Source organism: Pseudopipra pipra, chromosome 2 (genome assembly GCF_036250125.1).
Source record: "Pseudopipra pipra isolate bDixPip1 chromosome 2, bDixPip1.hap1, whole genome shotgun sequence".
In the NCBI taxonomy this organism is placed as follows: Eukaryota; Metazoa; Chordata; class Aves; order Passeriformes; family Pipridae; genus Pseudopipra; species Pseudopipra pipra.
The window spans coordinates 75,359,323-75,503,501 of record NC_087550.1 but is presented as its reverse complement, the minus strand read 5'-3'; positions in this window follow the sequence as shown (position 1 = coordinate 75,503,501).

Genomic DNA, 144,179 nt, shown 5'->3' with positions numbered 1-144,179 from the left:
AAAGTGTCCTGAGAATTAAGAGCTTCTCAGTGGCAAACATAAATCAGTATCAAGATACAGTCTTGTTCCTTAAGCTACTGCCACTGTATCATGTGATTGTTGAACTTATTGAATGTCTGAGTATTAACAATACAACTAAGAAATAAAATTGAGCTAAGGTGACCATTTCTTTCAATAGAGCAACAAAATAACAGTATCTTGTTCTGTCTTACTCTTATCATCTTATTCCCACTTTCTGTCACATGCTAGCCCATGAAGTAATTTTTGGGTTTTGTACCAAAACCCACGACACAGGACACAATTTTGGTATTTCAAATGAGGTTATTTGACAAGACTGCTTCTCTACTGTACCTAATTGCTATTTGGCATGTGGGAAAAAAAAAAGCTGATAAGTTACTTTCCCATAACAACCAAAATTTAGATCTTCTTGACTCATATATGGCATCAGGATCATGATCATGGGAAGTGTCAAACTGAGTGGAATCATAAAATCATAGAATAATTTGAGTTGGAAGGGGATGTTTTAACATCCATCTAGTACACCCCCTCTGAAGTGAGTAGGGACATCTTCAACTAAACCAGATTGCTCTGGGCCCTGTGCAAACTGACCTTGAAGGTTTCCAGTGATGGGACATCCACCACCCCTCTGAGAAACCTGTTCCGGTGTTTCATCACCCTCCTTGTAAAAGAATTCTTTCTTGTATCTACTAAATCCTTCTTATATCTACTAAACTCCTTCAGTCAGGAGTTCACCCACTTCAGTATCATGACTAAATTTATTAATGTTCTACTTCCCAAAATTTCCAAATGAATATCTGGTTTTGAGCTCTACTTTGTCCTCATTGCTGCTATTATTTTTGTTTAGTTACAGACTTATTAATCAGTCAAAACCTATAAGGTGTGCTTCATTAATTGAAATTTCAGTCTCAATGTTTTCAATAAAAAGCTTCAAATCCACCTCTTTAATAATTTTCAGATATGATTAATTCCTTCCAGAGGTGCATTTTTTCGTCTTTTTCTGTCTTTCTGTTTCAGATGTTAATGGTAGTTTCATTATTAATAACAAGGAAATTGGAAGTCTTTAATGTTATAGTTATGCAAGGCAAGTTGAGATTTTATCAAAGCTAACACTGGCAAATCTTAGCTCTAGTGACTCATGGGTGCCTCTGAAAATACTTGGATTTGTTTGTTTCTCTCTTTTTTTGTGTCTTTTACTGTTATTTAACTGCCAGTGATCTGAGTGAGAATTTTCCATAAAGATTGCTAGAGCCAGATTACATTAATTGTTATCTTCATCATTTCGCTTCTCTAAAGCAGAAAATGACAAATTCAGATGTTCAGATGTTTTTACTTTTTTTAGATATTGCAAGGTGATTATTATATGGTTCAACGCTTTAGTTTGCTAAGTGCTTACTCATTGGAATATACTCACAAACTTATGAAGAATACTACATTAGTCTGCTACCATGAACAAGGTGCTGAATATGTCTCCAACATACTGAGTATTATTTCAGTCATCTTACCTTGTGGGATGGGGTTTTGTTTTGAATAAATTAATTGACCAGCTTCAGAAATGTCTAAATACATAAGTAGGTATATTTAGTTATCTTAAAGTTGTCAGTAATATTAGATTTTTTGATAATTTTTGATCAACACAGTTCCATTTAATTAAGAACTTGTGGAATTTTGTATGTGATTCTTTTCCAGGAGGAAGAGGAGAGGAAAGTGGGAGGAGTGGTGAGTAGGAGCTGGGAAATGGAATAAGAAAAAATTCCTCCTGATGCTTTTTCTCACTGCTACTTCTGACTAATACACTTTGAAAAAGTATACTTTGAAAAAGTGCACAATGTTAACTGTGACTAATGCTCACCAGTAGGTCTAGCTAATTTTTTTGGGACTGAAAAAATGGAGAAATCTAGTGAAAAATTGATGTAGTTGATAAGTGTACCTGTGACTAAGAAATGGGTTATAACAGGTTGACTTAGGATAATTGAGAAATTAATTTTACCCTCTGCTGTGTTCTAAGTAAAAATGCTTCCAAAAGCTTGCTACCCGCTGTCTTTTAATATAGTAATTATGCTTGGGCAGGTTTTTTTCTGCTGTTAATCTGTACTTTGAAAAGCCTGATACCTGTATATAAATATTAAATTTTCAAACTGGGGGTCAGATAATTTAACCATTTAACCTAGGGAGAGACTGTTAAAGGTAGTACTTGGTTCATCAAATGGGAAGAATATGGTGTCTGTTTTTACATAATCAGGTCATCATGGCTAGGCTTCGTGAACGAAGACTTAGGAAGGTTCTGTCCAGGTAGCAGCTAACTAAAGGTGGTGTCTTCCTGATCTTAGATTTGACCCTTCATCTCTCAGGTTGCACATGATTTTCCATCCCAGAGAGTTGTGCATACATGTTTTCAGAAGGAAGAGGACAGTGAGTGTTGGTGGCAATAAACTCTCTCTCTTCTTTTATGTAGAAATTGTATATTTTTTCCTATGAAATATTTAAATGTACATTGGTGGAGGGGCTTTAATTTAGCCTGATAGTACGAGATTGTGATAAATTCACTGCTAACTTTCTACTGATAGAAAAGCTCCAGGCATGCAGAACATAGCATGGGAGCTTCACGTTGGATAGGTCCTAGCCATTAAATTCATAGAGACCATTACTGTGAGGTACTTTTTGTTCTGTTTCTTTGTTTTCCAACAAAACCCTATCATTTTTTGTGGGTGATGAAAACACTGGCATGTATTATATTGTCATAATTTTAAACATCATTGGAGTGAAAATATCCTCTTATGCACCTTATAACTTTCATGCAGCTTAAAATCATTGTCATGATTCTGCTTTAATTAGATTTATAGGGCTTAAAACATCAAGAAAAAGGATGCCTTAATGTCAGTAAAAAGTGAGATTTTTGATTAATTGCAACTATTCTCCTTATCCAAATTGTGTCTTCCTATCAATGTCATGTACCAAAGAGTATAACAGTTTCTGATCCAGAAATGGAAGTGAAGACCCTGCAGTTCTCCACCTGTAGCCCATCTGGGAGCAACCTGAGCTCTGCTCCATCTGCATGACTATGAATGGTGTACTCAGATATGCAGTGACTTCCTCTTCATCCAGGACAAACAGTGTGTTTTTCCTCAAGTTGTGAACTAAAATAAAGACTAGCCTTTATTTGAAACATCTAGGTTGACCTCAGCACTTGAATTCCACTATGTTTTGATCCCTTTCTAAACATTGTTTTAAACTTAAAGAAATATATTATGAGGCTAGGCATTTTATTGCAGAAGGAAGTAGTGGTCCCAGTTGATAATAGCTTGTTTGTATATTACAAGCAAGAGTGAGGAAAGACTGAACTAAAACCAACTGTTTTTGCCTAGATCCTTTATATATATTGAGATCCAATAAAGTAATCTAGAGAAATCATAGAAAGCTCTTTCTCTGATTTTTTTAAATTTTATTCAGTATTTACCTCCTCTTAAGTAGAAATTAATAGTTCTATTTACGCAAGGGTAATGTACTGAAAAAATATATGAAAAGATGTGGGTAGTCTTTTATTTTAATACCACCAATATTTTCTTAAAGCTCCAAATAGTCTTTCTTCTCTTCTTTGGAATGCCTTTTTAAGTGTGCAACTAACTTCAGAAGTTTTAAATTGTATGGACCCTATAGGGATAATGATAGCTTTCAAACCTCAGAGTGGCCTTCTCCCCAAAAATCAGCTCTATACCATGCAAGGCACATTATTGTGCCAACTCCTTGTCTGAATTATTCCTTGGAGACTCTGTAGAATGGTTATATTAGAAATGAATAAAATTAAATCTGAGAAACACAATACAAAAACCCTGAAAGCACTTGAATAATATGAAACATGAGTTATTAAGCCCAGATAAAGACAGTTATTGCTTGATGGAGTGTAGTTCAGTAGAAGAGAAATGAAATGATATTTGAATTATGATTTACAAAAATTTTCCTTTTATTTTACATGTGAACTGTAGTTTCAGAATACAAAATTGTAGAGTTTGATAAGGAAAAGATTTAATGAATAATTAAATATATTATGAATTGTTTTGAATAAAAGTTTGACGCTCTCTTTGTTCAATTGCTTTAAATACATTATATTACTCTTGTCTCTCAGGAATGCATGGTATAGGTCCATAGGGACTGCTTTGGTGCTCTATTTGGGAAACAGTTGCCACATAGAATCTTTTTGTAATTTTTTTGCTGTTAAACTAGTTTTTTTACAGCAACATCTCAGTCGAAGAAACACGAGTAGTAGCCAAAAGAGGTAGATTACATGACAGGAAAGTTCTTTCTTTGTTCCTTCCTGTTTAAAATGAAAATCTTTACTTCAAACAACCTCCTTTAATATTTCATATTTATTTTTTTAATATACTGCTGTCTTTTCCGTGTAAAGGTAAGTTATGTGGGACAGAAGGCTTGTCTTGTGTAGTCCTGGGGGCATTAAACTAGAGTGAATCAAAAAAGGAATGCTTCATCATTGTCTTGTTGCTTATGAAGTAATTTGCATGAGTGCAAAGGAGGCAGAAAATGCTACTGTTTTGTTATGAGTAATATAGAGAGATAAATAGGTGCAGCTGCAGCTGTGCTATTAATGGTAGGGAATTGTGCTTCTCCATAGCCACTATGATAGTGTGTAAGTAGAAGCTTGTATATTGAGTTGATCAGTCACATTATCTTAGTTATTCTGTTCTTGATTTATATGTTGCAAGGAGTGCAGAATCAACATTAAGGCATCAGCACAACATAGGATCATAGACTTGAAAGAGTTAAAAGTATAACTAATGAACTAAAGTTTGCATTTTATTGTTGTAGATAAATATTATTTGTTTAATGAAATTAGGAAAATCAATATTTCTCACATAAATTTCATAACATTTTTGCACGTCAACATTCTTTTTAACCTTAGAATTAGTTTCTTGAGTATGTAGTTTCCAGGTTATTAAAAATAGACAGTAAAAGCAGGTGATAGTCTGTGTATAGATCTTCTATATATACACAATTAAGCTGTAATTTATCTATTGCCCCCAGCAGAAATCTTCGAGACCTTTTGATAGTGCTCTGACAACACCAATTTAATGCTCAATAGGTCAAAATGCAGTGTTAGGAAATATTAGACTTTTTGGGCAAGAACATCACTGTGCTACAGTGTGTTCACCACATATATATATGTGTGTATATATATATGTGTGTATATATATATATATACACAATTGTATATATAGAGAGAGTTGTTATATATGTATCTAAACATTTGCTATCTATGTTTTATAGGCAGTAAATGTTTATATATGGTTATTATAGTGATATATATTTTTTATATTATTATTAATTATAATCAATATAGAATTAATACAATATAATAAAGTATATAAATTAATTTTATATATCAATATTAATAGATAATGAATATTGTGTGTATTAATCACATCTTGATTAATATATACAGTTAAAGTCCACAGGATTTAGAAAGGACAAGAAAGACCCACAACAGAATTAGGGAAGATAAAAAATATTAGTAAGCATGGACAAAGATATGGAAGAGTTTCAGAGAGGAGGAGCCTTGTAGATAAAGTCTCTTTACTAAACAGAAAATTCAAGGTTTCACCAAGTTAAATAATTACACAGTACATTTTAAAAAAGCAGAAGTCTTTTTTTTTTTTACATTCTACAGAGACAAAAAATTAAATTGTAGGTCTCATCTGTGACAAGACATTCTGGAAAACAAAAGTGTGTACTAGTCCAAAAAAGAGTATTGAAAAAAATCATCTATCAAACACAGTGTTCTGGACTCAACATCTGAACCTGGAAATCCTAAGCAGGATGATTTCTAGAATTTAGAAAGATTCTTCCGTTGAAGTTTTTCATACATATTTTCCCTTAACATCTTCTACTAGCTACTGTTGTGGAGAAGATAGGCTAGGAGAATGCAATGACTGCATCTCTACTGCTAAATAAAACATGGTAAGGGACCTTTCTTTGGCCTTGAGACCAAGTGTTACATATTGGGTGAAATCAAACTTCACTTGGCTCTGGATCTCTTCTGGACTTCATGCCATGCTTTTTTTGTCCGTAGGACATAGTTATCCTTTTGTGTTGGTGTGGGGTTTTTTTGTTTGTTTGTCTGTTTTTGTTTTGTTTTGTTTTTTTTCAGTTCAAAGTGTTTGAAACAACATCAGGGCAGTTCACTGAGTTGGTATTTTCATGCCACAAATCTGAGAATATCTTTTACCAGCTCTGGGATGTGGCATGAGGTCAGCAGGGACACTTCAGGCTCTGAAAATCCTGTTGAGATACAGCGTGTGAAGGGAGACAAACCTGGTGCAGTCTAATGCAGACTACATATTGGGAATGGCAGATGACATGTGATGTCTCCTGAACTATGCCTAGGCATTGCCCCAGGGACTGCGACTTGGCATAGTTTAAACCTGACCTCTGTAGCTGAGTTAAGCATTTGCGATGATGAAACCACCACTGCTCAAGCTTCTTGCCTTGAGTTTTTTTGTTTAGCAGTGTTTCCGATGCACAGACAAACTGAAACCTTGCTTTCTCAGCGAGGTTATAATATAGCTTCTGTTTGAGTTAATGGGGAAGTTAACTTAAAAATGTGAGGTGTTTCCTTTTCTTTCAAAGAGAAATCCTGGCATACGTTTTTCTGCTGTCCCAATAAAACCCTTGAAAAGTTATTTAATATGCTGTCTGCTCCATTTTTTTGTGTCTTGAAGATATAAAGTATCATGTACAGGCTGGAGTGCCTTACAGTTTCTGTATAATATCATATGAAAACAGGAATTGTGTGTAACTTGTCAGTGATTTTCACTATGGTCTATATTTCTCTTCTGGTGCATTTTCAACAATTGTTTTATTCAGTGGAAGAAAGATTTCAGTCAACAGATGTGGTTAAGTTTTATGCAGAACTAAGGTTTTACCAGGATGAAGAACTGAGAAATTTAACAGAGCATGTAAGTGAAGCTGTGGACAAAATGAATCATTTATCTGATCTAGCACAAAAAATACCTATATTAGAATACAGTTGAGGCAGTTAAAACAAGTGCACAGTGAAGCAGGATTTTTTAGCTTTCCCAAGAATTAGATAAAGGTTTTTATTTGGTTGAGAGCCTTAAAAAACATTCCAGATGCTGAACGCAGCTGCAGGGACACTGGAGATGACAATGACTACATGAAGAAAGGAATGCTTCAATCTCTAGGGCCAGGTCAGATGAGAGTCCTGGCCTCATGGAGAGGACTGACTTTTCCAAGAAGCATATGTTTCTTGTGCCAGTAGCAGGTCATGTGAATGTCTCACGAGTGAGAAGCTGGCCAGGAGCCAGAGATTTTCCACCTTTTTATTACAAGAAAGATGAACTGCAAAAGAAGTAGATGCTTCAGCCTACAGAAACAACTCTAGAGGGCAAACCAGAATGCTGACCCCAATTTTCACTTGTTGCCATGCAGCAACAATGACCGGACAAAAGATGAAGAAATATAGGAAATTGCAGAAAGAAGGAAAGTTGGAAAGTGATTCTTATTTAGAAGGTAAAAAAACGATGAATGTACATATTAAAAAAAAATACAGCAGCCGAAAAAACAAACTAACCTCCTGATGTTAAAATTTAGTCCAGGAAGACTTCATGTTTTGTTTGGGTTTGAATAGCTTAGTTCCAGGTGTGTTAGAGTGAAGAACAGTACACAAAACTGTACTTCTTGCTTCTCAACAATGTGTAGTCTCTGCAGCAGCTCCCTTGAAATCCCTCAGTTCTCTCCAGGAAACTACTGTCGCATTGTTCTTAGAGGCCATTAGTTGTCTGCAGGCTCCATCTCGGCTATTCTTTGAATTCAGCAAGGCACTGAAGTACTACTCTGGGCCTTTGCCTGGTGATTCAGGACTACAGCAGGTGTAATTAGGCTCAGGCATGCTGGTAGGAAACCCAGGGCTGCTCTTACAGTATGCGTGCACTATAAATGAAGCTCCTGTTATAAAAGAGTCTGTTTTCAGTTTCCTGCCATTCCCATTGCAGCACAGGACTGTTCTGCAGCAGGGAATCCTTTTAGATAAGGGCAATAAGAATTGACTGTGATGGGTCAGCTTGACATGCTTTTGTAGGACCTGGGAAAGGAGTTCAAACAGTAAGATTACAGGTTTTTGAAGCCATGAATACCTAACTTAACTCTTTGATGCTTACAGTGAGGATTTTCTGATACTTAAACAGCACTAAAATAATACACGTTAACAGTGGGATAGTTAGTATTAAAAAAAAAAACAAAACAACCTTACAGAGATTATATGTGAACTCCTGGACTGTATGAGTATGCTGTATCAGTGTGCATGGCACATTGTCTGAGGAACTTGCTTAGTACTGAGCTTTTGCCAAGGAAAGCCCTAGTGGCATTTGTCTGTGGATGTATGTCTAAATTGTTACTGCCTTAATTTAAATAAGTAACTGTTTCTGGTAGAGTTAAATCTGTCTGATATGCATACAGATATGACTCTGCAGCACATTAAAGCTAAAATCTCCTTACATGCCACCTTAAGAATATAGATAGCTGAAAATTTAATTTTCCTCAGGAAAATTCAACAGCTGGATTTTGCTATTCTTAGAGCAAAACTCCAATCCCAGAATTTTTAGAAGAATGATAAAAGTCCACCTATACTCTGTGGATGCAACATGCACTAAACTGATTTTAGGGGATAGCAGAATATTTGCTTTATTCAAAATTAATTTTATAAGAAGGCATAATAATCTTATTATTTTCAGTTGCTTAATAGCCTTTTATTCGTTTAGGCCCCAGTTCACTAGGGTACTGAAGGAGGTACATAACTTTAAATATGCTCAGATAGTCCCCATGAAATTAAAGAAATTGTGCCTGAAGTTAGTTACCTGTTAAAATTCCCTAATGAATTAGCATCTTAGCATATGAGCTGTTGTTGTAGAGACCTTATATATGATTAACCTCTTTTATGCCACTGTACAATTTTAGAGAACTATTGAAATACAGCATTAGAATCAAGCAGCCTGAGAAAATAATTTGACTGCCATATCGTATGTGCCCATGTCAGCAAGAACTCTGACATGATCTCTGTTCTCAGTGCTAGACCAGAACTCCTCTATCCTCTGTGTACTCAAAGTGATGAACACAGAAGCACTAAATGTGAAATCTTGTAGGTAAACAGGTGTATTTTCTGTGTAGTTAAAAATAATACAAATGATTTTATTGCTAGAGATTATTTAGAATGCAAGCTGTTAGGGTTTGCTCCTAGATGAATGTTGTTTTACTTAATATCATAAAAAAGCAGTCCTAAATTAATATGCCACTGCTTTTGGAACAGCCTTGTTAGACAGGGGTAAACTGTCTGAAATTAAATAATCTCTTAAAGCTGATAGGAAAAAAAAAAAAAAGCAGTCAGCAAACTGCACAACATACTCCCTTCAGAGAATCCCTGTTTAAAAATGGGAATGTCTGTGTGTCTCAGGTAAATTTAACCAACAAACCCAATGAAAATATTAGTTCAACGTTTGCATAAAATACAGTTTCTGATCCTTAAACCCCCCTCAAATATTGAATACAGCTCTTATATTTTGCAATCACAGGAACGGATATCATTCTTTCACCCACTCTAACCCCTCCTATCATGCTGTGATTCAGTCTGAGTTCAAAATGACCATTAGAATCCCCAAATCCCAGACTTTTTTCATTTGTTATCACTCTATCACTTTTGTGATTAAGGCAGTTTGCTAAAATAGTGGCTGAAATGTTCTGAGTCTCACAATAGCAGGTAAATTGCAACCTTAATGTGCTGGTTGCTGAGAGGTAGTGACAGTACAAATTGTGACCAGATTTGTAATCTTTCTGTACAGCTGTATCAGGAAATGAGCCAGCTTGGATCAAAATTCCAGGTAGAAGCTCTTTGATGAAGCACAAAGACAGCTTTAGAGTGTAGGTCAGTTTTGGAGATAATACTGGTTTATTAATTTTTTTTATTTCTTTTGGGTTTGTGACAAATTCACTCATTGAATTTGGAATACTTTGATTAAAAATAAGATGGGCACTATGGACACAAAATCTCCCCAAAGCCAGTGTATCCAGTGAGTAGAGCACTGTGATAGTTTGCCAGTGCTTCAGCTTTTGCCCTTTGCCTGCCTAGTCTGTCGAGATGATGGGCCCTTTGGAGCAGACAGCGTGGGTGGGGTTCATTTCCCAAATGCAGACTTCTACATCTGATCTAATCACCCTAGGCCCCTTTCGAGGGTGTAGTTCATCTTATCCTAATTTACAGGTCTGAAATAATTCAGATGGATTGTGCTATAGAATTTTCTATTTGTCTCTCTGGATTTTACACAGCACCTGCAGTGAGCAGCTCATGCTGTTGGTATCTCAGGTTAGGTGAGCTGCACTGTTGTAGTGCTGTATAATAAATATGATTTCCTTTGAGATATCTAGACATTGCTGTAGGCTGCATGAGTTTTTTTTCCCCTTGCTGATTTGTTCTGTGTGCAAGCATTTGTATAGTAAAATAAAATAATGTTAAGGATAATATCCTTTTTCAGTACTGTGCACAGAGAAGACAAGACTAGTAGTAGGAACTTATCACTTTTCAAAACTGATTTTAATAACATTTTCAGTGCTGTCCCTAAAAAAAGAAAAGTACAGACAAATTGCCTTTATTCTATTTGAATGTCCCTTACTCTTCCTGTCCTCTCTGCTGGCTGATAAGTGCCGGATCCCTTTCCATATGGCCTTGGTTCCCAGTGAGTAACGACTGAAGACCGAGTTTGATGGATGAGAGAGCTACGAAATTCAGGAGAATTCAGGAGCACTTTCCTATGGTATTTAAAATATATTTTTTTTTCCTATGCTGAGAATTTTCTAGGTAATTTCCTCATTTGAAAGCTGGTAAGCCACAGATGATGAAAGTAGCAGTTTTTGAAGACTCGTTTTCACCTTGAGAGTCTTCATGTTCTAAAATACAGGAGTATAATCAGCTGGGTACTCCCTGTGGTGCCATCCTCACAGGAAAAGAGAATGGTTTTGCAGTACAGGAGTAATTGCAGTAGATGTGTGCCATTCATGCAGTCCCTGGGGAAGACAGGATCCTAAAGGAGACTATTCACTGATTTAGTAATTATTTTCCTCCACGAGAGGTGCACAAGGCAGTTTTATTTATTTATTTTTTCAAGAGGAAACCATGGTTCATATTTTTGTCTGTGTTTTGTTTGGGATAATCCACTTAATCTGAATGATAAAATCCACATAGGGATTCTAGAGAATCCCGAGAAAGTACCTATGTGCTTATTTTGACAATAGAGAAGGAAAATAAATTGAAGAATTCAGCTTTTTTCTTATAGCCTTATAGTAATATAGGTTGAATGAATCTGGTATAGTGCGCTTGTAACTAGAAGCAATTATGTTTCACTGACCAGAGATTAAAGAGAGTGGAGGGAATTAGTCCATTCTTTGTGTTTGGAACAATGGAAATTTTTATTTTCAAAGGATATGTGCCTTTGCTGCATTCTCTAGTGGTAACCCTGAGACCTGATAATTTATTAGCAAAGAGTCCTTTTATAACAAAATCCTGTCTTCGTGAGGCCATGACACTCAGCAGGTTGATCCTTTTCTCATGGTTTCCTCAGTTATAGGTTAATTTAAGTGACATACTTAAAGCACAAACCAGTCTGGAACTGAGTCTACAGAAATATGACTTTTTTAAAAAATTAAATTATTAATAATGTATTTTTGTCTTACACTGTTAACTTGTTTAATGTTTGATTTTGAAGAAAGAGCCCCAAACACAGAGATGTCTAGAATGTCACCAGCTATCCTAAAAGTCATTTGCTATGATTTGCAGCAAAGTAGTTAGCCAAATTTAGCCCTTTTGTGAAAAAGTTAGTTGCAAGGTTTATACATGCATATAACATACAAACTTCTGTGTCAGAAATAGAGAAGGCAAGCCTTGGATCAATATTTGGAAGATAAAAAAATTGAAGCACCTTTCTACCTCCTACCATTTGTTTCACTGACATAACGAATATTTCTTAAATATGTATCAGGTAAATGTTTTAAAGTTTTTAAAAATGACTTTATGCTTTGGAAATCTGAAAGTTGTTGAAATAACTGCTAACCACACTGATTTATTTGGGAAATAATCCACTTGTTCTTGCTTTTTGTGCTTAACTTCAATTATTAAGAAACTTAGCAAAGGAGTGAGCAAGTTACTGCAGCTAGTTAGCTGCCTGAGGGATATATTGCAACTGTATGAGAGAGAGGGTGTTTGTATACTCACCCTGCAGATTGAAAAAATAAGAAAACCAAATGGTAGGTGGTATCCAGACCAAGATGTGCTATAGGAATCCTTTGTAGTTGTAAAAAAAACATAAACACATCATTTGGTGGTTGAGTAGTTGGCTCATGGATTGAGCACAAAGGGAAATAGTGAATGGGGGAACATCAGACGAGTGACCTGTCACTAGTGGGGTTCCACAGGGCTCCCTCTTGGGCCCTGTGCTCTTCAACATCATAAATGACTTGGATGCAGCACTGAAAGGAATACTAAGCAAGTCTGCAGATGATACAGAACTGGGAGGAGCTGTTGACTCCCTCGAAGGCAGGGAGGTCCTGCAGAGAGACCTTGACAAATTAGAGGACTGAGCAATCACCACCCACATGAAGTTTAAGAAAGGAAAGTGCTGGATTCTGCACCTGAGATGGGGCAATTGTGGATGTATGTACAGACTGAGGAATGAGATGCTGGAAAGCAGTGCCATGGAAAGGGACCTGGGAGTCCTGATCGATGGCAAGCTGAATATGAGTCAGCAGTGCCCTGGCAGCCAGGAGGGCCAAACGTGTCCTGGGGGGCATCAGGCAAAGCATCGCCAGCCGGTCAAGGGAGGGGATTGTCCTGCTCTGCTCTGCACTGGTGCGGCCTCGCCTTGAATATTGTGTGCAGTTTTGGGCACCACAATGTAAGAAAGATATTAAGCTTTTGGAAATATAAGAAAGATATTAATATAAGAAATTGGAAATATAAAAAAGATATTAAGCTATTAGAGAGCATCCAAAGGAGGGCAACAAAGATGGTGAAGGGCCTTGAGGGGAAGCTGTATGAGGAGCAGCTGAGGTCACTTAGTCTGTTCAGCCTGGAGAAGAGGAGACTGAGGGGAAATCTCATTGCAGTTACAACTTCCTTGTGAGGGGAAGAGGAGGGGCAGACACTGGTCTGTTCTCTGTAGTGACCACTGATAGGACCTGAGGGAATGGCCTGAAGGGAAGGTTTAGCTTGGGTAATAGAAAAAGGTTCTCCCAAAGGGTGGTTGGATGTTGGAACAGGCTTTCCAGGGAGGTAGTCACAGCACCAAACCTGCCATAGTTCAAGAAGCATTTGGACAATACTCTCAGGCACATGGTGTGACTTTTGGGGATGGTTCTGTGCGGGGTTAGGAGCTGGACTAGGTGATCCTTGTGGGTCCTTTCCAACTCAGCATATTCTGTGATTATGCGTGTGCAGTTACCTTATCTAGTCTTACAATTTTAGCTATTTTGGGAGGAATAATTTTTTTGAGGAAAAAAAGAGATGTGTAGTCCTCTCAGTGCACTGCCATGAGAAACTTACTTTAATTTGACAAATTTCAGTTCAGTTTCTATGTATATGGAAGGAGACAAATTTTGGACATATGTAATTTCTTCTGTGTGCACTCTTCACTTGAATTGTGAACAGAACAAGGCACTCCCCTGCCAAGAGACTGGGAATTTTGACGGCAATCAGCCGTGATTTTCAGAGCAATCCTCTCTGTAAGTATTGAAGTTCCAGTGCCACTTGATATAGCACAGTGTTTAAGGAAGGGCTCTTCCAAAATGGAAAGAGTAGATAGAAATAATTCCTAATAATTAAAACCAAAAGGTTATTTCTTAGATGATACATCTTCTGGTGGAGTAGGTTTCTTTTGAAGTTAGTGTCTAGTACCTGAAACACAGAGATGGTTAACAGTGTTATGTTATGGTGAGTGATGCTATCTGCAATTCAGATCCCCTTCTAAAGAGGGAGGGGGACAGGGCGAGGGAAGGAAATTCCTCTTAATGCAAAGTTTGGATAGCAGCCTTATATGCAGTTATACAGGTCACTGCCTTCTGCATATTTATGGTAGCAAATCTCTATAAATCATGCCATACTTGCTCTGCTGTTCAGAAATATACAGTAAGTCCCCTAGAGACTATACTGAATTTCTAGGACAGGTTCGTCTATTGTAAAATGTCATTTGATTTTAAGTACTCTCAAAATCTTCTAATGTGCTCTGATTAACACTGAGCCTTCTTGGATTTCTCTGTATGTTCTAGATGGTAAATGAGGCATCGTGTTTGCATAAACTAGTCCATGTGTTTCCCTGACTTACCTCAGCTGGAATCCTCATTATTTGGGTAATGTAACTACCTGTCATATTTGGGAGAGATTCTTGTCGTGCAGAATTAATTCAGATACTTTGTCCATACTGAGTCTTTGAGCAAAAGATAGGCCTTTTAACATCAGTATGATCTTTTTTCTCATTCAAATATTTTTTTTTTTTTTCAGTAGAAAAGAATGCAGTGGTATATAAGAGGGCTTGGACTTTGAGTACCTGAGAAGAAGCAGCAGGTGGGACAGAAATGACCTGCCAGGCCCGAGACTACATTTTGAATCCAGGTTACTTCTGCCATGTATGAAACTATGATGTGTGATGTAAGTCATCCTCTGCTCTCCTATTCACCAGTCTGCATGGAAGAGAAAAAGATATTTATTTGAGCCATGAATGAGTGGCAGCATCTCCCTGACCCAAAAGAGTGGAAAACAAGCATGCAGAAGGATGAAATACCCATCTAAAAATGACCTATCACATTGATCTCTCTTGTTGCCAATAGTGTTAGCGAAAGCAAAATCATCAGTGTCTCTTCCCTCCTCAGGCAAACTGAAGTAAATAATGAAAGTAACTTTGTTCATTTTGGTATTTTAGTGAGAGACCAGCGTGATAGTTGGACTTGGAGAGTGAGAATTGAAATTTTACCAGGAGCAGAAGAGAAAATGAACAGACTAAATTTTGCTTGATGTAATCCCCCCAACTGGTACATTGTACGTTCACAGTTTAAAAGCACTTCTGAGCAGTATTAAAAAAAAAAAAAAAGAACATAAACTTAGATGCTTATGTAAAAATATATATAGTCTATATTAAATTCCTGAAACAGCTGACATTTTTCAAATGAAAAGGATTCTGTAAAAGTTTCTCTTTTTCAATAACATTGTCTTTTTCAAGGTGGAGGGCTCATTTATGAGACATCCACATTACACAAAGAATGATATAAAAGTTATATGTATTGTGCTCTTAAGAAATGCCTTATAGACAGATACCTTGAAAATGCAAAATATTATCTTCCCGGGTAGAAATAGATTAGAAGACTATTTTGTGATTAAATAAAATAATTCTGACAGCTGTAATGTGGCATAAGGTTGATTCAGCTAGCAGATGCTCTTCAGGCATTAATCTGTCAAAGGATAGCTTTCAAATTTCTGTTGTGAGGTAAGATGAAGATGTCTACCTTTGGATGCTGCAGAGGAGAGGCACTGAAGTAACGCCTCAGTGAGGGCTTGTCACAGTCTTATTCCAAGCTGACTTGATTTTGTTTTAATGCTCTTCTTCAGATGGGATTCTAAAATATGGTCTTCAAAGCTTAAGAAAGTCATCTTGGTTTTCTCCAAAGCTGACAGTGAGAAGTCATTAGGAGGAGCTGACCATTGAAGAAACTTCTTCACTGCTCAGGATCTGGGTCTCTTGATGGGTGTGCAATAAGGAATATGCCCAAATCTGCCTGGATAGACACTAAAATTTTGCCTGTACTCTGAAGAAAGCTCTACTTATACAGCACTCATTCCTCTTTGACACCAACTCTTTTCCCAGGTGATGTTATTACTGACCTCCTCAGGTAAAAGAAGCTGATGACTGTGCACCACTGCAGTCAGTTCACACAAATTTAGTTTCTGCTGCTAAATAGGGCAATCAGAGAAAGATCCATGGCCTCAGAGACTATAGACATGCAAATATGCAGTTGGGCTAATCCAGCACAGGTCCATGGAGAAAGCTAAGAATTGGTATAGAGGATAGGAAAATCAGTGCTTGGATGTCGACGTGTTTATAGGGGCTGCCCAATAACAGAATTTCACCACAACTTAGAGTTACCTTTTTCCAATATTTCTGTATATTTCTGTATATTTCTGTATATTAAAGTTTGGTATATTAATGAGTTTTTAAAGCTGGAATTATATTTATCTATTAAGAGAATTATGCAAGCACTGAAGAAATTCCAACAGTTCATATCTTCACTATGATGCTTATAGTTGTTACTCACGTGTTGTCTCAGGTGCCAAACACTCTAAAATTGTAAGTTAATTTCCTTTGTGCTGTTTGAATCCCTATTCTTAAATTTACAGCAAATTGAAAATACATTTTTGAAACAATAGACATATATTTTTATAGTACGTCTATGCTTTCATCCCTTTTTTATCTAAATGGGAATTTTTTTTATTTTTAAATCTTTATTCTTAAGTTCATTTTATTCTCTAATCTTTTTTTTTTAAAATCTAAATGATAAAACAATCTAATTTTTTTTTGTTTGAATTGTGGTTCAAGTAGGAAACCTGCAGTGTTTTTTTCTTACAGTAGGTGGCAGATGTAGACTACATATTCCTTTGCAATTTTATTTTGTAAATATCTATACAAGAGGCTTATTCTGTTTTCTAAAAATCTATATTAATGTTTAGGACAACCTGCATGTTAGAAATATTATTCCTTCCTAAAAAATTTTGTTTTAAGTACCACTGTACTTTCACTATGCTTAAACAAAAAAAAATCACAGGTTAGAAAGAGAATGAATTGGAATGAAATGATTTCTGCTGCATTAACCTTGAAGTCAAACTTGTTCATTTCTCTTGTTTTCATTTTCCTGGAATTAAGAGTGAGCAAAAATGTTTCTGTAAAAGGACATTTGTTGTCACATATAACAAGTACAATGCTAGATCTCGTATGCAAAACACTGTCTGAAGCTGTTTTAATTTCTTCTGGTAGCTTTATGCAACAATGCATAAGTTCTTTTGATTAGAGTAAGTTTGCAGTTGTAGAATTTTAAAGAACAAATTAAAATATTATACAGGTATTTTCAGTGACAGCTAGTGAACACATGACAGATACTTCACACGTCTTGTTGAGCAATAGATGACCTCAGGGAGGCACATAATACTGAAGTACTCTGAAAGAGCAAGAAAAAGTGAATTAATCTGAAAAGCAATATGGATTATTGCTAATATGAATGACAGAAAAGAAGCTTGGACATTAGGTTTTCAAAATCTGTTAAAGAACATTTTTCTAGTGGAGATACTAATGTTTGCTTACTGCTGCAGCTTTTAATTTATTCCAGCTTTGTCAGACTCTTGCAGTGTGGGTTGTTCTATTATTTTTTATATGTGCTCTTACACTGTGCTTATCATCATAATACCTGAGTGTCTTATGGTAAGTGCATTGAATAATTAACATTCACTGCATATTTGTGCTGTCAGCTTCTCCCAAGGAGGCAAGTGTTTGTGAGAGAGGTGGGGTTTTTTTCAGGCAATTAAAACAATGGGCAGGCACACAGTGATATGTGCTGGAGGAGGCACACTCCAAGAAATACAGCTTGTAATTAGAGCAATCTGTTGATTCTTTAATTCCTGTGGTAGGGCTTTTAGTTTTTTGTTAGCTGTATTTTCCGTACATTTGGGTCTTTTGCAAAAGGGTGAAGCACTGTTGTCTCATGAGAGCACTTTTATAGAAATTTTAGCTTGTGTATGTGAATGCAGAAATGGTGGATGCTTATTTAATAGGCTTGCAATGAAGTCAGTAGAATTACAATGAGAATTGGAAGGAACTTCTATACTGTTGTCTAGACAATTTATATTTCATTAATTGTTGCAGTCTTGCTGTGCTAATATACTTCAAAGAATTATTTAAATTTCTACGGCAGGAAGCAAGAATGTGATCTTGAAAATGCATCCTGTTTTCTTTTTCTTTTTTTTCCTTTCGTCATTCCTTATGTCCTTGCTCATCAGATGGTTGTACTGCCAGATTAGTCAAAGGTGATACACATTTGTATGATTGCTATTGCTGGGAATCAAGGATTTATACTGGAATTTGTATGCACAACAAATTCTTCTTGTTTAGGTAACAGCTTGACCAATTTATATAACAATTACCACTGTGAATGGAGTAGATAAAAACTCTTGCCATTGAGAACAAAAACTGTTTAAGTAGTGATGCTGGATCCTATCCAAACCTGATTTGGATTTTATTCCAATTACATTAAAATTAAACAGCAGATTATCCCTCCCTTCATAGATTTCACTCTTCACCATACCTTCTTCCTACTGAAATTACAGATGATTCCATTTGATCTGATCGTTGATAATCATTATTAGTTGAATGTATTTGTCCACCAATTAGCAATGCTTTGCCATACCAAGTAGAGAGGAATAGCAAATTCTGTGATCATTAGTATTCCTGATCCCCATTAGAGCACCATTCAGAATCTGGAATCTCAGTCTAATTATGTTCCTTCAGCTAATGAACAAAGAAGCAAAACTCTTGTTCATCCCTCATAAGAAAATGGAATAACTGAATTGGATATTTTTGTTTTCCATTTTTCGTACAGGTAATTATTTGTATTATCACAGAATCTAAGAATCAGTTCCAGTATTCCCATTATGCGCAGTACTGTAAAAACAAAGCAAAAATCATTCTCAGAGCCTACAGTCACTGTATAAAATAAGGAACAAGAAGTGAATTTTAAAAGAAAAATAAGGGTTATATTTTGAAAATTTGTCTTTATGCCCTGTAAAGATTGAATTAGGGATTTATTACTTCTAAAGCACATTTTAAATTTAACTACAATAAGGCAATCCCGGCTTTTCATTCATCCACAGAATGGAAAAAAACCCCAACTACCAAAAACCACAGAGTGAAAATGAGGCTTATTATAATACTAAACCTTTCTTCATGAAAAACTTGGACTGAGAGTTTGCCTTTTATCTCTGTTTTTTGGCAGAACTGCTGACTATTTACAGGGATGCTGGGGTCTTCACAGGATAAACATTACCTTGAGAAGGCCATAAACATGGCCTTGAGAAGAAAATAAAATAATAAATAATAATTGTAGTCTAGATTTCCATCTCAGCATTGTTTATGGGACTTGTAAGAAGCTGTCCTTAGCTTTGTCTTAAGAAAGTGTAGAAGTAACACCTTATTTCTTTGTGAATTATGAATTCTAACTTTCATTAAACCTCAAGCATCATCTAGTCACTTACTAAGCTAACAGAATGTAGTCTTCATCTACTAGTACTTTTCAGTAATGATGAATCAAAATATGGGCCAAAAAATGTAATAACATTTTAAATAATATCTGCTGATATTAGTTGCCTCACAGATGGAAAATTTCTAACAGTCAACCAAATCAAATGCAAATGTACCAATGGTGTTCCCAAAGAGAAAGAATTTGATCTATTCCTTGGACTGTATTTTTTATTGTTTAAATGCATATTAATATTATAGTGCATTATTCAAATTGTGGTGCATTATTCAAGTCTGCATTCTGCTTCTTTCACTTTGGATTACTGTGTGATGGTTTCTCACTTTTTTTTTTATTTCTCTGACTCCATTTTGGCTCTATGTTTAACTGTGTCTCCATTTGTATTAATGTATTAAATTGCTACTGCCTGGACAAACTTGAGATCATGAAAATAAATTGGAATTATGCAATTTATTTCAAATTAAACACTGAGATTCCTGTAGGTCTAGTCCATCTGCTTTGACTCTGCACAGTCAGGCTAATTAAATTCTGCTCACTGTATTTAAATTCTTAAGTGTATTTTCTTCATGGTCATCCTTCAAGCAAGAAGTTAATCATCTGGTGAATCTGAAAACATTCTGGACTATTATTCTGAATGTGGTCTTGGAAAATGCTTTGGATGTTTACATAGACTTTTTGTTCTTGTTTGACTTTGTTTTGGGTTTTTTTGTAAGACATATTATGTATTACTTTTTTGCTAGGAAGGACAATTACACTGAGTGCATGGCTACTGAATATAGTCAATTCAGCAGACTGTGTTTGTGTCTAAATTGCAGCTAGAAATGATCCTTGATTTATACTTAAGGGCAGGGTGAGCCCAGATTGCCCAACTCCTTGCTTGCTCTGCAGTTCACAATGGACTGTTAGCTCGCTCTTACATGTGTGAATGTAAAATTAATTCAATAGCAGACATGACTTGAAAGCCACATATAATCTAAGTCCCAGGACCTCACCATGAGCCCGAATGGTACTTGTGGCTTGTGCATTTTCAGGAAGACACATTATTGTTTTAAATCATCAAGACAACCAAAATATGCTCATCCAAAAGTTGTTCGACATAATGAAAGACAGTTATACTAACAAGAATGAAAAATGAAGATTGGTTTTACAAATAACTCTTTGCAATGCTGTGTGAACAATTAAACAATTTTGCCCACTGTGTGTGTGTGTGAAAAGTGGGAAGAAGTGGGGATAGAACAGGGAAGACTTTCAAAATTGCCAAGAGAAAAATGCTGTTATAAAAATTGAGCAGCGGATGTAGAGACTGGTAGGCATCTACACATTCTTCAGACTGTAGTAGAAAATACAAGGTGCTGCAAAGATGAAATGGGGATATATTTTTTCCTGTCCTGATGGAAGCTGTTCTAGTGACAGAAATAAAATATGGGCAATGAACCACTGAAGGGGAATACAAGAAGGGCTGTGGTATTGAAGTCAGACCTTTCTTCTGGAAAGATGAGACAAAGCTTCAGCCTTGGTATTGCTCTGATCATTCTGTGTGTTTTGAATTAAAGAGGTTGTGGCAGGAGCAGAAACAGGGATGCAGAATATGGGCTAGAAGGAGGCTGTGTTTCTTTTGTCACTGTTTGCCATTAACTGGCCTGGCTTTCTGATTTTTTTTCACTCTCTTCTGAAATCAGGCTTTAATTATCAAAATCACACTTAAGTTTCACAAAGGATTTACGGAGATAGTGTTTAAAAATCTTTTGGTTTTATTTGTCTGTACGTAAATTTTCTATTCTAGACACCTATTTGTTTAAGAGTAGGCATACTAAATCTTTAATTCAATAAACTATGTTCACTGAGACCCAGATTTGTCCTATCTAACATCTACTCTCAGGGGTGCATGTTCTCTCTGCCGTCGAGAAAGAGAGAGAGAGAGAGAGAGAGAGAGAGAGAGAGAAGCACTTCCATGGGACAGCTCAGCCCAAGTCAAGTCCGAATTGGTCTATGGAAATTCCTCCCTGTGGACAACAAAAGAAGCATGGAACAATTACCCACTTACATTTATGAGCCTGAAGTTAGGTGGATATGAGCCAGATTTATTACTACTTGTTTGGTGGTTTTCTGTTTTGTTTTGTTTGTTTTTTCTTTTTTGTAATCATAGCTGTTATTAAACACTATTCGGCCCTGGTTTCAAATGTTTGGTCCACTAAGAAACAGATGAGAAAAGTCTGAGAATGGAAAGAATGGAAGCCAATTTTTTTTGTGTAGTGCTCTTAGCTGATGCAGTCACACCAAACTCATCATCACTATCATAGAATCATAGAATGATTTGGGTTGGAAGGGACCTTAAAGACCATTTAGTTCCACCCCCTCTGCTGTGAGCAGGTACACCTTTCACTATACCAGATTGCTCAGAGCTCCATTCAACCTGGCTTTAAGCACTTCCAGAGTTAGGGCATCCACAACTTTTCAGAAGCATCAGTCTCTCTAGGAACTGAATGTCTTTCTGGGCTTTCGGCAGGTATATAAAGCTAGAATTTCAATATAGTTATTCTAAATTCTGGGCTTTATGCAAGAAGGAAGGAGTACTTCAGTGGAATCTCAATATAGAGAAGCTGCCTCCACTTTCTTTTGGCACAAAATGTAATTAGTAATTGTAATAATACAAGTAATTAGTATTATTATTACAATGAGTAATTGTAATAATAAAAGTCAGAAGAGGTACATATAGATATCTGCAGAGTGTTCTCTGGTTTGGAAGCCTGTAATGGTGCTTTATAAGAGTTTTTAGGTGACAGGTTATTTCTGTCAGTTGTGGTATAAATTATGATAATAGTGTTAAGGAGACCCTTAAACTCTTGATATTTAATTTTAAGCAGCTGCTGGAGACTTTATGACACATAAATCTTCTTAGGCAACAAGTCCAACTATTTGAAGTTTAAAAGTAGTTTTAAGTCTCAGCAAACGTATTTATGGAGATTCTATAAGTGTGGCATCTAAAGATACCATTTTGGTCACTATTACTGTTAATTGTTATTAATATTGTTATTAGTTATAACTAACTTGTTAAAATTGCAATTATTATAACATAAGAATGTGTTGTAATGCCTTGCTGGGTTCTTATATGTATAGAGATTCTACTGGCATCAATTATTCTCTGTTATTATTCTCATCAATGATTATGATCAATGATATCTTGAAAAATATTTCAAGAACATTTAGAGTCCCCAGCTGAGCTCACAGTCTCATTTTGCCATTCTCTACAAAAATGCACAGCAACAGACTATGCCTCTCTTTCAGTGTAAACAGATGCGAAACATAAGAAGCTGCTGGCCTGATCTGATTAGGAGAGAGATACTTTTAGGTAGTACAAAATTAATTTTTAGTTTAGTTGACTAAGGCCATGATTTCAAATATTCAAATCACTCTGGCTTTCGTAGAGCTTTAATTCTGTCTTTTCAGCATTGTTCCAGAATATAGAGAACAATTATTAATGTGTTTTCTATTTTACTCACTTTAAAATACATTAATTCAGTAATCTGAATTTAGTTTGACTAGCTATAGAAGTCCACTGGTACAATATCTAACAGTTTTCATATCAGATAATAGAAAAAACCCACAAGAAATATTGGCAAAAAAAACCCACCTTGAAAAGTTCCTATTATATATACTTAAGTAATACAATATGAATTCATTGGAACTGAGTGAGTCTGTGGAGGATCTAGCTCAGTGTGGCTATTTGGCAAGTTAGTGACTTTTGCTGGATATTTTGTGTTCTCAAAGAACAGGTAAAAGGTGATTTAACCTGTAATATTAATGCCTATGTGGTAACATATTCAGAAGCACAATATGAAACGGTACTAACTTAGGATTTTAGATATAAATCATACCTAATAAAGGCAAGGTCCCTCATCACAGACTCATCATAGAAGATATAAATAAGTTGTTTTCCTGACTCCTCATAATATAAGAGACGAAATGGAACACATCCTATTAAACATAAATCAAGAACTGTTTCCTTTCTCTGTTGCATAGAAAGGTTTAAAGAAACCTTGTTTGATCTTCTGGTTATTTGCTTCTTTTGCAATGTCCTTCTCCCTTTGTTTCCATTTCCATTTTCACTGTACACCTAAAAATCAACAATTGCTGTTTTCAGTGATTATGTTTACACTAGGTTAGAAATAATCTGTTATTCCCAAAATTGAATTAAAATAATTTTCTGGACTACAGCAAAGTATGGGTTGTTTTAATTTCACTTCCTTATTCAGCACAGTCTGGGAAAGTAACAGGTAGAGAGAAACCTTTTGTTTCAAAAGCAAAATGCTGCGGTCTGTATCAGATGGGTAAAGCTTGTGTTGTGACCTCCTGCAGGATATATGTCTCAACTCAGCACTGAAAATGTTTCATTTGCATAGACATTCACCTTATTGATTGCAGCAGAAAAGAAAACATATAATAAATGTGATAAAAGTCAGTGCTGCTCAAATGAGTACTTGTTTTTAGCCTGCATGAAAGCTGTTGGAGTTTCAGTAATAGGGCTGGCCTCTGAAAACCTTTATGTTTCATAAGCATTTTGTAGAAAATCTGCATGAAGTGATATAGAAAACCAAAAGAAGTCAAAGCTTTACATTCATGACAGTGAGACAGCACTATAATTTTAAAATGTTTCCAATAAAATAGAAATGTTCTTTCCTTGATCTGACATCTTCAAAACATTTTTGGCTACTGTACTTTACAGATATCCTGTGGTATGCCACGTGCATTTTGGGCATGTATCACAGTTGCAACGACTTTACATTTTCTGCTTATCCTATGCCTTGCTGTCTTTTATTACCTTTTCTGGCAGTTGAAAAGGGATGTCCTGTGTCTGTACATATAGCAAGCATTGAAGCTCAGATTCATGTAAGAAATCTTGGGGATATTAGATAAAATGTTTTTCTTTTATGGATGTTATCACCTTTGAGATTGTTAACAGCAGAAAACTTAGGTGTTCCTATTGTAGCAATTCATAATGACAATTAAGCCATAGACAAATGGGTTTGTCTTTACCTGTCCTCATTTAAGCATCTGAAGTCAGATGCTTAAATATGAACTGGTCAGCCTAGACTCCCCTGTCAACCAAGTAAGACAGGTATGTACCTCCTAGGGGTGATTGATTTCCAAGGAGTGTTTAAGGTAGATCCCTTGAGTTGCCTGGGAGCATGTCTTTCTCCCAGCAAGGAAGCCTCTGGCTTCAGATATGAGTGCAACTTTTTCATATCTGAAGTTAGTTATGTTAAACCTGTCCTTGAGTGCTTCTAGACTTAGACACTAGAAACTTCCAGTGTACGAGGGACCATGTAAACAAATAGTCCTTGCTTAATTCATGTCAAATACAGTGCAGTTTAAAGAGCTGATAAAGATGATTTTATGCTGTGGTTACTTTTTTTTTCTGAAATGAGATAAGGTATTGTCACAGAGGGTTCTCACTTACTGCTCTTTTACAGCTGGCAACTCCAAATGGGTGCCTGCAAGTGGCAGTGACTCATGTGCTTGTTATCTAGTAGGGATCTCAAAAAATATTTTGTGGTAGACGTGTGTGTGTGTGTGTGCGCGCGCGTGTGCGTGCCCATGCATGCTTACGTATAAAGCACTGGAAATTTAAGAGAATACCATCATACAAAACAAGAACAGTATAAATTACATCAGTTATCATGACAATGTAAAGTCAAGGTGATATTTAATGGTGCATGGAAGTATGGGAACTCACTAGTGCTGTCACTGAACTTGTTTTTCAGGACCAAAAATCTGTCTTTCAATTTCATAGTGTGAAGGAGGGTCAAAGCAGACAGGTAGGGAAGTCTCACAAATCACTTCATGCATTAAATCACAGGAGAAATGGGGTAGCAGGACCAATCAACTCACTGGTTTTCATGTTCAGCCCATGTCGCTACATACCCAGCTCTGTGACTTTTGGGGGTAGCTGGAGGGATCCCAGCTGAGGTCTGTGCTCCCTGTGCCGCTATGTACTTCCTTTGTGTTGTGTCATGGTGCTGGCACTGGTGCTAGCGTGTGTCATCTGCCCTTAGCCCACAAGGGAAATGAAACTGAGCAAGATTTTACATGGGGCTTTCAAATTCTGATGGAGAATTATCCCACTTACACCCAAGGCAAGAGGTACTACTGAGATACAAACTGTTTGGTGGCAGCAGCTTTTTTGAGTGCTGCACCTGTTTCTAACTGATTTGAGTGCCACTTTATCTTGGACAAATCTGAGGAAGATCAATTACCTGTAAAGAAAATGTTATACAGAATATTTGCAAGTCTAAAGAGTCAAGTGAAGTGTAGATCTCTCAACTGGAATATGAAGGAATTGATGCAGATCCAATTCTTGGGACACTGGTAAAATTCACTGGAGACTGGATGATGATAAAATTAACAAGTGTATAAGTAGAGAGAAAAAGGAGTGCTGAATTCAGAAATTAAACCCAGATTTTAAAAATTTTAGCCTAGTGTCTATACCATCAGACTTCTTCCTTTCCAATAAAATATCTGAAAGTACATTTGATTGATACCTATGAAGAAAGTTAGTAACTTTTCCATACTTTTCCACATAAAAACTGAGAATACAATTGATATTTCATGCTTATTTCCTCAAGATGTTTTATCCTTGAATATATGGCTGCTTTGTGGTAAAGTAAGATATTAAATAACACAGAATCAAAGTCTTCAGTATTTGTTCTGCATCAGAGCAGAATTCTATAATGACATAAAAAGTAATCTTTATTTTTATACATCTGTATATCTTACTGTTCTGCTTATACCATAGACTGTTGAAATGGCAATAGCACCAAGTCTAATGTTCAAAAGCAAAACCAAAGAAAAGGCAAAATTTCTTTTTTTTATTTTAACAAGACCCGATAGCCTCCAAAGAGATATTACTTGTTTTTGGTAAGTGTTTTATGGCTTTCTCATTGTTTTTTTTTCCCAAGTCTGGATTTTAGAAACTCCAAGCTGAAGACATTAAAAAATCTTCAGTTCTGTTTGTATGTTTCTTATTAAATCATTGTAAAACCCCTTGGCTTTAGGTGTCATGATAATGAATAAATTAATTATGGATTTCTATAAAGTATGAGAGTTATTACAACTGTTTAGAATGGGATAAAAATCTTTATTCTTCTTTTCTCTCCAAAGAGAAAATAGAGCATGTATTATAAATTCAATAGCGAGTATATTTAATGTTGAGCTTCCTCGACATTACTGCAATGTGTTATCTTTTTTGACATTAAGCACCATTTTTAGTCCAAAAATAGTTTTCTTTAGAAGTAAAACATTAGCATATGTGTTACCATTAGCATGTTAAAATGCAGAGAAGTTGTATTTATCATTAGTAAATGAAAATACTGGTAAATTCACATTAATAGTATTCTTGGAACTTTATATATTGAAATATTCTGTAACATAATTATGTAACGGAAATTCAGTTTTAATATGTCAGTGTTATCATCTTACAGGCAGCCCTCCAAGGTTAATAATGTCAGGAAATATCAAGTGTTTTTGACTAGAAGATTAGACTTTTTATTTGGGAAAGGGCTTTAAATTTCATTTCAAAAGTAGATTTCATGCCCCATGAAATTTAAACGGTGACATTTAGAAAACGTTCACTTTATGATAATGTAGTGAAAAATTATAGTGTACATGCTTCTTGCTCAATCCATCAAGACTGCCTCTGGAAAGACCAGGAATCTTTTTGCAGGTAAAAAAAAAAGTGGAATTCACTGAATAATCAAATCTAACAACTCTTCAGAATTATTTGCTTCCTTAATTGTGTTCACTGGAGTTTGAAACCAAAACCCTAAAAGGTATTTAAAACTTTTTAAATATTTAATGACACTTTTCCCCAAAAAGGTTTAACTTCCACATAGAAATTCCAGGAATATCTGATAAAAATTAAACAGATAATGCTGATAACTATTTACTAAACTTGACTAGGTAATGCTGTGATCCCACATGACCTTTCCAGGAATGGGGGGTTGTCTTATACTAGAAAGAAGCATATTTACACTTAAGCTTCTTCATAAGGAAGTTAATGGAGAAGAGTCACTTAACTTTAAAAATATGCAAGTGAAGCCTTCTAGCCCAGTGCTCAGAATCTCAATAGACGTGTCTTTATGTTTCTTGTTTCATAAAAAAGAGACGTGAACATTACAAATACTGAAGCAAAAGTGTTTTACATAACTGCACTGCCATAGACCATCTCTGCAGAAGTGCAGAGATGCTCCCAACAAAACTATGGCCAGTCCTCTGTGCAGACAGAGACCAGTTGAAGAAGTGAGAGAAGATGCAGAAAATTCAATCAGTGGGTATGCTAGCATTGTTTGAGGTAGAGTTAATTTTCTTCACAGTAACTAGCATGGGACTGTGTTTTGGATTTATGCTGAAAACAGCGTTGATAACACAGGGATGTTTCTGTTATTGCTGAGCAGTGCTTGCACAGTGTCAAGGTCTTTTCTGTTTCTTGTATGGCCCTGCCAAGGATTTGGGGGGAACACAGCTGGGACATCTGACTGCAACTAACCAAAGGGATATCCCATGCCGTATGACAACGTGTTCAGCATATAAAGCTGAGGGAACGAGGAAGGAGGGGACATTCGAAGTAATGGCATTTCCCTTCTCAAGTAACTGTCACACACGAAGGAGCCCTGCTTTCCTGGAGATGGCTGAACACCTGCCTGCTCATGGGAAGTGGTGAATGAATTTTCTGTTTTGCTTTGCTTGTATGCACAGCTTTTGCTTTTCCTATTAAGCTATCTTTATCTCAGCCCACGAGTTTTTCCCTTTTACTCTTCTGATTCTCTCCCCCATCCAATTGCTGAGAGCAGTGAGCAAGCACCTGCATGGTGCTTAGTTGCTGGCTGGGGTTAAACCATGACAGCGGGCTATCTTCAAGTACCATTGATAAAAAGGGATTTATTATAAGGAGGAAAGAGGCCCATTTACTGCCCTTCAGGTGCCCTGGCTGTTCCTCACAAAGAGATAGGTGGTAAAAAGCAGCCATCCCTTACATTCCCTGCTTGCCCTGTTAACAATACGTTTTTGTTAAGCATGTAGTAGCAATGCAGCTGTGACCTGTGATTCATTAGTATTAAAGCTGGATAGATATATATGAATCATACTGCTTCAGCTAGCATCAGCCAGCAACTGACCATTAATTTCATTAATCAACAACTCTGCTTCATGGACTGGTTACAATTAATGTTGAGTAAATGGTGAATAACAGCATGTATAAGCCCTGGCAGATGTTTTGGTTTTCACTGGGGCTTGCTTTATTTTTCTTTTAAAGAAGCTGCTTATGCCTCAAAGAACCTTTTGATATAAATGAGAAAAAAAATGAAAGGTGGAAGAATGGATATCTTCATCTTAAAGCAAAAATTCAAAATCCAGAGACAGTTAAGAATATAGATATTCAGCTGCACCCTTCCTAAACCTTTGGTAGAAGGGTTATAAGAAGAAGATTGCTACAGAATCATAGAATCATAGAATGACCTGGGTTAGAGGGGACCTTAAAGATCATCTAGTTCCAATTTCACTGTCATGAGCAGGGACACCTTTCACTAAACAAGGTTGCTCCATCCAACCTTGCCTTGAACACTTCCAAGGATGAGGCATCCACAGGTTCTCTGGGCAACCTGTTCCAGTGCCTCATCACCCTCACAGTAAAGAGTTTCTTCCTGATGTTGGATCTAAACATACTCTCTTTCAATTTAAAGTCATCTCCCCTTGTTCTGTCACTACATGCCGTTGTAAATAGTCTCTCTCAATCTTTTTTGCCTCTTTCCATCTTTCTTGCCTTCCTTTAGGCAGTGGAAGGCCACAATTAAGTCACCATGAAGTCTTCTCTTTTTTAGGCTTAACAAACACAATTCTCTTAGGTTCTCCTCATAAGATGGGTTTGTCATTTGATAAAAAATGTGAAGATAAAGGCATGTTTGAAATTATCTTCTTCTTTTAGACAACAAAGTACCCACTGATTTAAGAGCCACGTGAGACTAGATTCAGGTCTGGCATTGTTTGTTGCACTCAATAACATAATTCTTCTAATCTGAGTAATTTTAAGACAAGTTTCTGGTAGCGTTCTCACTTAAGTTTTTAATAACAGTCCAGATTACTTAATTTAGTTGAAAATTTGGAGAAAGTAAGAACTGGAGAGTGGAATTTAGTGCTCTTCTCAGCACGAAAAATTTGAAGATGTCTTCCCATTCAGTACTAGATTATAAATTGATATGGAAGGAGCATCCTTTCAGCTTTTCAGTCGAACTGAAGCATTATGAAAAACAGTCCCAAGGTAAGGCCCAAAAGGCAGAAGATGAGAGGAGAAAGCAGGTGAGAATGAGTAAAAAGTTATGAGTTCATTGAATAAAATATAGAAACAGGAATGTAGTGGATTGTCTGGCTATAGAAACTGTAGATCAAATGGGGAAAATTGCTATGCTTATTTATTTTGATAGTTTAGGAAGAAGCTTTAGTATTATTTAAGAATTTATAATAGATTTACTCTCTGTAAACTATCCTGTATAGTTTTGAGAGAATCAGTTCAGTGGAGCATGGTTGGTTGCCACATTCCCAAGGGAGGAAGGAATGTCCTGACAACTTTCTGCAGTCTTCTTTAGATTGTGAAGTCAGATGTGTTATCAAACGTAAGAACTAATCCAGAGGGTCTTAAAATGGGGACAAAATTTACAGGCACAAAACTGTAGTGAATTAATAAGGTCATATAAAATAAATGTGACTATTAATTCCCAATTACACAAAAGCAGAAAAATTGCCAGTCTAATGCATGAAGGAGTAGGTAAACTGAAAGACTTTATTGGTAGGTGTAAATACTGTCTATTAACTGTCTATTCCAGCTGAGGTGTCAATGTTTAAGGACCCAATTTTTCCATACTATCAGCAATTCAGGCTGCTGAAGGAGAATGTAATCTTACACACTTGTTCTGGCAGATGCTGCACCCAAGTCAGTCCTGTAGGTTGACTTCCAGTGATCTAGGGTGCTTAAAAAGCTTTATTGAGAATAATCCTAATAGTGTTGATTAATTGATGGCAAGATAAATTTAGAAGTGCTAAAACTCTTTGCTAATCTCTTCATTTTATTCAAAAGGAAGTCTAGCTTCCTGTCCTTTGGATTTAATTTTCTTCTATTGTATAATTCTCAAGTTATAAAATAAATGTTTTTAGAGGATATACTTCTCTAGATATGAAATGCCATAAATATGTTACATTACATAATGGCTACTACAGGAACTACATTGCATATTTGATTTCCACATCTCAACTTCACAGGTGCTTTCACAAATTCAGAAATTTTTATATATTAATATTCTACCAAAACTACATAGAATTATGATGGTTACCATTCCTCTAAAAAAAGTTTGATTTTTAATTTTTTAATGACAATCAAATGCAATCCAACCTAATCTAATATTATACCATAGTTCAGTATGTTGCTGTTTAGAAAGTCACAAGATTAAATTAATACATTTTATAGCTCTTGTTTTTATCTTGTTACCATTTCAAATCTTTTAGTTGGTTTTACTTTTTTATTACTATTGTACCTTTACTAAGATCTATATGGTAGTTACATCTGACAATATTCAGACTAGATATTTTGTGCACAGAGGCAAAGAGATTGAATGCCTCTCCATTAGTGTTATAAGTTATGGATAGCCTTGTTGTTTTGTCTTTGAGTATCTGTTATTTACTTGCTCTTGATAAATGCATTTTATTTCTGTTAAGCATCAACATTTCAGTTGTACATTGTTTCCATGGCATGATCTTTAGCTGGTATAATTTTCAACAGATTTTTTTCTAATATCCTAAAAACGTGTCTCTGTGAACTTACTATGGACTTCTCATTTACTACAGAAGATAGAGCACAAGATCAATTTCAAGTCTCTCAGTTGAAGAGTAATTTGTTTTCTTTAAAATAAGAACTTTACCAAATATTCTGTGTAAGAGTTCAGAACAACACAGGCAGTTTCTACTCAGTTTCTACAGTGTGTTCTACATACTTACTTCTATAAAAAGAGGACAAAGAGTTGAATCACAACAGATATAATAAATCCAGCCCCTATCACCCAGATATCCTCAACTGAGTTTTCTGTTCAAGAAAGCTGCTTTGCGGCCAAAAAAATGATATTTTTTTAACAATATGGTTTTCTCTCCCATTTTATTATGTTTTCACTCTTGATAGAAAACATCCACTGTTCTTATCACTTTGGGAAATGAATTCTTTTTAAGCACAGATTAATACAATATTGATAAAAGCCATTGTTATGTATATACGTCTGAAGTGAACAAAAGTAATTTTGTTCCTCTAGACCTTTAAAAGCTGCAGCATTATTGGCTGTCTCAGTCTCATTGATTTTCCTCATGTAAACATATGGAGTTTTTTGTAAGTAATGAAATGCTAGGGTTCAATGTGGTGCATCTTTCATTAAATCTGCAGTGATGAAATCTGCTTAATAATGTGTATGACATTCTTTTCCCCTCCCCCAATTTTCATCTGGAATGGAGATGTAATTGAATTGCTTTTCTTTCATATTTTCAGTGGACAGGTAGTAAAATCCATGATGTTTTTAACACATTGTGAAAATCATCTCTCTTGTCAAGGTAGAACCTTGCTTTTATATATATGTATATTTGTGGTGAGCAAATATAAAACAGATTAGCAAAGATACCTGTTCAAACATTGGATTAGTAGCCAGAACTAAGCAAAGAATAAATCAAAAAGAAAAGGAAAATCATTGTCAAAAAACCACTCAGGTTTTTTTTTTTGATTGAGGACTCAGTCCTCAATCCTAAAAGTAACTAAACTTTATGCATATTTTTATATAAAAAGAATAATCTATTTGAAAATCAGGGGATAATTATTGTAAATAACATTGAAGCTTTGCTTACATTCTACAGTAAAATGAATAGCTGTGGCTACAGATTCAGTCATATCTCATGAAAAATAAATAATTCTGTAAACTCTTATCTTTATAAAAATGGGTAAAATTCATCTTTTTTTGCTATTGAGTGCTTGGAGTATAAACAGCATTATGGTAAAACATTCAAGTTGAATTTATAAAGCAAGATTCAGAGTCTTGGGCTGTAGTTTAGATTGTTAATCATGTGTTATAGAGAACTGGAACTGAAAAGAATGGAGACAACTATCCTTTGCATTGTGTACATAAATACATATTAGTTCAGAGAAAATGTTTTGTTGAGTAAAATAGTTGAGTTTGAGTTTTAGTTTTGTCAAGGATACTGATGAGTTACAGATAAAATTTAAAAAACATTCTTCTATGAATAAATAAATAAAGCCAACTGTCTCAAATATTGATCAGACCAACTTATTAAGTCTGACACTGTTTTTACAGCACAGCCCACTTTATTTCTTCAGATAAGGATACTCTGCCTGTAGATTGCTTAAATACTGTGTATGTTAGAACTTTTGTGTCCATTTTAAATTCCAGATGAAGCTCATAAAAACAAAACCTGTTTCTACATTTTCTTTCCTTCTATCTGATAGGAAAGAGTTTCATATTTCAGCTACACATTAACACCTGAATTTTTCAAAGGCACTGTAATTCTATACCATAGCATGACTTACTACTCAGCTCTGATGGGGGTAGTGTAGGGATCCAGTTCTTCAGCTTCCTCTATTTGTATCATATTTTTTTCGGTATCTCCAAATATAGATCCTCTGGTCTTCTTTTCTACTAGTTACAAATTCATTGAAGTGATACAGATCTGAAAAAAATGAGCTTGTAAACTACTGTACACTGAAATGAGGGAAAAACACATGGTTTAGTCCTAGGAAAAGCTAGGAAAAGCTGTTATGTGACTATGGTTTCAAGAGGTTTGAATGGCACTGTGATACAATATGACTGAAGAGTTAAAGAGGTTCTTTACAAGTGTTCTTCAGTTATATGAACTGTTATAAGGCAAATGGTTTCCTCTTTGGTTTGCCTTTGACAGAGTCTGGTGTGTTACTAGACAAAGAGTGGTCAGGGAGTGGACACATGGCTGCCCTCACTGCTTAAATGTTAGCTTGCTCCCTGGCTCTGGGCTGGGCTGGCTTTTACCAAGACAAAACTTAGCTACAGGGATCTAAAGCTATGCAATGGGGATACAAATCAGTTGATGCCGCTTTGCTCAGAATCATCTCTCGCTCTTTTACTGCTTGTCACTGTAGTCAGCATGTTCTCACATGCATGAGATGTCCCTTCTTATAAATCTGATGATGCTAGAGACTTTTCCAGTTGAAAACTTGTGTGACTTTCTTCCCAGAATTGACAGGGTGATAGAGGACAGACCGGAAGACATTAGTTAAGTGGAGGACATAAGCGTAGATATAGCCCAAGTCTGTGTTCAAAGGTAAGTTATGAGGTAAGTATGGGGTGAGGGTAAGTATTCAGCCACCCACCCTCTTCCTTATTGTGTGCTTGGAGGCTTGAGATCAAATGAGTCAGCAAATGCATGTAATTTAGGTACTGATAGTCTGTATCCTCTCTTTAAGATGTCACATCCCTGTTACCCACAAAATGACAACTTTACTTTTAAAAAGGGGACTCCTAGAAAGGTGGTGCATCTGGTGGCAGGAGCATGTATTTTGTATGTATCTATAGACTGTAGTCTTGTTTTATGTCATTGTAATAGGCAGTGCATAGATGTTTGTTCAAAAATGAGTGTAAATACTTTGAAACATTTTGTAGTATTTCAGAAGTCTTCTCTGTAGTTGCCCTGATTAAGGTTCAGAATAATTTCAACAGTTTTCAGAATTTTGCCACCTCCAGAGTAGGTCAACCTCACATTTTTGCCTATGCAGACTTTTCTCATAACCATCTGAACAGGTATTATAACAGCCTGAGTTCTTATATTATCCTCTATGTTCTCTACTGTTCCTTTCCCTTTCCAGTAATCTCTCTTTAGAGGTAAATAAAAACGTGCACAGCACTTATAATTCAGTCTCATTTAGAAGAACATTTTATTAATTTCTCTTAATTTGTATCTACTCCTGCCATTTGTGCACTCTACTATTGTGCACTCTACTTTTGTTTGCTTTATTACTTCTCTGAAGTATCACTCTGAAGGCTTTGGAGATTTCTTCTCTCTTGTGTGATGCAAGGGCACTTAGTATGCATTGCCTTTATTTATCCTTGTAGGCTTTTTCTCTTTATTCTTGCTTTTTTTCCCCACATATGAACCACTTATCTGAAAAGACTGAATGTGTTTTGCCTGAACATAATATGTTATATCTTCTCTGTACTCTGAAGAAACAATGGAGAGAAATAATCTTGTTTAAAAAATGAAAGAAAGAAAACCAGCCTATCCCTATGTGTAGGAGAAACAGTCTTAAAAAAGGAGGACTTTAGTTTATTCATGCAGTGTTAAGAATTCACTGCTGCCAATAGACAGGAAAGATGGATAGAAGAAATGGGACCAGATCAGGGTGCAACATCATGAGAAATCTGTGATGGTGAAGAGTGAAGAAGGTGAGGTGTAGGGATGTTTTGAAAGAAAATATGTATGGCCTCTGGGAAAAACTACAGCTAACTTATTACATGAAAGTGTTTTTTTTTTTACTTTTGGAACGTATGTTATACTTCTAAGAACTTAGCTATTGGCAAAGACAGTAGGAGTGCTGGGTATTGTTTAATGTTTTCATCTTCTTTAAGGTAGTAGAAGAAAAGGTGGAAGACCAAATAGAATCATAGAATCATTAAGTCCAAGATCATGAGTCAAACCTTTGTTCAAACACCACCATATCAACTAGAACATAGCACTAAGTGCCAAGTCCAGTAATTTCTTGAATACTTCCAGGGATAGTGACTCTGCCACCTCTCTGGGCAGTCTGTTCCAATACTTAACCATCCTCTCAGTGAAAAAAATTTTCCTGATGTCCTACCTGAACTTCCCCTGATGCAGTTGGAGGCTGTGTCCTCTTATCCTGTCACTAGCTGCCTGGGAGAAGAGGTTGACCCCCATCTTGCTACAGACTCCTTTCAGGTAGTTGTAGACCAATAAGGTCTCCCCTGAGCCTCCTTTTCTCCAGTCTAAACAATCCCAGATCTCTCAGCTTCTTCTCGTGTGGCTTACTCTCTAGACCCTGAAAGAGCTTGTTCCAAAATGCTAAAAGTCGGATTTCATAAAATATGCTTGATCTCAAGCAATAGTACATTACATGCTTATGCTCTACTAGTTGCCCTCATTGTCTGTTCTTCCAGTTTAAATGAGCAATTCCTGTCCTTTGGCAAAGCAGTTTGACAGTTTATAATTAATTGTTGCTGTATGCTAGTGCTTTAAATGACAACACTAGTTGTACTTAATGAAGTAAATGAAAATGAAAATAAAATGGATAGTTCCTTGTTAGAGGAGGAAAAAAATACAAAGAACACTCAGTCTAGAGGAAGTGTTTATGAATATAGGCAAAAGAAAACAAATGTTATAACTTATGAGAGAGCATAAGAGAAATGTAAAGAATAATTCAAAATAGGTGTATTCTTACCCAGCTGAAAAGGAAGCCGTTCTAGTTAATAGGGCCAAACTGTTATTGAAATTTATGTTACTCCCATATGTTGAAAAACAAGCTGAGATAAAGCTGAGATGTTAGAGGAAGATATTCTAAGAAGTCTGAGGCAAGACGTTAATACTGAAAAGTCTTCTGGGAATGCTAAATAAAAAGGAAAATTGTTATCTTACTTAAAGCTAGGATAATGGAAAGACTTATTCAAATTTCAAGGACAGTTACTGCAAAGGGAAAGCATTGTGATAAAGACCTTATTAGTCGTAAAGAATGCTTTTAGAATCTGCACATTGAGATGGGGGGAGCTAGTAATGATACTGGAGATCAATAGATCTCCCATTTCCCAAAATACCTAACAGAGCTACTAAAATTGAAGGCCATTTCTACTGCAGCTGTCAGTTTAGCGTGTGATGAATCAACATATATTAGAGCTGTAGATCTCTGTTTGAAGAGCTTTATTTGAATTTGTTTATTCATGGCACTCCTAAAAGCTTCGGAAACTCAGAAGATCTACTGCCTTCAAACATTGCATGTTGGAACCTAGAAAGAAGACATATTCAGTTCTGTTCATTTGGTTTGTAGTGAAGGGCACATCCAGTTAATCCCCAGTTACGTTAAATCCAGATGAAATTTACAACTTTTGCATCTTACTTTTGTTTCACTGCTGCATGGATTTATACGGACTAAGTTTACCACAATTATAGAGGGTAGGATCAAGTCTGTAAACCAGACCAAACTTTTTACACAGAGTGTACAAAAAGAGCTCAAGGTACCATCAAGAGAAGGAAGGGAAGAGAATATCTTGGACTTGTGGGACCTCTTAGCATTGAGGACTGTTATTGACTAACAACTATGGCCTTACACACTGTGAGGAAAGACCAGCACACTGATGCCTGCAGTAGCTACCTCTGTGTATCCAATCTGTTCTTCTGGCTACGTCTAGTGAATAGTACTGAGTCTTTAGCCTAGCTTGAAAACTTTACTAGATTGGCAAGAATTGTATTTGCTTTGGCATAAGAACTTTATTTTCTTTCCTAGTTGAAATAGAGCAGCTCTCATCAGTTTTTTGTTGTTATTTCAACTAAACCCTTGCTGACTAGTCTGTGTTAAAAACCACAAGAAACCAAAACACAAACAAACAAACCACCACCGCCAAAAAAAATTATGCCCAGAGGATGGTCTTCTGCATTAACCTCTGATTGTTTTGGCTACTGAATTCTTAGCGCCATCACTGGTATAAATTTTGTCTGAGCAATACTGAAGAGAGTAGACACCAAGAAACACTCCCAAAAGGCATTATGGACAGCACTGCTTCATGTTTGGGTCCCTCTGCTCTGTTTAGTTTCCTAGCACTATCCCAGTAGGCTTTGAATCCTCAAACTCCTCCACATATTTTTTATGTTACGCTGCAGATCTTCAGTGTATATATCACATAAACTCAGAGTCAGCTGTAGATTTTTTTGCAGAGATTTTGAATTGATAAAAATAGATAAAAAGTAACAACCAGATCTCCTTGCCAGAAATGTACCGCATAAGGCCTGGAAAAGATATGCAGTAAAATGCTATGCTGTGCAGAGGTGCCTATGCCATGCTGCCTTGCCTCAGGGACAGAGAATGGTTTCTTTTTCTGTTTAGTTTACTAATATCCATGTGCCAATGTCTACTGGTCTGCTGGGCACCTAAAAGAACATTTGCTGTGTGACAGCTCTCTGAAGCAGAAAAAAAATTATTCAGCAGGATCTCAGCTCTTGCTGCAAAACAGAGGCATCTTGTGTTGCCCCTTTCTGATTTTCCTTTCTGGCACCTCTAAGACATCACTGCAGTTTCTGGCACTGTGCAGGGTGATCTCCTGCCAAACACCTTACCTACCCTCCTGATATAATTTACTCTCGAACATAAATAATTGAGGTTTTTAGTTCAAAAACATGTACCTTAAACTGTAACAGAGCAGGTGTGCAGTCTGATGCATCCAATAAACTGTCCTCACAGAGGACTTCATCTTTTCTGGAGCCTCTAAGGCCTCTGTTGCCACTCTTTTACCCATTTAGCAAGGAGCACCATATCAAACTCTCCATTCCTAAACACATCACAGACTTCATCAACAGTCTTGGGAGAGGGGACAGAAATCTAGATGCAGTTTTCCACAGAGAACACTGGTACATGGCCCATACTGCTGGTGAAAATATCAGTCTTCTACGTCATTTCAATCACCTTTTAGCTTAATAAATCATCACATGTACACAAAATGAATGTCCTGTTTTAACCCCAACTAAACCAACACAGCCACTTGTTCGCTGTCTCTGGTGGGGTGGGAGAGAGAATTAGAAGAGTAGAAGAGAAAAACTGTGAGTTGAGATAAAGGCAGTTTAAGAGGTAAAGCAAAAGCCATGTACACAAGCAGAGCAAAGCAAAGTAAAGCTAGGAATTAATTCACTACTTCCCATGGGCAGGCAGGTGTTCAGCCAGCCCCAGGAAAGCAGGACTCCATCACACATCATGGGTATTTGGGAAGACAGATGCCATTACTCCCCCCTTCCTTCTTCATCTGGCTTTGTATTGATGAACATGATGTCATTTCGTATGGGATATCCCTTGGATCAGCTGGTGTCAGGTGTCCCATCTGTGCAGTGCTGTCAGTCAGCTAACAGCTGTGGCAAACTCCTAGGAAATGTGAGACAGAAACAGCAGTCCTTTAAAGAGGTAAAGCAATTTAAACACTGAGTACAGCATGCTGGATTCAACAGAATCCCTTCCAGTCTGAGCTTCTGGGAGAAATTTAGAAGGAGACTCAATTTGTGGAGAACAACAACTCTTACAAAAGAGATATATGTAGAGACTGTGTTTGCAAAGAAAAAAAAGAAGATTGGATGGGTTTAGGCCCTTTTTAATACAAAATTAGATGCCTGAAGCTTTAGCTAGAGGTCTGAGGATTACACCATGATCACATTATAACCTTGTTTGAATTCTGGTTACCTAAAAATTTGAGTACCAAAATTACTTTATCAACATGAACAATAACATGACAGGCTGAAAGTGTGTTTAAAGAAAAAGGCAGAGACAGTCTCAATTGTTATTTTATTCTGAAAAATGCCAGGACTACGAAAAATATCTAGGTAATATTTATGGAGCATTTGGCTTAGGCTAAAATTCAGCAATGCATGCTGAACTCCCAAGACTGCAGTCTTATTTATGGGTTAAGAAGAATGAAAGGGACTGACAATACATTTTCATGAGGGAACAAAAAAAACCAAACACAAAACCCAAAAGAATTCAGGAGCTATGCATGAGAGAGCAGGGATTTTAAATTTGTGTATACTGCTAAAATTAAGTTCTGGAGCTACCACTATGAAATTAACATTTACCAATAGCAAAGTTGTTCAGGGTAATTAGTTAAAATGGAAATAAAAGTGTACGTGATGAAGAAATTAGTGACCTAACTTTTCTGAGCCATATATGATTTCTGTCTTTGCTTTAGGTCCTTTCTCATGTCTGTATGTGGTCCACTCCTAACCATCATTTTGCATCTTTGGTAGAAGTAGTACTAATAGGAGAGATTAAACAAATGCTAGAAAGTTAATACAAGAGGACTATATAATTTCTTTTGAGAGTTCACTATTTGAGTTACCCAAATCTTGAAGGGTAAATAGCTTATCTAGCAGAATGATATTTCTACAGTGTAATAGGGAATACACCAGGGGACAAAATTTAATCGAACTAAATATTGTTTAAGATTCTACTCATTTAATAGAGATTTGTTCATGTCAATCTCACACTGGTTGTAGGTAAGACTAGTTTAGAAAGATCATAATTTTACACTTTATTGTATCATTCCTATATTTTTAATAGGATACTTATCCTTGTCTGTCTAACTGTAAGACCATCATAGGTACTTCTGTTTTATTTACAGAACAATAGGAAAAAAACCCAACATCACCACTACCCTGAACTAGCACTTTTAACTTGTAAAATTCCAAGATTCTGACACCCTTACTTATAAGAAACCTCATCTATTTTTGTGGTTTTTTCCCCTACTTTCAGAAATGAGTGAAGAAATTAGATTCTGCGCATTTATAAAAATGTGAGTCCTGGATATAAGCGTGCTATGAATACTATAAATACTAAAGGCATAATAAACTTTCTTCTAAAGTCTCAGAAGACTGTAGAAAAATACTACTTTTTTTCAGTTAAAGCTGGATTATGTCCCAAAATATGGAGGCAAAAAAGTGCATATATTTTTTTTTCCCTCTTTATCCTGTGCCAGTGCGTAAAATATTAGACTCACAGTGACTTCATTTACTAGAGCTTCCTTGCTTGCAGATCTATTTGACTGAGGTCTGTAAAGTGTAACACTGTGTGTAAACCAATAACAAAAACTGAAAGATAACTGCATAATTCTATATTGTTTCTTTGAGATCATTTCCCCAGCATGCAGTTTAATATAGAGCTCCAAAGTTTTTATTATTAGATGGTCTTGGAAAAATTGCTGGAAAGTTAAATAGTATTGCAAAGCTTCACATAGGATCAACTCTATTTGATAAATGCCGGGGAACAGAGCTTTTAGTCCAATGCCACAAGGCAGAACAAATGTCCTTAGACAATTTTTTAAAGCTATCGAGGGAAAAAAACCCATCCTAAAAATTTTTCACACTTCAAAACCAAATGAAAATTTACAAAAAAAAAAAAAAAAATAAATAAAAAAGAGAAACATTTTGAACACAGTAAATCAAATTTTAAATTGTATCACTGAAAAGTTTCTCTGTTGATTTTAAAGCATGTGTTGGGAACAGAAATGATTAAAGAGGTTTTGTCTTTTTTGTGAGGCATCTACAAGTTCTCGGGGCAACCTGTTCCAGTGCGTCCTCAGTCCTACAGTAAAGAATTTTTTCCCAATATCTAATCTAAACCTACCTACTTTCAGTTTAAAACCTCTCGTCCTACCACTACATACCCTTATAAAGAGTCCCTCTCCTGCTTTCTTACAGGGTCTCTTCAGATACTGGAGACCTTTAGGTTTCACTCTGATTGCCAATAAATACACATTTTTTTCTCCAAATGAATGTGTGGAGATATTTCTAGAATTGTATTGTGAATAGCAATAGTCCCTAAAAGTTGCATCTATAGTCTGTATAAGTTTCCCAGTTTACTAGTGTACACTGTAGACAAAGCTGCAGGAGATGACAATGAGGTTCTGTGCATTCCCTTACTAGCACATGTCAGCTGGAGTGAGTTACAGGCTCCCAGACCTCTCACTGATTAATTTGCAGTTTGTATGTTCCACTTTTTCTAAGTAATCTTTTGTAGTAGCTAGAAGATTGATGTTCCTTGAATTTGATGAATACCTAGCCAAGAATACTGCAACTACTATTGCACTATTGCACTATGTGTGTGTTTCCTTCCACGTATTCCATATAGATAAAGCAAGATGTTTCTTAAACCATGCTCTCTATGTTTTTCTTTTTTTTTTTTGTCTTTTTTGTCCTGAAGTTGAAAAAAGAATTTATGGCTAATAAGACATGCAAAAGTAAAATTCAAACCAAACTGTAAATAAAATGTAGTGACTTGAGAGGTAGTAACTGCTCTCAGCCAGCAACAGATCACCATAATCAATCAGTTCAGGATGAGTATGCTTTAGTCTAAAAGAGATGGAGTTGTTTGCAGGCACTTTTAAAATGTTGTAGGAAAATGAAGTAGTATATTGCTATGATGTAGTAAAGTTAGACAGAATCTTCTGTTTCAGTAGAGCAAAGAAGTTGTAGGTGTGGATGAACAACAATTCTTAAGTATTCTGGTTCAGTCTCTAATAATACTAATACTCCTTAAATTATTTTTTTGGATTAAAACTATGTTATAAAGTGGCAGCAAATTCTGTATGTTGATGAAAAATGTTTTGAATATTTCTCCAGATGTTAAAGGAAGCAGTTTAGGTCGTTTCCCCTCAGTCTCACCTTTAACTTCACTGAGAGAATAGATTTGCAAAAATTTGCATAAATTTGCAAAACTAGGGCATATATATAACCTTATATATGTCCTCATTGCACAATTTTACATGTATCAACCCTTATTTTGGCAGAGACTGTGAATTTCAGCTGGAGACTTCTAGAGACAGTAGTATGGGTTTCTGTGTTACAAACTATACCATATTCCTGAACTCAGATCTGTAGCCATACAGATATATAGGCAGGAAAAAAATCAAAATTCTACATCTATAATCTAAAAAAAGACCTGCCCAAATAACTGTGCTTGAGTGAAGACTCCAAGTATGGGTTCAGCTACAGCCTTTAAATACCTGACTGTGGCTGTCTCAGTCTGGAGCTGAAATGTATCCCAGCCTGTACTTTCTGACCAAGAGTTTAAAAAGATAAAATTTGAACCTATGTTTGTATTCCTATTCTGACTTTGATGACTTTTTTCATGTAGATTTTGTCATTTGTCATTGTTATATTTGTTTTTAATAATATCTTTCATTTATTTTTCATTTTAAAAGCATCCACTAATCATCTGCCTTAAGCAAAACTAAAAATCATCAATATGTTCCCCCTGCCCCCTCTTCTGATTTTTATGGAACACTTATGACAGTTTTAAAAAATTTTTCATTTTTTCTGTCCTGTAGACAGGTAATTTATTTAATCTATTCTGTTTGAATATTTTGCAAATAATCTGTGCTTTACAAGAAGTTGGAGCTTGCGATGAAAAGCATATTTTCTTCATATGTCACAGAAGAGAAATTCAGAGATAAGTTTCTGATAGATCTAAAAGATTTGTTTTTAAGACTATTGTAAAGCAACATTAGAAGTTGCTTACTTAGTAAAAGTATTTCATCTGCCTTGAAATGTTAATTTCATTTTCTTCAAACCTTTTAAAAATGTACAATTGATTGGATGATCTTAGTTAAAGGAAAAAAATTACCTGAGATAGAGAACTCTAATGGAGTATTGCTGGTGCTGAGGACTTTGCAAATCCCCGTATTTGAAAAAGGTTTGCTATAACATAGAGCAATTACCTAAGATTACCTCCCACAGAGAGCTGAAAAATCCATTTCACTAAGCATTAGGATTTATCAGCATGTCTTTAGTCAAATGGGTAAATTTTGCTCTATTTACATAAAGAGAGCATTTCATACTTAAAATGTGTGGAATCATAAGGCATTGCCTATTTGATCCAGGAGATACACCAAAATAATTTATTTAAATAAATAACCTATGGACTGTTGTGAATGTACATACCTGTACAATAGCATATTAAGTAATGATAATGCAAAAAAATAAAACAAACAACATAGCTTCTAATAAATATCTTTCTATAAAATTACCATGTTTCCTTGAACTTGGGCTTTTTCATGTTTAAAGGCATATGCTTATACTGTGCCTCTTCTATCCACAAATGTTCCAACAGGGAACTTCAAAGCCATACCTATTACTAAGCTGAAAACGTACAACCATGATACTCTCAGTGGCATAAATTCAGTTGCAGAGGGAGCATTTCAAGTTCTAGTTATTCAAGGAATATTGTTATTGAAGGAATTTTGCTTTAAAGACTACACAAAACATAATTAATATTATGGCATGTAAATGTAAATGGATAGGAATATTATTTTTTTGGATGCAGAAAAATGGCAAACTACAACATATATAACTCTGAAGTGGTGATGATATTTCTGAAAGCACTAAAACCTAGTGGAAGCAGAAGATTATGGAGGAGCATCAGAGTGAACTTGTTGAACCTGAAAATATTGTCAGATGTCTTCATTGTGTTACATAAAAAGGCACCTGTTAGCACAATTTAATTTGCAACCGAACTAGGCAATTGTGTGTTAAGCCAGGTGTTAAGCCAGGTTAAGCAGTGTTTGCTGCTGTCTGGGAATTGGCATTCTGAGCAAAAAGGAAACTTAAGGGAAATGTGGAGGGTGCTGGCAAAATTCAAAATATTTATTGTGCTCAGAGATTTTTTCAACACTATCCGCTCACATTTCCATGATGGTAAACCCAACATAGGTATGCTGAAATGTAGTTTGGTAAAAAGGTTTATTGCTACAAGAAGAGAAAAAAAAATCTTTAAAAAAGAATGACAGTGTTATGTATAGGACAACTAGCCCACTTTAACTTCATGTACTAGAATAAGTTGCCTGAACTGACAGTTTAAAAGAAAATGAAAAATCCCCAGAAATATTATTTTTTCTTTAAGAAAACTGGTTGATTTTCATTTGGGTTACAAATTCCTTGGGAAATCTTGATGTTTAGGCATATTCTGCAGTGTCCAGGAACCTGTGTTTAAGATCAGGCACTGGGGAACATCTATTTGAGAGCAACGTGCTATGTCGCCTGTGCACAAAGTGGTCCCTCAGGATTACTAAGAGAATAAGAAAACAGTGACAGTCAATGATTGCTGTGGGTTACTATACATTGAAAAGATGGTTTGCAACCTGTTTTTTAAGATTTTTTTTCTATATTCAGGAACAGAAAGCATAATTTTTTGGCTATTTTTAGTCTGAAATTACTTTTTACATCAGATAGAGTAGAAATTAAGCAATATTTAATACTACACTCGATGCACCAACAGTTTAGAATCGAGCTCATAGCTTACATCAACTCCAAGTTTTATTTAAAAAATAAAAAGAAAAAAATGGTCTTATGTGCTTTTTTGCTGAATGAGATCTGGATTTGAAAATTCACGTAGCATGGTATGCACAGATTAAAAACTTCTTTCCACAGATTTTCACAACTAAGCCTGAATATAAGCTCTGGCACATTTGAAAGATTATTCGCTGCCACTTCTTATCTTTCAAAAATGACATTATCACTTCACTGTAAATGTCAGTTAGCCTTTAGTAAGTAGGTCTAGCTTCCAATCTGAACACAGATAAAAATTGTTGTTAATATTCCTGGTAATTGACTGAGCTACAACAAATTTCTAATATATTGTGAATACTATATATTATCAAGGTGGAGAAGAGAAGACTGCTTGTCATGTTCGTATACTTTATATACTGAAACCTATAAATGGATTGTACTACATAGTTACAAGATATAAAAGATATTAATTTAAATCTCTTATTAGTTGTTGATCAAGACTAGATACAACTGCCAAACAATTTTTGTGACAGTGAGTTTCAGGTCCACAACTCTAGACTGGCTTTTGAGAGACCCTCATACCTCTAAAATATCATCACTGAAAAAAAAATCTCATCTGGAAATACAGAAAATGTGCAGTTTGAGAAAGTGTTGAAAAAAATATATTTTAAATCCTGTAAAAGCTGGGCAAAAAACTAATGCATTCATTTTTTTTCCTATTAGCTTACGGAAGAGAAGCCAGGTCAAGACAAGATCTATGTTAAGATCCACTTAGATTTCAAGAATCAATTCCAGAGGTCAGATTCGAGATATATTCACATTTCTATAAGAAAAGAAAAAAAAGTTTTAAATGTTTTTAGATATGGAAGAGTTTAGAATTTATTTGTTTCTGTGCTAGCATCTTGTATGTATGCCATACCACATCCCACCCATATAGTTAATCTGTGCTGACTGAAAATGCTACTAAAAATGACATACTGTACTGGCTAGCTAAATGATTTCTATGTAAGGTTTCACTCATCAAATCTTTGGGGTTCAAACTGATGAGAAACCTCATAAGACTAAATATAAAAGAAATCCCGTTCTGTTCTGTAATATCTTTTCACATACCATTATTGGCAGCCAGAGTGCGAATGATAGTCAGGAAAAATACTTATTGACATGCTAATCAATACTAGTGCCATAAGAGGATTTACGGACAGGCAAAAATGAGAGTTAAATCATTTCAGTGAAATGGGTTTTTTAGTTTGTAGACCTTAACCTCAGGACAGAGACTTGGAGGAGTGACTTTGAGCAGATCAAGGAAGGCTTTATAAAAGAGATAATAGACTCCAAACTTTTCCTCCCAGCTAAACTTCATGCTGTTTCTGAGAAGAATTTTTCTGGGTTATAAAAATCTATCACTTGGTAATCTGATAAAATCAAGTGACTATACTCAGGTTGATGAAAGACACAGTAGAAAGGTAAGAAAAAATATTTGCAATACGAAATCTCCATGGCACAGTCAAGGTCTGGAAGACTGAGCTACTTTCTTTAATTTTCCTTTTTAAAAATAAATGATATTTAATAATCTAACACTAATTTTAGGAAAAATATAATGAAGAGTTAATATATGAAAGATCAGATTCTCATTGAGACCTCCCACACTCCTGGACAAAATATGGAGTTTTGATAGAAAAATTATTTGAAAAATTTCTGATTCACTGAATTAGGCCTAGAGGAAGCACTATAGGTACGTTTTGCAAAGGTGCTTTCCTACAAACACATATAATCTTGCATATTTATGAACCTGTGCATTTTTAACAGAAAGATCAACAGAAGAGAAAGCAACTTAAGGCAAAATACATTTTCCTTCCCTTGTTATCCCTGAGAAGAGACTGTGCTCTTCCTGTGACATAATAACAGGCTCTTGTGCTTGCAGTGTACCTGGATATAATTCTGTCAAAATGACATGATTTTTTTTTTAGACATTATTTTTAATAAGTTCTTTAAGTTCTGCTTTCTGAGTTTATGAGAGGTCAGAATTACTTCATGTAACATGAAGGAGTATTACTGAATAAAAAAAAAAAAAATGTTACAGCCTTACATCCACTTCAGGTGTACCAGAAGTAGTGGAAAAATGCATTACAAATTAATAGACACTGTATGAACCCAACCAGAAAAAAACCATAGAAAATGTTCAGTTTTAAAATTTACACCAATATTTTAAAAGATAAAAGGTCCTTATAAAGTAGTGGTGCTGTAGCAAGAAATAAGCTAGAATAATGACAGCTTCCATAATTGTTCATATTGAAGTCAATATTTTTAAACTTCCAGTTTATAAAGTAAGTTTCCTGTTTGTCTAGCTAGCAACTAACTCCCTACTGCCATGAATAAGTCGTGGCAGTGATGCCTAAAAGAAAATTCAGGGAGAAAAAAACTCTGAGGCAAATTAGTTTTGAAGGTGAGATAAGGAAAGGGATTTAATTTGTGCCTAGGCATAAGGTTACAAGATGTGTGCAAGTCCCTCTGTACAGATGTTACAATTTATAATACTACTTGTCTAATCCAAGGTTTTCCCACCCTGTGGATTTTGCCCTGGACCACCCTTGATCCGCCCCTTGGGAATTGAGGTGGGGGTCTTTTCGGAACCCTCTTTTCATCAATCTTCATCTTCTTTGGGATACAGGGGGCACATAGTTACCCAGGGTTTGACTGTACTCTGTGGTTTAGGCCAAGGTACAAGCATTCTCCAAATAGAGCAGGCCTATCTTAAAGAGAGACTAAACATTTCTACTGGAATTCAGGGGGTAGAATTGATATGGGGAGCATAGAATGGGGTAATAGGGTTGAGGAATGTGTGTAGTTTCAGTGCTAAGGGTAAAGGAATGAAATGCTGCTGCTTCTAAATCTATTTCTACTATATAACTACTTATAAAACTTATAACAATTAGAAAAATTGAAAAACTAAAAGGGCCTTAAGGTATCAGCAGGAAAAGAGTTATAGTTTTTCATGGTACCTTTTTTGGATCGTGACAAACATTTATACAGGTACACATTGGAAGGTAAAAGAAATATTAAGTCATAAATCATAGAATCATAGCATATCCTGAATTGGAAGGGACCTGCAAAGATCATCAAGTCCAACTCCTGGTCCTGCACAGGACAGCCCCAACCCCAAGAATCACATCATGTGCTTGAGGGTCTTGTTCAAACACTTTTTGAACTCTGTCAGGCTTGGTGCTGTGAGGACTTCCCTGGGAAGTGTTTTCCACCCTTTGGGAGAAGAACATTTTTCTAATATACAACCTAAACCTCTTCCTCCTTCATGCCATTCTCTTGAGTCCTATCATTAGTCTCAAGTGCCAGAGAGATCAGTGCCTGCATCTTTGCTTCCTCTTGTTAGAAGTTGTAGATTACAGAGAGATCTCCCCTCAGTCTTCTCCAGGCCGAATAGACCAAGTGACCTCAGCTGCTCCTCGTATGGCTTCAACCATTTTTGTGGCCCTTCTTTGCACATTCTCTAGTAACTTTATATCTTTCTTACATTGTGGCGCTCAAAACTGCACACAGGACTCGAAGTGAGGATGCCCCAGTGCAGAGCAGAGCGCGACAATCCCCTCTCTTGACCAGCTGGTGATGCTTTGCCTGATGCCCCCCAGGGCACAATTGGCCTTCCTGGCTGCCGGGGCACTGCTGACTCATATTCTGCTTGCCATCAACCGGGACTCCCAGGTCCCTTTTCATGGCACTGCTTTCCAGCATTCCCCAGTCTGTATATGCATCCATGGTTGCCCCATCCCAGTGCAGAATCCAGCACTTTCCATTCTTAAACTTCATGTGGGTGGTGATTGCTCAGTCCTCTAATTTGTCAAGGTCTCTCTGCAGGGCCTCCCTGCCTTCGAGGGAGTCAACAGCTCCTCCCAGTTCTGTATCATGTGCAAACTTGCTTAGTATTCCTTTCAGTGCTGCATCCAAGTCATTTATGATGTTGAAGAGCACAGGGCCCAAGAGGGAGCCCTGTGGAACCCACAGTGACAGGTCACTCGTCTGATATTCCCCCATTACTACAACCCTTCGTGCCTGACCTATGAGCCAATTGCTCACTCATCATATGACATGTTTATCCGGCTGTGTGCTGGACATTTTGTCCAGAATGATACTGTGAGAGACAGTATCGAAAGCTTTACTGATATCCAAAAAGATCACATCAACTGGTTTCCCTTGATCAACTAGGTGAGTTACCTTGTTGCAAAAGGAAATTAAGCTTGACAAGCAGGACTTTCCTCTCATGAAACCATGCTGGCTGTGACTAAAGACTGTGTTATTCTTTAGGTGTTTTTCAATAGCTCTCAGAATAATCTTGTCCATAATTTTATGAGTCACTGAAGTGAGACTGACACCCTGTAGTTTCCAGGGTCATCCTTCTTGCCCTTCTTGAACACTGGAGCAATGTTAGCTTTCAGTCAGCTGGGATATCTGCAGAGTTGCAAGACAGTTCAGAAATCATAGAAATGCCTTGCAATGACATCAGCCAGATCTTTGAGTACTCTTGGATGAATCCCATTAGGCACCATAGATTTATAGGGATCAAGCTGGCACAACAGTTCCTGAACAACTTCAGGGTTAACTGGGAGCTGATCATTCTCACAGCCATGATCCTCCAGCTCAGGGCACCGGGACCCCCCCTTACTCATTATCAGTGTTGAAGATCAAAGCAAAGAAAGCATTACACTTCTCTGCTTTCTCTGTCTTGTCTGTTTTGTTTGTGAGGTGACCGTCCTCATCAGGTAACATACCAAAGTTATTTCTGGACTGCTTTTTGCTATTGACATATTTTTAAAAGTTATTTTTATTGTCCCCCACATTGCTTTGCTGAGAGATGTGCCTGCACTGAAGCTGTTTGAAATGAATAAAGAATAAAAAAATTACTTTATCTCAGACAGTCAGCACCTGTATATGTCACACAAATCGTTAAGCCATATGCTAGCAGTTAAATGTTGGATCTAGAATTAAGTGAATCCCTTCATGTGTGTTTCAGAAATTGCTTGCAGATCTTTTCAAATTAATCTGATTTATTCTCTAAACCATCAGTTATCTTCAGATCTGCACAGTGGGTATTTCTGCAATATTTGCAATTTGCTGCTTCTTGCTTAGTTCTGCATTGCCTGTGGGTGCTTGAACAACATTTATTTTTTTGGCTGTAACAGAATAACGTTTTCAGCACCTCAACGCTGTGTTAAGAATTTGAATAATGTTTTAATGCAAAACGACTAACTCTGTGGGTCTCTCATTGTGTAAGATACCTATCCATATATCAGAGCTTCCAGGTAGATTTGTCTGAAATGTACTTTTTCGGTCCCTATAAAATTTTTAAGTGATTTTAATTACTTTGAAAAACAAATCTGTAAAAAGTCTTGGCTACATTCATCTTAAAATTTTTTCATTTCAGTCCAAGCATGTGTAAATTTGCATCAGCAAATATCTTTGACTTTCCAATGCACAGTAGATGTGAGAATCTATTATGTTGATATGAGGATCATATAACTGTTTTCTAGGATAGTTTTTTTACTCCTTAATTCTACTGAATGAAATACATGTTCCTTGCAGCTGATTTAGACTGATATATAAACTTCAGGTATTTATCTGTGGTCAAATATGAGGACTTTTGTGCTTTGAAATTTTTGTTCAGAATTACCTTTCTGAAGTCTCGTTCCCCTGGTTTTATTTGATTGTGTCTTCTTTAGGTATGTCAGTCTCTCTTAAATGAGATGTTCTGATACCTGTCTCTTGTTTTTGGTGGGAATCTCATAGTATTGCAATCCCGAGCTATTATCTCTTTTTACTCTGTTTTTTTTTTTCTAATTTTTTTAGATCTTCTTCTAAGCTGATTTCTTATTTACATTTGGGAAAAATATAAATAACTAAGTTCAAGTGTGTGTAAATATCAATACAATCCAAAATTTACACCTGGGAAGTTCTCATGAATGATTGTTACCTGACTGGAAACATTTAAGATGGGATTCAATTCACCATCACTTGATGGTTAAGATTCATTTTACCAGGATTTTGAGAGCATCACCAGACCTTAATGTCCCAACCCAGGCTCCACTGGGGCTCTCTCACTCCTGCCCATGGCCTAGAACTACATGTTAACCCCTTCCAGGGCCATCACCCACTGCTCCAGTGATGATGTAGCAAGGCCAGCCTTCAGCTCCCCTCAGCCCTGTCCAGCCCAGCTCTGGGTCTCACTGAGCTGTGCCCACCTGCAGGCATAAGTTTCCTATAGGTTCTGTTTTATGTAAGTCAGCCTCAGGCAGGTGATTTGAAAATCTTCAATTATTTCATACAGTGTTAGACTCCTATGTTCAGGAAATGGAAATAAGCCCCATATCAATACAATCATGAGTACAGAAGGTTATTCAGGTAATAAAAGGTTCAGAAAATGGAAGTCTATTGTAGGGTGTGATAAGTCTTCCTGAACTCCATCTACTGTGCTTATTAGATTTTCACTGATTATAACAGAAACTTAGTAACCTACATTTAAGCGAGTTGAAATCCACTCTCGAACCTAAGAAGGGATTCAATTACTAAACATTTCTATCTGGCATGGCATTAAGGCACACATGCTATTTGCAGCAACAAAACTTTTTGGAGTAGGATTGTAGAGCTATTGAGGATAGAGGGAATCAAAACTGGATCAGTTTTTTGCAAGCTGCTTTTTCATCAGAAAAAAGTGAGTGGGGTGAATTTACTCCAGAATGTGCCCTGCTTGGAGACAGAGGAGTCATTGGAGCACCTCAGAACAGGGGATGGATAGTTTGTAAATGCCATGTGGATCTGATCAGCATTCTAGGCTTGATTATATTTTATTTATCAGAAGTGCCAGACCCTTGGATTACCCAAAGTTATCAGCTTAAACTGTTTAAACCTGAGAAGAAAGTGGGAAGAGCAGTAAAATAACATTTCTCCATTCAGTTACCAAGAAGCTTTACACACTTACAGAACTTATCTTCTCCAAAACTGCATAACATAGCCAACAGGATTGATTAATAAAATTTAGTTAAACTGACACATGGCTCATTCCTCCCAATTACACATTTAGCTTCAAAGAGTACATCAAGTCAACAGGATTCTTTGCTATGCACATGTCTAAATCTCTGAATTGCTTTCCTATTTAAATAGAGAGGACAGCCTGGAATGTGAACACACAAACAAGCCTCTAGGGCTGCGGCTCTGAATAGTCTAGTCTAGTACCAGCAAAATTTACAAGGAAAGCTTACAACACAACCACCTACCTTAGCAAATCTCAAGACAGTATTATCTGATTGCAAAGCTACTAAATTCACGTCAGTTTTAAAAGTAACAGGAATGACTTGCTAGGTGGTTAGCATAGTGACACATGGGCACATGTGAGAATATGGGTACCATTTTTAAAAAAGCTGATGCACCACATTTTTTAAATGGTTGAATACATTGTTTACATATAGTTCATAATAATTAACTGTATTTTATTTAGAAAAATTGTAATATAATTAAAGGTATATGTAAGTAAAGTTGTTATATCTAGCTTAGCTACAAGAATTGATTCTTATAAGAATTAAAAAAAATGCTTAAAAATGTATATTCTTAAGACATATTATATTAAATATCTATTTGACTTTTTAAGAACTTTATTATTTATGTGTGAAGTCTATGGGATATCCAGTGCAGGCAATTTACTCTGATAAACAAAATCCCACAAGTGTGAGAATAGTATAAGAGAGTTCCTTTAATAGATCCTTCTATAAAATGTTTAACTTGCTGGTTTGAAGCCATGAGAATGGCTGTTAGTGCATTATCTGTCTAGCAACTACTATAGCTTATGGCAGAAACCATTCAGTTTAATGACTTAGATTAGTAGGCTTTATTTCATTAATTTTTCCACATTGAAAATACTTAAATGAAATAAAGCAGTTCTTAAAAGACCTCACAGCTCATATAGGAGTAATATAACATGAAACATATCGTATTCTTGAGAAGCTATTTTAGTATCAGAAAATGAAACTGTTACATTATTGTGAAGTAAGTAACCTGAATTCTTTTAGCATCTGGCCCAGCATCATGGAAGACTGAGCTGGGAACCATAATCATGGCACTGAGTACTACTTATAAAAGAATAGTAAAAGGCAAAATAGCTTTTGTAGCAAAACACTTAGAATCCTATGATGTGTATTCCAGAATTTACTCTTTCAGAGTCTCCTTCCCATACTGTATTCCTCTAGTATGTCCTAGCTTCTGGCAATTTATGTCAAATCATGTAATATGAAAATTTGTTATGTTCATAATGTTTGACTGAAAGAGAACAATGTGATTTCCTTCTGAAATGGAGGATGAGATTGAAGATAAGAAAGATTTTATAAGCAATTCCTACCAAAATTTAATTCTAATGTATGAGATTTTCATATTCCCTGCACTTTCTGAAATCTCTGATGTGGATTCCATAGGCTGCTATAAAAAGGTCAGATTTCCACAGGTATTTGAACGAACTCAAGAAGTAGTTTTTGCATACAAAAAATTTCATTATTTATTAGGCCAGTGGCTCTGCTGCAAAAATTACTGCTGTTTAGAGTATAAAAGTTAGAAATTAGGTTCACTTTCTTTAATATGTCTTCCTGTGTTTTTTCTTTCTTTTCTTATGTTCTGCATGAGACCATAATGTAGAAAAGCCTGGTGAAAGGTACCTCTAGTTCTTGAAAAGTAAAGACAATGAACACTGTTTACCTTTGTAACATTCATGAATTCACCATTCATGATTTCATCATCATTATCTCTCTCTCTGACTCTTTCTCTCTATGCTTTTTGCTTTTCCAGTCTAAAGATTCTTAGTTCCAAGTTCCTTTAGATCCTTGTTGATGATTCCTTTCCTCCTCTCTCAAGATCTATCTATTTTATTACATCCATTTTGAAAGGAAGGACAAGAGCTGTACAAAGTGTTATAGATCTTCATGTAATATTAATTTGCAGTAGCATTTTTTTCCTTTGTTATTTTTTTTGTATTTTTCCTATAAACTTCTAAAATTCAGCTGAATTTTTTTGCTACTACTGAACACTTGACATCTTTTTAGAGAACCAAATATTCTTTTGGAGTCTTGTCACTGAATAGCCACAGTCAGATCAGAGACCATCATAGTATAGGGGTTTTATTTTATTCTTTTCTGTGTATAGCTAAAATTACTAAAAAAATTATCTACCCTGAATTTCAGTGCTAATGTTTGAATTCAATCAGGCTGTTAGATAAAGACAAAGCTAAGCAAAAATTCAAACATTCTCAGCCAGAAAAAAGTTCTCAGTATCATTCTTTTTCCATACAAGTAAAAAAGGACACTAGCCACTTCTCTCTGTAGATACTGTATGTACTATCTAAATCATTAAAAAAACCCAGAAACAAAAACAGGAGAGGAAGAAATGATGTCATATACTGCAAACCAGGAAGAGTCTAAGAGATCTGCAAAAATATTTTCACAGTGGAATTAATTAATTTTTCATTATTCAGTTAATTACATGGAAAAAATAAAATGTTTTCTTAAGATTGATTTATAATCAAGTATAAGATAACTTCCTATCTTTTCAGTACCAAGTCACAGGGAATTATAAACTTAGAAATGCATTAATGGCAATTAATGTCAGCTAAGATTTTTTTTCCCCCATCTTCTGGTTTTGACTAATTAAATCTGGATGACATGACAAAGAAATTTCCCCAAGGGCTATCTGATGTCACTTTTCCATCAGTATAATCTCATTGTACAGTGCAGCTCCTCTGCAGAAAGAAAACAAGACAAGCTAGGTAGTGACCTCAAATCTACCCAAACCACCCAATCTACCCCAGGGAAGGGAGAAAAAGTAAATTAAAATTCTTAGCTGGTATAAATCTGACAATCTACACAGAGTTATCTGTGTACTGACACTAATGGACCATGATGACTTACACTGTTAAAGAATACATCTGGTCCAGGTAGCCCTGCTCACAAGCTGCAGATTGAGATGCAGATTGAGATACAGGTTGAGCTCCAGGTGGGAGCCCAAGACAAGAGGCTGTAAACTGCCAGCCTTTGGGATAACAAAGGGTATGAAGGTGTGTGATGCCAGGCATGGGGGTCCCTCCTCAGAGGAACCAGCTCGGGCTGTTTCTGTGTTACTGTGCCATGAATAAATGGCTTTATGGAATGGGACATCTGAGACTCTGCTATGGGAAAGGTGGTCTTACTCTCCGAGTAGGTGTGCAGGGAGTCGAGCGGGGCACTCATTGGCTCACTGGATCTGCCCCTTGTGAAGGGGTTTCAGTCCCAACAGTGTAAGTCTCCAGCCTTGAAACTGGGAAGTTTCCTTAACAACACTAGCTAAAAAGCTGAGTTTGTTTTCTGTAATAGTTCTTAGCTTAAACTGCAGACAATTAGCATGAAGTGCTATTTTAAACTCCAGTATTTATACAAACAGCAGCCCCAATTATCTATGTTATATAATTATTCTTAAAAGTAGTTAGCATGGGAATTTCCTCTAAACAATGTTGCTTAGTTAATTTTCGAAGAACTTGACAATAATAGGGTTTTGTTCTACTAGTCTTAACAACTTTTTATATCCTAACTGACTTTATTTTCAGTTATTTTGATGTAAATCAAGAATAATTGCATCAAGTCACGGTAAAATTCTAAATAATAATTAATAGTATATCTGAAGTAATCAGTTTGACTTAAGGAAACCCAAACTGGTAGCATGAAGTATTTCAAAGTGTATGTTCATATTTTTTCAGTGAGATATTGGCAAATCCTGATGTTTAGAAAGTATAGAGAGGAGGAGGCTTGCCGATGGTGTCTTTGATTGCAAATATGAAAAGTCCCTTCCTGTACTCCAAGTGAAAAGACTACCTTAAGTGAGGAAAGAAAGGACCAAGGTAGGGAAAATATGGTGCTGCACTTTCAGTCTGAAGCACAAAACAGTTCTGAACCAGGAACCGGACCAGTTTCTTTGGGTGTTTGATTAGTGAACTGTAATTCTGAATCAATTTTTTTGTGCTAACATGACTTTGTACTCATGGTGGCAATTTCCTGTGTGTCTAGGTGGAGGCTTGAGTTGTTCAAATATTTTGTGTTTGGTTTTTTTTTTGTGTTTTTTTTTTTGTTGTTTTTTTTTTTCTTGTTTTGTTTTTTTTTTGTTTTGTTTTTGTTTTGCTTTGTTTTGTGGTTTTTTTTTGTTTGTTTTGTTTTTGTTTTTGTTTTTTTTTTTTTAAAGAGTGCTCAGAAACTGATCCTGGCCAGCTTGGCTGTTAGTCAACATTTGGCAGAATGGTTATTATACTTATCTTGAAAAGAAATTAGATCTTCTGAGGAGTTTTTTTAGATGGATAAACTTCTAGTCAACTGTCCTAGTTAGAACATCTGGGACCAGTTCATCACTGCATGAGTGTAACCCAAAACTGTGTATTCTATAGCCTTCCATGCCATTTCCCAGAAACTGTTATCAATGAACCATTTACACCATCTGCCCATAGAGCCTGACTCCTCAGGCTATAAACTAAGTGTTAAGAGGCCTGTGAGATAGGAGGGTGCTCTTGTCCTCATGCCTATTGAGGAATCCCCTGCCCTGAGGGAGGTACTGGGCGTTCCTGCCTGAACTGGAGGATATATAATCTTGGAGTCTTGGGACTTTTTTAACCACTTGTGGGATCCAGAGAAGGACTGCAGACCACCACTCTCGACCAGACTGCAATCACCACTCTTGACCAGACTGCAACAGCCTCTCACCAACAGGTTTTTCCCTTCTCCCTTTACTTTGGACTCGGGGGCCCAAAGAACACCACTCTGTTCACGCCCCAGGGTGTTGGGTTATACATTTGGGTTTTGTGGGTTAAATTGTTTGTCTGTATAATTGTACTTATTGTATTATTTTATTAAATTGTTATTTTGACTTATAATCTCTCTTTTGAGTTGAGTTCATTTCCCCTGCTGGTTTACCTTTAAACTAGCACATCAATACAGACCAAAGCAAATTGCCTCTGTGCATTAAATACTAAAAAATGCCTACTCTATAGGTCCACAAGAGGACTTGCATGAGCTTTAAGTATCTGATGATCTCTACATGTTTTCCTAATCCAAAACTTCTAACTCCTGCATGCCAACCCCCTCTAGCTGCTGACTGACTATGTAAAAGTTTATTGCTGCAAAACAGAGATCTTTAATATGAGAATCTTAGTGTGCCAAAAACATTTTACATCTAGTATTGCACAGTAGGTCTGCCTCTACTGTGATATCTATAGCCTGCTCCTTTGCATGCCTTGTCTGCCAAGTCAGATCTCTTCTGTGTTCTCAGATGCTAATAAAACAAGCTTTTGATGAAAGTGAGACAGTGAAAAGAGCCAAGTGGAGACTCCAGTAATAGGAACAGCTACAGAAACATCCAACACAGTCTTTTCCACATTCTGATCTGTGCTTTGCTCTGGACCACTGGTCTGTTTGGTACAAAATGTGCCACATTCCAGCTAAAGGAATACTTGGACTTACATTTGCAGAACCCAGAGTCCAGTCTCCTGGTTGGGCTATGGTTGGTTGATCCAGTAGAGTACGCTGTTACATAATAATATACTCTGTTATAAATCTATTTGGATTCATATTGGCAAGATTATTTTACTTTTCATTAAGTAATTAGAGTTTAATTTCCAGGTTCAAGTCCTTGCTTTTATAGTAGATTATATATTTAATAAAAGATCACTGTATTGTTCTGTGGGTACATAAATGAAGAGACAAGAATAAGGAATGTATTTAAAATCTTACTTCTAGTTGCTTCTACAATGTTTAGGAAGAAATGAGTCACCTTTTAGACGAAGGGATTGAGATGTCAGTTTCAGTCCTGCACTAAAAGGTGTGAATTCTCCGAATAGATGGAGCATACTATAAGGTGTATTCTTAAACCCAAGAGTCCTCTGTTCTAATTAACTGTCTAAAAGTTATGTGGTCATTCCAGTCAACCTTTATATTCAAAAGAGAAAAACTGTCATCTTTAGACGATTATTCATATCCTCATAGACAAAAAACTGAGGCAGGACAGGTAAATTAGTCTTTGAACATATCTGCTTCTCTCCAGTGGTTAGAATGAGTGAACAACTTGGGCAGGTAAATTCCATCCCTACTGTCCTATCTAAGTGAGTCTCGCAGAAAGCAGTCTTGATTCCATCTTAACCAATTAACTCTTTTTTATCCCAGATTTATTAAAGCAAATTACACTAGACAATTAGACGTCTATAAATAAGGCATGTGATAATATAGCCAATGAAATGTTTTTTTTAAAAAATAGGGGTAACTTAACATCCAAAGAAGGCAGATGGGACGCTTTTGCAGAGAGATGGAAAACCCACCGGAAAGGCATTTTTCTTTTTTGGTTGTTTCTTTTTTGGGGGGCTGGTCTGCAGATTTGAGGAAATAAAAAAGGTAATTACAGAGCTCAGTTTGGTTTTTTGCAATTAGCAGTATTATCCCCAAAGTAGGCTGGAAAAAATATTGTAGGAAACAATATAATTTTGGAGTACTGTGGATTTTTTTTGTCTGGAGCAGAGATGCTTTAGTAAGCGCCTTCACAGAACAATGCACAGTAAAGAGAGAAAGAATACACATGAAAAGTCTAATCTATAAGCATCTGTTATGTCTGCTTTTAATTTCTAAGATTTATAACTCAATTATAAAATTGTGCGTCGTTTATAGCTGTGTTTATATGGAAAACATGTCCAGTTAAAAAGAACTCTATAATGACTGTTTATATCTGAAGTGCTAAAGGCTTTCTTTGGTTTTCAGTATGACAACTAGCTGTTTTTTACTGCCTTTGATGTTTGGTGGAAAGGAAGGTAGAGGAGATGAGTTACCTTGTTTAAAACAAGTTTTTATTACGAGAAGGAAGAGCACAAGCAAAGATGGTCTGTATGGGAGAGGGCATACAACATGAAATAGGGAAAAGTGGTTGGTTCCTTGCTTTCTCCACAGATGCAGAAATTTAGGTCATAGGACAACGTTTCCCTTCACTCTCTTTACAGTTCAAACTACTGTGACTGGAGATAAAGACCAACGGTGGTTTATTTGGTTTGGTTTGGTTTTGGGTTTTTTTTTTGAGCAGTCAGTGTGGTGCTGTGTTTTGGATTTCTAACTAAAAGTGTCATAACACATCCATGTTTTGTCTATTGCTGAACAGGCAGTTGCCTATCCCTCTTCCATTCCATTGGACTTAAGGGGAGAGTGAGTGAGCAGCTGTGTGGGTGCTTAGCAGCTGGCACTGGTCAACCTATCACATAGTAAAGAAGTTTCCAGCTGACAAATATTTCTGTAGAAGTAGCCAGAGTAGAATACTTTCAAGTAATTCAGGTAATGTGTATCATCCCTTTCTATTGAATGGGAGAAATAGAATATGAGTCATCTGACCTATTCCAGATTTCCATGAGATGAATCATTGTCTCAAAATGTGTTTCTTACTGTTTAGTCAGATAAATTCCACAGTTCATGTCACTAAGTGAGGTCTCGCCTAAGTAAAGGTTCAGCAAAGCAAGAAGCTTAAATATAAGAAATTTATCATGGCAAGAAGAATAAAGTAACTAACTGTGGGATAACTTGGATAGGTTTGGAGAACTGAAGGGCTGACAACATTATCAGACACCCGAAAAAAGTTCCATTTTGTGAATAGATATTTAAAAATTAGCAATAAACCCACATAATTCTTCTTTTCCTGCTATGTGACAGCCAGACCAATGCTTGAAAGGATTATAGTACCTATCTGTGGCTGAAATATAAATTTATATTTTAAAAAGTTGGGAATAGGTTAATGGGCTCATTCAAATCAGATATTTCATTCACAAAAGTAGAATGGGAAAAAACATCTATGTAGAAGCAGATGACTCTGAAGGGGGGAAGCTATGAGGCGATATGACAGCTGAAGCGATATAAAATAGTACAGATTTAAACTAAAGACTTCTGTAAGAAGGAAGAACTGTTACCTAAAGCAGCAGATAAATGTGCTGGACTGTTATGTGACAGTCTTAATAACAGACATTTGAACAATTATGTGGAAAAGCTAAGTGTCAAGAAGGCTACAAGAGAAAAATAAAGAACAACAAGAAATTATAAGGGATTTGGCAAAAACCAAACAGTGTATTTAACAGACTTTAAAAATCAGAATTAATAGAATATTGTAACAGTATGTAGGAAATAAGTAAAATTGTATTCCATATAAAACCTTAAATATTTGATGTTTCATGGTGAGGCACAGCACCTGTAATATATTAATGACAAGATCAGGTGTTAAAATTAAAAGTTAGTTTAAGTTCATTAGGATTGTACTTCTTAAAAGATGCCTATAATTTTTTTAATAGGATGAAACTGGGGAAAATCTATTTCAGCACCTTGACTATATTCAAATTAAAATGAAGTCAACAGCTGTAGGCTTAGCATGAAATATTATATAGTTCAGCATGTTAATTTAATTATAATTGCTATTGCTAAACAAAAGGTTAATTATAGAGCAGGAGAATATTGTTGTGGAAAAGTACACCAAAGCTCTGTAAGCATATCCATATGTAAATATTGCAAACGGGTAGATCTGTACAGAATTGTACAGATATTAAAGCATATTTTAAATTCATGACATTTGCATTGTGTCTGGGAGAATAAAAATCCATGCCATAGCAGAATTCATCTATTTTCAACAGAAGTAATACATAGTAGACAACTTTTTCATTCTGGCCAGCTTCATAGCCAATGTTCTATGCTCTTTGCCTTCTAAATGCACTTGAACAATCCTTACTTTCCTCTGAATTCCTTCATCAATCCTGTATAATAACATCTGCCACACTCCTCCATTTCAACCGTTCTCATATGAAGGTGATGACACAATAAACAGACTTCACTTCTTGACTTCTGAGTACTTGGCTATAAGAATAATAGAAGTACTTCAGTATTTCAGACCAAATGCTTGTGTTGTCTAGATATTTAGCACAAAGAAGCAACAGATGCTTAGGAAAGCATTTAAAGTTATGGTATTTACTGTGAAATGTTAATTTCATCACGGTTCTGCATTCTTATTTAGAATATCACCTTAATGAGTGTAATATGGAAAAGTAGTGAGAGCTTCTACTTTATTTTCATTGTCCATGAAAATTCATAATGTTGGTGGTTTTGTTTTCTTTTTTCCTTCAGTGAGCCAAATTCTGCTCTCAAGTATGTATTCATTATTTTTTTACAGCAATGGAAATAGTCTGCCTGTATCTTCAAGTTGATTTTGTCACATTGATTTTTCTTGACATTTCATGTAAGCCTACAGAAAAAAAAAAGGCAATAAATATAAACTTAAATGTGAGAAAACCTTTGGATTTATTGACAGTATGAAGTTTAGAACTACTCAAAGTAATTTTCCATGTTAGCAATTATTTTTTAGAGAGAGTGCTCTTTGAATGCTTTTTGACTAGCTACTTTTATTTTGGGGAAATGGAAGCCATGGAAACCTGCTTTTGATATGACTGTAAAAGAAGTTGTCTTAGAGCAAGATACAACATTCTACCAATAACTTTCTCAGTTACATGAACAGCTTCTAAGGTGGTTACTGAAAAGTAAATTTTCTTTTGAGAGCATCAGTAAGTTCGAATCAATGACACTGGGTTTTCTTTTCTTCTTGTTGGTTTGGGGTTTTGTTTGTTTGTTTATTGTTTAAATAATAAATGAGCCTAAAACATACCAGTAGGTTTTAACACAGTGATATGAAGTATTTTGGAAATACTTTGTTATTCATGTCTCCATGCTAGTGCAAGTTTATTTTCTATTCCTTAAAATTTTCTTCTATATTGATTAATTTATTTGCAAGTATATACACTTAAAATCTAATACATAACATCTATGAAATTCCTTATGAAAGGAGTTCCATAATCAAGTATTGATTGTGCTTAATTTTAATTTTCCTTCAGACATTTTGCAGAAATGAGATATTTTCTTCTTTTTGTATAGACTGAGGACACAGAGAGAAGGACTATATCAAGTTACGTGAGGCAGTTTCTTTTTCCTGTGAGACTTCCAGTTCTTTCCTTATATTACTTTCATTTAGAATAACGGAATCATTAAGATTAGAATAGACCTTCAAGTCCACTTGTCAACCCAATACTACCACTGTACCTCTACACCACTAAGCCACATCACCCAGTACCAGGTCCAGACACCTCTTAAACACCTCCAGGGATGATGATTCCATCACCTCCCTGGGCAACCTATTCCAATGCCTGACTATCCTAACAGTGAAAAAATTTTTTATATCTGATCTGAATCTCCCCTCTCTCAGCTTAAGGCCATTTCCTCTGGTCCTCTCACTGCAGGCACAGTAGAAGAGACCGGCCCCCACCTCACTACAATCTCCTTTCATATCGTTGTATAGGGTTATGAGGTCCCCCCTGAGCCTTCTCTTCTCAAGACTAAACAAACCCAGGTCTCTCAGCCGTTCCTCATAAGGTATGTTTTCTAAACATTTCACAAGCCCTGTTGCCCTTTGCTGGAAGGCTCCAGTATCTGTATGTCCTTTTTAAAGTGAGGGGCCCAGAGCTGAACATGGTACTTGAGATGTGGCCTCACCAGTGCTGAGTACAGGGGGATGATCACTTCTCTGATCCTGCTGGCTACACTATTCTTGATACAGGTCAAGATGCCACTGGTTGTGGGAAATAGGCAGGCTGAAAGCCTGGAAAAAACCAGACCTTTTTCAGAGTACTAAGCAACTCATTACAGGAATGAGTCTGCAGCCCTGAAAACCTGCCACGTCCCTAGGCAACAGCTAGCAGCCTATCAGATGCTATGGTTACAGTTTTTGTCTTATAAAGAATATTTTCCTGTTTGTTTGGTTATAAAAGGCTGTGACCTTTTGAATAAAATGTCTCAGCTCTTCACTCCCTCTGAGTCCGTGCTTCAGTACGCCACAATTGGCCTTCTTGACCACCTGGGCACACTGCTTATATTGAGCTGGCTGTTGGCCAACACTCCCAAGTCCCTTCCTGTTGAACAGTTCTCAGGTCACTCCTCCCCCAGCCTGTAGCACTGCATGGGGTTCCTGCAACCCAAGTGCCTTATTGAACCTAATGCAGTTGTCCTTAGCCCATCAGCTGAGTTTGTCCAGGTCTCTCTGTGGAACCTTCCTACCCTCCAGCAGATCAACGCTCCTGCCCAACTTAGTGTGATCTGAAAATTTACTGGGGGTGCACTCAATTCCCATGTCCAGATCATCAATAAAGATGTTACACAGGACTGGCCCCAAAAATGAGCCTGGGGGAAGACTGCTAATGACTGCATGCCAACTGGATTTAGCTCCATTCACCACAACTTCTGGGCCTGGCCGTCCAGATAGTCTTTTACCCATCAAAGAGGCCACCCATCCAAGCCACAAGCCGCTGGTTTTCTAGGAGGATACTGTGGGAAACACTGTCAAATGCTTCACTGAAGTCTAGATAGACAACATCCACAGCCTTTCCCTCATCTACTGAGCAGATCACTTTGGCATAGAAGGAGATCAGGTTGGTCAAGCAGGACCTTCCTTTTGTAGATCCATGTTGTCTGGGCTTGATCCCCTGGTTGTCCTGCATATATCATGTAATGGCACTCAGGATGTCTTCCCTAACCTTACCTAGAACCAAGGTTAGGCTGACAGGTCTGTAGTTCCTCAGATTGTCCTTCTGAGCCGTCTTGTAAATGGTCATTACATTTGCTAATTTCCAGTTAGCTGGAACTTCTCCATTTAAGCAGGGCTGCTGGTAGATGATTGAGGGAGGTTTGGGTAGTTCTTTCTCCAGTTCCCTCATTACTCTGGGGTGGATCTCATCAGGGTCCATGGACTTGTGAGCGTCACTAGCAGGTTATGTAACCTCCTCCTCGGTTATATAGGCTTCACTCATCTCCTCATCACCAATTTCCAGCTTTGGGAGCTGGGTATCCTGGTGACAATTGGTCTTTGATTGCATCAAAGGCAGTAATAAGCATCTACTTGCTCTGGATGACAATACTATCTCTATAGAGATCAATAAAAAGAAAAGAAATTAATGAAAATAAATCTGGGTATTGGAGCTAAACCCTTATGAGACTGGACAGAAGGTCTGGGCAGATTGAAGGCAGAACAAAACCTAAGCAGGGAGAAACAACTTGTATAGACACTAAAGAGGAAAGAAATCAAAGAGAACAGACTAATAAGGGAGAGTCAATTTTACAGAGAAGGAAGGCAAAGATGTGAAAGAGATGGCTGTGGACCACTGTTAAGAGTTCACTTCATTTTACCCTCTGTTGGTTTTCACTGTACTATGATACATTTATTTGTGTGGTTTTGGTGTTTAGTGTTAACTTCTCCCTAGAGTTCTTCTGAAATCCAAGGGATTACATGAGAAAGGATTTCTTACTGTCATTTGAATAGTCAGGGAATAATTAAATGTCTTATTGTAATACTATCTCACTTCATTCTTATTCTTATGGGATAACATATCTGAAACCTCACAAAGAGTTGAGGCTTTCTAATTATGCACTTATATCCCTCACCACTCATTATCTCATGTCAGTTTTGACAAAATCTATTTTTTGCCACTCCTCCATTTGTATTAAATATCACTGAAGTTCAAATACTATCACTTACATTTTAATTTTAAAAATCATTCCTTACTATTATTGAAAAGTTTTGTTATTTGTTACTATTGTAAATTGTTATTCAGAAGTGATATACCATGGATCTTTGTTGCAAATGGAATTTACACTGGTTCCTTAAAATCAGTCTAGTTAATCTGATGAAAATTATACTATGGACACTCTCCATTTTAATTGAGAATGTTTTTCATGTGTTTAATCCAAACGGAATGAAAATAAAACTTTTTAGTTCATAAGTGCCTGTTTGGACAGTTGTTACAGCTATTTAGAGTAAGACTATTTATTTGCAATAGGACTATTTATTCCACTGTATCTTATATCTGATCACAGAATCATTAAGGTTGAAAGAGATCATCTTTAAGATTATCTAGTCCAACAGTCAACAGTCAACCTAACATCACCATCATCACCTCTAAACTATATGTCCTAGTGCCACATCCAGATGCCTCTTTAACACTTTCAGAGTGGATGAATCCACCACCTTCCCGGGCAACTTATTCCAATGCTTTACCACTCTTTCAGTGAAGTTTTTTCCTAGTATCTAGTCTGAGTCTCCCCTGACACACCTTAAGGCCATTTCTTCTGATGTTGATTTGTTCAGCCTGCAAAAGAGCAGTCTACAGCTTCCTCACAAGCCAAAGCACAGGGGGAGGCACTGATCTCTTTGCTCTGGTGACCAGTGACAGGACCCGAGGGAATGGCATGAAGCCGTGTCAGGGGAGATTTAGGTTGAAGATTAGGAAAAGGTTCTTAACTCAGGGTGGTTGGGCACTGGAACAGGCTTCCCAGAGAAATGATCACAGCACCAAACCTGACAGATTTCAAGAAGCATTTAGATGATACTCTCAGGCAAGTGGTGTAACTCTCGGAGTTGTCCTGTGCAAGGGCCAGTAGTTGGATTTTGATGAACCCTGTGAGTCCCTTCCCTCAGCATATTCTATGATTCTATCATTCTATGATTCTTAATTGCCTCTTAAGTTTTTCTAGCTTTCTTCATTGATTTCAATTTAATTTTCTTCAAATAATTCAAGCACATTAATTATGTTTTACAGCATCCCTTTGAGGTACATAAGGGCCACATAGAAATAATGCAGTTTATTATTGAAATTAAACCTACAGTAATGTCATATCTGCAACTGAGTAAATAAGATATGCAAAATAATTTTTAAAAATTCTGGGAAGGAACTGAAAAACAATTGCATTGAATAGAACATCCGGAGGGGTTTTAGGCATATAGGTTACAATTTGGTGAATTAGAATTCAATCATCACAATTCCATTGCTATAAAAAAAAAAGTTACAGATCTGTGACAGCTACCTGGTCTTGATCTTAAGTTCTTGACTGAACTTAAACTGCCCAAAATTTAAGTGAATCCTGCCAGGCGTTATAAGTAATGTCCCAATGTCACTTTTTATACAATCTTAAGCTGCCAGTGGATGTAATAATGTTTCTGGTACCACTTCACTCATCCTTGCTTATCTGCTTGCCACTCCTTTAGCTCAGGCCCTATACCCGCCAGTCTTGTGTGGATGTCTTGGATACCTTAGATGCCTGAAATTAGCTTAGGCACTTACACTTATGCAAATGGAACAAGCATGAAGGATTTCGGAATGACTTCAGAGTGGGGATGCCAGCTCCAAATTAAAGGGATTATACACAAGCATTTATTTTCAAGTTATATGTCTAAGGACTTATAATTAAGTTAAAGACTTAATTAACTTGCCCAAACATACACATCCAATACCCTTTGAAGTGCACCAGGAGATCCTTCTAACTGTTCTCTAACCTTGTCTTCAGAACAGATGTCTTCTGTTCGTCCTATGTGGCATCTGCCAGTTATATGTATGCATCTTTTGTTCCACAACCTATATGAACAGATGCTAAACACCTACATGAATGGAAGTAAATCAAGTCCCTAGTCAACTAGTCAACCTAGTGAGTGAAATCTGAAGATGCATTTAGCTGACTATATATGGGTACTTAAATTCAACATAATGTCTTAATGCAATAAATTGGTCAATAAATATATAAGGGTTTATTATTTTTAAATTGTTGGGTCTGGTCTTTTAATACCATAGCACCAGAACTGCAAAGGATGATAACATATGCACTGTGCAGTACACAGGGATGGATACACGTAAGTTCTGCAATGACTACTCGTAGTACACTACCTCTATTGCTGATTCCAAAGTATCACCTATAACATTTATTATTTCAGAAAAGGTATCTTTTTTTCTCCAACTCAGTCTTTTCTGCTGGGATTAAGAAAGGCTGACCTGTTAAAATGGTTTATAGAGAATGCTTTTTACTTACTAAAATAATTTTAAAGTTTTCGAAAGGCATCAGAGAAGGTGATGGAGGTTAAATTCTTACTAAAAACAGAAAAAAATGTATTTAAAATATGTGAATCCTCATCTATTTTCATGATGAATGCCAATATGCATTCCAAATCACCATGCTTTTGAACATATCTCTCTATCACTTAGAGGGACAAAGAAAGTCCTTGTTAAACATATTCATCAGTACTTTGCAGCAATAAGAAAAAGAAATCATTGTGGCAATATCTCTGTGTGCTTTTAAATCTTTTTTTTCTCCTTTTACCGAAGATTTTAGAAGAGGTGTTCAAAAACAGAAAAAAAAAAAAGGAGCGAAGTCCATTTATTTTCACTTTGTTTCTTTATTATCATGACAATATTTTCCCACTTCTTTTTCTGGGTCTAGTAAAGTGTCAATGTGATTGCTTTTGCTGCAGATCTGAGGGCTAAATATGTGTTCTATTTAAAATCAGATTAGAAACCTTTTTTCTAGAGCTTAAAAATAAATGACAAACTAGAGTTTACAACAGCTGCTGTGGTTTAATAAACCATGAAGTTTATATTATCAGGTGAATATTTGTGCTAAGGCTTTAGGCACATCTCAAAGCTGTAGCATATTAAAAAAAAATTGCTTTTTGTTAACCATGGCATCCTACTGAAGAAACAAAAAGTAACTTTTGTTAGAGGATATATAAGAGTTTTTGTTGTGCTTTAAAATGTACTATGTATTTTTCTCAGATTGACAGGTTTAGTTGTTACCTGGTCATCACACATTTCAGATTAGTATTAAAAATGAGAACTTAATTCCTTATTAGAGAATACTGAAAAATTCTGATTCTGGGGTTTTATGTTTTTGTTTTTGCTTTCTGAAAGTGCAGACATTTGTTTGTTCATTTTTCATAATTGTATTGCATAGATAATTGGGAGACTTTCGCAAAAAGGTAAAAAGATTTGTTGAGTTGCTGAGAACACAGCAGAGATCCTGATGATGAAGTTTCCATGCTTATTGCTGAATGTGGGAATGGTAGTAAAGAACATAGAGGGGAAATGTTTATAGGAGGCAACAAAGTAAAAATAATGTAAGGATTGGTTAGCTCTTGAGTATCTTTCCAAAGATGTACTCCACTGTTAATTAACCAGAGCAATAAAATTTAGTTGGACTTACACATGCCAGAAATTAGGGAATAATATATAAAAATCCATAGGAAGAAAAGGAAAATGAAACCTTGATATGAGACATAGATTCATACCATTTGCAGATCTTTGTTTGGACCAGCTCTTACCTCCCATCACCATAATCTTACTGTTTCTAGTAGTATCTAACTAAGGCCTGAAATCATTGCAAGCATCGAATCATTTGCTTTAATATTTTACTTGGACTAGAAAAAAAATTGGGTATGAGCAACCTCATAGACACACTTATGTGAATCCCTGAAATAACCAACAAATTTGTTTTGGAAGAGGCATCTATGGACATCTAATCTATGTGATTAGAACATTCTTTAGGTTCTCTCAGAAAGAAGGGGCAGAAGTGTCATTCTAACAAGGACAACTGTCAACTGATTGTGAAATCCACAAATGGATGAATTTTGGATTTTCTGATATTCTGTTAGATAAAGTGCAGTTGTAAACAGCCTTGCGAGTTCCTGTGTAACTTGTGGGGCACAGGTAAGGGCCTGTGAATATTTTTATAAATGTTTCTGCAAGTCTTGACTGGTGCCTTGTCCCATATGTATAGGAGATCTGCCTCAGACTGAGCCACTGACACAGTGCCAGGTGTTGATGTGTGAATTCACTTTCTCAATGTATCTTTTGTTTTAACAATTTTTTTTTTTCCTAGATTAGATTTTCAGCTTAAGCCAAAAATGGCATAACTACTCATGCAGCCCAGGACAAGTTCTTGGGCTTTCTCCATATGTAAGACTGATTAGTAGTTGACACCATACTTTCTGTCACTTTTGTCTCCTACCTGAAGTGTGTTACATCAACTGCGAAATCAGTGACAATTATGTAACATTTGTATAATGTTGTTTTGTTTCTGAAGGATTTGGATATGAATTAAGACACTCAAGCATTATGACAGATGTTAAAGTAAGAGTGAGATAAAAAAAAGAGATGTGTACTAATAAAAGGAGTAAGTTTTTAGAACAGCCTTCCATACACTGTTGTGGAAGGACAGAAATGGGAAAGTTAACAGATGTAAAAATGAAGTAGGTTATGTTATGGAATTGGCCATATGGCATACTGTCTGCAGGAAAATAACTATGAATTAGGAGTTCTGTAAATTCCTTTTGATTCTACACTCTGTCATTTGATACAGTTTTATAAAAACTTGTCAAGAAATGCTTCATCAAGAATTCAGATCCTTATAGAGTTTCTTATATCCTACTCATGCAGATTCATGCACAAATATTCCTGACCCATAGCTTATTTTCCTTTATATGTAACTTTTTAACAGTTACGCAATCTCAGTTGTAATGTCTGTTTCACTGATTGCTTGTCCTGGAGAGAAATACGTAGGTTTTATGGACTACAGCACTGATTCTCATTCTAGCTTCGCATTATATTCAGCCTCAGCACTTCCTTGGATCTCTGTGGGTTTTCCTCGAGCAGAGTAATAGTTTTTCTTTTTCATAACTCAGTGTAAGATATAATAGATCTCAAAACTGCTACTGCTCCTGCTTTCTGTGGAACATGAACATTCTGTCCAATCATCTCTTTTTGAAAAGTCCTCATTTTATCTGCTGCCTCACTTTTATTGTGCAATATCTACTTGCAAAATTTCTTCTTTATTGACAAAAAAGTCTCCCAAATACTGAAAATATATATATTTTAAGAAAAAATGTGCTTTCCTTTTTTGTATGTTTTTATATGTATGAAGAAAATGCTATGTAGGAAAAAATGGTGTAGAACTTTCTTTGAAAATTGTATATGTAAGATAGGTAAAAAAATCTTCCTAGATACAGATTATGTAATAACTCCTAGTTTGCAAGGACTTGCTAAATGATTTTTTCCTTCCTCCCCTCCCCCAAATCTTCAATCCATCTCAAATTTTTTGCAGTCTCATAAATAATATCTTAAAAATATCTAATTTATCAAAAAAAAAATCTAAAAAAAATCTCTTAAAAATATCTAATTTATTAATCTCATCAAACTAGAAAAATAACCAGAACAACTTGGTACCTAAACCAGGAAATTGATGGAGGTTATAAAGCATTTCACTTCCTGAGTATGGACTCAAGTTTTTCAGTAATTTTCCCTACAGAGTGTCAGAGGAGTAACAGGTTGTTACTCAAGGGGAGTGCCAGTGCCAGTGATACCAATGATTATGTTCATGTTTATCCTAGAAAATGATTTGAAATATTTAGAAAGTAATACAGGGATAATTTTATTTGCTAGGCAAGCAATGGTTTGTGAAACAGTATGTTATTTAGAACTGGAATAAAGATTCCTCTATTACAGAACGTAAGAGGCATTTTACTTTTACACTGATTTCTAAATGTATTCATAAAATTTGTGAAAAATATGATCTTACTATCAAATCTTACAGAATTCAATGGTAAGTAAACTAGAGTTTGTCAGTTTCTATACCATTTTTTTCAAGATTTTCATAATGAGGAAATTTTGAGTTTATTAAGAATGTGCTTTGGCTGAGCTATGCTGTGGCCATCTCCTTCTATTGATTCATGCAAATTAGTGGATTGAAATTAAGAGAGCTGACTCAGAAAATAGTTTTTAAATGTTCAGCAGTACTTTAACTGAAGATGTACAGGCATAGGTCCTTAGAGAATGAGGCATCAAGTATCACTTCTGTGAGGTAAAAATGAGAAACTGTCATCCTTTCATGTTCAATTCTGTTTTGAGTTCAACCCAGTACTTTTTAGCTTCAAATTTAATGACAACTAGAGCATTAAAAAAAATCATAAAAATATACATACAGAAAAGAGTTTATTTCTTCTACAATAAGATTTTAAATTCTACCCTTAGACTCCAAAAGTGATGTGTCAAATTCATCATTATAAACTGGAAATAGGATCACAGGTTTAACTGAAGGGCAAAAGGACATGGCTTTCATAACACACGTCGATGCATTTGCATTTGTATCAGCATATTGTTTAACAGCATAAAGGCAATAAACCTTCTCTACAAAGACACTCCTCTATAATTCGGAGATTCTTTTCTTTCATTCTAGTATATACTTGACTATTTCTAATACAAATCAGTAGTCATATTTTTATGTGCTAATGCATGCCATTGTAACCAAGGCATAAATTGTATTTTGTTTCATTCGCTCAGTAAATGTATTGTGTGCATCAAAGTTATTGTGTATTTCAGCTCTTCAGTAAATGTATTGTGAATACATTCGTAGAAATCAGCACCTGTTTGCAAACAAACAGATGTTCTCTTCCTAAGAGAACAAAGAGACAAAATGATCTAATAGCTTATTTTCAGGAATAATGCCAGTGGTTGTAGTTCTTTTTATTCATTATCTTTCATTATAACTGATTTAAAATAGTTTAAAATAGTTCCTAGCATGTAATTATTGATGAAATGTGACATGGAAATTTATCCTAGATTATGCCACATCTCTTTTTTGCTTTTAAAATGAATACAAAGGATACGTTATAATGTGTAATAATGTGGTACTCAAAATTCAAATTTATTCTAGTTATTACATGGTGTAGGAAGTGATCTTTGATTACTGGCATGATAAGCCCATATCCATTCAAATCACATGGGTACATCATGATCACATCTTCTTTCCCTGTCCAAATAAGGGAGGGAATTCGAAATGTCTGTCAGGAATAGTTTTAACTGGATAACCCCAAATTTGGCCCTGTCTTAATCTAGAAAATTCTAGTCTGTGTTCCATGTCTCTGCTAAAGTCAAAAGTGTGGACAATTGTGTATCATTGCTGACATCCATGTCTGTGTCCTTTTTATTTTACAGGTGTACACTTAGCCTTCTTAAGAAGCTTTAAAAAAATCAGTGAAAGAATCCCTTCTCCCAGAAAAGGGAGAGGAAAAAATAACAAATCCTAAATACAAGAAAGTGGTGTATTGCCCCAAGTAAGCAAGGACAAAGTACTGTAGCCAAATTAGTTTATAGGCTGTTAGAAAGTAATATTATTCAATTCATGGAACATTTTAGCTATAGAACTTCCACAAAATTTGTCGGCAAACGTCCTGTTGCTGTCACATAAGAGAATGTAACAGAATTGCAGGTAGCAGGTTTCTAAGACACTGCCTTTGAGAAAACAATCATACTGGAGTTGAGTAGCATCCCCATCATTTTGATCACATTAAAGTTTGAAATATTTTCCCATAAATAAAACAACTGTGCTTGAAATATCTGCTTTGCTGGCATTGCAAGAGCTTCTCTTCACTGACAGGCTTAAATTCTAGGGCAGCAGTCCTTGTTAGCAAGTGGCGTGAAGGTGTGTCCCCTTAAGTTGTCATCCCACAGCAGTCATAATACTTAAATTTGAAGGAAGTGTTCTGAATAACTCCTCTGATTGTTTCTAGATGTCTGAATAAGGATCCTGGTACTCAGATGTAATGATCTTTGCATTTACCAAACCTTTTCAGGAACCAAACTTTTTAACTTTTCTTTCCCTTATAATGTCTAAATTCCATTCTTGTGCTCATGTTAAATAACAAAAAAGGAAATTATTATAGAATAGAAAACACAGAGAGGAAATTAAGTTTAGTGTTGCTTTTGATAAGGGTTCAAAACTACACTGACTTCAATGAGAATTCTACAAAGCAGGTTATTATAGATTTGGATCTTCGAGACCTCTGCACAGAGAGAAGTCATTACATTCTTTCTGGATTCTTCAAAGTTCCTAAAAATTTGAATTATAGAATGTAGATTGTTTTCTCAGAAGTTCTTGTTATTGTGAGTCATAAAAGAAAAGAAAAGAAAAGAAACCCCCTGATTAGATGACTGAACCCTTCCAGTAGTAGGGCCCTGTGTCATGGTGGAAGCTGCAAACCGTGGCTGTGCCAGAGGAAGAGCCTATTGAAACCCCAGCAAGGGGTGCAGCAGTTACACTGATCCTGAAGACTTATAACTGACTCTAAAGGAGGGACCTGGGTTATGTGTTTGGAACAGTTGGTGGTCCCAAGAAATAATACTAACAGTGATTTTGGTAATAAAAACATAGAATTGAGCCTTGTGGCATTCTGTGTTCTCTCTTGGTTCCTTGCATACAAATGTTGATCAGGGGCTGTCTGATAATTAATATCAGGCATATAATATTTCAAAAGCTAATGTAGTGCTCTTATGGTTTGACAAGTTAGCAGTATGGCTGTAGTGCTCCATGTATTTACAGAGTAATACAAAGAGGAAATAATATTGCAAGTTGCTTGACAGAAAGATATCTCAGTGCTAACAGTCTCTAAGGGTTTGCCTAATCCCTCTGATGAAACTGATGATAGTTTGACTTTTTGTAGAGCAATTGTGCTGCAGAAATTGAATTTCAGCCACTGGTTAGTTTCACACAGATCACTTAACAGCAAGAAGGCCATTTGAAAATGAATGATTCTATATTCCAGGATCAGTTCCATGAGATAACTGAGCTTTTGTGTTAGAATGAAGAGAAAAACACTAAAGAGTGGAGAGAAATTTTTAAAAGGATATGAAGGACATAGCTTACACACCTGGTAATACTGGAGAATATTACTGGTGTGGTTGTAAAACCTGCATTTGTGCTGGAGAAATAATGGATGACTACTTCTAATATGCTGTGAATCTGTGTGTGCAAATGAAAACTAATATCTTAATCTTTGTCCTAAACTACTTATAACAAATGTACTCAAAGTGCTAGAGCAGTAACTAGGGCAGAATTGGTTTTAAAAACAAACATGTAAGCAAATAAACAAAGCCTGCCCCCAACCTAAATATACATTTTATATTATTCTTATTCTTTTGAGGGATCAGTTAAGGATCCTTTTATATGCCACTCTGGTGGAACAATTGGAATCAACTGCATTTAACTCCTAGCTCAAATTGTGTCTTTGTCCCTTATACCATAATTTTTGGGGCTAGTATAAGAGCAATTACATCAACTAGTAATTCATAGGCATATGGATTTCTGCTATGCTTATTGTGCAGTTGTTATAGATGAAATGACAAAACCAAAGATCCACATTCTATAGCCTCTCCTTTGGGGTTGCCCACTTAGAGCATATTTTATAAATGAGTTTTCTTTCCTCATTCCTTCTAATTAGATCATAGCTTTGTCCTTGCAGAATTGATGTGCTTATATTCAGCAGACAATGCTATGCCATCCTTTCAAGGAATCTGTTCTCATCCTGCTCTCATCTAACACTTGTAAGTGATAAGTTTGTGCAGAGGTTCTGCATCAGTGATTAAGTCCACATGCCATAAGCAGTCTAACACTGAGCAAGATTAATTTCAGAAGTGAAAATAGTAACTGTCTTTAATTCTATAGAAGGCATTTTAGTTCTTTTGATTTTGATCATCAATTCCCAGTGGAATATAATTCCATTACTATCCAGTCTCAGAAATGCAGTCTAAAGCACTGTGGTGGTGCATCCCCAGCTCAGGCTGCTCTACAATCTCAGGAATTCTTGTTAGCCTTGGCCTTGATAAATGGCTCCCAGGTGATGCTGTTCCTCTTGAGCTTATCAGAAACACTGCCTGTACCAGGAACTTCTGTTGACTAACCAAGGAAAGGGATGAGAGATAATCAGTCATCCCCTGATAATCTCGGAACATTGCTTTCCTGAATCATAGCCAGAGTGGAACATTATTGTTGCTAGACTTTCGAAAAATTCCAGCAATTACATCATGGATTATGTCCAGAATGGAGATTCACAGATAACTAAAGCAAATCATCTTGTGACCCTATAAAACAGTGGTCCTAAGTGAGGGTCTCTGAGCTCTCCTGGAGTGCAGCAGGCTGTGACCAGCATCTCCTGTGAGAGGAACATCTCTCAGAACTCAAGCTGGCAATACACAGAGGACCATTGCTGAAATCTCACGATGGGGCCTGGGCTGATACCCCCCTCCATTCCTCAAGGTTCAACCCTTACCTGTTGAGAAATCTAAAGGCATTCAATATATTTTACTGAATTCTAAGGGAATTTTCAATGGGTATACTTTCGTATGTGTGTATGTGTGTGTATGTAAGAATTGATTTAAACACCCTATAGCAAGTATAAGATGAATGTTTCCATATCAGATCTATAAATAAGTCACTACTGCAATTATTGTAAATGCTATTGAATCACTTTGTAAATGTTAAATTAGTCAATGATTAAGAGCTACGTAATCACTTAGACATAAACAATTGACCAAGTCTGGGCCTAAGACTGGACCTAGTTACACCTAGACTCCATCAGGGGTTAGAAAGCAAGGGGACCTCTCCGAAACTTGTGACTTAACGGGAAGGTCTCCCTTACCCATCTGACTCTTTACTATTTTGTGGCTGAGGTCTTCTAAATTGTTTCTAATCTTTTTCTTTGCATGGTCCTTCATGAAGCAAATAATAGAGTGATCCTTGCCATTGAACTTTGTTAAGTCATGCCTTTGCAAATTTATATTAAAGCTCCTTTTCCTGTTACTTTTGATAGTGATTCTTTAAGTGACCTAAACCATTTATTTGTGACAGGCACATAAAATTCTACGACCTGGCACTTGTTGAATTCAATATTCTAATTATATACATGTGTTTATACAATTTTGAAAGTCCATTTTAATGGCTGCTAAATAGTAGTTTGATGAGAAAGTATTTGATTGCAATAAGTTTTGTTGGTATTTGATTATATTCAATGAGATGAATTAATCTATAATGATGTAAAGTAATTCTGATTTCTTTTTACCTTTAAGAAATAAACAAAACAGCATACCCTACACAAAATACAAACAGAAAGTAACTGATATAAAATTCATAGGAAAAATAGTTGCAATTTTTTAAAAATAGAAATAATAAAAAAATCGACCCTAACATTACATATTTGAAAAGATTCTTTTCCTATTGATGGCTTGAAATGTACATTTAGACATAGAACCTAAAGCTGTACTAATATTAAGTCATGGCTCCTTTAATTTCTTAGATGGCTTGTCCAGTTTGATTGTTAAATACGGATTTTTTTAAATTTTTATAATCTAAATAAACACCCCCGATTTCCTTTCATATTCTTGAACAAATTATTTAGATGAAATAATTTCACATTTTTTAAGATGGATACTTTTTTTTTATCTGACATTGCCCTAATGCCAATAGAGCTGTCATGAATGAACTAAGTTGAAAGATGTTTGTCTAAGACATGTTAAGGTAAAATTCCATTTTGGAAAAGACAGTGACCATCTCTGAGCACATTGTCAACTGGCAGCTAAAATTCATAACAACATCAACCACACAAAACAGATATGCAGACAGGTTATTGACATTTAGATTATTTTCACATACGGGTTTTATGCCAAGAATTTTTAGTGTGGCGTAATCAATAGTTAAAACAATGGCCAAAACTATAGAGGAAGAAGCAAAATTAAATAATATAAAAATAATTCTAAAATGACACTAATTTTAACATTAATTAATTGGACAACACCTTGAAGTTTCATTTTACTTCATTAAATAATATGAAAACTAAAAATTTAAAAAATTATTCCAATAGTTCTTTTGATTCTATTCTATCTGTATATAGATCCCCCAACTACTCTTTAGTTTGCTTAACTACAACAGTACTTAAGTACTTAAGTGCAGCAGCAATTTTTGCAGCTGTAATTACAGTGAGATTCTTTTTAAAATCTGAGTTAAACCTGTGTATCTCTAGGTGTAAACACAGTATAAGAAAATCTATATTGCTGTAATTTGCAGAAATCTTGGAATCCAGTTTTAGGTGACTAGTGGAAGTAATCATTGCTCATTGCCCAACTAAAATGTTAGATGTGTTCCCAAGAGGGGGTAATTCATTCTACTTTAAAAAAAACAATTCCACCTAAATTCCCTGTAAAGTCCAAGGAAAGAAGAAGGTACCTCTAAAAGCAGAGAATAAATGTTCCTTAGTCATTGAGTCTCCATTGACTGCTGGGAACATAGATATGTCAGAATGGTCATGTAGGCATGTAGAGAATGAGTCCTGTTCTGAAGAGGGACACCAAATAGATCAATGTAATAAAGCAGCATAGTGGAAGAACTGCTTACCTTTCACATACTGATGTAGTTCTTCGAAGCATTCCTCCTGAAAATTGAAAAAACCTCTTCTGTGCTGTTTTTTACCTGCACAAAAATCTGTGCAGATCAAAGCTTTGATGTAACCAGGTCTAGTGGAGTAGAGAAAAAATAGAAAACAGGAAAAAAAAGACAAAACCAGAACATCGACGAGTCATCACTCCTGAAAATGTTCGTTTGTTTGTTTGTTTTCCCTTTTAATTCAGGGTTCATCTAATGCAAATTGCTTTTAAGGGAGTGCTATTGGTACTTTCAGGGCACTATTCTGCTATGTGTTTTCATTCTCAGACTTAGGGGGAAAACTTAGGTTTCCTCACATGGTGGATTTTTACCATAAGATTATTTTCCCAAAACACAGTCCACAAAATGGGTGTCTGCCCAGAATTTCAGTGCTGTCCTCCTCAAGAGGCAACTATCTACCTCCTCAGAACAAGTAGGTCTGACTATGCCTGGGTGACACAACTAGCTTTTAGCTAAAAAGGGAGTATTAACAGGGTTAACTAAGCTGTAAAGCAGGCAGACTGAATAGCTGTTTGACACTGAGTGAGCTTTAGGCAGCCATGCCTTGACTGAACTTTCCTTATCTATACAGAATCACATATACATCTGGGAACTGAAGATTTTTTAGAAATGGGAGGACTTGAGGACTGGAACATATTTTATGAGATAGGAGAAAAGCTGCTTTATCTGCCACCTCCCTGCTCCATAATAATAGCTGAATAGTCCTTATCAGTTCTGCACTAATATTAGTAATGGAGATAAAAATGCCTTGTAAGGCCTCTTCCATTTGCTTTGAAAGTGGAAATAAAATTTCACCAGCATTTCATTCTGTCTTGTAATTTGGCCTTCATTAGTCATGTGGTATAACTGGAACCTAAACGAGGCCTAAACGAGTTAACTGAGATATCTTGGCCTGCTAAGAAACCCCAATACCTGTTTTGCTAGAAGAACATTTTAGGAGCACTGGTTAATAGCATGTTCTGTTCTGCTCATGGGACCAAAGGCCTTATTATAGAAAGAATAGGAGTATACACACAGTAATAAATTAGGTAAACTAGACATTTGAATAAGATATAGAAGGCGCAGAGCCAGGATTTTGCAAGCTTGAAGAATTCAGGTCACCTGACTGAAGAGGTCAAATTGAGGAAGATGTCCATGGCGACCACCAGGGGGATGAAGGCTTGAGGAGAAGACCCCCACAGTAGAAGATTATGCACGTCCGGAAAGACTCTGCCCAGAGACTAGCCTACTTATTAATATGTATGTTAAATGATGTAACCATGTATCTAAAGTGTATAAAATAGCTTGCTTTTGCACTTTCAAGCTGAGAGAGTTTGTCCAACACAAGCTAGCTTGCTCCCAACGTTGAATAAACAAATACCTTGCTGCTTAAAGATAAAAAAAGTCTCTGAGCAGTTTCTTGGACCGAGTTTTTCGGAATCATAATAGTACTTATCATGATGAACTCATTTGATTTCATAGTGATATGTAAAACAGACATATTTTAATTTATAATTAAATGAAATTAATAAAATATTAATTACCATTTCGGTATAATATAGCTACTTTCTGAAAACATGTTTAGAAAAAGCAACAAAGAAGTAATTTGCAGCACGTAGTAGATTGGGCTAGTGAAACTATGGCTCTGTTTATAAAAGTTTTACGTAGGTCGAGCTTTATTCTTCGTGAACTGCTCCAGTAACTTCCCTGCAGTACTTAATGATGTGAAAATTTTTATGGGATTAAGACTTTCCACATTAAGGACAGAATAAGGGTTAAAAAAAAATATGCAAAATATTATCTCTGGAACAGATTCAAATATGTAAAGTACAGCCTTATCTGCATATACTAAAGGGAAGTTGTCCTGTTTTAGGGGAACATTTGTATGATCTAATAATTAATGAACTTGGACATTGTATTGCCAGTTCCATTACTAGTTGGCTTTGAAGCATTAAACAAATTTCTTAACCTCTCTGAGCACCTTTTCTGGCTTTTGAAAATGAGAATATAATCAAAAGTTATATCTAATATTTGTCAGCTGAGTTCAGATTTTAAAAAAGAAACTGCAATAGAAATAAGAAGTACTGTTCTCATCTTTCCTTTATTGCAATAAGAAAACAGAAGATTATATTAATTAACTTTTCATTTGAAATTGTACATGTTGCATCATTTTCTAACCTTGAAATGCAAGTCGAACATCCTGAAGGTCTGAAAAAAATAAACCCTCAATATTTGATTCTTAAAAGTGAAAATAATATGCCACATTGAACCAACAAACTGTTGATTCACATACTAGAAATAAGTTTGCATCAGAAAATGTTCAAAAAAGCATGAAGGAACATAGTACTAATTTAATATGATTACAGATTGAAATTCAATGGGGAAATTAGTGTAGCTTAATTTTCATTTTAAAATTAAAATTAACTTCATGGATTTTTTCTCCTATTAGCTGTGAGAGAAGAAAAGTGTCCACATCTGTACCACATTTGTAAATGTTTAAATCATCTAACAAGAAACATTGTTTTAACAAGTAATGCAATCTGTTAATTTGTTACATAATTAAATATGCATTTCTGCAAAAGCTCAAAACTGCAAGCACATTTAATGAAATTTAAATTACATTTATTTTTGCATATCCAGGTATGTTATTAATAAACTGAGTAATGTAGACCTAATTTGCATAGTAAGTGAATTAAAATCAAACTTTCATTAAAGAATCACAGGAAATCTTTAATTTCTCATGTATTTTAAGGACGGAATCCAGATTATTGCAAGAGTAATGCCAACAATGGCTAGTAATACATATGAAACAGGTGAATGTACTGCAGGTTAAACTATGTTAAAACAAAAAATAACTTTTAAATATTTTGATGACCCATGAGCATAGTTTTTGCTTTTCAAATATATACCAAAATTTTGATTTCATCATTGAGATGAATTTAACTATGAAATTGAAGTTATCAAACAGTAAGAATATTAGGAGTGCTCAATTTCTGATGTTTCAATTTTTTAAAAAAATTATTGATATTTGAGAAGAACCTCAGGATTTCCTTTGTACCTGTTCCATTACAAACAAACAAACAAACAAACAAATAAATAAATAAATAAATGCAGAACAGTTTAAATTTTCTTTAAATTCCAGGAGTTTGCACTTAAAAAAAATATTAAATGTAGGATGATTCATGATAAGGAAATGTATGTTCTCAAGAAAGGTATAAGCCCCATGCATATAAAATTATAATGCTTTTGTCATTGTTATGACATTGTCATTGTTACGATATTGTCATTTGGTAAATACTTGTTCTTTCAAAGCATTCTTTGGATAGATCAGTGAATTTCTATTGACTCAGACAAAAAATCATAAACCCCTACTTTTCAATAGGAATAATGCCTTCAAATTTCACACTAGCATGGTTTTCAGGGTTTCCTTTTATTAATACAGTAGTGTTAATTAAACTCTTGGTGCAATGCTAAAATAGTGACCTATTTTAGGTGTTTAGGTCACTAGTGTTTCATGTTTAGGAGGTTGGAAAACCTGACACCAACTGCTTGTATAGCTCCACAAGAGAAAAAAACCCCAACTGTTTGTTTCTTTGTCTTGTGGTATCCTGATGTTTCATACAGATGCACAGGAAAATTCTGTGCTTTGTGCATTTAACAGACACAGAGAGGAGGAACTCCAGCTTGAGATGTATCTGGAAATAGTTGTAGTAAATAGGAAAGGGTGAAGAAGACCTGGAGTGATGATGGACTAACAGGCTGGCAGAGCATAAGTGTAACCGCAGAACAAAGTAAGCAAATCATTACGTTATGAACAAATGTTCAAAACTATACTCAGAAAGTATCAGAAAGTGAAAATTGAAGAGACTATGACCAGTAGGAAACAACAAAATTGTTCAGACTTTTCTGAATTCTAATCATTCTGTCCTAGTATTAGACCTTTAGTACCTCTGCCTTATTCAATAAAGGTTTGGATAATGAATTTCTACCTTCAAAGGCATTTCAAATAAAATACTTGGAGACTATTGAGACATACTTAGTCCAGAGTCTAAATATCCATGAAGTTCTTAGTTTGTTTCTTTTTAAAATATTGTTTTGGTCTTTTCTATAACCTGAAATAGTATAAAAGTAGAAAGAACAGCAAACCAGTTGCCTTGATGGGATTTTATATTTTGGTTTAATTTGCTTCCTTTTCAGTCTTGATATCAAATTCTCTTTTGAAATTGAAATGAATGCATTTCAGATTTATTTCCTATTGTAAAACTGCTTGGCACAAGGCAAATTATTACTGAGAAACTCTAAAAGAAAAAGAGAAATTCCCAACAGCATCATTGTCAGCATTTCTATTATAAACCCTGCATTTGATGTTTCTCTTAGTCTATTGGCTTGCTACAAAGAACTGAGGATATCAGCTGAGATGTAGTTTAATTAAACAGAAAGAAAGCATGGCATTAAAGAGTCGGAGATAAAAAAAATTATAAAATTATAATTACTAAATATTTACTCACCAAAAATATTATGACATTTTCTCACAAAGAATAATGACACTGGAGACAAAATATACTCTTGTTCTAATCTCACAGCTACTTGCTATTACAACTAGCATAAGTGAACCTCTATGGATTCAGAGAAAGACCAGTAACTTAAGAGAAATATTCTGTATTGACTTCTACTTACTGTATATTAAAATTGGTATGTCAGTTCTGGTCTTCCAGTCAGTTTAATGTGTGCTTATCTTTATTATCTAAAATTAGGTACTTAAATGAAAGCTTGCAAGACTGAGAATTCAGTGATAGATATCTATATTGAACACTGTAACTATCTAAACAATGTATGACTGTTCTGTAAACCCAGTCATCATTAATGAAAGCTAATGCTGCTATTTATCCAGAAAAAGCATATTTATCATGTCCCAAGGTATGAGTTATATAAAGCACTTACGTGTGCAAAGTGTGTAATATAAATTTATTGTTATGGTAAATAGTTATTTACACAAACTTTGAAAGATTACTGTTTTTCTTTCAACTGTAGAGACCACAGGACCAGGAACTGAAGGTCGTTGCTTCCTTGGGGTCTTCTCCTCATATCTATTAACAGAGTTGTAAAGGGAAGATTTTATTTCTTCCATTTGAATGTTTATGCTTCTTGCTTTGGCCTTACGTGCATGGGGTATTTATACCCAATAAGTAGACTATGAAAAAAAGCGCCTCAAATTGGCATATGGGTGTGAAACAACACCATAGAAAAGAGTACAAATATTATGATCGTATCCATACACATATGTTAATGTGCCATAAAAAAAGCGCAGAAAAGCATTGTAGGCATAGTTCAGTTTGGACATTTGTACAGGTGTAAGTGCCAAGGGACTTGTCACAGAGGACAGGATCTGCCCTGTACTGAGTACAAATGATTCCAGATGATTTCAAAACAGATCCACTGCGGGACACGTCTTTGTCCATCAGCCAAGATGGGGGCAGCCCAGGAAAATGCACTTAACAAAGGGCAAAATTCTGTGTAGTCAGTGAGGAAAAAATGTGAGAGAGCAACCCTGTGAACAAGTTAGATAAGTAGGAGGGGGAGGAGGTACTTCATGTGCCAGAACAAGGATACCACTGCAGTCTGTGAAGAAGACCATAGAGAAGCAGGTATTTGGCTGTAGCCTGTGGTTAGACTGATGTGGAGCAGACATGCTTCTGCAACCTATAGAGAGGAACACGGTGGAACAGATAGTCACACTGTGGAGACCCCAAGTTGAAGCAGGTGGACATATCCTGAAGGAACCTATGGTCTGTGGAGACCCCAAGCTGGAGCAGGGGAAAAGCATGAGGAGGAAAAAGGGGTAAATAAAAGCTATTATAAAATAATCATAACTCCCCCATTCCCTAATCCCCTGCACTGTTTGTTGGGAGGTGGTAGAGCAGTCAGGAATGAAAGAGTGAAGTTGAGCTTGGGAAGAAAGGAGTGGATGGGGGGAAAGCATGGTCTTAATTTGTCTTGGTTTCTTATGATACAAATCTAATTTAATTAGCAATAAATTATATTATTTTCCCCTGGTTTTCCAATGATAATTGTCAAGTCAAGGCATCCTCTTGTCTTAATCTTGATGCTTGAGCTTTTCCATTTCATTTTCTCCCCCTGTCCTGTTAAGGAGGTTGAGCGAGAGAGAACTTGGGTGGGCATCTAGCAGCCAGTTGAGATCAACCCAAAACACAACATATTTATTATTCTTTTCAGATTACTGTGTATGAATCCTTAAAATATCAACTTTTGTTCTACTACTATTTATTGTCTTATACAACATTTTCTAAGTTTTCTAGAGTTTTGACTATGACACCAATATTAAATAATTCATTCTATGAACTGTAATTTGCTCCTTTTCAGGATAATTCCAACTCCATATTTTCTTCAAAATACTGTAGGTGAGAATATGCAACTACGAAAAGACTGAGGTTTTCAGACTCGTGTGTAGATAAAGTTATAGGTATATTCACTTTAGAAATTCCAGTGCTATAAACTATTTAATAATTTCAAGACTTATCAGTGAGGAGAACAGATTAATTTTCCTACAGAGGGGCTCAAAAAAAAATTACAACACAGAGATTTTCTTCCATACCTACTATCTCCTGATAATAGTAGTAATTTAAAATGTGAGTTCTCAACCAACATTGCCGTTGAAAACATTTGTTATATTCTTCATCTTTGAACTCTTAACAATGTCCTTTCATGGCTCATTTTACTCAATTTAACATCTTCTCCAGATATCATTGACCCTGGCCTCATTTTACACCATCTTAAGCACCTTGTAAGTCTCACTGGCACTGTTTTAACCTGGCTGATAACTTTATCTAACTTGACCATAACAGTGTAAATTAATTACTATAGATATTTTTTTCCTGAGCTTGTTTTCAATTGATTCAGGTATCTAGACTGTGTACTATGATTTTTGTTACCTATATATTCCAACTTCCTGATATTTTTTGTTATGGTTAATACACTGATGACTGATGACATGGAATTTCTATTTAGCAATTTTAAGTTAGGCTTGCTTCTTTCTTTGATACCTGTAATCATAAGTTTACAATAATTTAAAGGCAGACGATATATCCTACTGGGGATGCTGCAGGCCTTATTTGATGGTATCTATAGGTTATTTCCAAAGAAAAGCATCTTCCTGGAATGGAATGGTTCCCCAGTAGTGCACTGAGTTCTCGATCCATGCTCCCAGTGGATATTTTCTGTCACCCCAGAAGTCAGAGCTCACTCTGTGTAATCTAGTGCATGGTCATGTACTTATTCTTCCTGTTACATTAGTTCTTCATATCTTTTCTCAGTAAGTAATTCTGTGAATGTGCCCCCTGCCAACAACTTTCACCCTGCTGGTAGAACCAGCTCTAAAGTTTGATTAAGATGGAAATAACTCATGTAAAGGACAAGCAAGTTCAGTATTGACATCTGGCCACAGAATTTGTCTCTACTTTTTTTCTTCTAAGAAAAAGAATGCTAAAATATCAGCTTTCTAATATAGAATATACTATATATATACTCTAATATAGAAAGAATTAGCATTTTCCTTGTAGCCTTTTTCTGTGGATTTGGTAGACTGACTCTTATGTGGTCTGACTTAAAGACCAACAGAGAGCAGCAGGAAGGTTTCTGACAGGGCTGCTAGCTCCCAAAAATGTCTCTGACATTTTTATGTAAACTTCACTCTCATTGACCTTAATTCACTTTCCAGCTAATTTGGTATATGTATATTTATTTTAAGTCACATCTCTCTGAATTACACTCTTGATATGTAGTTAACTGGTTACTTACACTGGCTACATTCTAGTGCACATCAGCTGACTTCTGTGGTGACAAATGTGGTGACAAATGTGGTGACAACCATGTCCCGGGGGGCATCAGGCAAAGCATCACCAGCCGGTCAAGGGAGGGGATTGTCCCGCTCTGCTCTGCACTGGGGCAGCCTCACCTTGAATATTGTGTGCAGTTTTGGGCACCACAATATAAGAAAGATATTAAGCCCTTAGAGAGTGTCCAAAGGAAGGCAATGAAGATGGTGAAGGGCCTTGAGAAGAAGCCGTATGAGGAGTGGCTGAGGTCACTTGGTGTGTTCAAGCCTGAAGAAAAGGAGACTGAGGGGAGACCTCATTGCACTTACAACTTCCTTGTGAGGGGAAGAGGAGGGGCAGGCACTGATCTCCTCTGTGGTCACCAGTGACAGAACCCGAAGGAATGACCTGAAGTTGAGTTAGGGGAGGTTTAGGTTGGATATTACAAAAAGGTTCTTCACCCAGAGGGCAGCTGGGCACTGGAACAGGCTCCCCAGGGAAGCGGTCACAGCACCAAGCCTGCTGGTATTCAAGAGTTCAAGAAGTGTTTGGACAATGCTCTTAGGCACATGGTGTGACTTTTGGGGATGGTCCTGTTCAGGGCCAGGAGTTGGACTCGATGATCCTTGTGGGTTCCTTCCAACTCAGCATATCCTGTGGTTCTGTGAAATCAGAAGTGCTTAAGAAAAGATAATACATGCTTCGATACAATATTTACATATGGTAAGGAGTCTAGATGTCCCTCTGTCTCAGGAGCAGTAGAAAAGACAACAATGATACAGCCATTTTCACATAACTTTTCATTTATACTCCCCTACTGGCTAGTTTAGGGAGGTTGCTGCTCTCAGTTCCTAAGGACCTACACATAGAATTTTTTTCTCATGGTTTTTGGGGAAACTGTCTGTACCTCTGTGTTGGTTTCCACACTTTATTGTTTAATCTCTACTGCTAAGTCCTTTTCTCTAAGCATTCTAGCTCATTCCTGAACCCTTTTCAACGTGAAAAGTACTAGAGGAAGAGAATTGAAGATTGAGGAAATACTAGGACTAAGGATGTCACAGATCAACAGAAGAAGTGACTGGAGAGAAAGAATGGAAAAAATAAATTGGTATAGGAAGACATGGAATAAAAAATAAAAAAGATTAAGTTAAAATGGTCACAGTTGAATATTTCTAACATAAACCCAAGGATGGTTAAAAAATAATTAGAAAGATTAGGGGAAACCAAGTAAAAAACCCCAATCTCTGAGAACCAAGAAAAGAGGATTATGTGCAGTAAGAAAGCAGATTCTAATAAAAAGTATTTAGGCAAAATAAAAATAAGCCTTGCAATTAATAATAGCTGTTAATTATATTATCACCTTAACAGGAATTTTTGCATTAGCTGAAATATTTGTATTATATGAGATTAATTTTTCTCTCTGATTCACCCAGTAAGGTCTTTTCAGGATATTTGTGCTAGTGTCAGATGCTGGTTTCAGGATTTCTCACTTTGAATACAATTATTTGGCAGCTCAACTTCTTTTGTTACATTTTTTTGTCATTTTGTCTCTTGAAACTACTTTCTTCTTTTGACAGTTGTTCCTTCTGCCTCTTTGTCCTACTCTGTGAGCAAGTTAATGCAGGAAACATGTCAAGAAACTCTCTAGTAGGTATGGGAATGGGAAAGGAAGGCATTACAAATGTCAGTTGTACATACCATGGAGCAGAGCCCATAATTCCTCCTTTTCTCAATTTTCACAATGAAGAATCAGCTTGAGTATCCCTGCATTGTGCTGTTGCAGCTGCAAGTGCTGCTGAGTACTGTGGAGTGGCACAGAAACAGTGAGTACAAACCAAACAAACAAGCTCGTAGCATTTTTGAATACATATGTATGCATTTGGGAATGGCGGTGATGAGTGTTTACCCTGTTTAATAAAGGAACTGCAACACATTACACATATATTATTCCTTAAAAGTTTATTGCTTCCAGAGACAAGCTCAGGTCTAAAAGGCACTGATACCATTCCACCATAGTCCTGCAATGAGTGTGAAGGAGGGTGGCAAAAATAGACTCAAATGCACCATCAGCTTCAAAGTTGCACAGCTTATTAGCTCTGGTTCAATGTTAGCTACTCTTGTCTTAGGTCTCCAGAGCAGCAAATTCTGAGCAAGCTTATTAGGTCAGTCATGGTGCCAACCAAGAGCCATCTCTGTGTATTTTTCCAGTGCCCCAGGTAATAGGCCCTTCTGACTTAGGGGAAATAGTTGAGTTGCTCTGCAACAAGCTGTCTGAGCCCTGCAAAGCTGGAACTGAGGAAGAACTAATAAGCCTTGATAAAATGAAGCTGACTGTATGTATTGGGATGTCTCTACATCCAACTCTACAGTTCTTTTGGCTCTGGGAATGTAATAAAATTCTCTTTCATATGGTGATGGATGGCTTTATTCTTTGTTCCTGGTTTATTACATGCTCATTGTACAGCACATTTTCTTACAAGAGGAATAGCTGGATACTAAAGAATAGGGCTGCCTATTTGGTGCCACTGTGGCCACAATAAGCCTAGGTGTGTTGTTTCACAGTTGGTTAGCACCCATGCTCCTAAGATGTGGTTCTTTTCTGTTGTCCTTTAGCCCCTGCTAAAAGGGTTGCAAGGTAATTAAATCAGACATAGCTGAAAATGAATACCTTTTTTATTTTTTCTTTTTCTTTTTTTGCTTTTTTCCTTTTGGAGAGCTGTGTTTCAGCTGTGTAACTTCCTGGATTCCATAACTGTCTAAGTGCTGGTCACAGTGTAAGAGAGGTAGATAGCAAAGCACAGAAACACATACTTAGAGCTGATTGCCCAGGACCATGTCCAAACAGCTTTTTAATATCTCTAAGGATGGAGATTCTGGAACCTCTGGGCAATCTGTTCCAGTGCTCAATCACCTTCACATTGAAAATGTGTTTTCTGATGTTCAGGTCAAAACTCCTGTTTTTGAGTTTGTGTCCATTGCCTCTTGTCCTGTTACTGGGCACCACTAGAAAGAGCCTGGCTCTATCCTCAGATATTTGTACACATTGATGACTTTCCTCCTGATCCTGCAGGCTGAAGGGTCATAGCTCTCTTATACTTTACTCGCTGAAGAGGTTTTTCCAGTCCTTTAGTGAGCTTTGTCATCTTTCAATGGACTGTCTCCAGTAGCTCCATACTGTTCTTATACTGAGGAGCCCATAACAGGACCCTGTTCTTCCTGTTTGGTCTCGCCAGTGCTGAGTCAAGACAGTCCTGTGATTTATTTTATTTTTGTGTCTCCACCACATCATATATAGTATACACTGAACAAGAAATTTCTGTCTGTTCTGTGTCAGCTGGTATTAGTACTACCGCTTCTCTTGAACTTTCTTTCTATATGATCTTGCAAAGAAGAATACCCGGGTTACAAATATAGCTTTTTGTCTCAGCAATTTCTTCAATAGTAGAAGTGTTAACTGGGTTGCAGCAAGTCGCTCCTGGCCTACTCAAAAAAGAATGTTTTCCCTTTTTTTTACAAATCATTTTTCAAAGTTAACTATGATCAGAGGACACATATTAACAAGAAAGGCCAGAGGAAAACATTTTAAAAAGAGAGAGAAAAAGGCTTCTCCCTCAAGGATCAATTGTAAATATGAAGTTTTTTGACAGTTTCAGGACAAATTTTTGTTCCTTGTCTTTGATAGGCAATGTCCCTGGTCAACCTGAAATCCAGCTGGATAGAAACCTATCTCAGTGGGTGATTAAAGTTTCCTCTTTTTTCCTAGTGGCATTAAGCAATGGAGAAAACAACTGACAAAAAAAATCAAGCAATCAAAGCCTTATGCCAAGACTGTCTAGGTTACACTGTTAAACTTGAAAAAAGGCTTTGGCTATTCACCCAGCAGACGAAGAAAATGGGAAGGAAATACTTTCTTTTTTTTGAAAATGTGAGATGCAAGCCAAACATAATAAAACCAACTAAGGAAAAAGCTAAATCCCTTAGGATTACTCTGTTGAAATAACCCCGTAGAAAGAGGTTTTTTGTTTGTTTTCATTTAGTTTGTTTTTGGTTCCTCTCACCTTCTTTCCCTCAAGAACTAGATCAATTTGAAGTGAAGGTGTGGGGGTTTTAGTTTATTATAGGATTATAAATACATAATATGAATTGTACAACTACCCTAACAGTACACCGTAAAGCTGACAGAACTCTAGTTGTACATATGAGTACTTTTCAGAAGTCTTAATAAAGTTATTGAGGTGGGAAAAAAAAAGATAAAAATCACTGAGCCCTGATGAGGCTTTACTGTAACCCACTGCAGTGTGAAACAATATGTGCTATGTATCCTGGTAGAAGGGTAGCACATGAAAGCGTGTAAGAGCATTTGAGAGAGAAAAGCCTGCTTGAGTCAGTGTGAGAGGACAATTTAGGAGCAGCCTTGGTTGAGCCTTATCCCTATTGCTTTTTGGGAGCAGTTCCTTTGGTGAACAATTCCACAAGGCATGTTCAGTTATTGTGAGGGCAAACAAGCTGACCTAAACCAGTCAAGAACCGCTATGTGCATGACCAGGGGTCTAGTGATCAGACTTGTTCCCTGAGCCATATTATTAGGGTCCAGACATTTCTGTGTTTTATAAACAATTTAATTTACAGAATAACTACATGAGGCTTAAAATCATAAATAATCCTGGCTTTGTTTCCTTAAGTGCAGGGAACTAGAAATGCTCAAAAGCAAAATAAAAAATGGTGATATAGAGACCACTATAATTTTTTAGCTAACATGATTTATTTCAAATAAATAAGAAAAAAAAAGCAGAATTTTGAATAATCTAAACATGTTTTGCTCTATGTCATTTAAATTGAAACCCAGTATTTCTGTATCAGAGGAAATTATTTATATAACTTGGTGCACTAAATGATTATATAGCTGGAATTGAAAAATCCTGACTTAAAATGTCATTTTGTTTTCTTTACCCTCCCCCCTCGATTTCGTTCATTGATTTGATAAAAATGCTAACTGTGGCTGTAGTCTTTGTTTTCTTTAATGTATTAAAATAAATTTGGCTAAAAAGTTAAAACAGATCATTCAAATTAAAAGTTTATGCCACCAAGTCAGTGAATTGGTGCTTCACTTTCTACACCTCAAAACCATAATCCAGAATCTAAATGCTTCTACCCGTGTGTCTCATTCAGTGTATAAGGAGGGTTTCATGTCTCAGTTTTGTCCAAATTATGTACTAGATATTAGATGGGATAGAGGCAGTCAAGAGGAAATGCTAAGTATGCAGGTTTGTTTGAAACCCTACTCTTCTGAGAGGCTAGGCACTTAAATTATTTGGGACAATTTACCTTGAATCTTTTTATGATCATGGACACTTGCAACCACTCTTGCAGAGAAAGGAACAGTTTGCTCTCTACTTTGAAAAAAGGCAGTGCATATGAGGTCAAGAAAACCCATAAAAATTACACTTGTATGACAGTGAACAACATCCTAGCATACAATAAAAATTAAATCTCGGAGAGAGGAGCCTAAGTACAGTCACTTTCAACTGAAAACTTAATTTAGACCTGAAAATGTTAAAGAGAGGAAAAATTGTAAACAGTAAGTGGACTGTGCACCAGCAGTGCCAGCCATGGAGAGTGCAAAGCAGGAATATGATTTTCTGGTAGTAATTAATCCTGTTCAAAAATAGCAGGCAAATATTTACAGCTAAGTGCTAAAGGCACAAGTGGGTATGTGGAAGGCAATTAAAGTGCAAAGCCATTTAAATATGTAACTAAACACTTGCATAATTTCTGCATATCTCTCACAGAATTTTATATTGTAATGTTCTACTGAGAAACACTCAGTCCCACCCAGGCTAGTAAACTGTGTACCAAAGACTGAAGGGGTTTCTGTAACTCAGAACTTCTTAGAAGGTATTAAAAAAATTTTGAAAAATAATACAACTGAAATATATCTGAGTATTGCAGAACAGTAAAAAATAAGATGATCATGGTTATATGAGTTAATAAAGAAATATACATATGAGATATATATGAAGGGTAGCTTTTCTAATCTATAATTTGATTTCCCCCTTATTAGGAGAAAGAATAACTACTGTGAGCAGCTGATTTCAGGAAGAAAATGGACTAGTATGGCACAGACACTACCTCTAATCAGAATCACAGAATCACAGAATATGCTGAGTTGGAGGGAACCCACAAGGATCATCGAGTCCAGCTCCTGGCCCTGAACAGGACCATCCCCAAAAGTCACACCATGTGCCTGAGAGCATTGTCCAAACACTTCTTGAACTCTGTCAGACTTGGTGCTGTGACCACTTCCCTGGGGAGCCTGTTCCAGTGCCCAGCTACCCTCTGGGTGAAGAACCTTTTTGTAATATCCAACCTAAATCTCCCCTGACTCAACTTCAGGTCATCCCCTCGGGTTCTGTCACTGGTTACCACAGAGGAGATCAGTGCCTGCCTCTCCTCTTCCCCTCACAAGGAAGTTGTAACTGCAATGAGCGGTCCCCTCAGTCTCCTTTTCTCCAGGCTGAACACACCAAGTGACCTCAGCCACTCCTCATATGGCTTCTTCTCAAGGCCCTTCACCATTTTCATTGCCCTCCTTTGGACACTAAGAGTTTAATATCTCTCTTATATTGCAGTGTCCAAAACTGCAGAAAATATTCAAGGTGAGGCTGCCCCAATGCAGAGCAGAGCGGGACAATCCCCTCCCTTGACCGGCTGGTGATGCTTTGCTTGATGCCCCCCAGGACATGGTTGACCCTCCTGGTTGCCAGGGCACTGCTGACTCATATTCAACTTGCCATCAACAAGGATCCCCAGGTCCCTTTCCGTGGCAGTGCTTTCCAGCATTCCCCAGTCTGTACGTACATCCAGGGTTGCCCCATCCCAGGTGCAGAATCTGGGACTTCCTCTTGTTGAACTTTGTATAGTTGTGATTGTCCAGTTCTCTAATAAGTTCTGTTACACATGCAAGATAAGTGTAGTTTATATCCTATTTATTACTATGCGTGTTTAGATAAAAAGGTCCTCATATTGGGACCTCATATTACTGGCGCTTTTGTAATAATTACTTTATTATTTTCCTTTTTGATGAACTATCAGCTTCTTTTGGCAGAAAAGATATTCCTTAAGCTGTCTTTACTGGTCATATATGCCCAACTAAATTTTTTGCTGAAAATGAACATTTAAAAGCACACTAAATTACATATAAATAATACATTATGTTTTACAAAAACACTCCTACAGTTTATTTTTTAAATAAAGTACAAATAATAGAAGACAATACTGATGCTCCTTTAATTTTGACATTCGTTTGTAAAAATCCATCATTAAGTTAAAATTCTCCAAGAATGCTTTATTCATATATTAGTAACTGAAGTGAATAATTTTGAATTGCCAGTGTAATGAAGCCTTCTTATTATTTCATAGTTTATGAATAATGAAAATTTGCAATGATATTAATGATGATGAAAGTAACTGTTACTTCAAAGCATAAGGATTCATTGACACAAAAAGGCTCTACCTGCCTAATTATTTCTCACTAATAATTAACACTGGCCATTCTATGACTTGAAGTTTGAATAGACAACTGTTATTCCTTCTGCATAAGTACTACCATCCGTAAAGAACACTAAAAACATTGCCATTTTAACAGATTGAAATGACATCAGTAGGCTTAAATGTAAATAACATACATATTCATTACCTTTGGTAACACTTTCACTAGTAAGCTAGGAAAGAATATAGCAGTTTTTTCCTTGTCTTTTCACAGTCAAGTTTTATTTTTCACTGATATCTCAATCTCATTATAAACACTTTTGAATTTTTTGCAACTTAATTATTTCTTTATTTTATCAATCCATAGAGCTCTTTGGTGATTTCAGGTATGAATTAATGGCTTACAGAACAGAGGACATCGACTATTCTTCATTTTCTCTTTAAATAACAGTATGTATGACCTTAACTACCATATAATCTTGCACTTCACAGTAATAAAATAGAGACTTTTTTTTCAAAATGAGCCTTTCTATTGGAATATTATGTGGATATGAATTGGTAAATGAAATCAAATCATCTCCTCACAACTGAAGTCTTTACCTTGAAGGCAGCATAAAATGTTGTCACAGAACGTTAACAAGAAATAATGATTGTTTTTGAAATTTCTACAACACAGCAGTACAAACCACTCAGAGTTCAGCCATCTGTGGTACTAGTCCTTGAAAAACTCTTTTACTTTCAACAGAGGGGATATAATCAATTTACGATTTAAGCTGCGGTTACAACCATATCCATCTAAAGTCTGATGAAATACTTCCCTGTGAAAAAAATAAAATAAAAGGAACTACTGTCTACCTGTGATACAGAATTTTAATGTTATAAAATGTTTACCTTACAGTAGCTTTAGAACAAATAACTACTTGTCCTTCAAACACGAGGAAAGCTCATATCCCATACATGTTAACTTGTAGTATTTGAGTAGTCATACTGAATTCAGTAAGATTATTCACGGTCCTATTGTTGTTTATTTTCCTTCTATTAAGCATAAGAACAATAAACTATCATGATGGTGAGATTAAAATACAAACTATTAGCAATATTACTGGAGGTCGCAGCAGATTTTTAGAAAAATATTGTGACTAACAGATGATACACAGACTGATCCTGCACATCACATAACTTTCCAGCTTGTAGACATCAGAGGTTTCTTGATTTCCTGAGTAAGAAGCTGCATTTTGCCCACTGTTTTCAACTAAGTACTTGTTTTTTTTTTCTTTCATGAATTGGTCTACTTGTCCTTACTTGAACTCAAACATGCTTTTAGAGTTCACAATATCCTGCAACTGTGAATGCTACATGAATCACACACTGTGTGCAGTGTCAGTGGGAATCAGCGTTTAGCTCCTTCTGTCTGCACAGAAATCTCATCCCATGTATATTTCTAAACTGGAGACAGAATTTGGTGGTCTCTGCTGAAATTTGGTGAGCTGAACCTTTGGAAAGTTATCTATATCTGGATAAATGATATACAGGAAGAGAAAGAAGTGTACTTGTACCTTTCTGAATATAGGTGGGATTGTAAACATCCTGAATTGATGATAAGTTCACATATACACACAATGGTAATGGTTTATTTTTTTCTTAAAATGTGCTGCTTAGACTTTTCTATTGTAATACTAATATTCAAATTCTGATAAACTTCTACTGATAAAAGAATGTCTTGTTCAAAGGCTTCTCAGTCACCTACTGATTGGAGTTACTTAGATTTTTTTGGCAGACATAAGACAATACAAGAAGCAGAATTCTAAAGAGTACCGAACAAGTTTTTCTGAAAAAAGAAAAAAAAAAGCCTCTGGAATTATGAGGTACATAAGTACACACTGAGGTGGATTGAAAACTGGCTGAATAACCAGACCCACTTGTTTTTTATCAGCAACATAAAGTCCAGCTGGAGGCAAGTCACTATCAGTATATAACCCAGGGGCTGGTACTGAGGCCAACATTAATATCTTCATCAACAACTAGGATGCTGGGACAGAGTGCACCTTTGGCAAGTTCTCATAGATGATACAAAGCTGGGAGTAGATAGTTGTCCTGCCATTCAGAGGGGTTTAGATAGACTGGAGAAGTGGGTGGAGAGAAATTTCATGAAGTCCAACAAAGGGAAATGCAAAGTCTGTTCCTGGATTGGATAACTCAAGACACCAGGATGCTCTGTGTGCCAAGTGTCTGGAAGGCAGTTCTGCAGAGAACTTTAGGGTTCCGATGCACAGTAGCAATCCTTTCTTATAGCAAAGAAGGCCAAAAGTGTACTGGACTGCATTAAGGAGAGCGTTACCAGCAGTTCAAGGAAGTCAATCCTTCTTTTCTATTCAGCACTGGTGAGGCTGCATCTGGGTACTGTTCGGTTCTGGACTTCTGAGTATGAGACATAGACCAGCATGAACTAAGACCAGCATAGAACCACAAAGATGGGTAAGGAACTGAAGCATCTTTCTTATGAGGAGAGCCTGAAAGCTGGGACTATTCAGCCTGGAGAAGGCAAGGCTGAGGGGGAGATTTTATCAATGTGTATAAACACTTGACAGAAGAGAATGAAGATGAAGCAGTCAGACTCTTAGTAGAAAATATACTCAAGCCGACTACTTGAAATGGAGAGCTGGACTAGATAATTTCAAGATGCCCCTTTCAACATAAATGATTCTGGGATTCCATGATTCTTGAACCTCGTAAGGTTTCAGTTGGTTCAGTCCTCTACTTTCTGAGGTCCCTCTGAATCGACACTTTGCCACTTATTGTGTCTGCCACTCCCCCCAGTTTAGTGCAACAAAAGCTTTCCTGATGCTGCACTCCTATTGTTGTCCGTTCCACTGATAAAGATGTTGAAAAAAACCAGACTTTAGTATTGACCCTTGGATACTCTGGTTGTCAGTGGCTGCCATCTGGACATTACCCTATTGATCATATTATTTGCACACAAGGATCCAACAGGTTTTCTGCATACCTAAATATCCATCAATTCATTCAGACATTGCAGATTTCCTCAGCTTCTGTATTATTTTCTGCTGTTTTATATACATAGCACAGGACATAGTGTATAAAGATTAAACGCTTGGGCAGTAAACGTTGCTTTCCTTATGAAGAAAAGGAAAGATGGAAGTGAAAGTATTATCGATGTATAATTAGTGACTTGTTTTAAAAAAAAAAGTCAATGTACTTTCTGATAAAGCAAAATAGCATAGGATCTGTTCTATTTACTTATAAATATTGCCAGTGAATAACGTGTTACCAGCTTGAATATAGAGTTTTTTCAAAATGTAGTGCAATTAAGATTATGAATTAATTAAGGAAAAGAAATGGTGATATTATCTATGTATTGTTTCACTGAAAGCGATTTTAAAAATTTGCTTTAGCTACATATATGATACAGAAAATAATGGGATTTAGGTGGCCTACCAGAGTGTGTAATTATTTAGGTAATTATGTGAGTAATGGGAATTATGTGAGTAATTTGTCATGGTATTAAGGATTAAAAATTGGTGAACAAAAAACTTGCTATTAAAAAAAAGGTTAATGAGATTTACACAGGTAACTTGCATGGAGCTTTAAAATGTAGTACTTGGGACATTATACTCCTCATGAAAACGAGGAATAGTCATATGAGATCATTCTTAATTTAGGGCCATAAAAAGGGCCATACAAAGTGCTGCTCAAGCATAAAAGACAAGGATTCTAGATGTGTGAATGGCTACAGAGTCATTAAAATTTTTTAAAAGAAAGTTTTATTAGATTTTTATTTTATTTTATTTATTAGATTTAGTGCCTTGGCTCAACATTGGCAATGTGTATATCTAAATATCTGTCCAGACTAAATTCAAAAAAGGAAACAACACTTAATCTCCAAAACAACATCATCAGTTATATTTTGTAATGGTATCACAGTCATCAGAATTCCTAGACAGCTTACAGATGGAAGGACAGGGGATGAGAGCCAAAGCATGGTAAAACCCAGTGGTCATGATTCTATTTTAGTTTCAAATCAATGTAATTTATAAGAAAGCTGAGAAACATTATCTGTCAGTATTCTTCTTGAGAATTGTCTTTCTGATCCTAGCAACCATTCAGCCACATTGTAAATTCAGTCAGCCTGATGCAAGCCTTCTTAAATATAATAGCTTAAAGTAATCTGTACTGCTAATAGCAGTGAGATATGTTTTTGCTTTTCGTAAATCTAACCATTTTGAGCAGGTTTTTATAAGTGTTTAGACATATCAAGATACAGCAAGTCATCTAGTGGGATTTCTGTGGTATGATTTGCATGTACAACAGTTTCTAAATACCTAGAGAGTTTCTATCTACTTAAATATTTTAAAGTCCGACCCAGTTTTGGAAGCATGTGGGACAGAACTGCAAAATGAGTAGCATGAAGAGGGTGTGTAAAAGATAATTTGTCTTTTCTAGACAGGAACGAGAAAAGTGTTGAAAGATAGCACTTATCCACACCCTGTGAAACACTGCCAAGGGGAATTACATATTCAAGCTTGCAAGATTCAAGAAGTTTGGACAAGTATTCAAGCTCTGATCAAATGTAGGTTACTATAAAGATTTAACAGTTCTAAGACAACTCAATCCGTGGGTGGTGCTTGGGAGCTGAAAACAATCTGAGACTGGCAGAGTACTGGAAACTGCATCACACGCTTATCTAGTTGTGCTTCGTAGGAGTGGAGAGAGGTTATTGGGCTGATCCAGTATGGACATGCATATACATGTAGTTGTGGTCCTAAGCACATGAATTACAGGAGAACGAGGAAGGTGTGACTCAGGAACAAAGGTATGCACACCGTCCACAAAAAAGTCTGAAGCTCAAGGAGGACAGACTAATTATCCCTTGCCAGCAGACAAACAGGGGAAAAACCTGCCCTTTGTGTCACAGAGTAAAGAGGCACTTGCTACACTCCCTTAATGGGCCATTAGGAAATGGCAGGGCAGGAGAAGAAATGTATCTCCAGAGACACAAACAAGACACTGGTCAAGGGACCATACCCTCTGTGAGTACCCCTCTCATTGTAGTGGGCCCTGGCCTTCCTGAGGAAGGCTGAAATGGTCAACAGAAAATGCCCTGAAGAAATACTGGACTGGGGAGCATAACACCAGGAAAAAGAAAGAAAAAAAGAATCTAAGAAGGATTTTCTCTTTAAAAGATATTAGAGGATGATTAATGAGCCTTTCTGTAATAATGAGATAATGTGGACTGTTAGACTGTTAAAATATTAATTGGGCTAGTGACAAATTCCTGGCTCATATGTGAGGTGTGTTCCCACTGCCTCCAAAGAAGTTCTGGGAGCTGCAAGAGCAGAAGATCCACCACAAGGCTGGTGTCACTGAGTTCGTGGCTGGGCTCAGCCAGGGTTTGCAACATCACCCTGGCACAGCTTCCTGATATTAATAATGTAGGAAGAAAAATCTCAGAGAAGGTCTTGAAGAAAGTCTCGCATTCTCATAGTGTAGTAACTTAAGTTTATATATAATGCAACAGCCAGTCTATCTGTTTCCATCTAGCCTTACATTTCCAAGCCAGTCTGTTCCCCTTGTAACTGTTATACCATGATTACAGGTGCAGTGTAAGTACGTTGGTAATGACACAATACAACAAATAGTTTTCCTGTTTAAGTTATATGTGGGTTTTTTGCAGGCCTGTGTGGCAACAGCAGCCAAGTTTCTCATCAGAACCTTTATACAAATCAAAGAAAGAGCTACAAAGTTTGCCAAATTGCCTTAGGAACCAATTGTGGGGTGTTTGCTTGTTTGTTTGTTTTACTAGTGCCCCATGAATTATTGGTGTGTTTTACTATGGAAAATATCCCAAATTTTTCAAGGTTTGTGAAGGGGATTGTTAATGCAGTAAGAGGAACCTTGGTCAAAAGAGATCTGTGATTTGCAAAAGGTGCCTATTACCTGTGGCTTGCTGTACCTCTCTGTAAAGCATTAACTACAATGAAAGCACAGAGAAAAGACAGGTGGAGATCAACCATTTCAGCTAAGAGCAGAGTGTCTTATTCCTCTTGTGCCCCTATTCCCCCTTGAGAAAATCACCTTGCTCAGGAATCTAGAGCAGCTGGAGCTTTTACTAGCATTGCTAAGGCATCAATCTTTCACTGCCACCAGGCTTTTATAATTTTTCTTCTGAGATAGGAGGATAGTTTCTCCTTTATGTATAAGCTACTTCCTCATCTTACAAAGTCATGAATTCCCTTTCCTTATTGCTTATGAATTCATCTTGAGGGCCTGACAGCATTTTTCTAATCTTTTTGCTCTCCTTCCCTTCATGCTCTTCCAGAGGTCTTTCTTACTGCCTGAGGTTGTCTGAATGCTTATGGATTATCGGCTTCTCTACAGCAAACTCTCTTCAGTTACATTAAAAAAAAAAAGGCAGTAATTTTGTTAGACAGTCTGCTTTAACAGACCAGTTGCCAGGCAATTTTTTTAATTATTATTTTTTCAGTTAATAAGCATTTTGTGAAGAGAAGTTTTGTCAATGATCATGTTTTTTATGGTATAGAGAAAGCACAATTTTGTCTATAAAATGCAGAAATTTATATTTGGAATTTTTAAACAAAAAATGGTTTAGCCTAAAGACCCAAGAACACAGTTCGATTAAAAAAGCACTTAAAGATGACTATTTTTATAATGAAAATATCCTGAAGGTGGAATGATATGTTTCATTTTCTGTTAACAAAATCAATGAGAATTTTTAGACCATGAATCATCTGAGAGATACCATTCTCATTTTTAAAGACTGAAGAGAAGTACATATTTCTATGTACTCCATGAATAAACTCAAGATATGCTGATTTATGCCAAAAATCTATATATTGATTTTATGAAGCATTTGAGATTGTTTATTATCTGTTATACTTGCTTATAGAAAATGTAATTATTTCCAAGGTATTTTATGATCAGTATTGGAACCTCTGAATGGCAGGTTTATCAGATGAGAATATGGACACAAGGGGGCTCTCTCGCTTTACTTTTCTGGATTTCCTTGTACATTATGGGTACGTTGGACAAAACATGGTTTTCCTTGAAATTATCCAGGATATTTTTTATAAATCTATAAAGGTGATTGAAAGGTAGGTTCTTCTACTTTGAGGAAGAGAAATGTCATCTTATAATCTGTTTCCTTTGTTCAAAATAGATAATTTTTCTTAAATTCAGCTTGCTACAAAATGATTACAAAAATGAGATCCTATTAACTAATACATATTAAAACTAGTATGTATGAAGACATTAATTTCAAAATCTTTTTTTAACCATATGGCTGAGGTTAGTACAATCTTTGTAAACATGTGATCTTAGATGTATGGACCTTCTTTGACCTATTATGAAAAATTTCGCATTTGGAAAATGCTAATGGCCTTCGCCAAAGTAGATGGAGTGGGTTAAATGAAGGATTTTATTATTACCTGAACAAGACTGACTCGTCTTTTACTTTTAGAGGAATAAAACCATTTTTCTTGTATGACACAGTTGTGTAGCCAGAGAAAAAAAAAGGCTATCCACTTCCTGTAGTTCATCTGATTGCCTGTATATACACTGAAAGTGATGGCTTTTTCACAGGAGGATCAGCTAAGGGTTTTTCTTGCATGGATCTATTTAAACTGTGCAATCCCTCTGTCTCTTTGACATCCTGTGAAGAAAAGAATTGTTTTTCAATGCCGTCTTCTAGTTCAGATTCTCATGTGCTTGTATTTAAGGGAGAATAGATCTCTTGTTTTTAGTCATATTATTTTGTACCCTTATATCACCATGAAAAAGAAGGAACAAATTTCCTCCCAAAATATTTCAACCGAATTTCTTCCCCGGGAGGAAGAAATCAACAAAAATAACTTCTTTTCCCTTTTATGCTCTGGAAGCAATAGTTGACTAATATTATCTCAAATAAATTCTGAAATTTTCAGTGATGCTGAGGAAAAGAAAAAAACCCAAACTAATAGGGAATTGCTTCTGAAACTTATGCAATTACAATAATTGTTTCCATTTTAGGTATATTAGGAAAGCAGAAAAAACCCCAATCTTTTTTCAGAAAGAAAAAAGATTAAATAAATATCAAGTAAATAAATAGCAAGTCTCTCAGATCAAAACAAGACTTAATTTATTCTCGTTTTGCAGAGATGTTAGAGAATTTATTAATTTGAGTTTGATAGTGGACTCTAAGATGTTTCTAAAATGTTGGCTCACCGTAAGAGATTAAATTCTCTTTGAGAGAAACCAACTTCAAATAACTTATCTGTTGAGGTGCTGTTTGGTTTGAGGCATCTATTTTTGCAAAAGCTCTTAGAAGTTTTAGGTCCCTATGGGGTCTTAAAGCTTGTGCTGAGCTGGATAAAATATTTGAACGTGAGGAAAGAAATGCAGTCTGATAATGGTAGTTACTAGGTAAAGCCATGTTTCAGCCACGGAAAACAAGCTCTGAACAGTGTGGCTTGTTCACAAAAATGAAGGTAAACCATTGTATTACTCATTCCTGCTCCATCTTCCTGTCCAAATGAGATTAGTTATATCAATAGAAAGTAGACATGCTGTGATTTATTTTTGTCAATAATACTCTAGCTGAAAAGGTCCACCTCTGCCTTTTTTCCCTCAGACATTTTCATTAGGTTCATAAGGCCTTCTACCAGAAGAAGGAGTTCAGGCTAGTGCACAATGTTTTCTTTTTTTTATTTTTGAAAGGTCCAGTAGTGTAAGGCCTTTATATGATAAAGAAATAGAGTCTCAGCTGAGGTGGTGGTCAGAGAGGTTTATTCAAAACCCAGCGCTCTTTTTATCCCTTAAAACCATGTGACCTTATAACCAATGAGAGTATTGATTCTGGTGCATGTCCCCTGAGCTTCCTCGTCCTGGGTGTTTCCCCTGCACCCCTGGACACACCTCCTACACAGTAGCAAAAATTTACAGTTTGAAATATAATCTGGATTGAGGACCAAATGCTGAAACTTTTACTCATGTTTGTCACCACAGCATGGACATCAAGACCCTTCTTTTTAAAGGTTTCAGATCATAGAAAAACAATTAATCTACACTAAAATGATGTAGCTGAAACCATAATTATTACTCTGTTTTCAAAGCACAGTCTATGACTTGTAACTGTAGTTTCTTTGGTTAAGCAAATACTATACATGTCCTGTCAAGATACAAGCAGCATTTACGTGATTGCATTCACACACTTGAGCATGTCAAATGCCTGATGGTAAAAGAACCAATAACATAATAGGTTCAGTTCAAGTATATGGAAGAGTTGAAGCAGGTAATGACAGGAGTTTTAACTGAGACCCTTGGACCTCCCCACCACATGTGGAGTTAGGTCATCAGATTCTTTAATGTTACTTAAAATATCTTGAGCTTTGTGTAGACAACCAGAAAGTATTCTATAAATGATTTAGCAGAAATAAGATATGCATACTGGCAGAAAAGAGTTGAAATTGAAGTATTCCTGCTTTCACTTTTCCTGGCTACTCACTTATCACATAATTTGACACAGAGATGATAGTGTAGGTAATTGTCCCGATAGTTTAACAGTTGCAATGAGGATTGATTTTATGTATTCAGTTACAGTGCTTTTGCCTCCCCAGCCTTGGATTCTGCTAAAATATACTGATTGGATTAATCCAGCTGCCAGCCGAAGAAATTAACAAGGTTAGAGGTAGTAATAAGAATCCGTCACATGTTCGTTTGCATTCAGTACCATTTGTTTACAGTGTACTCATTTGGTGAGCTGAAGGAGTCCCTGCACTGCAGTCAAGCAGACGAGTGTATCTGTGTTCAGATTTTCTTCTTAGATTGCCAACTCACAGTTCAAAAGACTTGGCTTCTTTAGTGCACCATCAGTCATGAGCTGTTCAAGCACCAATGGCTCATTAGAAGGTTCCTGGAACAAAAGCAACTTCCCACTCGAGTCTCTTTGCCTAAAGCTTAACCTCCTCCCCCTAATATATCATTCCTTTTTTATTATTTTGTTTCAGCCTCCTCTCTGGTTACTCAGAACTAGGAGTCACTGTTGCATAGTTACTGAGAAGAACTACCAGGCTGGCAGTGTCAGTACAATGGAGCAGCAGGGTACTTGACTGATCTGTTGGCTTTCTTTATTGTGGAGCTTAAAATAGGTTCTCATGAATTAAGAGAATACATCAAGGCATACTTTTTAAAAAATCCTCTTTTAAAAAAGTTTGTCATAGTTTTTAGGAACTGTCAGCCAGACTTAAGGAAATTAAGGTTCCTATATGAGCAGATAAACACTCACTGACAGGTGAGTACTGAAAACTCACAGGTTTTCAGTAGACACCTTGAGAGTTACAAGGTTTATCTTGACTGGTCCTAACAGGTATTTCTCTGTGACTTTAGGAGTTTGCACTTTTTAGAAAACTGTCCCTCCATTCTTTTCTAGCACAGGTCATTGTTTTTCTTCTATACCAATCTATTTTGTATCGCTAAAATTATTGTACAAGAATGTCCAGATCAACTCCTACCTGAAGTCCATACACTTATCATTATTTTGAATACGAAATCTTGCTGCGTTCTTGTAAGCTTTCCCTGTGAATTGGACTTACAGGCTGCAGCCTATTGCTATTCAAGTGTAGTGATAGTGTTTACAAGACTAAATTTCCACAAATACTAAGTATTTTGAAATCATTGCAAAATGTCTTTGTACTCAATTATACAGATGTGCCTAAAGTGTGTATAGCCTGAACTTTAGTGTTATTTTTACATACTTTCATATAATGAAGTGTCATGACTGCATAACAACTATCTAATGAAATACTGCATAACAACTGTCTAATGAAATATTCTTGGTTGACAAATAATTTTAGAAATCTGAAAAACATCAAGCTCCTATGCCAGATGGAAAAATCTATGTCATATAATTCTCTATTTAACTGTGGGTTATATTGCAGCTTTGAATAACCTGGCATGCAGGAGGCTGGCTGAAACCCATCATCCAGAAATACAAACCCAGATATTTTGGGGAAGTGGTATGGGAAAAACTATTGAATGTTTCTCAAAACATAAAGGTTAAGACTGTCAGTTATATGCAGCAGGTTGACAGTGTCATTAGAAATCTATAGTGATGTCTTAGAGAAATTTTGGCAGTATATCAGAGAGTGAAGAAATAGTGACTGAATATGCAGATTTTTGAAAACTCTGTCTACAACCTAAGCTGCTATACTAAAACAAACTTCCATGTGCCTGCCAGGATTTTAAAAAGAAGTATTGTGGAGAACTAACCTGCAGTCATTGATGAAATAGTCTAAAGTGATTACAGGGTGTTGCAATATTGCAGAGTAAACCTGTGCAGTTTGTGGATTTCAGAATCCATAGTTGTAGTGGATATCAAATAGAGCATTAGAGCAAAGTACAGTTGACAGATCTTGGATTATATGAACTTCAAAATGGTGTAGAGTCCCCTGATTTTATGGACTCCATATTCTGAAATATTCAGAGGTGGAAGGGAAATCAAACTTTTTTAAAAAATCAAATAGATCAAATCCTAAGAATTTTTCTGGTTCTACTTGTAGCATGATCTAGTAATTGATCAATGTGGAAGGATAAAAACATAGTTTGAATTTCTGAGTGGAGATACAAAAAAAAAAGTAATTTTATTCTTTATTAGAGAGTTTGTATCTCCATATTAAATTTAGGAAATATTTCTACCAGATCCATGGAATACCATGGTAAGTACATGTACTATTCCATTTCTATGATCAGACAATCCTTTTTATGCATCAAACTGGAAGGATACTGCCATTTAACCCTATTTGAAATGTTCTTTAAAAAGCTGTGGTTCTAACAGGTATCCTCATTTAGCACTGCTGTACTTAACTCTTTTAATGGGTATATAAGTAAGTTATTAAGCTTACAATTATGTTATTCCTAGAAAGTTTTTTGGTGCCTAAAAGCTTCTAAATGAAAAATTAATTCAAGACGTGGAAGAAAGAAGTTTTATTGTGTGGTTCAAGCCATTTTTTGAGCTTTTTTTTTCCTTGAGAACCAAATAGTCATGTTGGTCTGAGTTCCCTGGAAGAGTGATTTGCCTCTGTATGGTATTTGATTTTCTCATTTCAGGAATAAAGGCTTGTATATGAAAATAGCCTTAGTTTGAAACAGAACCTTTGGCATTGATTGTTCCACCATTCATAGGATTAAAACAAAGACACAGTAAAGACTTTTGATTTGAAATTGTATGTACGTGCAAATAAATACAGAAGCAACTGAAGAAAGGAATTATATAGTCCATGCTATTTTAAGTGATATTAACACAACTAGCAATAAAATTTATCCATAGGAGGGGGGTTGGAACAGGATGGTTCCTTCCAACACACACAGTTTGTATGATTCTATGCTTTTATGATTCTATGATTCTATGACCATATGAAATTCAACAAGAGAGAATGCTGGATTCTGCTTCTAGGTCAGGGTAATCCTGGTTGTAGGTACAAAGTAGGGTCAACGTCAAGTTGAATATGAGCCAACAGTGTGTCCTGGCAGCCAAAAGGGCCAATCACATTCTGGGGTGCATTAAGAACTGCATTGCTGACTGGTCATGGGAGATGATTGTCCCACTCTGCACTGTACTGCAGCCCCACCTCAAGTCCTGTGTGCAATTCTGGGCACAATGTGAGAAAGAATATTGAAATTGGTCCAGACAAGGGCAACTACAATGGCGACAAGTCTTGAGGGCAAGACTTACGAGTAATAGCTGAGGCCACTTGGTTTGTTCAGCTTGGAGAAGAGAAGTCTGAGGGGTGACCCTGTCACAGGTTACAGCTTCCTCAAGGAAGGTAGAAGAGTGAGAGGTGATGATCTTCTCTCTGGTGATGAGTGATAGGACACAAGGAAATGGCATGAAGCTGCATCAGGTGAAGTTCAGATTGGACTTCTGGGAAAAGGTTCTTCCCTGAGAAGGTGCTCAGTCACTGGATGAGACTCCCTGGGGAAGTGGTCATGGCACGAAGCCTGCCAGAGTGCAGAGTCTCTTGGCAATGTTGTTAGGAGCAGGTCCATTCCAACCTGAGACAGTCTATGGTTGATCCCAGGTCTAGTTTGCTTTTCTTGTTAAAGAATGCATTGTCACTTGGAGAAATTCAATCCTGTGCTGCCCAGGAAAGCTGACTACATTAAGCTTAGCAAGAGGTTTTTAATTTCTGCCTGCTTCTCCCTGTCCCCTCTCCCTGCCCTTCTGTTTCTGATAATGGCTTTAGAATGCCTAGCTTGATTTAGGTAAATAACTGTAGCATTAAGTCAGAGAATTCAGTGTTTGAGCTAGACAATTCAGCTTCCTTCTGCATTTTGTTCAGTGCTATATAACCTGATATTGCCTCAGTGCGACAGATAGGTCAAAATGTTTTGAGTCCAAAAAAATATTTTGGGCAGGAATATTAGCTTAGTCAATTCATACCAGGAATACTTTATCCCATACAATTTACATTATTCAGTGACATTGTTTTGTTGCATAAAAGTTTTATTATTTGAATAGATATTAAGAATTGATCTTTCCAGAAGTGCAAAAGAATATGTTGTTTATATGTACAGTGACTCAACAGTAGTCAGCAACTGATGATTCATTACCATATGCTACAGTTTGCACAATTGTTGGAGATCTTCAATTAAGAATTTTGATCTGATCTTAAAAGCCAACTTATGAGTTCATGCATGTTCTGAAGGGAAAGACCCCAGGCAGGATTCATCTCACTTAGCTTTAGACATTTGCAGTTGGGATGTCTGCCCTCAGCTCCATTTCTATTCAACTGAGAGACATGTGGGCATCTGTTACATAGTTCATCTGACCAAATGTAGTCATACCTCTTAATATGAGATGAGTTATACTGTAGAAGTTGTAATTGCTCTCCATGTTCTATAGGGGGAATCAATACAAATGATCTGAGATACACTGTTTAATGCACTAAAATGAAAACAGATACTCTCCTACCCCTCCTGCTGCAAAGATGATCAGTTTGCACTTTCAGCTTACAAATAGTGAGAAGGACTATCTCTCCTCCATTCAGGCTTCCCTTGTTCCCCAGTTCTTCACTAACTTTCCTTAGATAGTTCAAAAACACAACTCAGAGACTTCCTCATACATGGAGATGCTTGCACGTTTCACTGATGAACATACCTTCTGGATCAGTTTTCACTCTTTGACCTGTGGCTGGTGGAGATATCTCTGCACTTGTTGGTACTACAGCTCTGCTAGAGAACAACAATTTTCTAAGATATATCTGGGCTGTAAAGATAGACTGTGGTTGATCTGTCCAATAGTATGCGAGGTACTAGGATTTTATGCACAGAAACTTTGCCCTATTTATTCATGTGCTGATGTGGTAGAAGTCATTTGCACACAATCTTTTATTTTTCTTATCAGGGAACTGTATGGGTCTCTCTGGGGCGAAGTTAACTTTCCTCATGGCAGCACTTATAGTGCTGTAGCTAGAACAATGTTGGTAACACACAAATGTTTTGGCTACTGCTGACCAGTGCTGCACAGCATCAGCACTGTACCTTCTAACTCGCCCTCTAACGGCCTGAGGATGAGCAGGGTTGAGATGGGACACAGCTGGAACAACTGGCACAAGCTGACCAAAGAGCTTACCATATGGCCCTGTGTTTGGCATTAAACATTAAGAGAAAGCAGGAGCGGAGTGGGCATTTGTTATTAAGGCATTTGTCTTCTGGACCAACTGCTATGCGTATTGAGGCCCTGCTTCCCAGGAAGTGACTGGGAAAGTAGAGAATAAATCTTGTTTTTCTTTGCTTCTGAGCACTGCTTTTGCTTTTCTCTGTTAAGTTGCCCTTGGCATAATTGTTACTCAATTTTCAAGCAGAGGAAGAGGGATAATTTCGCTATGAAAAAATATTAGCTGCAAATTGTTTATTCAACTTTAATTATCAGATGAAACAGTAATAAATCATTTAGTGAAGCTCTCACAAATTTTAAGCTGCCTTGAAGCTGTGGACACCTAAAATTTCCCTCTTTTAAATGTATATGTTTAATTAATAACCACATCTTATATATATATGCCACAAATGGTTTACTTCCTTTTATTTGAAACTATGCCCAAAGTTTATTACTTTCTAGTGAAAAAGTGAAAGATTATCCTTGTAAGTTAAAATAAACTGAAATTGATGACCCTGAGACATATAATATAAATGGAAGCAGGACAGAAAACCTAGTTCTGAAAGTTGCTTCATAAATAATTCATGACTTTTCTAGAAATAGTCCATGAGCTTTTTATGACATTTTGTAAGCCTTAAAGTTTTTATTGCCACTAGTTCTATACTGCTGCAGTTGTAAGCTACTTTTGCCAATACATAAAACTTACAGTTGGAAGGGCAGTAAAACCAGGCATCTTTGTCCCATACTGCACATTGTCTTATTTTAGGTTGTATTCTCAGGCATTCCTAATTAGCTGACATGTTCAACATAGAACTTAGCACCTGATATATTTTTTAACTAACTAACTAGGAAAAAACCCCAAACAAAACAAAACAAAAAAACCTAACCAAAAACCAGATAAAAAGATGGAGTTACATCTGGAGAAAAGCTTAGAGTTGATGGAGTTGCACTAAGAATTCGCAAGAAATAATAAATGCAATTAGTTTTCAGGTTCTTTCTCCTTATGTAACATATCTAAGGTCATAGCATGACTCTGGGGACTGATTACCCACTTTGTGTTTTATCTCTTTTCCATTGATTGTGATAATTCAAAGTTTAGCTTTTATTTCATAGCTATGACTGAAAAGATAAATAGTTTCTTTCCATGTCTGGTTAAACATAAACAACTTCTGACATATATGACACCATGTTCGTGCTAATTAAAAATGGAATTCTTGCAAAAATATTTCCCATAAGAATTCATCGTCTCTCAATAATTTCACTGAGAAATTTTGTCAGACTATTTTCAGAAACCAAATCTATAGAAGAGGAAAATCATGACTTTTGGGGTTTTTTAATGTGTTTTTTTTTTGTTGGTGGTGTGGGTTTTTTTAAAGAAAGTTTTAATTTCCCACTTTATTTTCCAAGTTGTAATTAACAGCAAGAAGGTAGCTTGAATAATCAAAAAGAATAACTGGTGTTTTTTGGAAGCAATAATAATAATAATATAGAACAGTTAGCTAATTTGATACATGCAAAACTGGGAATTATACTTAAACAGGGTATCAAATTTAAACTCAAAGATACTGGGACATGTGCAAGTCACATAGTCACATTAGGATTCATGAACAATCTTTCCAAATGTACTTAACTTGGGAATCCATCTTTTACATTTTGTTCAAACTTACTGAAGACCTCCCTTATTTTCAGATGGAAAGTTATAAAATATATTCTTGGCCCAGAGTAAGCCAAGCTTTCCACTCTAGGAGAGTAATATGAAATTGTGTATTTAAAAAAGAAAAAAAGAAGGGAAAAATATCTATGGAAAGATAGCATTTGATTCTATATTTTTCTTAGATGTGGTTGTGTCCTAGATCTCAGTCTCCACTGATTTATGTAGTTGCAGCCTTGCTTTTACAGTCTTCTTTTACAGTCTCCCTTTTACTTCTATTTCAATAAAAATTTCGTATCTTTCCTTTGTCCAATCTCTTCCACTTTGACAATTTTTTACTTCAGAGTGTTCAGATGACTTTTTTTCTGCTTGACTTATACATAGAGACAATTGAGACACACACATAGTCTACCATTATCAGAGTAATGTCTAGCATTTTTAATAGTCAATGAAACTTCAAACACTAGGAGAATTTTTGAATCAATCTTGGACCTAAGTTCAAGCGTATCTTTTAAGCGTATTCTCAAATTCGTCTTTATTAAGCAAAATAAAATAACCAAATTTTAAAGGGCTACTGATTCCACAAGGCATTGAGCACATGTCCCCCACAAAAGATAAAACAAATATCTCAAAAAACTTCTGAACTGGGATATTAAGAGAATACAAAATCACAGAGGTAGGGTTGGAAGGGACCTCTGGAAATCATCTAGTCCAACTCCTCTGCCAAGGCAGGGTCACCCAGAGCAGTTTACACATAAATTGTGTCCAGGTGGGTTTTGAATGTCTCCAAAGAGGGAAAGTCTGAGACCCACCTTGGCAACCTGTTCCAGAGGGCAGCTCTGCCACCTTCAATGTAAAGAGGTTCTTCCTCATGTTGAGGTGAAATTCTCTGTGTTTTGGTTTATCTCCTTTGCTCCTCATCCTATTGCTGGGCACCACTGAAACGAGGCTGGTACCATCCTCTGGGCACCTGCCCTTGAGATAGACTAAGCAGGCCCAGCTTCCACAGTCTCTCCTCACAAGAGGGATGCTCCAGACCCCTCATCATCTTTTCAGCCCACCACTGGACCCCCTACAGTAGCACCTTGTCTTTCTTGTACTGAGGAGTCCCCCAGACTTATTTCTGTGTCCTTCTACCAGAGGACTGGGCATGATCCACAAGTGTTGCAACATACTCACAGTGTTGTATCAGACAGTGTAAAACTACCCCCCCAGGGGAGGTACTTGGGCATTCCCATGTAAACCTGAATATATATTAACCCATTGAACTCTATGATTCTGGGGCTTTTCTGACCCACAACAGATCAAGACTGATCATTACTTTAACCAACGTACATCTAAATTGCAAGAAGCAAGTCTCCTCACTGTATCCAAGGATGGTGATATCTTTCTTCTCTTATCCTTTTTTTCTCTTTCTTTCTTTTCCTTATACATTTCCCTGAGTTTTAATTTTATGATTTATATTGTCATATTTCCATAGATAATAACCAAAATGGTTAAATACCTCCTTTTCATTGCAACCAAATTCTTCTAAAATAATCCCTACAGATATATATATATTTATAAACACTGATCATACAGTGCCATTTTTCTCTAATGCACCCCAAGGGATCTATTAACAAGAACCTGAGTTACCCTCACCTTCAGGGGTGGGTCTTACTACTAAGTCATCCAGGCTAATAAACAGACCAGATTTTAAAAAAAATATGGAAAAAAAAGAGTAAAATTGTAGTGAGATCAGTGAATGAGAAACAAATAAAAAATCAAAATAACATTAAAGCAATATGAGCCTTCAAATATAGGAACATGTAGAATATGTGATGTGGCATCAGAGATAATGGAAATGAATATAGAGAAAAGATGAAAAACTTGTCAAAGAGTGACTGAAATACCTGCGTATTTATAATCCCTTCCACCTGACAGTCTAAGCTCATCATAGGCAAAACAGAATCAAATTCTCATTCTCAGGAAACATTCCTGCTACGAAGACCTAACTCAGAACTACATTTCATATCTCTGATGTGAAGAACTGTCTACTTCATAGATTGTCTGCTTTGCCCTTCTGATAATTCTTCAGGCTAAACTTCTATCCTTTCTCATCCTGTTCAGTATGAGAGTAGCTGACTCTGAACATCCAGAGAGACTTCTCGCTGCTCTCTCAAAAGAAGCATGGAACCATTAAACTCTCCCTTACTATATATATACACAAAAAAAAATTGCAGATGCAATTACAGATACAAAAACCCAAGGGCTTCTCATGTTCATTGTTATTATGAAAGTCATTGCTCGTGCTTCCCTTTTGGTTTGCTGTATTCACTATTACCTTTTGGATTTTTAAGCAGAAACTCTTTAGTGTTAGAGTTTTCTGGTCATAGACGCATTTGGACAATGCAAGGCAATGTCTTATCAATTCCCAATTAATATGCAAGACAGAATGAATTTTTTTAATCAACAAATTGCAACTCCAGATTTTTTCTGTACTATTTCAGCAGTTATGTATATAATGTTAAAATAAGTACTCTTTCTCACACTTTTAAAATAAGTATAACATTTAATAACATGGATATGGCATTGACCTAACAATTCAATGCATGGCTAATTAGGGATTTCCAGAACACATACTCCATTAGCTGGCATTACTTGTTTCTAAACATATTGTTCTGTACCTGATGTTCTAGAATTAATTTTGTTCGAAGTTAAAATTTGTTCAAATTCATTCAGTCTGCTTTTCTGTTGTTTTAGTCTTTAAATTTCTATCAGTCTTTTTCTATCGGGAAGTTCTTTATTAGTGTATTTTCTTCCTAGACAACATTGAAAATTTATTTACTGCTCTGGAACCCAAAGAAACCACCCACTGATGAAGATTTCTCACTGGTAATAATTTTGGAGGTAGCATTCAGTTCTCAAACATTTTTGAATAATAAATACTGTATTTTTAATTTGAAAGACTCTTTAAATAAGTAAAATGTCTTCTACTAAGTTTTATCAATGTCTTAAAAAGCCTTACTGTATTTATGTTTATGTGAGCTGCATTAAATGTTTCTGAAAAAGGCAATATCATGGGAAACCCTCCAAAAATATATACTAAAATTATTAGAGATGAGATAGAAATCATTGGAAAAGGGAAAGTGAGTCAGAATAACAGCTGGTAGTAAAAATAGGCTGGATATGAATTAAAAAAATATGGCTGAAAGATAAGTTGAAATCTTTTACAGTCATCCAGAGAGGAAAAGGTAAAATATTGCCCAGGGAGAAGGCATGGACACTGTGTTAATGTATAATTTTGGGCAACTCACAGAGCAGCTTGGAAAAAAGATTAAGGGTCTTCTGGAACAAATGATGGTTATCCTTCCTTTATTCTATGGAAACTAAAATCCAGAAAGCATCTGCAGGAACCTGCGTCTTTCCCTGTTGTGGAGTCAGTATCTGTATGAGACAAATACTGAAGAACTAAAAAGCAAATCTATTTCTGGTAGTAAGATGTTTATTTCTACAAGCCAGAGAAAGAGCAGAAAAATGCATATGGAAAGGAAGAACAAGTGAAATAGTAGGAAGAAAAGAAATCATATTTATCCAAATGCTTTTAACAAAGCAGGAGTCTCCAAACATTAATATTTTAGTTGTCATTGATTCTAAACAGAGTGCATCACAACATTCTCCAGGAGACTTTAGCTTTGATTCTAGATAAAGCTGAAATGTAACCTAGAGAAATCTGAAGAGAGATAAAAGGAAAACAGAGGCCAATTTAGATCAGTGCAAACATAAAAAATAATATCAAGCTGCAGACTCTTAAAAATTTAAACAATATACTAATGGGAAAGATTAATACAGAAATAAAAATAAATAAAAGCTAGTTTCAAATCACAAAGAAAAATGAATGCCTCATTGCAAGGCATTGTATGCCGACTAATTATGTTTTTTTTCAAATATACACACAATAAACAGCATATGTGATATTCCCCCTATGTTAAATGTCAAGAAAATGGGTAGAAAGAGAAAAGACAAAGAACTGACAAATATGTCTACTAAACGTGTACATTGCACAGAGTAAGAAAGTAGTAAACCTCTCTGCTAAGAAGTATGTTCTTCTCTCATGCTGTGGGTGTCCTATTAAGATTATCTTTCTTGTATTTAAATTGTATTTAAATGCTTCTTCGTGTTCATATTGGCATTCAGGTCTTGGAACAATCAAAGATCAGGAATGTGCAAAAGACGACATGGATTGTTTACTGCCCTTTCTCTAGTCTCAGCTGGTAGTTCTTGGAGGACTGTTTTGAGATCATCCTGATTCACTGCTAAGCAATGCAGTTCAGTTTTTGAACGTGAAATAGAACATGCTCATAAAGGTTTGTGGATGATAGTTAAAGAAACATTGAAATTGTCAGCGAAACAGCAATACAATTAAAAAAAATGGAAGATTAGAAATGAAACTAACATAATATTTGTCCAGAAAAAAAGACATAATTGTCTCTTCTAAACAACTGATATTCAGTATGAAAATAAGAGTGAAAAATTTGGAATGAAGAAACATGAAAAAAATCTTTAAGGTCTATACAAGTAATGTGCATATTTGTGTTAGGAAAAGAGTGTAATGTTTTTGGTCCTCTGTAAAGGAATGGAATCAGAAAATCACAGAATGATTGAGGTTAGAAGGGATCTCTGGAGGTCACCTAGTTCAACCCCTTTCTCAAGCAAAACCAATTCTCTCAGACTTTCTTCATACGAGAGATGTTCTAGCCCTTTCATCGTCCTGGTGGCTCTTTGCTGGCTTATTTCTAACACAGAATTGAAATTATCTCCTTCAGCTGAAATATTCTGTCTGGGGCCCCTTTCCAGAATGATACTGACAGAGTTCAGAGTACAAAAAACCAATCAAAAACAATGACTTCTGAGGAGTTAACTTCGAGAAAACAGATTTCATAGCAACTACAACTACTCGGGAGACAAAACTCCAGGGAGAAAGCAGAATGGTTCAGGGTGATAAATGAAGGTTAATAAGGACTAATGCAATGAAACAAAGGGCAGAAAAAAAGTTAGAGAGGAGAGTACAAGATTTCCTGACAGAGAAAAATCAACATCTGGGTTTCTAAGGCAGTCACAGAAACTGATTTGTTCAGGACTATAATTACTGCTCTGAACAAAATGTATCAGACCTTTCAGGCATCAGTGTTACATTAGCAGTGCAATGTGTTAGGTGATTTGGTGGGTCTTCTATCTTTCTGATGATTGTGATTTTCATATCTTACTCTCTGTTTACAGCAACACATTTTCCAAAGTAAAATATTCTTTGGTATTAAACATGATTCATCACAGATACAGGTAGAAGAAAATGTTAAAATAAATATACATATCTATGCATTCTGTTATTATTTAAACATAAAGAGAAGTTGCTTTGTAAAAAGTGCTAGTTACCAAAAGTGGCCAGTGCATTGTCATAAAAAGATCAAGACCTGGTAAGGAAGTATAGTGTTAAACAGAAAGCAATTTATTTCATCTTCATTAAAATTGACTGTACCTAGTTTCCTCCAGATTCGTGTTTTTTATTCTTTAGAAACAAATATAGTAACATCATCAGGCTCCTCCATTTGCAACAGTTTGTCTTCAATGTGCAGCTGTCTGGGTTTTGATGCTTTCTATGTTACTGGTATTTACATTTTTAACTGATAGATCTTCATATCAGAGAGAAAGCTCTGAAGAAAACAGTGCAGAAGCATACGTTCTGTTAGAGTAGTTAATACTGCCTAACTAAAGAGGTACAGTAGATCTCTATCAAGTACCTTGAGCTAGAGGTGACTAAAGAGCATGACAACCCTCTCCCCAGTTTACAGTGGTGAAGGTAGGAAACTGAATCAACTATGTTGATTCAGATTCTGAGTGAAAATTAGGGGACTATATAGAAATGCAATTTCTTTTTTTCAGACAGGCTAAAATACTTAGCAATCTGTCTTCATAACAAGGAGAGATGCTCCATGAGAGGAGGAAACTGGCTGTTTCCAACTATAGAAAATCAGTAGCGGTAGAAAGAACATTATAGAAATCTCAAGTCACACACTCCTAAGAGTTTACTTTCTAATTCTTTAAGTAGCTGTGCTGTGATGAGGGTGGCTATATTATGGACACTGAAGATTTTAAAACTGGGATTTTGAAGCCCAGACATGGTTACTGGATCAAGAGTTCAGACTGGTCTGTGACTAAATGATGCACAATATTACTTAATTGATTCCCTATTTATGTGGGCATTGGCATTGAAAATTCATCCTTATCTTTTTGTATGGTGAAACCATGGTCAGAATTGTAAACTGTGTTCAAATTATAAAGTCTGTAGTCCCTTATAAGCATTTTCTGTGTTTAACAATAAATAGTTTTCTAGGACAAAAGAGTATTTTTTCTGAGCCAGACCAGAAAAAAATAAAAGGAGGTTGACTTTATGCATGTTTAAAAATAGAACATTTTGTTTTGTAGTTGGTGTTTCTTCACTGCAATTGTGTTCAAAACTGGGCTGGGCACCTGCCCAGGCAAGGAAAAGAGGCAAGGAGAAGAAAGAAATTTATTCAGCTGATATAGTCTCTAAGAGGTCAAATAAGTTTTACATCTTTTGTGAAGTCTTGATACCAGCCTGAATTAGAGAAAAGAGCTTATCTGAAGACTTCTTAAGTTCTTTTGCATGGGCAAATAAATAATGCCTTAAATATGTTCTAAATATCTGTTTGAAATAAGGAAATAAAAAACACTCATCAGTGTTTGGTGAATACCTTCTCCTTTTCCAGGATTGATGTGTATAAATAACTATTATGATGAGATCTGTTGTTGTTGAGTTTTTGGTTTTTTTTAAGACCAATCTCCATTGATTCTCAAAACCTCTAAGGATTTGTAGTAGACCTTATCTTGATTTTATAAATGACTAATGGTAAAATGTCATATATATATATATATATGTATTTTAAAATTTTATAAATTTTATAGATGTTTTTGTAAAAGTGCAGAACATTGGGATATTTGTTTTGTTGTTTAGGAGTGGTAGGTATTCTATCTGATGAAGCCTTTTTGATTTTGGTCTACAAAAAAAAAAAAGAAAAAAGCCCCATAAACAAAATCAAACACATAATCTTAATTTCTGCTGTCCACTCATATACCATTTGAGAAACATATGAATGAAAGACAGGAATGCACCTCAAGAAATCATCTAACCGAAACCCAGGCATTAATTCTGCATCACTACAGTCACTGTCAGAGACATTTGGCTTATCTATGCCTTAAAAATGTCTTGTGAAGAAGATTGAGATTGACTCTACCAGTAGTACTTCAGTACCCTTTCCATCATATGTTTTTTTCCTGTAGTTTTCTATAAGCCTTCACTACTATCTGTCATTGGAACATAGTTGTTGTCAACTTGTGCTCTGAAAAAGTATGGCTGAACTCCTCTTGCTCTAATATCTGATTTAAAACAGTATGAGAACAGGAATGAGATTTTCAGCCCGAGTAACAGACTTCATATCCAGATAGCCTCATGAGGGATTCACTTGTCTAAGCATATCTGTCCAGTATCATTATTGATGCTCTAATAGTTCTGAGGCACCTGCAGATTTTTGAAAGATAAACCACAGAACTTAGGGAAGACCTGTGGCTTTCTTGGTGGCATCTGGAGATGAGACAGGATGCAATAAGGTACAGAAAATGTATTAGAAATCAATTTTTAGAGAACTGAGCCATGCCTAATATATCTAAAATGTATCCCCCTATGAGGCTGGAAATCTAGCTTAATGGAGTTTAGAGATGTGTCTATCGTAATGCTAAACTACACTCCATGTGTCAGTGATCTCCACTAATCATAATGGAGATCTAGAAGCTTAGGTCACATGTAGATACATGTATTGAATTTATTTAAATTTAGATGAAACAAATCCCACCCCATTTATCCATATCCTGCTGCCTAAGGTACAGGCCAGTGAACATATGAACAAAATCACCTGGCTTTTGAGACTGTTGTCTGAGATTTCACATTAGTATAAATACAAGAGCCCAAAATAGGTCTCCCAAGCTAAGCAGTTTATTTTTCTTGTTGTCAGAGGAGTCCCTACTATATGAATGCTTTAAGGAAGCCAAGGCTTTTTATGGGTCACGTATTAGCAGCAATTGAAAATTATTATAGGTAATGTTCCAAGTTATTCAACTAGACCAACTGGACTGAAGAAAGCCAACATTCAGAACCCTGCTCTGCTTATGAGAGATTGTGAACATGGATGTAGGTTTTCTGAAAAAAGTACATAAATATTAGCAATAGAAATTGCAACTATTCCAATTTGAAAACAACAAAGTGCTTGGTGTTTATGTGTCTTCTGACATAAGAGATGGGAGTTTAAATGATTGCTACAAATCATTTGAAATAAAAATATCGCAGGTGAAAATAATATCCTTAAGGCTCAGTTTGTTGGTTCCATTAAATATCTGATATTAAAAACCAAAACTGAATTAAGGAAAATAACAGGTTATTTTGTCCTGACTATGATAACTGTTATATCACTATTTATAATACTATTCCAAAAATTCTTTCCATCTTTCCTGAGCAAATGTAATTGTCATTGCCAGGTAGAAGTGACACTTAATATAGTAAGCCAGTACTTATTTTGTGTCTTCTACAGTAAGAGAGCCCTGCTCTTTCAGGGCAAAAAAATCCAGAAAAAACCCAAATGAACAAAAAACGAAACCAGAAAAAACCCAAATACAGCAAAAATTTTACTGAAGTTCTTTAGAAACTGCCTGGAAAGAATAATGAAAAAACGCCTCTTTATTTTGTAAAGAATTTGCAGTTTAATAGATTCAGTTGCCCTTAAATTACATGGGAGTGTGTATAGAACTGCTCTAAAGAAAAAATAATAACTTAAGATGTAAGTTATGCAGGACTATTTTTGCTGGACTGATAAGGGAATGGCAGGATTGATAAAAATTGTAGCAGACACACCCTTTTAGTGAAACATCTTATTGAACAAAAAAGGCTTTATGATTAAGAATTCTAAATAGAGAAATTATTAAATCTAGTAAAATCAGTCTTGCTCCACTACACAATAAAAAATCTCATAACCCCACCTACTGATAAAGCTTTTTGTATGTGTTTATTAACATCGTTATCCAAAGTGCGAAATATCACTGTAGACTTAACTCCAGACATATACAACTATCATCTACCCTGAATTAGTGGCTAGAGATGTAAGGAAACTGAGGTCTGAATGTGACTTACTATGCTTAGCAACTAATAACTACTAGTCTTAGCACATATATACAAATCAATTAAAAATTATCATAACTGTAAGCTACAGAGATAGAAAAGATTTCGGGAGGTCTTTAGTGCTAGAAATTCCTACCGTAATCATTGTCTGTAAGTTTGATATTATATACATGATTAAGTATATGACAATGACTTCATATATGCAGTTCTCTTTAATGTCTGATGCAAGTTAATCTTGGATAACTATGCCACATACGCTTTTCATATTTCAAAGCATCTCAAGGCTCATTAACTTCACAGAATTCAGATCAATAATTTTAGACAGTTTTCAAAATCGTTTTAAAGCTTTTAAAATGATTGGGTTTTATAAATCTTTCAAAAACTTTACTTGATTGAATATTGTATTCACTATATTTGGTCTTTCTTCCACTGAAAATTGCATGGGATTCCATTCATGTGAAAGAAAGTCACCATCTTAAATTGACTAACCAATTTGACTGAGAATTTTACAGTTACATTTACAGGCATCTGAGAAGAAAAATTATAAGAAAAAATCAGTTTTACATAATGTCAATAACAATCTTCAGTACTAACCTATTATTATTGATGTGCCAAATATATTCTTTATAAGTATCTTTATAACTCTGTGGGGTTCTTTTCAATTTGTCTTCCATTTTTCTCTTTATAAATCCATTGAAACTAATCATAATTCCAGTACAGGAATCAGGAAAGTTTCTGTTAAGTTTCTAATCTTTGACAAAAAGCAAATAAAAAAATCTTCTCAGTTATCAAATCTAAAAGAGCGCTTCTTGGTAACTTCATGAAGAATTTTGTATAAATTGGCCAGAAGTAGACAGGCCTGGCATTTGTGGAGATCATGCAACATCACAGCACTTTGTATCGTGTGGAATAAGTGTGTGGCATCCTCCCGGGAAGAACTAGTAGTAGAAAGGAAACTTTACAGCACTCTTTAGTAATTTCCACTCTGTGCCAGGAACTATACCTATGCTATGAATATATACTCCACATTCATCTTGCATGCAAATTATGCATGGGTAAAATTATGCAAAAGAGTTTATTAATGTAAAATTATTAGATTGCCTCAATGTTTGCTGACTTGCATTTTTAATGGATAGATAGTGTAGCGGTTTTGACATATCAGTCACCTTTTTTCTTCTTACATTTAACTGTATGGAAGCCGTATGAGGAGTGGGCTGAGGTCACCTGGTTTGTTCAGCCTGGAGGAGACTGAGGGGAGAATTCATTGCGGTTACAACTTCCTTGTGAGGGAAAGTGAGGGGGCAGACACTGTTTCTGTGGTGACCAGCAACAGAACCCAAGGGCATGGCCTGACGTTGTGTCATGGGAAGTTTCAGCTGGATATTAGAAAGACGTTCTGCACCCAGAGGATGGCTAGGGGCACTGGAACAGGTTCCCCAGGGAAGTGGTCACGCACCAAGCCTGATAATTCAATACTCTCAGGAACACGGTGTGGCTCTTAGGGTTTTCCTGTGCAGGGCCAGGAGGTGGACTTCAATGATTCTTGTGGGTCCCTTCCAACTCAGCATATTTTGTGATTCTGTGATTCTATGATTTATGATTGTACTTTGAACCTATGTGTGATTTAATCATCACAGGAAGTACCTGCATAATACAGTGTCCGGTAGTAGCAAAGGGGGAGGCAATTAAAACTTCCTAAAGTAACAATAGAAAATATTTGTTGAACCAGTAAAAATTTTCAGGCTGGTAAAAGTATTTTAAGCTACAATTGTCAGAAGCATGACAGTATCTTAAATAAACCTATCTAGTGTCCAAATTGTAGCTCTTTAAATTAAAGGTTTTCCTTTTTTTTTTTTTTTTTATTTCAGTAGGAGCAAGGATGTCTTTGAGAAACATGAGAGAAATTCTGAAAGTACATTTCCCAGTTTTATAAGAAATCTGGACTTATAGAAACCCAGACCGTTCTTTACTTTAGATGTGTTACAAAATAAGTATGTCAGGTAGCTTCAAACTATGTGTCAATAAAGGTAGGGTGGTGAAAGGAATCTATAGAGAGGGATAAATATGCACAAAATCCTTCTAGTTAGAGCTACGTTTCTAGGGCACAGAAAGATGAGAACAAAGTTCTAGAAGCAGAGATGGAATAGAGAAGGGAAGGATGTTCCTTCCTTTTTATCCCAGGTACTAGGTTAAGTACTGAGTGTTATGCTAGTCCTCAGGCTGACTGTAGTTTCTTCATGTGGCACTAATTAATTTAACAAGTGTTTCAGCTTGACCTCTAATGTCATGGAGGTCTGAAGAAAATGATAAGACAAAAGCTGCCCTCTAAAATCTGCACAGAAGGATAGCAGAATGAAAAGGGCAAGGCTTCTTCCTAAAGGAAGGAAGATCCTTTCTCTTATTTCCAGTCTAAACTTACTTCTAACAGACTTTGCACAGAAGAGATTGTCTTGGCAATTGGCTTCATCAAGAGGCTTTATTAGGTTGCTGCAGATTAGGGAAACTATTTAATTCAAAAGCCATTCACAATTCCCATCTTCTCTGTGAGATAACTCTTTTGTCCGGTCTTTCTTATTTGAACATATACACTAGGGAAATATATTTTTCTCTATAACATCATTGTAGTTTTAAATGTTCATATATTCATAGATATTCATCATTCTAGCAATTTAGATTCATATTTTGCATTTCTCCTTTTGGGAATATTAGAAGTTTATTATTCTTCCTGGATCACAGTCATAATGATGCTTGATAAAAAGTACTGAAAGAAAAATATGAAGATTTAGTATTAAGTCAAGTTTTGAGGCCTGAAAAAGAACTTTGTCAGAACCATGATGTGATGACTGCAGATAAACTTTTACAAGATATGTATCAGACATGAATCTTGTTCCTCTGAGGCATATAAGCATATAAATCTTAAGCCCTCAAAATATAATTATAGATAAAAAATTTTTTCAGAGACTTACACAGTATTTTTCTGTTGAGTTTTGTATGTCAAGCATATTGTTAAAAGTCGAAAAGCTGAGTTCCAAAAAATAAGAGATTTAAATAAAAGCACTCTTTCATTAATATATAAAGACTATCTCTCTATTTGTAGCAGAATTATTGCATAACAGGTGTATTCCACTGGTGACGATTTTTTTTTCTGACTTGTATTTTAAAAACTGTTTTGAATTTTGAGTATTGAATTTTGAGTTAGGGCTTTCGAGGAAAGAAAAATAAAGCCTTAACCTTTACAATTTCTAACATCTTTCTGACATCTGGGAAATTATTATGGTGAAAAAAGTGACCCCTAATTCCTTAAACAGCTTTTGAAGAACTATCAGGGAGAGAAATGAACAAACCATCATCTTAAAAAAATGCAAGGAGAAATGCAATCTCTTATTCAAAACCAGTTTTTTTTTTCTGGGGTTTTTTTGTTTGTTTGTTTTGTTTGTTTGTTTTGGTTTTTGTTGTTGTTTTGGTTTGGTTTTTGTTGGCGTTTGTTTTTTTCTTGTGGGTTTTTTTGTTTGTGGGGTTTTTTTTTGTGTGTGCAATGATTTCTATTCTCTAGCCTCTTATTACTGTACCTGATACAGAGACTTGTGATTTTTCTGTCTTATTAGAAGCCTTTGATGGCTTTGGCAACACCTATGGTTAGACACTGGAAGCAAGTGACCTCTAACCCATCAAGAGATTCTTCAACATTTAATCCTGGAGCCTTAAAAATCCTTAAATAAAATTCTAAGTTATCATAGAATCATAGAATCATAGAATCAACTGGATTGGAAAGGACCTCTGAGATCATGAAGTCCAACCCTTGATCCACTACCTCCGTGGTTACTAGACCATGGCACTAAGTGCCACATCCAGTCTCATATTAAAAACCTCCAGGGACAGAAAATCCACTTCCTCTTCTGTGAACGCTATTCAAACAATAGTTTTTTCAAACATTTAAGACAGTTCAACAGGAATTGTTAAACAATGTTCAACATTAATATACAATAATGTCTCTACATTCAGCAGCAGATATTTATTAATCTGTAGCAGTCAATTATTTCTTTAATTTATATTTTTCATTTAATTAATACCTATATTAAGTCCCATGTAGAAAATTTCAGTGTTAGGAGTCACGTTATTCTCTGACCCTAATCAACATGTAATTCAGGCAGGTTGCCTTTAAGCCATGGTATCAATATTCACTTTAACCAGCAAATGACTGTTCATCCTGCATCAGCTACATAACTGAAACTTCTCTATATCAAATGTCACTGAATAGATAATACTCTTTTATTCTAAGAACTTATAGTTGAGCAGAACTACTGCAATCCAAGCTTGTTTTATGGAGCTTAAGGATTAATATAGAAAGGATATTATCAATCTGATAATTGGATTAATTTTGTAATTTGATATAATCCTTTTTCGAAAAGATTGTGTAACCCTCCTGACAAGAATTGAAAGACAGCAACTAAGACTGGAATAAAATTTAAGAGTTTGTTTCTAAAACATCATCTCAAGCAGACTAGGGATAATTGTATTAAGCTTTTGGTACTCAAATAGCTAAGTCTTCCATGTACAGACACGAATTAAAGTTTAATAAATAATATTTTTAGTCAAAGGATATAAAAAACCCTAACAAAGGTATAAATAAATAAGAGGAGCAATAATAACTCATTCTTAGTATATAATCACAACAGTTTTACAGTCTTTCCTCTAGCAATTGATCATCAGTTGACTTCTCCTTCCGGCAGTATTGTTTATTTACATTTTTAGGTTTCAAAAACCTTCTAGTGGAACTTGTTTTTGTCATCTGTACCTGTGTGCCTAGCCTCGTCTACCAGAGAAGGTCCTTGATCTACTAGCACCTATCACTGCCCATCTCTTATGTTGCTCCTATGTTTTCTAGCTCTATCAACTCAGCACTTTTCCAGCCCCTCTAGAAAACTCCAAAATACATAGTAACATTTTTATGTAGTTAGGAATAAAAATAGTTTTTAAATTTTATTTAAGAGAATATGCACAGAATTTGAAAACAAATTGGAAAATAAATGCTATCTCCCATCACACAGAATGTGTACTCACAACTTCTTTCATTTCCTCCTAGTTTGAAGGACCCTTTGCCTCTTGGACTTTTACATTTCAATACCATAAGCTATTTCGTTAAGCTGAATGACAAGTCACCTTACTACACTTAGGGAGAATTAGGTGACTTAGATTTCCACGCACTACTAACATAACTATTATGCTATAGCTTGATTTTTTGACAGGAATGTTTTTCAAACATAGTGATACAATGCAATCAAAACAAGCATGTCTAAGGCCTACCCAATGGCCTTTCCACTTCTTTTGTTTCCACAACCTCGTTTATCCCTCAAGATATTCCCTTTCTAGGGTTGTCCTCATCTCAAGAATTCTCTGAAATCATATTGGAGGATGCAAGGGTTTTGCTTACAGTTGAAGCCTGGGACATCAGGTTTACATGTAATTAGTTCTTCTGGTCCTTTGAGATAGTTAAATCTGTAAACTGGTATGCTTTGCAGTTAGTGTATTCTCTTTACTTGGTTTAAAGATTGGTTGACAGAAATAAAAGGCAACTCAATGTTCCACATGTGCATTAAGAAATATTTCACCCAGATAGAGAAGTACCTCTCTCATCCCCTAATCTCTCAAGCAGCATTCATTCATGACAACAAATTACTGAATATGAGATGGTCAAATTGCAGATATATAGTTAAAAGTCCATAGGCTTAAGATTTCTCAGTGAGATAAATTAGTAGAGTCTCCATTTAAATGGACATAATATTGCTCCAAAATAAGGTGGATTTTGTTCACCTGAGTCCATGTTGTTTCTTTGGAAGCATTTGAAAAGCATGCAATTATCTCTTTGCCAAGCTGAAATTAGGATCTTTGTAACAACTGTCCATCAGCCTGACTCTTCCCAGTAGGTTATTTAAGATTATGACAACTTGAAATGTATAGGCCTTTTAAACCACACTTCTACAAACTGCTTTAAAAGCTTATGTAACATTATAATGGAGAAGGAAAGGTTAAAAAAAAAAATCTGTTTCTGCAAAACATCCATTTGTCTTTGATCATGGGTATATTTTAAGAGATTCACTTCTTTTCTCTAAAATATATGGGCCTATGGGCCTGACTTGTTGCTTTATGATTTTTTGCAAGTGTATTTTGCTGAATTCAGTTCAGTACTTGTGTAAATTTGGAGTAAGAAAATGAAGGATCACAGTATTTTTAATTTCTGATCCACCAAGTTGCTTTCCATCCCTCAGCCAAATTTAGATGGCTTGTCAGCTGAATCTACATTTTTAGTTGCAGTGGCAGATGTAATGAGAGCTATTGCTGCCTCTCAGATGTGAGAGACATCAGCTCTCAATCCTCTAGTGTGCTTATTGTATACTGAATATGACACAAGTAAAATAAAAAGGACATTGCTAAGACTCTTGACTTGAACATTTCTAGCTTGAAGGTCAGTTCTTGCTTGATATGCAACATCAAACATATGGCCCAGACATTTCCCTGCAGATTTTCTTGACACTGTTAGAAATATATGATAGAGAGATTATTTTATACAAAGCTAGGGCATCTGTTATGCTGCTTTACATTCGTGTACTCCTAAACCAACAAATCAGAAGAGAGCACTATGATCAGGGTCATTGGCAACTCCAAAATAATTCTTAATTAATTAACTTGAACTGCTGTATATGAATAAAGACGAAAATCCTTTCATCCTCATCTTTTTCCTTTAGGACAGCTATGTTGCAAGGAGTTGATTTTGCTTAGCATGTTCGATTGCATGTAGGAAGAAGGGATCTAGAAAGAAAAATCATGATAGATTAAAGTACTATATTTTTTTTCTTTTATTTCATTAGGCATAAGAGAGTTCCGTATTACCAGTTCTTATTTTGTTTTTAAATGGTTTTTTTGAAATACAAAAGCAGGAAATATTCTCTCTTCAATAAAATGACAAAATGAGCTAATGTGGTAAGGAAATCTCAAACAAATTTTCATTAAAATTATTAGTTCAGATGAAATGAATATAGTATAATACTATACTGATGGTACAGAGGAAAAAATTATTGTAAGCAAAATAACATGCTCTGTTGCATAATGTGCCTGTATCACTGCACTGGCTCAGGGGTACATATATGTGTGAAGTACTGAACAACAAAGAAAAACAAACAACTGGAAATATTGAATACACTTTTCAGTAGCAGAGAGACAATTATGCTGATCATGTCTGAGAATTTTGCCCGTGGTCCCTCTCAGCTTCTTTTACATACATTATTAGTATCTTCTCCTTCTGTTTTTCTGCTCAGTCTGTGTAAAAGTAGAAAGATTGACAGCTCTCTGAAAGAGCTTTCTAGAAGTTGCAAAATGCCTTAAAGAGAAAAAAAAATTGCAACCTGTTTACTTATTTTCACAATTGTAAAGGAGGATGATGGATAGGAATGTAAAAAAGTGAATGTTGATCGTGCAAGTCCTTAATTTTTCCTGTTAAAAAGCTGTTCCAAGAGTAGAGTTTCGCAGGCATCTTTTCAAATGTAGAATATATACAATAGAAAGTATATATATGCAGTAGAAATGAAACCCCTTAATCTTATGTACCTGTTCTAGTTAACTGTTCATAGAATCATGCAATTTTGCCTTTTCTAAAATATTCCTGAATAAACAAGGAAGCAGGAAATTATTGAAGACTTGATGAAAGAAGAAACCTAAGCTTCTTGACTTAGTTCACCAACATCTTATACTGTGTTCCAACATCTTTGTATTCTTCAGTCTGTATTCTGGCTGTAACTTGACACCAGAAAAAATCCTCTCTTCAACTCTCTCTATAAAATGAAAATTGCTGATGATATAAAACCAAGTAAAAGAAACATTCTTGAGTCTTCCTTTAGGATATGGGAGATATGTATTGAAATACCGTGACACTGTATATGTCTCAGAGACAGCAGAATCCTACAGTTTATTTATTGCTAAATAAAGGATGCTGGGGGATTGGTCCTTGGTGCAAACCTAAAGGACAACAAGCTGGTTTCCACACACACTGCTGAGGAGTGGGCTTTTCTGTGGCACATTTATTTTGAAGAGACCACTTTAGGATAGTACAAAATGATCCTGACAGCGAGCTGACAGTTAAATACTATATGGATGGGATTCAGTGTCAGCATCCTAAAATGCCAGGACTGTAGTTAATTTTGGGTATGGCCTAGAAAAGAAAAATAGAGTTATAATAGGATTGCTACTGGACTGTGCTTGGTACCGAAATATAACTGAGACTGAAGCAGATTCAAGACCAGTATTTCTAACTGGGTGTGTTATTAGCTGCCATTTGATAAGAGAGCCTGGAATATAATGTTTTATAAGAAAAAAAATTCTCTCTTTCCAGGTGGAATCTAATTAAGTTCTTCAGAAAGCTCACTTATTTCATTTATGAGAATGAACATTGGATCAAATCCCTAAGAGAGTGACTGCTGAGTGCACCTGGTATTCAGCATTAATATCTGGTGCCAAATTACTTCTTCAAGTAATCTGTTAAATGAATGTGACTTTTATCAGATAATATATTCTCTTGCATTTGAAATTGTAGTTTGGCAGAAACATCCCTGAATGGATACCGAAAAATACTAGAAGTGACAGTTAAAAATTATTAAAAATTCTTTCAAATTTTGCTGACATTGGATTCCTACTAAACATATCAGAATCTTAAAATTGCCTAACCGACTTAATATCTTAATTTACACATTATGTAGATTCACAGAACAGCGCTTAAATAAAATTAAGGTAGGTACTATAGAAAATGACAGGTTGATGAGAATACTAGGATTATGTTTGTTTTTCTCCTAGGATTATGTTTGTTTTTCTCCAAATTTGACTTCATTTGTTGTGATAAATAACAGTATGGTAAACAACATATTTCACAGTCAAAATATCTCTTGATATTTTGAAATAATGAGGAAAGGAATTCAGAGGATTTCATATTGATATTGCTTTCTTCAAGAACTTGAAAATATTTTCCAAGTCATTCATGTTTTAAAAAAGAACATATTTGCTATGCAAAGTGATATCAAATTCCATATTCCTCAGAATTTGAAGTGGCTAAAATTTCTTATTCACTGCTGGTACTTCAAAAAGAGGAGAAAGTCGCATGGGTGTTCTTGAATAAATTATAAAATATATTTCAACAAAAGTTTGCTGAAAATATCAGAAAAGTATTTTCAAGGTTAACTATATTTAATTCCTTTATGTATTGAAACAGAAATTATGTGTTTAGAAATGTCTTGTTTTTTTATATGGGAAATCTTGAATGTGTACCTGATGAGGTAAACACTGTACAATGACAGAAATCATATTTCTCATAATAATAGTACAATTAAAAGATCTAAACCATTTACCATTCTACCCCTTTACTATTACAATGCTACAAACATTCTCACAAAGCATTAGGGAAAACTGGAAAGAACCGAGAAAATTAAGGATAGCCTATATGTGAAATGTTTTTGTGTCACAAAGGAGATGCTCTGGTGTGCTTGGTTTCTTCTTACATGCATAGGTTGTTTTAATATCCTTCCAAACTAGCCTGTACTTTCTGATATTTGCCTCAAAAATAATGCTTGTAAATCCCATAGGCACTTGTTCTTCAACTGGTTTCCTCAATGTCAGTTTTTCATTAAAAGGCAAAAATCATGGCATTTCATTGATGGCAATTAATTCAGACTTGTGAGTCTGCAGTCATGGAACTTTTTTTATATCAGGACTTAGGTTGTCTTGTGGAATCATCTCCTTTGTGTCACATCTATCTCAGACAGAATTTTATTTGAAGACATCCATTAAAACACTTGGGAAGAAAATACCATACTGTAAATGCTATCATCTAGGCTAATAGCAGTAGTAGGTTATCATACTGGGTTCATATGGGTTTATGCCAATGAGTTTACATGCATAGTGCTACAGTAACGTTAGAAATGGTGTGACTACAGTGTTTGACAAATAAAAGGGAATGGATGCATGAAATATCTCAGTGCAACTCTTTCAAGCCTGAAACATTCCCTATCTAATTCTCTCTCTCTTTTTTTTTTTTTTTTTTTTTTTTTAATTCTAAAAAAAATCAAATGGAAATCAGTTATATTGTTCAATAGAATTTTTTGGAAACCTTTAATTTTGTGTAATCCTGATATTTTGAGTTCTCATTTAAGTTATGAAGGAAAACTAATGTCAAAATATTAATCTTGAAGTGTGGGGGCAAAAGAAATCACTGACTCAAGTTCTTTATGGTGCTCATCACAATAGTTTACAAGCACACTGAAGAGGCAGTCCACACTTTTGAAACAACATAATTCAGTGTAGATGAATGATAACTAACTTGAATGGACAATTACCTAAAACAGAGCCTGTAATTATTCTCTAACTCTGAGACCAAGTCTGAAGGTCTTTATGGTACTTGGCTATGGATTTCCTCCAGGACACATGTATTAACCCCAAGGCATAAGTGCAATTGTGGGAGCGTGTTAGTCTGGAGTGTCTGCAGCGAGGGGAAGCTGAGCCATACCCCAGTGCCTGTTGGAATAGTGTTAGAGGACATCAGAGTATGAAGTATAAATTGATACAGTTTTGTCCATACTGCCTTTTGAGAGTAGTTGAAAAGATCCAAAATGAACTATGCTACTCCTACAGAATATGTCTACACTATAAGTTAAGCATTAACTATATGTAAATAAAACAGATCAGAGGCAGCCCTCTAATCTTGTAAATAAGTTGCAGGGCAAAGCTTGTGTCTGTGTTGATGAAACAGAGTGTAGATAACCAAGTTATTTACGGAGAATTAGCTCAGTTACATGCAAATTTTGTCTTGCCTAAGTGTTGGTTCAAGACCACAAGTTAGGACAGGCTAAAAACTGAATCAAGGGCAATGCTAATAATTTAACAGTATGAAAAATTCATACCAGTGGTGAAAGCAATCTATCCCTGTTTAGTTTACAAATATATCCACAGAAACCAGAAGTAAACATTAGTGGTTGGATGATTAATTTGTTCTGAGTTGAGCTGAAGCTTATGTGAGCATCCACATTTACACAATAATAGAATGCTAAACGCTTCCACAAAATTTCAGTCACTTTCAGGTGGTCTGTGGTAAGGCCAGACTGATCCGTGTCAGTGTGGACCTTAGACAGGCTGGCATACAGAGGGAAATCAGGTGGACCCACTTTAGCTAAGTGGACACAGATAAAAAAACAAATCTAGTCTTCTATGAATTTTCTTAGTGTATTTCAGAGCAAAATAAAATCCATGACTTTTCAGAGGCAGTTTAAACTGTCCATCTTTGAACAGGATCAGATGTACTCAATCATTGTGGCTGTAAGTCATCTAACAAAAAAAATTCAAGCTAGGCTGTCTAAATGTAGATATCTTGGGCCATATTAGAGTTCTAGGATGCCTATTAACACAGGGCTGGAATATGACAAAAGAAGTACTTTGCAAGCTGTAATCTTTAGAATTAGTATATCGTGATGACAAGGAATATCTTAGTATATATGAAGTGATATTAGATACCTAAGGTTAGGCAACTGAATACTACTTTTCTTCACAAAATGACTCCGATCTGTTTAGGTTAGATTGTTAAATTAGCTGTTGGATTCAAATCCATATTAGAACAATATGTGTTTACTTGTTTATCTGTTCCTGTTTGATCAGGTGAATCTCCAGTTTCCCAAAAATTGATGCAATAAATTACTGTGGTGTGGCAGTTACGGGATGCTTACCCTAACTTTCTAAATTGTGTTTACAGACCACCTTTTAATATAAGTGATCAGATTTTCATAGACATCTGTAGTAATTATATTTTTGTTGTAATTTTATTAAGAAGCTACTGGGAATGATTCCATTATTTCTGAATCTCTAGCAAAAGCTAATTGTCTTATTGATTTCATTGCATCTAGGTGTTATACTCTAGCCTGACATTGTGAAACCAAATAAAAATCAAATTAAATCTCATAATTGCTGAAAGGATTCATTAATGAAACAGTTACATACTTATGAATACTGTTCTTATATAACCCTAAAATAAATTCAGGGGGGTTTTGCTTGAATAAATGTGCCAGTCCAGGGACATCTTCCCATCCTGTAGTTTTTATGCTGTTGTAATATCTTATGATGTACTATCATACTGTAGCATACACTCATTAGACCAATGAAAAATAACCAAACCAAAACCTTATTTGCAGAAAATATTCTTGATTTTTGTCCCTATTCTCCACATTTTTTTCAGAGTATTTTCAAATTCAGAGTACTTGGAAATACATCTACATTTCTTTTAAATTTAATCTTCCACCAGAAGATTGTAAGATTGCAAATAATAGGCTGTCATTTTCTTCATTATCACATACGTATCCTTTCATTCTCTGTAGTAATTTTACTTGAGGGTCATTTTATTTGAATTTGAGTGAGAGCAAAAGGGCTAACTTCTTCTGCCAAGAAACAAATTAGCTTTTTACATTGTTTAATAACTGCATCCAGTTCCAAATGCCACCAAACAGCTATTAAATAGCAAGCCCCTTGAACAAAAACTCAATGGTGCATAACATACTTGATTAGATGTACTCTTTTCTGAAAGGGCCATTATTCTTAGTAGCCGTATTTCATTACTGTTAATCTGAGTCTAAATCTATGCATCAATAACTCAATATCTCCATCTGAAACATCTAGTGTTATCTAGCTAATCTTACAATGTTGTCTAATATTTGTGGGTTTTCTTGAGATATTTTTGAGGCTGAAGAACCACACTTAGTGTTCTCTGCTGCTGTTTCCTCAAATTAAGATCAATTGTGCCCAAGAAGAAAAAGGTTTTACTATTTTGTTGCCTATTTTATTTTTCTCTTCAGTTGAAACAAAACAGTATTCTCAGCAATTTCCAAGCAAACACATAATTTCCAATCATTGCTTACTATTGGTTTCTGTGTCTGGATTACTGAATATTTTTCCTTTAGTCAGTCCTCTCCCTTTGCAAAAAGTAGCATAGGTGTACTATTATGAGGAGCTAAACTGACGCATGTGGTTTGTCTACATGTATCAATAAACAATATCTATAAAATATGCTTTCAAAAACAATCACAGGTTGGGTGATCTGCTTCTCAGACAATAATATGTTTCCTCAGTTGAGAAAGTTGATTTGCTAGTTTTACTGGAATCTTGATTTAAATGTACTTCATGATTTGCTAGCGAACAAATGTTGAAAAATATCTTCAGGTGATTTTATTGAATCAACCAATTGATGTCCTTGTATTTTATACTTCCTTAAGATACTCTCATTAGCAATTAAAAATTCAACCATCATTCTATAGTAATAAGATAAAATTTACGTTAAAAGGTAATGTGGCATTATGTGAAATTTACTCCTTTTTGCTCACATTAAAATTTTGATAAATTGATTTAGAACATTGCAAAAGTATATAGTCCATGTAATAGTTTCCTTGGGAAATAATGCATTAAAAGATGAGAAAGGTAGACTCCAGCATTAGAAGGCCATCTAATAGCTCTTTTTATAGTGCAGAGTTTGCACAGTATGATTTTTAGAAGACGCGTGTGCACATGTCAAGAAAGAGCTATTTTCTGATATCTAAACTAAACCTCCCCTGACACAACTTCAAGTCATTCCCTCGGGTTCTGTCACTGGTCACCTTCTAGGTTTGATTTTCAATTTCCATTAGTAGAAAATTTGTTATGATTTGTTGATCTCACTTTCTTTAGCTGTTCAGAAAAACCCCCACCCAACATAAAACTAACAAAGAGGTTGTTTAGTCTTCTATTAATAATATGGAGAGGGAGACTACTGTCTTTAAAAGGTCAACAATTGATCTATATAGCAACTGTCTTGGGATAGTGTTTCTTATGTCTATTTGACTTGGAGAATCTACGGACTTTTATTAATTTGCTTAAGAATAGTGTCTAGCATTACCCACAGCTAGTCTTCTGTTATATTTACCAGTTCTGTCAATTGTGATAACACCTGTGCAGTCAGCAACTATAACAAAGAACTCATGGGAACCATGCCTCTTTCTAAACAGATTCCTGGATGCCAAATTGTATATCTTATGCTCTTCAATGGCAGTATATACCAATAATTATTCAGCGGAAGTGATTCCCTAACATCAACTAATTTTAAAGTTTATTGCTATAAATATTTATGCTGAGCTTCGGTGTCCCATTATGCTCTTTTATATACACATAAGGAAAGACAATCCTTTTCTTAAATAAAACAGTTGAAAGTATAAAAGAAAGAGAAGATGCCAAAGTATAGGATATGTTCTGGTTTCAGTCATCTTGAAAATTAAGATGCAGGTTCCTAACCTAAACATTTATTGTGGTTTAATCCCCCCACAACCAAGCACCATGCAGCTGCTCACTCACTCCCCCACCAGCAGGACTGGGGAGAGAATGGGAAGGGTAAAAGCTAGAAAACTTGTGGGTTAAACCAATACAGCATTGTAACTAGTATGCTGTCAGAATTCAAAATAAGTAATTGAGACCATCTTCTACCCACAATTGTGCTATTAATGAAAACATCAATGAAACTAACAGCCAGTCCCACATTAGGAACCTGGAGAATGTCTGAATACTTGTCCAAAGACATGGATATAGAGAACAAGTTTAACATCAGATATAAGTTTAACAGAAGAGTGGTCACTAAGACCACAACAAACACTAAATTTACTCACTCAAGCATGCTGCCTCTTATCTGATTGAACAAGGAGAATACCTCTATATTCATATAAAAAAGATCCCAAAAACCCCTGGATATTCTGAAAAAATATATGAATTTACGGTCTCTGCTTGATAGTTTATTACGCCGACAGGGCTGTAAAAGGAACTTTAACTCTTTTGGAAGCTTAATGAAAACCAGAAAGAAGATGAAGTATATATATTAAAACGTAATAATATCAAAGCTGTGCACTCTTGATTGGCTAAGGATGATATTTTTAGGCAATAATGACAATTACAGTGCTATCCTTTTGTAATATGAACAGCATTTTGTTAAAAATACTGACTTGGAGACTTCTACTGGCATTTACATTGCAACAATGATATATGTGGTATATAGAAAAACATATTAGAAAAATAGGTGCATAGTTAAGACACTGTTAAAATTGAGGAGTTAAATTATATAGTTATATAAGTATATTAGGAAGTACGTATGTATTTTTCTACATCTCAAACCTAGTTCAATAAGAAGGGAAAGTCTGAGACCTATGTGACCAGCCAGGTCCCCACGAAGAGCAGGTTAGAATTGAAGCAGAGTTAGCTGGTCTTTCGGAAAACCTCTAAAATATGTAAGGAGAAGGCTAGAATCTAACACTTCGTTTATTAACAACAGCCTTTGACATGTATCTTGTGAAACACTTTTTAATGAGATATGTAAAAAATAATAGTTTCTGCTAAGGGATTGAGAGAGTAAAAACCAAGGAATTGCTGGCCACTCTTAAGTGAATTTACGTGTTTTAAGCCACTGAAGGATGATCCTATATCATAAACTAGAATAATTTTATAGGAATACAGTAAAACTTTATCAAGGCTCTAACTCTTGGTTAAGTATTTATGTCAGATGCTTTTACCTTCCATGTTATTTCTAGAACAACGCCATTTGACATGACATCAGACACAAAGGACTTAATTCTAAAATTGTTATCTCATATTAATTGGTTGCTTTATGAGAGTAACCAATGCTAATATTCACCTGGGTTTCAGAGCTCTCCTTAGTGTCAAGAATGAAGTTTTGAAGAAGACTTACAAGATGCAGAAAGGTAGCAAAATGCTAATGAAATAAATTATGCAATGACAATGAAATAAAACACAGGGGGTTTACATGTGTCTTGTGTTACCAAAAAAAAAACCAAATTAGAACAAATTAATTACAAACTTGTACAGTTATTCAAAACTCTTCCAAAGTCTTCTCTATATGCATTCAAGTTCTATGAAACTAGGATTTTTCAGATTAGGTTGCATTTAACATCTCAACATGTGCAAGTTTATGAGGCAATCACTAGACTACTTGTTTGAATCTTCACTATGCTATTTTAAAACCTCTAATAAACAAATGCATCTGAAACCCTAGTTCTCTTCTTGTCTGAGTCCCCAAAACATTTCACTTAATATTACACAATAATTGCATTACTGCCAAGAACTATGGAAAGACATGAGAAAATTATTTTCCTTGAAGACTTTACAGTCACTTAAAAAAATAATAAAAAGAACCCAAAAGAACAAAAAGAGAATCAGAAACACAGAAAGCTGGAACAGATCACAGCTCAGGACAGTGACAAAATGTTTTCTAGGACAGGGATTTCCAGAACCTAATCTTGACTGTGAAATCAGTGGATGAAACAAGACACTTTGACTCATCATATAGCACATAGCATCAGAAGATGCTGAAAGACTTTGATTGCTTTTAAGCACTAATTCCACACTCATGGATATAAATTTTTTTGCATTGATTCTTTTTCTATTACATTTCTATCACCTTTCTCTCATCAGAGGAATTGTTTCTTATCTCTTGTAAAGCATCAGTTATTAAATACCCCTTGCAAACAATGTATTTTTATTCAATATATATAATATATAAAGTGAGGTTTTCCCCCCGTTTGTCAATAGGTACTAATTTGCAACATAAAGAGGAGGGGGAAAAAAAAGGCTCTCCCCGAAATTACTTTGTGTCAAATTAGACACAAACAAAACCTAAATTACTTCAAGAAAAGCAGCTGCCTGGTGCATATAAATTTTTTAGAATGGAAAAACTTAAGTCACCTTGATTTTTGATGAGCCCAAACACACATTTACACTGTTATCTATAGCAGCCTTCTGCATGCCACTTGTGACACCTGTCTTTCTCCACCTGCTTCTCAATTAATGTCAGAGTAAAATGTACACCTGCAACAGCTTTTATGCTCCAGTATTTAACTTTTTACTCCAAAAATAGTATATTTTATTTACATATGCTAAAAGAAAAATAGCAAAGACATTTGGCAAGTCTTCATCCGTAACCGATGTAAGGATCATGCTTTGCATTATGTTAGGAAATTAAGGGAAACAGGCCAATGGTTTTGCTTTTACAGTTATAACCAAAAAAAAATTCTGAAGGTAATATATACAACTGAAAGTATAAGGTCTTCACTGAAAGAATGAAACTTCTTCCAAATTATTGTGGTATAACCTAAAATCTAACCTAGGGTGTTATCATGGGATCGAACAGGACACACAGACCAGCCTCTCTCAGTCTTTGTACTTTTCAAGTAACAGAGTGCCAACATAGAGGTTTTGCACTTGTTGGTACTATGCAAGTTTTGGTTTTTGTCTTACGCAATGAGAATGAGAGGCCTGCTCCACGAAGTTTAGAAATTAAAAAACACAAGGCAAGAAATAGCCAAATCTGTGTTTTTGTAACTGTCGAAAGAAAAAGTAATGAAAATTCAGTCAAGGCAAAACTTCCATGAATTTGGAATTATTTTTATCTACACAGACTTCTGACAGAAGAAAATGAACCAACCAGCCAATTGCTTCAATTAAAAAGAATACAAGTTAGAGGATTCAAGCACACACCAGTCCTGAGAAAGTGACAGGTCACAGCAGTTGTTATCTGATTCAAAGGCCAGCTGCTCCCCCTGGGAGATATTAAATGGACTTGTAACCTCAGCCTGGTGATTAGAAAACAGGTATAGAAGTCACCATTGACACCAATAATAAACATTTATACTCAAGGGAAAGGGGAAAGGCTCAAATATTATGTTACAGGGTGTTCAAAACCTTATGTAGGAGTAGTCAAAGATTTCTTCATGTTCTTAAGCATGCAAACATTAAGTAGGACAAGTGACACCACACTCCTACACAGCTACTTGAAGTGTACCAAATTAATTATATGTGTGCTTTATAACAACATTAGTAAAATTCCACACCAGTGCTAACTTTAAAAGTAACTAATCATAGAATTTAATACTTCAAGGTGTCTAGTTCAGCATTCTTTCTCGTATGTTGATGGTGGTGGTAGCTTCCATGACTGACATGACCCTTCTCAGAAATAAAAAGAAGATAAATAAGTGTAACAAGAAAAACAGAGATCAAGACCAGAGTTAGGAAGTAAAAGTTATACTTTAGTTGAAGCAAAAGAACAGGAAGAATTGAAATGCTAGTACAATGGTTTGAATAATTCTGAGACAACAGCAGAATTGAAATGGTAAAGACAATATTTAAAAGGATGCTTAAGCACTCTATCCCCATATCTCATGTTTGAAATCCTAAACATTTTCATCAATAATTTTAATTTGGAATTCCATATTAAAATTTATACTAGCTTGTGAATCTTCTATCCTTTTCTGAAAGAAATGGCATGCTCATGTGCTAACTGATTCTGTATTGTGTGTATCAGTATATATTATTTAGACACTCTTATAAACTTCTATTTTTCAGTCTTCAGTGCATTCATAAAGCACAGTCTCAAAAATATTCTATTAAAATGTTGTTATTCATCAATTTTAGTCTCATATTGGTATATTGCAGTCGATATTCAATTCTTTGATTGCTGCTGGAGAATAAACAAGACTTTTTTTGTGGCAGTTTAAAATTACATTGTTAACTTCGGAACCATCAGGCTGATTATTTTTTTACTATTTCTATATTTATGTAATAAAATAACTTTGCAACTAAATAAAATTAACTGTATTTATGAGTTAATATTTTCTATTATTCTTCTTATTCCATAAAAATTTCTCTCCTGTTGTGAATTGGAGAAGATAAAATGTAAACATAAATTATATAGTCAACAAGTAATAAAATTTACATATTCCATGTTCATTGAAATAGTAGAATGGTATAGAATGGAAGTGTAGATGTTAAAAAAACCCAAAAAACAACACAAAACCTCCAATAAAATAGGGCATTGTATTCCATGCAGTAGAGGAGCAGTCCAGCTAAAGAAAAGTGAACATTGTTAAAGCCATTAATTTGTATTAAGTTGTTCAGCTCCACCCCTGAAATTATCTGTTCAAAATACCAAATTCAAACTACATACTCAAAATACTTCTTTAGGTAAAGCTCTGCACTTCCAGTAATTTGAAAACAAATAAAACAATGCTGATTTCATCTGTGCAAAGGATGTTTATTTGGTCCCAATTAATCACTGCAATTTTTCTTGTCAAAACTGGTAGAGATATCCTAGGAAAAATTAGCAAATTTACAGAAAATAGAACCCAACTGTGTTACTACTATTATTCACAAGACCATCTTGTAGAGAAATTAACATCTAGCCCAGTGAAGATTACCATCTGGAGTTCAATCTCCTAATTTTACCATTCTGGCAAAAATAACTTTTATCTTTCTCCTTTGTTTTCCTCTGTACAATTAGATGAACTCATATACACAGATTCTATATTACAATATTCCAAGATGGTAACAATTAATACAAGTTCATTATTTTACTATTGAGTGAGAATAGATTAAAAAATTCCATTATACAGATAAAAGCCAATAATCTAAACTTATTTATTCTTGGGACTTTTCACATAGTGTCCAATTTAATATCCATGGAATACGAAACTATCTTCTTAATTATTTCTGAAGGGAAATTAGAATTTTTTACTGGCAGTCAATGGAGGTAGGTGGAGTCACAGCACTCTGTTAAATTGTCAGTGATGTCGTTTATGAAATGCTAACCTTGGCATTGTTTATCCAAATTTTTCATCACTGAATAGTAAAGCAATTTGTACCTTGGTATGTTTTATACAGTAATAAATCCCTTCCTAAGAAGAATTTGCCTTTGTATCATGCATATCTCTTAATATTGCACTTATCTTTCTGCTATTTTGTCTAAATCAATTCTAAAGGAAATAATCCCCAAAAGTACTTCACACTCCCAAAGACAGGGAATGTAATAGTTTAACCCCAGTAGGCAGCTTAACCCCACACAGCTGATCACTAACTCTCCCCTGGTCAGATGGGGGGAAAATCAGAAGAGTAAAAGTGAAAAAACTCATGAGTTAAGATAAAGACAATTTATCAGGTAAACCAAAAGCCGTGTGCACAAACAAAGCAAAGCAAGGAATTCATTCACTACTTCTCTTGGGCAGGCAGGTATTCAGCTACCTCCAGGAAAGTGAGCTCCATCATGCATAACAGTTACTTTGGATGACAAATGCCATCACTTCAAATGTTCCATTCTTTCTTCTTCTGCCCCCTAGCTTTTATCACTTATCACAATTTCTGCTACTTTCAGGTGTGTTAAGATATGAATAACAGGGTAAAATAATTAATTGCTATCAGATTCAATTTTGAGTCCCTTATATGGTATATTTATTTCTGGAAGCAATCAATGTCGCCACACTTTTATTTTTAAAGCACTCCTTAGTAATTTGCTCATGTCAAGGAATGAGCCAGAGGCAGAACCTGGAAAAAAATCAACTGTGAAATCTGTAGTGAGATGACTCACTTAGACCTTCTCTGAATATCACAATGCTTTCATGCGTTTTTTTAACACACTGTTGAAAGAACAGTGTATGTCATTATGGAGATACATCATCAAAATATTTTACGACCCATACTGAAAAACTGTCTTGTGTTTCAGGACATCTTGCAAAAGTAAGGTAAAACTGATTTTTAAAACTGTGTTGGGAACAAAAATTAAATCACGGAAATTTTTCCATTCTTTGCTTAGTGAGGAATTCTTGAATAATTTAGTCTCAAGGTGTCTTTGACTCAGCATTCTACCTACCCCATCCACTCAAATTTATGACTTTAAATTTCTATAGCCTGGTTTAATGGTATTGATTGTAAATATTATCAACAATTATGATGCTAGCTTTTTTAAATTTTTTGAAGAACTATAACTGTAAACTGCTTAGAATTCTGCTGAAAATTAAATGTAATTTTCTCATTCCATATTCAGACTTCCAATCAATAAAGAGTAAAAGAGTAGGTTTAGATTAGATGTTAGGAAGAAATTCTTTACTGTGAGGATGGTGAGACGCTGGAACAGGTTGCCCAGAGAATTTGTGGATGCCCCATTCCTTCAAGTGTTCAAGGCCAGATTTGTTGTGCCTTTCAACAACCTAGTCTAGTGAAAGGTGCCCCTGCTGATAGAGGGAGGATTGGAACTAGATGATCTTTGAGGTCCTTTCCAACTCAAGCCATTCTATGACTATTCTATGAAATAAAGCAAAGTGCTGTATAATGAAAACCTCGTGTTCACATGAATAGCTCTTCAGGTATTCTAACTTAAGCTATACAGGTTTATGAGCCAAAAATTTCTAGACCAAATAGTTTGTTAGGTAATGCAACATATTTTGCTGCCTTTTTATTTTTTTTTTCCCAGGCAGTCCAGACATTCATGAGAACAACTGCAAATCCCTTGATTGTAGTAACTCTCTTAGATTTATTGGAGAAAATGAAGTTATACAACCATATTATAAAGCTTGTTTAAAGTTTCTAGGGATCACCATCTATTTTTTTTTCCACCTTGTAGATGAAAAATATACAAAAAAAATGGGACATTCTGTCTGAAAATTTGTAGTTGTTCACTTTGGGAAAACTGAATTATTTTGAAATTACATCTTTCACTTTTCACACCTGAAAATTCTTCTCCCTTGTCCCTTTTTTAAAGATGAAGAAAAACATTAGTTGAAACTATATTTATTTTTTTTTATATGAATGAATACTGTCTTAAACAAACCAAACCTCTATATTTTATTGCTTTAATGTCATAAGTTTAGAAGTTTTTAAACAGCTTTATTTTCAGTTTTTTTAAATAAAAAAAGAAAGGTCAAAATAAAAAAGAAAAATCCCAAGCAGATTCTAAGAAGAACATTAAAGCTTACTTCTTTTTATCCCCCTTTTCATGTTAACATGGAAAATAGACTCATATGTACTAATTTTAAATAAAATGCATTTTCTTATAATCCCTGAGATGCACCAGACTTTGAATTCAATATACCACATTCTAATTCACTTCACTTTCCAATTGATAAAAAATACTATGGGTTCATTGCTGAAACCACTACACTGATAATTTGTTCACCTTTTTGACACCTTTCGTTATTTAAGAAAACAATCTTTTGTGTGTGTGTGTAAAAGAGTGAATATTCTTCTTGGAAACAGACCAATGCCCAAGACTGTGCAATAAATTTAAATAGTAATACTTGGAACAAGAGGTCATCTTACATTTAGTAAAATTATTTGTATTTTTATAGCTGAGATTTTTTTAAAATGATGCTACAAAGATATATTGCAGTATTGTTTGTTGCAAAGTGCTCTCATTTTACAGAATATTTGCTACCCTACACAGTATTAGCAGTCTTCTGAAAAAATTAATCTCTACTAAAGATAGTTGCTTTTTTATACTGTTTTCTGCGTCCTTGGAAATGTTTCTCCCTATTAACCGGTATACCAGCTGTTAACTGCTGGTAACAGATTTTGGGAAGCAATTTCTTAAAAAGAGAACCAATAGTTAATTAACTTATATGTTTGTTAAATATCTGAATGTTCTTTTTATACTGACATTTTTTATCACTAACTTTTAATCTTCAACTGCAAAATGAGGTAATTAAATTACATTTGTTTGTGTAGCAGACGACCTGATGAGTATTCTGAAAACCTGTTTATTTTTTAGGGCATTGAAAGGTCAATAAAGTTACACCAGGATTACTTTTCAGTATTTCTTTCATTACACAAAAAAACCCAACAAAAAACCCCAACAATCCCTCCCCCCAACCCACCCCCCCAAAAAAAGCAAACAAAAAAACCCCACAAACAAAAAAAACCCCTAATAAATTCAAAAATTTTTAATATTTACACAAAACTTAGTCTATTTTCTCAAAAAAACCCTGTCCAAACTGAAGAGGAACATAAATATTGTAATACTAAATGTCACATTGTTAAATATTAGTTGCTCAACTGCTGGAACAGGTTTCTCACAAAAATGCAGTAAGAGTGAGAAATCGTATACTGGCAGAGTCAAAAATTGAACATGAACTTTGTTTGGAAACCCAAAGGCAAAGTAATAAGGACAGGATTTGCCTTAAACCCTGTCCTTTTTGGATTAGGTATTTTGCACACTGAAAATTTAGCATCTTTCACTTATCGTTACAGCTTGAAAGCTTCCACAGCAAAAGTCTCAAATTTTTCTTTAAAAAAACTGGACAGTGGTTATTCTTTCTGTTATAAACAAAATCTTTTTAAGGGTGAAATAGAACACCCCATGTATATGTATGCAAGAATCTATTTTAAATCTAATTGATATTTTAGTGGTCTAATAAAAACTTAAACAGTTATACTAGTCCAAACACAGTAACACTAAGAGCTCTTTAAAATGTTACATAGAACAAGTTCCTGTAGCTTATTTTCTCTCTGTCATTAGGCTCACCCTTCCAAAGATTCCCTCAATTTTAAGATCAGTGGAGATTGTCTTTCTCAGGAAAGGAGGTGGGTTAACAAAGCAGGTCATCAAGTGTGCAAAGGCATTTGCCTGAAGGAGTCCAGTACTGCAATCTTGCCTCTGCCAAACGACTTTTTATATCTTTCCTTGAAACAACCTGCTTTCATCAAGCTGCTTCTTTCTTCCATGAACTGCTGGCTAAACTTTGAAAGGTGCAGAAGAGCCTCCTCTTCTCTCCTCTGTCATAACAGGGTTCTTTTTAGGCAATGCCTGCTAGGCTTTTACAGTATCAAGACACAGTTGAAGCTCAAGTAGTTTAGGCAACAGGCATAGATTAAACTCTCTCTGCCAAGACAAGTCAGGCAAGTTCTGAAACACTGTGCTGCCCAGTGAATGCACAGTCTATGGGCTGCAAGGTTTTTTACATTTGGAGCAGTGGTTTAGGCTGAGGACAGGAATGACTGTGTGAGGAGTTCCATATGCATTGTCTGAAGTTTTTCTACTTGCTCCAGAGGAATTCTGGACTGTGTTGGAGAAGAGGAGATAGGATGAAGAAAAAGTGAGTGAACAAGGGTTGTAATTTAATGCTTATGACTTTCCTCTGGTACATCTGGATTTTGCATTCAGATTTGAGGGCTGATTAAGTATTTAAAATGTAAAGCACATAAATAGAAACTCTTGTTTTAAGTCTCCTCACACAGAGTAAAACATAAACCAAGAATATCTCATGTTCTGCGTGAATGTCCTAAGCACTAAATCCTTATCGAAAGGACATTCTCAAATCTTCTTGCCTCCTTCTTCAGGAAAATAGTAGTTAAGTCTGGTTTTGTTTTTTTTTTATGATGCTCATTCAATAAATGTATTCCGTGGACACCATCTAGCCTGTGGTCCTTCCAAACCTCTGTCCTTGAAAGTCATAAAAAATAAAAATAAATAAAAATAAAAAACTTTCTGGACTCTTGTGGAAGACAGGCTTGATCTAGAAAGCAGTAAATCATTACTGTCAAGTTCAGAGTGCCTTTGGACAAAAATATAAGCAGAATTTTGGTTACCTGAGGAATCTGAGCTTCCCAAGGATTCATATTCTTAAGAGGTCTTGAGAGTCACAATACAGATTTAGTTATCTATACTCCATCTAAATTTGGCTCTGGACAATTTTTTTTTAAGTTAAATGAGCATCGAAATGTTAAGCCCATGTATGGTTAAATATTTTTGAATAATTTTGTGGCAGGATCTGAGGTCTCATCTAGGAAAATGATACTGTCACTGTTTTTGTTTGTTTGTTTGTTTTTGTTGTTGTTTTCCTTTAAAAACAAAAAACAAAACCCCCACCCTCCAGTAAAAAAACCAATATGGTGTTTTTACCCTTGCTACATGAATGTGAAGACTACTGTGGATGTGGTTAAAGGAATAGTATTCTACAGTATTATATGCACCAAAAATGATTAATATGAAATGGGAAATAAATTGGCAAGTGTAAAGAGTACCTAGTGATGACTGCCAAACTTTCTGCACCATCTCAGGATTATGTGTACTGATATTTAAGTTCCTGTTCATTTAAGGGATGTGATGGCACTGCAGGTCCTTTCAGTTTGTGGACTTACATAATGTGTTGGCTTTGATACTCCGGAACCCTAACTATCACAATACTAAACTTTGATGGTTGCCAAAGCCTGCAATATATACATTTTTTTCCCCCTAGGGTATTCATTTGACAAAAAGAATCTTAACTTATATTTTCATTAGTAAACCACATGCTTTTTCTGAGCTGATGAAGGTCAATCTAGAAAGGACTAAAGTGTCTGTTCAATAAGAAAGGCAAAATATAATAAAGACTTCTTATGAAGACTCCATTTAGCCTGTTTATTATTTTATTCCATCACCCTGGAATTTACATTACAATTTCCCTTACGTGGGATAAGACAGAGAACAATTGATTCTTTTCTGTGCTCTTAAAACCACTGATTTTACACTTTTTTATGATATATCCTTAGGTTATGTTAGCTTTTGTAGCCCTTTCAAGCGCCTCAAGTTCTCCTATATCCTTTTCAGAGGTGAGGGGACAGGAACTGCACAATCGTGGGCGGATACTGAGTTTGCACAGTGACATAATGTTCTGGTTATGTTCCTTATTAGCTCTCTAAAAATTCTTTATGCTTCAGTTGTTTTCCTTTGACTTCTGCCAAGCATTGAGCCGATATTTTTATGAAACTCCCTGTCTTGATTCTGAGTAGTAATGATCATCATCAAGCCCAGCTTTTAAAATATGAATCTGGAATAGTTTCTTCATGTGTGTTACGTTTTGCAATAATCTGTAGTCAACTTCATCTTCTATTTTATTGCCTTCTGGTATATCATAAGAGCCTTCATAATCCTCTGTGTCCTTACTCCCTTGAATAGCTCTACATAATCAGCCAACTTTCCATTCTTTCTCGTCTGTCCAGTTTATATATTTATATATATATATGTATATATATACATACATATATAAAATAAAACTATTTAATTTATATATACACACAGCTATTCATGTATATGTGTATCTATATGTATATATTAAATAGTCCTGAAGCTCTCCATGTGATTTTTCTACACTGTGACAACAAATCTTTTACTCATATTCTCTGTTTTCATTTCTTTCAGCCAACAGTGTTATATAATGCAGTGCTGGTACCTGCCCCATTTGACCACAGCCTTCATTCTCAGCTGGTTAGCAGCTCTAGTTCTATGAGTGTAATTTATGACTGCATAATGCTGCTGCCAAGTACTGTCCTCTTCTTGGGTGAAACTCAAACATAGGTGATTCACATAATTCAGCTTCCAGAAATCTCTGCCAAGATCTGATTATGTCGTCTGATGCCAGAGAGAGACCCTTGGTTCAGCACACCTCAGAGTACTTTATTAGAAAGTATGAATTTATCCTTAGGTTGCTCAAAGTATTTTCACAGTGACTTTGGATGCTGCAGTTTGCTACTGACTATCCCCCTTATGAAAATTTGACCTATAGAATCATTAAGGTTGGAAAAGACTTCCAAGATCACTGAGCCCAATCTTTGATCAAACGCCAACATTAGCACTAAGTGCCATGTCCAGTCATTTCTTGAACCCTTCCAGGGTTGGCATCTCCACCACATCCCTGGGCAGCCTGTTCAGATGCTTAACTGATTCAGTGAAGAAATTCTTCCTGAAGTCCAACCTGGAACTCCTCTGGTGCAGCTTGAGGCTCTATCTTCTTGTCCTGTTGGTAGTTTCCTGGGAGAAGAGGTTGACCCCCATCTTCCTACA